This window comes from Sus scrofa, chromosome 13 (genome assembly GCF_000003025.6).
Source record: "Sus scrofa isolate TJ Tabasco breed Duroc chromosome 13, Sscrofa11.1, whole genome shotgun sequence".
In the NCBI taxonomy this organism is placed as follows: Eukaryota; Metazoa; Chordata; class Mammalia; order Artiodactyla; family Suidae; genus Sus; species Sus scrofa.
This window is the reverse complement of record NC_010455.5, coordinates 72,297,997-72,442,175: the sequence shown is the minus strand read 5'-3', so window position 1 is coordinate 72,442,175 and position 144,179 is coordinate 72,297,997. Positions and strand designations below refer to the sequence as shown.

The 144,179-nt window shown below is 42.0% G+C and overlaps 1 protein-coding gene and 1 pseudogene across 5 annotated transcripts; both read left to right on the top strand.

Annotated features, from left to right (window-relative positions):
- Positions 1-48,009, top strand: part of LOC110256333 — a 59,959-nt pseudogene extending 11,950 nt beyond the window's left edge.
- On the top strand, positions 76,601-143,080 carry KBTBD12 (kelch repeat and BTB domain containing 12). Of its 5 annotated transcripts, XM_005669819.3 has the most exons (7): positions 76,601-76,742; positions 88,335-89,516; positions 93,063-93,333; positions 95,996-96,146; positions 119,602-119,799; positions 141,050-141,232; positions 142,187-142,738. In XM_005669819.3, exons 2-6 carry the CDS (start codon positions 88,447-88,449, stop codon positions 141,229-141,231), a joined length of 1,872 nt encoding a protein of 623 aa, XP_005669876.1. In that variant the 5' UTR covers positions 76,601-76,742; positions 88,335-88,446; the 3' UTR covers position 141,232; positions 142,187-142,738. The 5 variants fall into 5 exon arrangements, 3 of the variants coding, with proteins under 3 accessions (XP_005669876.1, XP_013837466.1, XP_020925103.1); XR_002337674.1 differs by lacking the exons at positions 141,050-141,232; positions 142,187-142,738 and adding an exon at positions 115,257-115,323 and having other exon boundaries at positions 119,602-119,734; XR_002337673.1 differs by lacking the exons at positions 141,050-141,232; positions 142,187-142,738 and adding an exon at positions 115,257-115,379 and having other exon boundaries at positions 119,602-119,734.

The following is a 144,179-nucleotide window of genomic DNA, read 5'->3' as shown; positions in this document are numbered from 1 at the left end:
TTATCTTTTCTAAACTGCACTGGCCATTTCTGTATTTCTTTTTTTGTCTTTTGTCTTTTTAGGGCCGCACCCGCAGCATATGGAGCTTCCTAGGCTAGGGGTCTGATCAGAGCTATAGCTGCCAGCCACAGCCACAGCCACAGCCACAGCCACGCCAGATCCAAGCCGCATCTGCGACCTACACCACAGCTCACAGCAATGCCAGGTCTTTAACCCACTGAGCGAGGCCAGGGATCAAACCTGTGTCCTCATGGATACTAGTCAGTTCATTAATCACTGAGCCACAAGGGGAACTCCTGACTTTTTTTTAACAACACAGAAATTTTGAAATGTTTTTAATTTCATCATTGGTTCTACTTATTGTCAAGTTTTTTTGCTTTTTAGTTTTTTTCCAATAAGTCCCAAATGCAGTATTTCTTGGATTCTTTCATGTTTGAGTGTGACTTCCTGCTTCCTTTCTTTGGCTGGTGGTAATTATCTTGGGTCACACGTTCTTACCCCAGAACCTTAGCAATGTTGCTCTACTGCAATGTTCACTGCCATGACTGCTGCTGCCCTCTTCCCTGATAGATGACTTGTTTATCCACCTGGATGCTTAAAGAATTATATCTTCAGTCTTAAATTTCAATACTTCAACAAGGTCTAAGGTATTGACTGTTCTGTATAAATTTCCCCCTAAACATGTCTCTATGAGCAAAAGATTTAATAGTCTCCATCCAGGGTTCTTTTCCTGCATGGAATTTATGAATATTCTCTCTGTTTAATGCTTGGGTTCTATCTTTGAGTTACTCCAAGTACCCTTGTGTTGGTTCATTCCGTCATTCTGTCAAGTCCATCACCTTCTCCCTAATTACGCTAGTCTCTTTGTATTACTTCTCTGAAATTACTATTTATTTCAAACCCTTGTTCTCTATCAGATGGCATTTGATTTCTTGCTCGAAGTTATTTATGAGATCTATAGTAGTGTTGGAGTCTCGTTTTCCCATTTCCTGTTCCTTTTCATCTCTCTGTTAGCTAGGTTTTATTGAGTTCATATTCTTTTCTAGTTCCATATCATGAAACACACACCTGGAAGTTTTCTTCTGTTTATTAGATTATGTTTTCCTCCTAACTGGGTTCTTTCTTACTTCCATGCAGTATTTTATGCATTTTGGCTGTTAAGAACTTGCACAGCTTCATGCTATTTCTTTTCATCTTGCACATTATGACAATAGCCATCTGCTGAGATCTTCTGTTTGCTCTGCTACAATGTGGACAGGTTCTCCTTGATAGTTTTCCCATCTGATCTGACACTCTTTTGTCTTCTCTTACTAGCCACAATCTGTAGCCCAAGAGTTGTTTTGTTTGGCCACTCCCACAACATGCGAAAGTTCCCTAGCCACAGATCGAATCTGTGCCACTGCAGTGACAACGCCAGATCCTTAAATGCTAGGCCACAGGAACTCCCTAAGAGTTGTTCTGTATGACATTCTGTGTGACTTGAGGGCACGTGGTGTGGATGGGGCCACTACTAAGCCAGCTGGCATTGTTAGACACCCTCACTAGGGCACCAGGCACTGGATCTCTCTTCTGAGCAATCACTGGAAGTCTCAGATCTGGGACACCCTCCCTCACTCCTCTGGGCTCTAAGTCACTGCCTCCTCACAGCAAAGAATCTTAGATGGTGGCCCCCTCTGACCTCCTCTGTAACCTGGTGGTGATGTGTAAGATTTCCCATTCCCAAGGTTTTCCTTCTCTCCTCCATGCTCCCTAGCTACCTCTTGATCCACTTTTCTTTCAATTGAAAGATGTTTGTGAAACTTTCCCTATTTTCTTTGAGGGAGTAGGTGAAGGAGAGGATGTTCATTAGTTTAAAATCCCTCAGTACAATGCTTTAGTGGACCATTTAACATGTCAAAAGTTAGACCTCAGAAGTTCCCGTTGTGATAATGAACCCAACTAGTACCCATGAGGATGCAGGTTTGATCCCTGGACCTGCTCCATGGTTAAGGATGTGGAATTGTCATGAGCTATGGTGTAGGTCACAGACACAGCTTGGATCTGGCATGCTATGGCTGTGGCATAGGCCAGCAGCTGGAGCTCTGAGTTGATCCCCAGCCTACGAACTTCCATATGCCTCGAGTGCTGCCCTAAAAAGAAAAAAGATAAAAGAAAAGACCTCAGAGTCTAGTGTAGACTGGTGAGAAGAAAAACTATAAAGAGGAGTTGGGGATTGCAGCAAGCTAAGGAGGAAATGAGAAAATACTAAAAGTGGAAAGAAGAGAGCCTAGCTAGCCTGTCTATCTAGCCAGACACTGGATATGAAATGTAAAAAATGACCAATAAAAGATCCAATGAAGCATATTTATCATTTGCTATGCTGTGTTGTGATACTGACCTACTCCAAGGCTTCAAAATTTCAGTCAAATAGACAACACACAACCTTGAATCCATGGTACTTGAGAGACTGAAAATATTGTTCTGGCTTTATGGATAGTGTCCAAATTTTTTTTTTTCTAAAAAAGCAGTGTGAAAGAAAGGAAGCAAAATCCAGAATACATACTTTAAAAAATCAGTGGAAACAGAGTCTCAAAGGCAGGAGTGACCAAGAGAATTATCTTCTTTCCCCTTATTAAACCCTGAAAATATTAGCTGGGGAAAGGAGGTTTTTAAGTTTTCTTACCAGCCAATGGGAGGATGGGGTGACTTTCAAGATACTGACATACAATTAAAGTATTTAATAATAAAAGTTACATATTTTCCTTGCTACAGTTTTCATCACACACATATTTCCTTAGTTTTGATACATGGAATTGTTATTATTAATGTGTCAAATTATTAATGTGGAATCTACATCAGAAGACTTCTAAAGACCTTTCATATGTAGATATTAGCTAAAACTACTGTTAATTGGAGATTTTTACATCTTTTAATTGAAGTAAAATTTACATACAGTGAAATGCACAGATCTTATTTTGCAATTCATTTCCCATTTTGAAAGTATCTATACACACATAACCAACAATCAAGATATAGAACCTGTCTATAACACCAGAAAACTCCCTTGTTATGCACTTCTAGTCAACCCGCCATCCAAACAACCACTGCTCTGAATTTTGCCATAGATTATTTTGCCTACTCTTTTTTTCTTTTTTTTTTTTCTTTTTTTTTTTGCCATTTCTTGGGCCGTTCCTGTAGCACATGGAGGTTCCCAGGCTAGGGGTCTAATCGGAGCTGTAGCTGCCAGCCTACACCAGAGCCACAGCAACGCGGGATCTGAGCCGTGTCTGCGACCTACACCACAGCTCACGGCAACCGGATCATTAACCCACTGAGCAAGGACAGGGATCGAACCCTCAACCTCATGGTTCCTAGTCGGATTCGTTAACCACTGCGCCACGATGGGAAATCCTATTTTGCCTACTCTTGAACTTCCTATAAAAGGAACCATATGGCGTGGAACCTTCTGTATCTGCCTTCTTTTACTCATCATAATATTTCTGAGATTTTCTTTTCATGCTGTTGCATGCATCAGTAGTTTGTTCCTCTTTATTACTGGTTGGTATTTAATTGTATGAATACTCTGCAAATTGTTTGTTCTCTTACTACTAAGCATTTGTATGGTTTCCAATTTTTAGTTACTTTTTCTGTCTTTTTGTGAGCAAATATTTTTGTATAACTTAGAAGAGGAATTTCTGGGCTGGTGTGTACTAAACTTTATAGAAAAACATCAGTTTTCCAAAGTGGTTGTACCATTTTATATTCCCACAAGTAATATAGGAGAGTTGTACCATTTTATATTCCCACAAGTAATATAGGAGAGTTCTGATTGCTCTTCATCTTTGTCAACACTTGATACTGTCTGCCTTTTTAACATTAGCCATACTGCTGGGTATGTAATGGGCCCTTACTTATGTTTCAAATTGCATTTCTCCAGTGATTAAGGTGAGCATATCTCATGTGTTTGTTGGCTATTTGAACTCTTCCTTTTTCTTTTTCTTTTTTTTTTTTTTTTTTTTTTTTTGGTCTTTTCTAGGATTGCACCCTCAGTATATGAGGTTCCTAAGCTAGGGGTTAAATCGGAGCTATAGCCACCGGCCTACACCACAGCCACAGCAACTCGGGATCCGAGCCACATTTTGCAACTTACACCACAGCTCATGGCAATACCGGATCCTTAACCCACTGAGCAAGGTCAGGGATTAAACCCACAACTTCATGGTTCCTAGTCAGATTCATTAACCACTGAGCCACAACGGGAACTCCTGAACTCTTCCTTTTGAAGTGCCTGCTAAAGTCTTTTGCCTATTTTTAAAAATTGGGTTCCAGCACCATATGCTGAAAAATCAATAGACTATGCTAGTGTCTATTTCCAGACACTCTGTTCTCTTCCAATGATCCATCTGTCCATTCTGACACCAGTACAATGCTGTCTCTTTATTTCTTTAGCTGTGTAGTAAGCCCTGAAATCATATTGTGTAAGTCCTTCCGCTCTACTGAACTTTTTTCAAGATTGTTTTGGCTACTCCACATTATGTGCACTCATTTAAGCTTTAGAATTCACTGACCAATTTTTGCCAAGGGTCTTCTGGCTTTTGATTAGAATTAGATTACATCTATAGATCAACTAGGAGAAATTTTACATATTAGCTAAATCAGGTCTTTCAGTTTATGAGCATGGTTTATTTCTCCATTTATTTAGATGTTTAATTTTTCCTAGTAATGTTGTATATGCCAATATATTTCACATACAAATAAAATGTGAAAGATTTATATGCAAATAGTCTATGAACTATGATTATGTGATTTTGAAAAACATTCTGGAAAATGAATGATCCATTCATGAAACATTCTGAAAACATTCAGTTTTAAATGTACTGATAAAAGACCTATCACAGAGTGGGAAAAGCACACAGTAAACACTGTATGGATAAGGGGCATAGTACTATAAGTAATAACAGTGATTTGATTTTTAAGCACAGTAATAATAACACTTAGTGAAGAAAAATGATACCGGAAACAAGATTTCAGTCTGACTGCCGTCTTGTGTAAAACACCCCATCCAACTTCTCTTCCCATGACTTGTTCCAACCTCATCATCCTCTCCCCTGAGGCCTCTCCAATTGGTCCACCAAGGCTTCCTCTTGCTTCCAACTGACCATCACTTCATGGGGCCAGATGCGCCTCACCTCCTCCCTGGACCATTGAAATAAGGCCCTCACTCGTCTTCCCCCCCCCATTTTTCAGCTGCCAATTCATCCGACATGCTGCATTCCAAAGTTACTTTTTAAACATACACCTGCACACGTAATTAGTATTTTTTATTTCTGTTAAACAAAATGTTTCGGATACATTGTTTTTTTTCTAATATGACATGCCAAATATATTCTCCATATAATCATGGTTATTCTATTAAATTAGAAGTTTTATTTTCCCAGTAAATAAATTAAAAGAGTATGATTTGAATAATTTAAGATACCTGGATTATCACTCATGTATCTTAGTTATAAAATTATTAACCTGAAAATATATGAATTTAAAATACTGCAGTCAGGAGTTCCCATCATGGCTCAGTGGAAATTAATCTGACAAGCATCCATGAGGACGCAGGTTTGATCTCTGGCCTCCCCCAGTGGGTTAAGGATCCAGTGTTGCCATGAGCTGTGGTGTAGGTTGCAGACATAGCTCAGATCTGGCATTCCTGTAGCTGTGGCACAGGCTAGCAGCTACAGCTAGCATGGGAACCTCCATATGCCACAGGTGCACCCCTAAAAAGACAAAAAATAAAATTAAATAAAAACAAAATTAAAATAAAATACTACTATAAAACAAATACATCTCCTACCTCTGTGAACAACATTAACTTTGCACCAAACCAAAACTCTAGCCTGCAGAAGCAAGCAACTAAGTCTCCTTGATTAATGATTTGAGTTTTCCTGACTGTGACATAAATCATGATTTAAAATGTGATTAGCACTGATGTAAATAAAACCCACAGTACTGGAAACCATGTTTTCAAAGACAGATAATTTGTCATCATGTAAATGACCCTAAGAAAAGACTGATATATTTTTCAAAATATAAATAAGCAATAGGAAATTTCTATCCAACAGAATTACAGCTTTGTGCCTCAAAGTGGTAATCCACTTTACTTTCAATCATCCTACAAACCTAACATAATTATGTCAAGAAAAAAAATATGAAATAAAAGACGTGGTGTTGTGCTGCACCCCTGCTTGCCAAATTGGAAGGGAAGAAAGTGAGCCATTGTGTCGCCTTGCTATTCCGCCACATTCTAGCAGTTTTGATGGACAGAACCAGTATCCATCTTGCTTTGTATTAAAATTTTTCTTTGCCACTTTCTCCCAGCTCATCATAACATAGTATGTTCCATTTTTTCTAGCCAGGGGCCTCTATTTTCTCTCATTCAGGAAAACAGTTGCAAACCCAACCTTGTTGCCTCCTCAAAATGGTGAAATGCGTTTGTTTTTTTGTTTCAGTCTTGACAATTCCTATTTTCACACTTCTGCTTGACAAATTTTTTTTGCTGCCAAGAAATGCATTCATCCCTGGAACTTTCATAGGGCTGAGCAAAGGAGCTCCCAGAGTACTTAGTACTTGTCTGTACTGTAATTTATCCCCAAGCCAAGTTGTTCTGGAAATGTGTTGAGAAGACGCACTGTTTTCATTCTTTTTATAGCTTCATAATTGCTAAAGGAGAACTGTCTTTGTGTCAAACCCATCTGAACATTTTTATCCCTCTTTCTATTTATGTCTACTCATATATATGTGCATCAACATCTTCTGAGAGCTGGGGATGTTAGGCCAAATTTTGTCAATAAAAATCCTATGCTTCATGGCAAAAATTCTAAGATCTTATGTGAATGGTAATGACAGCTAACAATTTTTCTTAGCATTACTCTGTGACAGATACCTTTCTATGTGCTTTTGGTGAAGTATCTCATCTACTCTTCACAAAATCACCAGACTGGTGTCACTAGGACCCTCACTGTACAGAAGAGAATAAGGAAGCTGGGAAGGGTCTAAGAAGTTGCCTGAGAGTCCCCAGTAAACATGGTAGAGCTGGAGTCAAATTAACCACCTTTCCCTCCCACCTCCCCCTGAGGTCAACACCAGCTCCTGACACTTAGGAGGCCAAGTGCCTCCTTCCATTCCTGCCAGGGGGAGTCCTGGGCTCCTTGCTTGGAAAGTGTAAAATGGATGTTAGAAATGCAATGGGCACTGAGGACTGGGTACCTCTTACACACTGGGTACCTTGCTGAAATTGTGCCTCCTAATTACATAGATTTTAAATTGCTACGGATCTTGATCACACAATACTTATCTGAGTATTGGAAGTTTTCCTGGAGTTCCCGTTGTGGCACCACGGAAATGAATCCAACTAGTAACCATGAGGTGGTGGGTTCAATCCCTGGCCCTCGCATTGCAGTGAGTTGTGGTATAGGTTGCAGATGCACCTGGATCTGGCGTTGCTGTGGCTCTGGCATAGGACAGCAGCTGTAGCTCCAACTAGACTCCTAGCTGGGGAATCTCCATGTGCCACAACTGTGGCCCTAAAAAGCAAAAAAAAAAAAAAAAAAAAAGAATAATAAGAAGAACTAGTTTTGCTGCCTCCCCAAGGGGTAAAGTTGAACAGGATTCAGTGATTCTCAAGCCACCAGTGGAAAGAGGCTTTGGTGGCCTCTTAAGAAGTCTGGCTACACTGAGGCTGCCACACTGGAGAATCACTTGTGGAAAGATGAGAGACACAAAGAAAGGCTGGGGGAGCCCCGGCTATTCAATCTCCCAGGGGCCAGATATAAGACAAGAGGGGCCTTCCATCATCCAACATGTCACCAACCACCTATAACCTCATGAGAGACCCTGAGAAAGGACTGCCCAGCTGATGAGTCAACCCTCAGACTTATGAGAGAAACAAGTGGTTTCAGATCACTGCTTTTGGGTGGTTGGTCACACAGCCATGGATGACCGAACCATGTGAAACAACACATGGAGAACAACAGGGATAATGACCCAGTGGGCTCACATATTAACCAGGTGTCTGCAGAGGAACCCACCACCGTAGGGTACTTATAGCACCTCAGTGTGGATGCTGCGGTAGCATGTCAGTAGTTAACATTACCTATACGACCTGTAGCCCTTAGACTGGGTTTTACTTGAAGACTGAGTTTTTTCATGGGACACTTACTGACGTTCTATTTGTCGCCTGGCAACTGACAGCAGTCTACCCAAAGCCAAAAACCAAGTGGAAAGGCTGAGAGGCAGATAAAGGGAAATCATTTTCTTGGCCAGGCAACAGACAACACAAGCCTGAGAAGCTGAGTTGTCGGCAAGGGCACTGCATTCCCCAGGGACACAGGCCAGGAGTGGCAAACAAGAACCCAAGGCAAGAGCCTGTCTAGCTAGACCAGCCCCTGGACTCAGGAGGGAAGCAGGGAACAGCACAGGACTGGTGTCCCCCTCAAGATCACCAAACTAAGATCTTTGTGAGCTGAACCCTTTTTATGCTTCTCATGTATTCATTTTTTTCTGTTCTTCTCAATATTTAATAAGGTCTTTTTGAAAACTCCATCTTACTTTTGAATATGCTATAAAAAATTATATATGAGCACAGCTTATAACAGTGTAACAGATCTTGAAGAGAGATGTCTGGACCTGTATTCACTGAAGCTCTATTCACAATGGCCAAAATGTAAAATAACACAGATGTGCATCAGCAGATGATGGATAAACAAAATGTGGTCTGTACACACAATGGACTATGTATCCACGCCAGCCTAGAAATGGAACAAACCCTGATGACATGGATGAACCCTGAAAACACTGCTCAGTGAAATGAGCCAGAAGCAAAAGAACAGATACTGTGTGATACCTCTTGTATGAAATACCCAGAATAGGCAAATTCGCAGACTTAACAGTAGATCAAAGGTTCGAGGGCTGGTGGGGAGGGGTGGGGAGTTAGTTTTAATGGGGAGAGAGTTTCAACTGGAGAAGATAAAAAGTTTCTGGAGGTAATAGGGGTGATGATTGCATAACATTGTTAGCATATTTAATGCCACTGAACCTAGATGTTTAAAAATGGTTAAAAGGGGAGAGGGGTGGGTCAAGATGGTGGATGAGTAAGATGTCATGCTCACCTTCTCCCACAAACATAAACAAAAAACACACCTACATGTAAAAGGACTAGCACAGAACATCTACTGAATGCTGGCAGAAGAACTTAAACCTCCAAAAAGGGCAAGAAACTCCACATAACTGAAGAATGAAAGAAAAAAAGAGAGAGAAAAGGAATCAGGACGGGACTAGCATTCCTGAGAGGGAGCTGTGAAGGAGAAAAGGAACCCATATCCTGGGAAGCCACCTAACTGACGGGGAGATCGGCCAAGATGGAAGGACCTTGAAGTTGCCGAGAAAAGCGCAGCAGCTGGATTGAGGACGGCAAAGTAGAGTGAGAGCTGCACAGATCATCCGCACCACCCAACTGGACACCACAGTCTGAGATGTGTGGGAGCTAGGCGCTGAGACTTAAGACTCGAGAGGTCAGTCCCAGGAAGAAGACTAGGGTTGGCTGTGTGGGGACAGCCTAAGGGGCTAAGGAGCACTGTGCCACGGGCGGGGGAGTGGTGTGCTATGGGCTGGGGAGTGGAACACCATGGCAGAGGGAACCCGGGAAAAGGTCTGGGTCCACAGGAAAGCAAGGCACCATTGTTGGGGAGGGCGAGAGGAGGAGGAGCGGACCACCATAGGAATCTCCCTACGCACCCTTGTGTGGGCTCTCAGAGGGCAGGGTGCCTCAGGCATCACTATGGGTGGTGAGAAGCCACTTGCTCAGACTACGGAAGACTGGGAGCTTCATGAGCAGGCTACGGGTGGCCAGTCACTTCTTGCATGGGATAAGGGCAACAGGGGGCTAAGTGTGACATGGTGCTACTTGAGTGACCTACAGGTGGCAGGGAGAGACCACAGTGGTTGTTTTGGACGCCAGAGAGAGGCATGGCCTGCCACCACTGGGGGCTGATGAGTGGCCTCCACCTGCAGCCCCAGTTACCTCAGGGGTCAGAAAAAAAAAAAAAAAAAAAAAAAAAAAAAAAAAAGCACTGAAACCAAGTACCACACATTATTGCTCTCAACCCCCTGGAATACACCCGCCCTGCAGCTGCCACTGCCAAAGGTTCTGGGCAGCACCCATACTCTTGATCACTGTCCCTTCCCAAGACCCTACAACAAGGAGGAGCTGGTACAGCACCTCCTGCAGGGGCTAAGCAGCACAGGGTTCTTCTTGAGTGGTCTGCAGGTGGCAGGGGCAAACCACCACAGTTATCTCTGACTCCAGAGGTGGGCATGGCCCATCGCCACTGAGGATCCCTGAACAAGAACCACTTGCAGCCCCAACCACCTCAGAGGGAACTGCAGAGGAGATCACTGTGATGGAACACAAACTGTTGTTGTTCTTGCACTCCTGGGAGCACACCTGCCCTGCTGCTGCCACTGCCAAATGCTCTGAGCAGTGCCCAGATGCTTGATCATCGTCCCTTCTCAGGGACCTATAACTAGGAGCAAATGGTGCAGCACCTCCTGTGGGGACTAAGCGGGATGAGGAGCTTCTTGCATGGTCTACAAGTGGCAGGGACAGACGACCTCAGTTATCTCTGACTCCACAGGTGGGCATGGCCCACCACCACTAGGGGCCCATGAACAGGCACCACTTGCAGCCCCAATCACCTCAAGAGCACCATAGAGGAGGGCATTGTGACCAAACACCATCTGTTGTTGCTCTCACACCCGTGGGAGCACACCAGCGCTGCTGCTATCATAGCCAAACTTCTGGGCAGTGCCCACATGCTTGATCTCTGTCACTTCCCAGGATCCTGCAACTAGGAGCAGCCTGTGCAACACCTCCTATGTGGGCTAAGTGAGATGGGGTCCTTCCTGCACGGTCTGCAGGTGGTGAGGGCAAACCACCACAGTTATTACTGACTCCAGAGGTGGGCATGGCCCACTACCATTAGGGATGCCTGAACAGGCACCACTTGCGACTCCAATCACCTCAGATAAGGGCATTGCAATCGAATACTACCTATTGTTGCTCTCACTTCCTTGGGAACTCACACACCCTGCTTTGGCCACTGCCAAATGCTCTGGGCACCTTGTAAATCTGCCTAAGGCTCTTTACCACTTCTCGGGGCCCTTCAACTAGGAGTAGCCTGCACCACCTTCCTGCAGGTTCTTGCTGCTGTTAAGAGCCCAGTAACCAGGCACTGACTACTTGCCCTTCCCACTGCCTCCTTCTCCCTGGAAACACACTCAGCACCCTGAGGATAACAGCCTTCTCACACACAAGAAAGAGACAGTGAATATTCAAATTCCCACACCAAAAACAAATAGTAACCCTCATAAAATACAAAGGGGTGCTCCTGCATAAAAACAGCCCTCCAAGACTATAGTTTGGCTTCTCTAAACTCACAGAAAAAGAAAAACGTAAGCAAGATGAAGCTCAGAAACCATTCCCAGCTAAAGAATTCACATGAAGCAGCAAGCAATGAAACAGACCTCTGCAGTCTGACAGACATTGAGTTCAAAAGGGAGACAGTGAAAATACTGAAGGAATCAAGGGTGAATATCAAGGAATTAAGAGCAGATTATGAAGAGTAATGCAGATTTCTTTAGAAAGGAACTAGAAAATATAAGGAGGAACATAGAAAAATTAGAAAAATTCATTTGCAGTGATACAACCTGAGCTAAAGGCACTAAAGAGCAGACTGAATAATGCAGAGGAACAAACCAGTGACTTGGAAGATAAAATAGTGGAAATCTCCTGATAAGGACAGCAGACAGAAAACCAAATGAAAAAAAACACAAAAGCAATATAAGAGATATATAAAGTGGGCCAATCTACACATAGGAATTTTAGAAGGAGAAGAAAAAGAAAAGGGGATTGAAAGTATATTTGAAGAAATTGGGAGGGGGAGTGAGTGGGGTGGATGGGAAACTTGGGGTTAAGAGATGCAAACTATTGCCTTTGGAATGGATTAGCAATGAGATCCTGCTGTGTAGCACTGGGAACTATTTCTAGTCACTTATGATGGAGCATGATAATGTGAGAAAATAGAATGTGTACATGTATGTGTAACAGGGTCGCCATGCTGTACAGGAGAAAAAAAATTGTATTGGGGAAATAACAATTTAAAAAAATAAAAAATAATAAAAGGTTGAAAGTCAAAAAGAAAGAAAACACATTTGAAGAACTTATGTCTGAAAATGTTCCAAATCTAAAGGAAACTGATATCAAGATACAGGAAGCACAGAGGGCTCCAAACAAGCTGAACCCAAAAAGGACCACACCAAGACATATTATAATAAAAATGGCAAAAGTTAAAGTGAGGATTCTAAAGGCAGCAAGAGAAAAACAAAGTGTTAATTATAAGGGAACCGTCATAAGGCTATCAACTGATTTCTCTACAGAAACACTACAGGCCAAAAGAGTGTGGCAAGATATTTTTAAAGTTCTGAAAGGAAAAAATGTGTAGCCTAAAATACTCTATCCAGCAAAAATATCATTTAAAATAGAAGGGGAAATAAAGAATTTCTCCAACAAACAAAAGCTAACAAGAGTACAGCAATACTAAACCCATTCTAAAAGAAATACTGAAAGGGCTTATCCAAATAAAAAAAAAAAGAAGTAAGAAGAAATAGCATGTAGGAAAACAACTTCAAAGCAATCACTTAAATAAGCCAGCATGCAGATCTAAAAGGGGGGGGGAACTACTGTAAAAGCAATGATAAACACAAGGAAAAGCAAAAGGACAACCATGAAGATGTTAAAAAAAGGACTTCAAAATCATAGAATGTGGGGAAGGAAACTAAGAAAACCTAGATTCTTTTTTTTTAAATAATGTATTTGAGCCTATGTGACTACCAGGCTAAAGCAAGCAGATATAAGAAGGGGTTAACATACTTAAAAAACAGAACCACAAGTCAAAACCAAACATTACATTCGAAAAACTAAAAAGTACTCAAGCATAAAATAAATGGAAAGCATCCAACCAAAAAAAGAAAGGAGAAACACAGGATAAACTGGAAAACAAGGTTTAAAATGGCAATAAATACATATCTATCAATATTTGCCTTAAATGTCAATGCACTGAATGCTCCAATCAAAAGACAAAGAGTAGCAGATTGGATAAAAAAGCAAAAAACTACAATCTTCTATCTAAAAGAGACTCACCTTAGGACAAAGGACTCAGAGATTGAAAGTGAGGGGATGGGAAAAGACATTTCATGCCAATGGACAAGATAGGAAAGCAGGAGTTGCAATACCCATATAGGACAAAACAGACTTTAAAGTGAAGGCCATAAAGAAAGACAAAGAAGGACACTATTTAATGGTAAAAGGATCCATTCAGAAAATCAGTAAGGCAATAGAGATCCTAGATGACACAAGAGAAAAGTTAAACTTAACTGACAAGTTCAGGACATTACATCCGAAAAAAAAAAATCAGAATATATATTCTTTTCAAGTGCACATGGAACATTCTCAAGGATAGATCATACACTGGGGCCCAAAGCTAACCTCAACAAATTTAAAAGGATAGAAATTATTTCAAGTATCTTCTCTGACCACAATGTCATGAAAGTGGAAATCAACCACAGGAAAAGAAATAAGAAAAAACTAACTACATGGAGATGAAACAACATGCTACTAAAAAACCAATGGGTCAGTGAGGAAATCAAGAAGGAAACTAAAAAAATACCTCAAGACAAATGATAATGAAGACACAACCACTTGAAATCTATGAGGATGCTGCAAAAGCAGTGCTCAGAGGGAAATTCATAGCAATACAGGCCTTCCTCAAAAAAAGAAGAAAAATCTCAAATTGACAACTTAACCCACCACCTAAATGAATTAGAAAAAAAAGAAAAAAACAAAACAAAAAAAAAAAACAAAACCTAAAGTCAGCAGAAGGAAGGAAATCATAAAGATCAGAGAGGAAATCAATAAAACAGAGATTCAAAAAACAATAGAAATCAATAAAACCAAGAGCTGGTTCTTTGAAAAGGTAAACAAAATTGACAAACCAAGAAGAGGAGAGAAAAAATCCAAATAAACAAAATAAATGAAAAAGGAGAAATCACAGCAGATACTGCAGCAATACAAAAAAAAAAAAAAGTAAAAGAATACTATGAACAATTGTAGGCCAACAAATTTGACAACCTAGACGAAATGGGCAAGCTTCTAGAGACTTACAGCCTGCCAAAACTGCATCAAGAAGAAACAGATTGGAGTTCCCTTCATGGCTCAGTGGTTAATGAACTCAACTAGGATCCATGAGGATGTGGGTTTGATCCCTGGCCTTACTCAGTGGGTTAAGGATCCAGCACTGTCATGAGCTGTGGTATAGGTCACAGACACAGATCAGATCCTGTGTGGCTGTGGCTGTGGCACAGGCTGGCAGCTGCAGCTCTGATTCGACCCCTACCCTGGGAACTTCCATATGCCTCAGGTACACCCTTAAAAAAACCAACCAAACAAACAAAAAAAGCAAAAAGAAAAAAAAAGAAGAATAAATAGGTCAACTGAACAAACTGATCACTAGAAATGAAATTGAATATGTCATAAAAACACTCCCTACAAATAAAAGTCCAGGACCAGATGGCTTCACAGGCGAATTCTACCAAACAAAGAGCAGCTTATACCCATCCTCCTTAAACTTTTCCAAAAGGCTGAAAAGAAGGAACACTCCCAAAGACATTCTATGATGCCACCATCACCCTAATACCAAAACCAGACAAAGATACTACCAAAAAAGAAAACCACAGGCCAATATCTCTGATGAATACAGACACAAAAATTCTCAACAAAAAATTTAGCCAACTGAATCCAACAACATATAAAAAAGATCATACACCATGACCACGTGGGATACATCCCAGGTTCACAAGGATGCTTCAACATACACAAATAAATCAACATCATACACCACATTAACAAAAGAAAAGTAAAAAACCATGTGATCATCACAATAGATGCAGAAAAAGCATCTGACAAAGTCCAGCATCCATTCATGATAAAAACTCTTACCAAATAATCAAAGCCATTTACCACAAACCCACAGCAAATGTAATACTCAATGGAGAAAAGCCAAAAGCCTTCCCACTAAAATCTGGAACAAGACAAGGATGCCCACTCTCACCACTGTTATTCAACATAGTACTGAAGTCCTAGCCACAGAAATCAGACAAAAGAAATAAAAGGAATCCAAATACGAAGAGAAGAGGTAAAACTGTCAATGTAGGCAGATGACAGGATACTATACATAGAAAACCCTAAGGACTCAACCCAAAAACTACTTGAAATGATCAACAAATTCAGCAAAATAGCAGGATATAAGATTAACATTCAGAAATCAGTCACATTTCTGTATACTAACAATGAAATATTAGAAAAGGAATAAAAAATACAATACCTTTTAAAATTGCACCCCCCAAAAAAAACAGATATCTGGGAATAAACCTGACCAAAGACATGAAAGACTTATATGCTGAGAATTATAAAACATTAATCAGGGAAATTAAAGAGGATGCAAAGAAATGGAAACATATTCCATGCTCCTGGGTTGGAAAAATTAATATTGTAAAAATGAACATACTACCCAAAGCAATCTACAGATTCAATGCAATCCCTACAAATCACCCATGACATTTTTCACAGAACTAGAACAAACAATCCAAAAATTTATATGGAACCACGAAAGATCCAGAATTGCCAAAGCAATCCTGAGGAACAAAACACAAGCAGGAGGCATAACTCTCCCAGACTTCAGGCATTATTACAAAGCCACAGTAAACAAGACAGTGTGGTACTGATACCAAAACAGACATACAGACCAATGGAACAGGATAGAGAACCCAGAAATAAACCCAGACACCTATGGTCAATTAATCTTCAACAAAGGAGGCAAGAATATAAAATGGGAAAAAGACAGTCTTTTCAGTAAGTGGTGCTGGGAAAACTGGACAGCTGCATGTAAGCCAATGAAACTTGAACGCACCATCACACCACTCACAAAAATAAACTCAAAATGGCTTATAGACTTAAACGTAAGACCAGACACCATCAAACTCCTAGAAGAGAACACAGGGAAAACATTCTCTGACACCAACCTTACAAATGTTTTCTCAGGTCAGTCTCCCAAGGCAACAGAAATAAAAACAAAAATAAACCAATGGGACCTAATCAAACTGACAAGCTTTTGCACAGCAAAGGAAACCATAAAAAAGAAGAAAAAAGGACAGCCTACAGAATGGGAGAAAATAGTTTGAAATGATGCAACTAAGAAGGGCTTAATCTCTAAAATATACAAACCATTTATACAACTTAATAGCAAAAAAGTCAAAAACCCAATTGAAAAAAGGGTAAAAGACCTGATTAGAAATTTCTCCAAAGAAGATACACAGATGGCCAACAAGCACATAAAAAAATGTTCAACATTACTCAAATCAAAACTACTATGAGGTACCCGCCTCACACCAGTCAGAATGACCATCATTAAGAAGTCCACAAATAACAAATGCTGGAGATAGAAAGGGTATGGAGAAAAGGAAACCCTCCTGCACTGTTGGTGGGAATGTAAATTGGTACAACCACTATGGAAAACAGTATGGAGGTACCTTAGAAAACTAAATACAGAACTACCATATGACCCAGCAATCCCACTCTTGGGCCTATATCCGGACAAAACTTTCCTTGAAAAAACACATGCACCTACATGTTCATTGCAGCACTATTCACAATAGCCAAGACATGGAAACAACCCAAATGTCCATCAGCGGATGATTGGATTAGGAAGATGTGATATATATATACCCAATGGAATACCACTCAACCATGAAAAAGAATAATGCCATTTGCAGAAACATGGATGGAACTAGAGACTCTCGTACTAAGTGAAATAAGTCAGAAAGGGAAAGACAAATACCATATGATATCATTTATATCTGGAATCTAATATATGGCACAGATGAACCTTTCCATAGAAAAGAAAATCATGGACATGGAAAACAGACTTCTGGTTGCCAAGACGGAGTGGGGTAGATTGGGAGCTTGGGGTTAACAGATGCAAACTATTGCCTTTGGAATGGATAAGCAATGAGATCCTCCTATATAGCACTGGGAACTCTATCTAGTCACTTATGATGGGGCATGATAATGTGAGAAAAAAGAATATATACATGTATGTGTGACTGGGTCACCTTGCTGTACAGTAGAAAACTGACAGAACACTGTAAACCAGCTATAATGGAAAAAATAAAAATCATTATAAAAAGAAAAAAATGGTTAAAAGGGTAAAATTCTAGGAGTTCCCATCGTGTCTCAACAGATAATGAACCCGACCAGCATCCATAAGGACGCAGGTTTGATCCCTGGCCTCACTCAGTGGGTTACAGATTTGGTGTTGCTGTGAGCTGTGGTGTAGGTTTCAGACACAGCTCAGATCTGGCATTGCTGTGGCTGTGGCATAGGCTATCAGCCGTAGCTCCAATTAAACCCCCAGCCTCCTGGAAACCTTCATATGCCGCAGGTGTGGCCCTAAAAAAGCAAAACACAAAACAAAACAAAAAAAAAACACAAAAAACACAAGCAACTGAATGCATGCAGAGTACAAATCCACTCAAACAGTTTGGGACTGCCCCCTGGTCAGCCCAATCTGAGTGATCCAGGGCTTCTGCAAGAAATGTGGGGCAAAAAAGCACTCTCCTTCCTGAATGAATTTCCTGACATGAATAAGGAGTCACAGGGCCTCAGGGGCAGCTCATGAAGATTAGATGAGAACCCCTGGGAAGCAGAGCAGGAGGGAGAGAAAGAAAGGCTTGATCAGAGTCCTGAGCTCCAGGGTCACAGAACAAGCTCCTTGGAGCTGTTCACATACCTGAGCCAACACCCTACCTTTACCATCTGAACCGCCTACAGCAGGGGGAAGTACACAGCTCCCTGCAGGGAGGGGATGGACAGAGGCAAAAGAAACTGTTCCCCTTCTGGTCATGATTGGGGGGGCCTTTGCCGTCTACTTGTCAGCCGTTTGCACAGTTTGAATTTTTATTTCTCTTAAGAAAGAGTAAATAAGTGTTTCTGAATAAGTGGAAACAATGCTTCCAATGAACATTCAAGCCTGAGTGTCAGGTTCCCTATAATTACTATGACAACAGTGAGTGCTGATTACAGTGGAGGATGGGCTCTGTTCTGATAAAGTTAGATCTTTCCGGTCCCCTTTTTTTAATATGTTTAAGATGAGATTATCATAAAGCTTATTTAAGGAAAATATCTCACATTCATAAACCATGAAGTCATTGATTACTCTCATCTGTGGAAAAATTACAGAAATACAGAATGAATGACAATTCTTTGGATGACTTAAAACTGGTTGAATTCAGAAAAAGCCTTTAATAGCTAATTCCAAACCACAAGGAGGTCCTCAGAGCTCTGGACATAACTCTCAGTTATGACACTCAAGAAAATACCTAATTACATTAATGAAACGTGGGTGAGACAATTGACAGCATGATAATCAAATTTCCACATGACAATGAACTATTGAAAACAGCAATTATATTTTACCCAAACACATTCTAAGAAAGACCTTGGTAGTTGGTAGCCTAATCAAATAGAAGACAGAACTCAATTACAATAAAGATAGGGTTCTGAATTTCCATAGTAAGGTGACTGGAAAAAAACCATAGGATTCTGGAGACTTTGCATCACAGCAGCATAAATTCTGACTTTACAGACAAACATGAACCAGTGTAGAACAAAGCTGCACTAAAATTAATATCTATGGAATCTAGGGTCAGGAGCTGGTTTTCCCGTGTGAACCAGAGTTGACTCCCAGGTCTGACTCTGAGATTTTAGCCTAAAACATCCTTTGAAACCTCAGGTATCCTTAGGCACCCCCAATTAGAGAAGAACCAGATGTAAGAGTTCATGAGGGCTATGTCATGGGAGGCAGGACAACCCCTCGAACCCACACACATCCCTGAGCATACAATATCTCCCATAAAGATAACTGGAAAATGTTCAAATTTAATGGTCTTTATGATTTTACTATGTCATATAGGAAACCTACACAGGGTATATAGCATAAGAGGGCATAATAACACTATGAACATCCACGAACCCATCACCTGGCTTCAGAATAAGTGTTTCTAATCCTCTTGGATCTACTGTGCGCTTATTTTCCTTCTTCACTTTTAGAGGCAAAATCTCTGAATTTTGCAGTTATCATTCCCCTTCTTTCTTAAATTTTTGAAATGAGTAGAGATTCACAGAAGTTGCAAATAGAGTACAGGGAGCTCCTACATACCCTTCAAGCATCACCCTCAATGATTACACATCTATACACTACCGTAGTCTCTTTAACTACAGTTCAATAATCAAATCAGAACCCTGATGCTGGCACAAAGGTTTGGGTCTTGTGCTATAGCATGTGTAGATTTGTGTAAAAACAGCTATAATCATGAGTTCCCATGTGGCTCAGTGGTTAACAAATCCGACTAGGAACCATGAGGTTACAGGTTCGATCCCTGGCTTTGCTCAGTGGGTTAAGGATCCGGCGTTGCCATGAGCTGTGGTGTAGGCTGCAGATGCAGCTCAGATCCTGTGTTGCTGTGGCTCTGGTGTAGGCGGGCAGCTATAGCTCTGATTCAACCCCTAGCCTGGGAACCTCCATATGCCGCAGGAGTGGCCCTAGAAAAAGCAAAAAGACCAAAAAATAAATAAATAAATAAAATAAAAATAAAATAAAAAATAAAACAGCTATAATCAAAACACAGAGGGAGTTCCTGTCATGGCGCAGTGGAAACGAATCTGACTAGGAACCATGAGGTTGTGGGTTCGATCCCTGGCCTTGCTCAGTGGGTTCAGGATCCAGCGTTGCCATGAACTGTGGCGTAGGTTGCAGATGCGGCTCGGATCCTGCATTGCTGTGGCTCTGGTGTAGGCCAGCAGCAACAACTCTGATTAGACCCCTGGCCTAGGAACCTCCATATGCTGTGAGTGCAGCCCTAAAAGGACAAAAAACAAAAAAAAAACACAGAACTGTCCCATCACCACAAAGATATTCCTTGTGCTGCCCTCATCCCTCCCACCTTCCTAAACCCTGGCCATCACTGACCTACTCTCCATCTCTATAATTCTGTCATTTTGAGAGTGATAAACACATGAAATCATTCACTTTCTTTCCACTCTGCATAATACCCTTGAGATCCATTTTAAGTTGTTCCATCTATCAATAGATTGTCCGTTTTTACTGCTGGGTAGTATTCTATGATGTACATGTATCACAGTTTACCTAACCAACCAACACTTTGTCTCCATCTCTCTCTGCCTCCCTACTCCAAGCCCTGTATTTTGCTCTTCCAGTTCAGTGAAAAATTCATTTGCCTGTTTTTGTGCAAGAGTGTATTTTTGGTTCTCTATTCAGGAACTGTATTAAACCTGTATATCAGTTTGGGAAGAATTTACATTCAACATACTATGTTAAGTCTTCCAACTCATAAGATGATATATATCTCATTTATTTATTTATTTCTCATTATTTAGAAACCATACCTTTGGTTTCTTTCATCAGTATTTCATAGTTTTTAGCATATAAGTTTAAATGTGCTTTGTTATCTTCATACCTAAAGTATTTAATGTTTTAATGATTATAAATGGTATTGTATTTTAAATTTTGGTTTCCATGTATTCATTACTAGTATAGAAATACAATAGACTTTTCATTTACTGATCTTGAATATTTCAACTTTGCTGTACTCATGTATTAAATCTAAGAGTTTCTTTAGTGTATTTCTTGGAATTTTCTACATGGACCACCATGCCATCTCCAAACAGGGACAGTTTTACTTCTTCCTTTCTGATCTTTTATTTCCTTTTCTTACCTCACTGCACAACTTAGAACGCTAATGCTATGCTGAATAACCATGGTGAGAGTGGACCTCCTTGCCTTGTTCCTAATCTCTGAGAGAAAGTACTCAGTCTTTCATCATTTAAGTGTAAGGTAAGCAACAGAGTATTGTAAATATTCTTAATCAAGGTGAGGAAGTTCTTATTACTATTTTCTGAGAGTTTTTATCATGAGTGGTGAATTCTGTAAAATGCTTTTTCTGCATCAAGTGACTTGATACAGTGATTTTTCCACTGTAGTCTGTTAATAATGGATTACATTGATTGATTTTTGAATACTGAACCAGCCTCACATTCCTAGAATAAACTCTAGTTGGTCATGGAGTTCTTTTTACATGTTGCTGAATTCTATTTGCTAGTTTTTAAAAGGATTTTTGTGATATATTAATAAGTATCTGTAGTTTTCTTTTTCTATTCTTTTTCTGATTTTCATGTATCTGGCTTCAAAATGAAATGGGAAGTATCCCCCTCTATTTCTGGAAGAGACTGTGTAAAATTGGTGTTAATTTTTTATAATTAATTATTTTTGTCTTTTGTCTTTGTAGAGCTGCACCCTCAGCATATGGAGGTTCCCAGGCTAGGTAGGGGTCCAATCAGGTGCCGCCTACACTACAGCCACAGCAACACGGGATCCGAGCCACGTCTGTGACCTATACCTCAGCTCATGGCAATGCTCGATCCTTAACCCACTGAGCAAGGCCAGGATTGAACCCACAACCTCATGGTTACTAGTTGGGTTTGTTAACCGCTGAGCCACAACGGAAACTCCCCAGTGTTAATTTCTTAAACATTTGGTAAAATTCTTCAGTGAAATCATCTGGGACTGAAGTTTTACTTAGGGGGAATTTTTATATTAAACTTCTTTTATAGTTAAAGGACTTTCCAAATTATTCATTTCACATTGAGTGTTTACGCTTTTTGATAAATTGGTCCATTCCATCTAAACTGTACAATTTATGTGTGTGGAATTGTTCAAAGCCTTCTGTTACTGTCCTTCTAATGTCTGCAGGGCCTCTGGTGACATTATTGTTTCATTTCTGATACTGGTAATTTATGTCTTCTCTATTTTTATTCTATTCAATTATTTACCTGTGTCAATCTTGCTAGACTATGTCAACTTTTTGATTTTCTAAGAGCCATCTTTTTGTTTTGCTCCCTTTCTGTGTTATTTTTCTGTTTTCAATTCCAAGGATTATTACTTTCATCTTTATTTCCTTCTTTCTGCTTATTGGGGTTTATTTTGGCTCTTCTGTCTCTAGGTTCCTGATGTGTGAGCTTAAATGATTAATTTGAGACTTTTTCACTTTTCTAATATAAGCATTTCCTCTTTAAATTTCTCTGTTATACTTTACCTATATCTCACAATTTTTGATTTCTTCTATTTTCATTTTCATTAGTTCAATGAATTACTACTTCAACATATGTTTTTATTTCTTCTGAGACTTCATCTTTACCTATGAATTATTTAGAAATACTGTTCAGTTTCCAAGTGTTTGGGATTTTTTTCCTCCTGTTTTCTTTCTGTTATTTGTCTGTAGTTTGATTTCACTGTGGTCAGAGAACATACTCTACACAATATCAATTCTTTTAATTGAGTTTTATTACCCAAGATAGCATCATTTTGTGGGCATTTTGAAAGAATATTACTTCTGCTGCTGGCGGTGGAGTATTGCATAAATGTCAATTAGATCCTGTTGGTTGAAGGTGTTGTTGAGTTCTTCCAGATTCTTGCTAATATTTTCTCTCAACTGCTGAGAAAAAGGGATTGAAATCTCCAACTATAATGGGAATTTTCCTACTTTCAGTTCTATCATTGTATTTGCCTCATGTGATTTGCAGCCCTGCTTTTTTGTGTATACACACTTAGGATTGCTCTTTCTTATTGGTGAATTATGTAATGTCCTTTTCTGTCACTGGTAATTTTTTGCTGTGGTTCTAAAGTCTGCTTCACCTGATATTAGTACGGCCACTTCTGCTTTCTTTGATTAATATTTGCATGGTATGTTTTCCATCCTTTTACTTTTAACTAATCTCTATGTTGGAAGTGAGTTTCTTATAAATATACAGTGGGGTGATTTTTTATCTACTCTGTTAATCTCTGTCTTTTAAATTGTATATTTAGACCATCTTCATTTAGTGTAATTTTGATATGTTACAGATTAAGTCTGAAATTTGGGGAGGGGGCGTCTACTGGTTTTCTCTCTTTTTCATTTCTGTTTTCTTTTTTCCAACTTACTGGTATTTTTCAGAATTCCATTTAAATGTATCTACTTTTTCAAGAGTATCATTTTACATCAATTTTTAGTGGTTGCATTATAGTATACATAAGGTACTGCAGTCTATGGAGCTGACATTTCACTTATTCAAGTAAAATAATGAAACATACCTTATTATATCCCTTAACCCTCCCCTATTTACGACTGTTTTATGTACACTACGTATTTTGAGAATCATATCAAATATCGTTATTCAATCATCAAACTAATTTAGAAAACTAAAGAGAAGGAAAATATACGATATTTGCCCTTATTCTAACACTTCCTTTGTTTTTTCTTCCTGATATTTCCTTCATCATTTCCTTTGTTTCAAGAAGTTTGGAAGGAATTCCTAAGATGGTGGAGTAACAGGACATGAAGCCCATCTACTCCCACAAATACATAAAAAATACTTTTACATATGGAATGATTCATACAGAAAATTTACTGAATACTGGCAAAAGACCTGAGGATACTTTTTTTTTTCATCTTTTTAGGGCTGCCCCACATCATATGGAGTTTCCCAGACTAGGGGTCATATTGGAGCTACAGCCACAGCAATGTCTGATCCGAGCTGTGCCTGCAACCTACACCACAGTTCACAGCAACACTGGATCCTTAACCCACTAAGTGAGGCCAGGGAATGAGCCTACCTCCTCACAGATCCTAGCCATATTAGTTTCCACTGAGCCATGACAGGAACTCCCAAGCATTCTTTTTCTTCCCACATAACCAGGTAAGAAAAAAAAATGAGAAAGCAAGTGGGATGGGACCTGTACCCCAAAGAGGGAGCAAAGAAAAAGGAAAAGTTCCTGCATCCTGGGAAGTCCTCTCACCAGTAGAAAGATCAGCCTGGACAGAGGAGGAACTTCAGAGTCTTCTCAGAGGAGACCACAGCAATTAGTTGACTGCAATTAAAATGGAAACAGTCCTGCACAAAATAGTCAATGCTACTGTCCTGCATTTCCAGCCTGAGATGACCATCTGCCAGTGTGGACAGGGGTTGGGGCCTAAAACGTGGGCTTTGGAGATAAGACTCAGGGAGAGAACTGGGATTGGCTGCATGGGAAAAAAAACTTTGGGATTGAGGGTGATCACATGTGAAGGTGTAAGGTGAGGAAACCAGGACTGGCTTAGAAGCCAGGTGCCATTGCTTGAGGGTGCAGGAGGGAAGGGGCGGGATCCACCTCTATAGATAGCCTTGTTCCCTATATACAATCTCAGACAGCAGGACACACACACTGTCAAGGAGACCATAAACACAGAAAGTTAGACAATATGAGATGATAAAGATCTATGTTGCAGACAAAGGAACAAGATAAAAACATGCAAAAAGAACTGAATGAAGAGGAGATAAGCAACATACCTGAAGAAGAATTCAGAATGATGAGAGCACAGACGACCCAGAGTTTTCACTGTGGTGCAGTGGGTTAAGAATCCAACTACAATGGCTCGAGTTATTGCAGAGGTGCAAGATTGATCCCTGGCATGGTCCAGTGGGCTAAGGATCCACTGTTGCTGCAGCTGCAGCATGGATTTGATCCCTTGCCTGGGAACTTCCATATGCCACGGGGGCAGCCATTAAAAAAAAAAGGAAGATGATCCAAGATCTCAGAGAATGAATGACAAATGGAGGCACAGATCGAAAGTTACAAGAAATGTCTAACAAAGAGAAGTTTAAAGAACAGGAAAACAAATATGAATAACATGATATCTGAAATAAAAAATACACTAGAAGGAATCAACAGCTGGATAACTGAGGCAGAAGAACTATTTGTGGGGTGGAAGAAAGAGTGGTGGAAATCACTGCCACAGAAAAGAATGATGAAAAAAGAATGAAAAGAATTGAGGACAGGATAAGAGACCTCTGAGATAACATTAAATGTACCAACATTTGCATCACAGGCATGCCAGAAGAAAAGAAAGAGCCAGAGAAAATATTTCAAGAGATTTCAGCCAAAAAGTTCCCTAATATGGGAAAGGAAAACACTCACTCAAGTTGAGGAAGCACAGCGAATACCATACAGGAGAAACCCAAGGAGGAACAACAAAACACACACTAATCAAACTGACAAAAAAAAAAGAAAAAATATTAAAAGCCACAAGGGAAAAGCAATAAATAACATAGAAAGGGAACCCCCTAAGGATATCAGCTGATTTCTCGATAGAAACTCTGCAAGCCAGAGAGAGTGACAAGATATACTTAGGGTGATGAAAGGGAAGAACCTACAACCAAGAACACTCTATCCAGCAAGACCCTCATTCATATTTGATGGAGAAATCAAAGTCTTTACAGACAAGCAAAAGCTAAAAAAATTCAGCACCACCAAACCAGCTTTATAACAAATGCTAAAGGAATTTCTCTACGTTGAAAAGAAAAGGCCACAACTAGACTGCAGAAAATTACAAATGGTAAAGATCGCCAGTAAAGGTAAACATACAGTAGAGGAAGGAAATCATCCACACACAAACATGATATCAGAACCATCAATGTAAGAAGAGGAAAGTACAAAGACAGGATATAGAAAATGCATTTGAAATGAAGAGACCAGCAACTTGAAACAATTTTGCATACATACTGAATGCTATCAAAACCTGTGGGTAGAACGGACTGGGAATCTGGGGATAATAGATGCAAACTATTGCCTTTGGAAAGGATAAGCAATGAAATCCTGCTGTATAGCACTGGGAACTATATCTAATCACTTATGATAGAGCATGATGGAGGATAATGTGAGAAAAAGACTGTATATATGCATGTGTGACTGGGTTACTTTGCTATACAGCTGCAAATTGATAGAACACTGTAAACCAACTCTAATGGAAAAAATAAAAATCATTAAAACCACCCCCATGGGAACCACAAACCAAAAAAGTATAACAGACACACACATTTTTAAATAGTAATCCAAATATAACACTAAAGATAGTCATCAAATAACAAGAGAACAAAAAAAAGAAGAAAAAATTCAACAAATTCAAAACAATTAAGAAAACAGCAATAAGAACATACACATCAAAAGTTGCATTAAATGAAAATGGGGAGTTCCTGTGGTGGTGCTGTGGTAATGAACCTAATATCCATGAGGATGCAGGTTAAATCCCTGGCCTTGCTCAGTAGGTTAAGGATCTTGTGTTGCCATGAGCTGTGGTGTAGGTCACAGAAGAGGCTCAGATCCAGCGTTGCTGTGGCTGTGGTGTAGGCCAGCAGCTACAGCTCTGATTTGACACCTAGCCTGGGAACCTCCATATGCCATGGGTGTGACCCTTAAAAAAAAGATAAAAAATGTAAATGGATTAAATACCCCAACCAAAAGACACAGAGTGGCTAAGTGGATAGAAAAACAAGACCTCTATATGTGCTATCTATAAGAGATCTACTTCAGATCTAGGAACACATATGAACTGAAAGTGAGGGAATGGAAAAACTTATTCCAAGCAAATGGAAATCAAAAGAAATCTAGAGTAGTATACTCATATTAGAAAAAACAGGCTAAGAGACAAAGAAAGACAATACCTAATGGTGAAGGGATAAACCCAAAAAAAACATACAGCAATTGTAAATATGTATGCACCCAACATAGGAGCACCACATCATATAAGGCAACTGCTAACAGCCATCAAAGGAGAAATCACAATAACACGGTAACAGTGAGGGACTTTTAACATCCTACTTACATCAGTGGCATCCAAACAGAAAATTAATTATGAAACACAGGTTTTAAATGACACATTAGACCAGAGAGAACTGACAGATATTTAGAGAACATTCCATCCAAAAGGAGCAGAACACACATTCGTCCTAAGTATACATGGAACATTCTTCAGGACAGATCACATCTTGGGCCATAAATCAAGTCTCAGTAAAATTTTAAAAATTGAAATTATGTTTGCATTTTATCTGACCACAATGCTATGAGACTAGAAATCAATGACAAGAAAAAAACTGCAAAATACAAACACGTGGAGGCTAAACAACATGATAGAAAACAACCAATAGATCACTGAAGAATTTGAAGAAGAAATTTTTTAAAATACCTAGAGATAAATGAAAATTAAAACACAACAATCCAAAACCTACAGGATGCAGCAAAAGCAGTTCTAAGAAGGAAGTTTATAGCAAAACAATCTCACATCAGGAAACAAGAGCAATCTCAACCTAACCTTGCACCCAAAACAACTAAAGAAAAAAGAACAAACAAAATGCAAAGTTAGTAGAAGAAATCATCAAGATCAGAGCAGAAATAAATGAGATAAAGATGAAGAAAACAATAGAAAAGATCAATGAAACTAAAAGCTGGTTCTCTGAAAAGATAAACAAAATTGATAAATCCTTAGCCAGACTCATCAAGGAAAAAAAGGAGAGGGCTCAAATCAATAAAATTAGAAATAAAAAAGAAGTTACAACTGACACCACAAAAATATCAAGGATCATAAGAGGCTACCACAAGCAACTATATGCCAATAAAATGGACGACCTAGAAGAAATGGACTAATTTTTAGAAAGGTACAAATTTCTAAGACTGAATCAAGAAGAAATGGAAAATATGAACAAACCAATCACAAGTACTGAAATTGTAACTGTGACTTTAAAACTTCCAAAAAATCAAAAGTCCAAGAACTGACGGCTTCACAGGTGAATTCTATCAAACATTTAGCAAATAGTTAATACCTATACTTCTGAAGCTCTTTCAAAAAACTGCAGAGGAAGGAACACTCCCAAGCTCATTCTATGAGGCCACCATCACCCTGATAACAAAACTGGACAAAGATGCTACAAAAAAGAAAAATGCAGGCCAATACTATTGATGAATATAAATGCAAAAATCCTCAACAAAATATTAGCAAACTGGAGTTCCTGTCGTGGCTCAGTGGCTAATGAATCCGACTAGGAACCATGAGGTTGCAGGTTCGATCCCTGGCCTTGCTCAGTGGGTTAAGGATCTGGCGTTGCTGTGAGCTGTGGTGCAGGTCACAGACGCGCTTGGATCTGGCACTGCTGTGGCTGTGGCGTAGGCCGGCAGCAACAGCTCCAGTTGGACCCCTAGCCTGGGAACGTCCATATGTGCTGAAGGTGTGGCCCTAAAAGGACAAAAGGCCAAAAAAAAAAAAAAATAGCAAACCAAATCCAACAATAAAGGGATCATATACCATGATCAAGTGGGATTTATCCCAGAGATGCAAATATTTTCCAATACATGCAAATGAATCAATGTTATATACCACATCAACAAATTAAAGGATAAAAAAATATGACATCTCAATAGATGCTAAAAAAGCTTTTGACAAAATTCAACAACCATTTATGATAAAAACTCTTCAGAAAGTGAGCATAGAGGGAACCTGCCTCAACATAATATAGGTAATATATGACAAACCCACAGCTAACATCATTCTCAATGGTGAAAATATGAAAACATTTCCACTAAGATTAGGAATAAGACAAAGATTTCCACCCTCAGCACTGTTCTTCAACATAGTTTGCGAAGCTCTAGCCATGGCAGAAAAGAAAAAGAAGAAATAAAAGAAATCCAAATTGGAAAAGAAGTAACCTGTCATTATTCGCAGATGACATGATACCATATGTAGAAAACCCTGAAAACTAATGGAAAACTACTAGAGATCATCAGTAAATTCAGTAAAGTTGCAGGATGAAAAATTAATACATAGAAATCTCTTGCATTCTATACAGTAAAACAAGAGATCAGAAAGAGAAGTTAAGGAAACAATCCTATTTGTCACTGCATAAACAGAATAAAATACCTAGGAATAAACCTATCTAAAGAAGCAAAAGATCTGTCCTCTGAAACTGTATTTCTGTTTCCTTCACAAACAGAAGGAAATACATACTGTGTTACTGGATTGTAAGAATCAATAATGTCAAAATGACTATACTGCCCAAGGTATTTACGGAGTCAGTGCAATCCCGATTAAATTATCAGTGGCATTTTTCACAGAAATAGAACAAAAAAAATTTAATTTATCAGAAAACACAAAAATGTCCCAAATAGCCAAAGCAATCTCAAGAAAGACGAGCTGGAGGAATTAGGCTCCCAGACTTCAGACATTACTACAAAGCTACAGTTATCAAAACAGCATGGTACTGCCACAAAAACAGAAGTACTGATCAGTGGAACAGAACAGAAAGCCCAGAGATAAACCCACACACCTATGGTCAACTAATCTATGACAAAAGAGGCAAGAATATGCAATGGAGAAAAGACAAGCTCTTTACTAAGCAGTGCTGGGAAAACTGGACATTCATATGTAAAACAATAAAATTAGAATACTCTTTAACACCATACAAAAAATAAACTTAAAATAGATTAAAGACCTAAACATGAGTGTGGATCCTATAAAACTCTTAAAGGAAAACAGAAAACTCTTTAACATAAATCTCAGCAATATCTTTTTGAATCCACTTCTTGGAGTAATGAAAATAAAAACAAAACGAACAAGTGAGACCTAATTAAACTTAAAAGTTTTTGCACAGCAAAGAAAACCATAAACAAAACAAAAAGACAACACACAAAATGGGAGAAAATCTTTGCAAATGAAGCGACTGACAAGTGGTTCATCTCCAAAATATACAAACATCTCATACAGTTTTATACCCCCCAAAAAAAAACCCAACCAAAAAAAAATTTTTTTTGAGCTTTTCAGGGCTGCATTCACAGCATATGGAGGTTCCCAGGCTAGGGGTCCAATTGGAGCTACAGCTGCCTGCCTACACCGCAGCCACAACAACATCAGATCTGAGCCGCATCTGTGACCTACACCACAGCTCACAGCAATGCCAGATCCTTGACCCACTGAGTGAGGCCAGGAACCAAACCCCCCACCTCATGGTTCCTAATTGGATTCATTTCCACTGTGCCATGATGGGAACTCCCTAACCAAATTTTTTAAAATGGTCCGAAAATCTAAACAGACATTTCTCCAAAGAATCAGACAGATGGCCAAAAAGCACATGAAAAGATGCTCAATGTCACTAATTATTAGAGAAATGAAAATCAAAACTACAATGAGGAATTCCCATCGTGGCGCAGTGGTAAACGAATCCAACTAGGAACCATGAGGTTGCGGGTTCGGTCCCTGCCCTTGCTCAGTGGGTTAACGATCCGGCGTTGCTGTGAGCTGTGGTGTAGGTTGCAGACGTGGCTCAGATCCCCGCGTCACTATGGCTCTGGCGTAGAGCAGTGGCTACAGCTCTGATTCGACCCCTAGCCTGGGAACCTCCATATGCTGTGGGAGCGGTGCAAAGAAATAGCAAAAAGACAAAAAAAAAAAACAGACAAACAAACAAAAAAAAAACTACACTGAGGTATAACCTCAAACGGGTCAGAATGGCCATCATCAAAAAGTCTATAAAAAATAAATGCTGGAGAACGTGTGGAGTAAAGGGAACCCTCCTATACTGTTGGTGGGAATATAAGCTGGTTCAACCGCTATAGAGAATAGTATGGAGATTCCATAAAAAACTAAATATGGAACTACCATATGATCCAGCAATCCCACTCCTGACCAAATATCCAGAGAAAACCATAATTTGTAAATATTCATGCACCCCAATGTTCACTGCAGCACTATGTACAATAGTCAAGACAAGGAGGCAACCTAAACGTCCATCAGTGAGGCATGGATAAAGAAGTTGTGGTACATATATACAATGGAATATTACTCAGCCATAAAAAAGAATGAAATAATGCCTTTTGCAGGAACTTGGACGGACCTAGAAATTATCATACTAAGAAAGACAAAGGCAAATATCATATGAGATTAATAATATTTAATAAAAACTATACAAAAGAACTTACGAAACATAAACAGACTCAAAGATTTCAAAACCAAACTTGTGGTTACCAAAGGGAAAATGGGATGGGGAAAGATTAAATTACATGGTTAGGATTAATATATACATGCTACAATATATAAAATAGGTAACAAGGGCCTACTGTGTAGCACAGGGAAATCTACTCAATACTGTGTAATAACCTACATGGGAAAATAATCTGAAAAGGAGTGTGTGCGTGTGTGTGTGTGTGTGTATGTGTATATATATATATAACTGATTTACTTTGCTGTACACCTGAAACTAACACAACTTTGTATCAACAATACTCCAATAAAAATTTTGTTTAAAGAAGAGAAATATCCATACTATGGAAAAATATATAAAAGTAAAAAAAAATTTGTCTACTTATTCTTCTAGTTGGCAATATGTTCTCTCAGTTTTCCTTCATCTGAAAATACCTTCATTATTCTGAAAGCTGTTTGCTGGATACAGAATTTAGTATTGATATTTTTTGTTGATCTCCATGGTTTTTGATATGAAATTCACTTCCATTCAAACTGTATTTACTACATATATAAGGTGTCACTTCTCTCTCATCGCTTTCAAGATTTTTAATTTGTCTTCAGTTTTCAGAATTTTATTTCAGACATATATGTCTTGGCATGGATTTCTTTGGGTTTTTCTATTTGGAGTTTCTTCAGCTTCTTGAATCTGTAGGTTTATGTATTTTGCCAAATTTGGACATTTTTGAGCCATTATTCTTCAAGTGCATTTTCAGCCCTATCTTCTTTCTCCTTTCCTTTTGGATCATCAATGACACAACTGTTAGAGCTTTTATGATGTTCCTCCAGGTGTGCCAGAGCTCTCTTCATTTTTTTAGTCTGTTCTTGATTCTTCAGATTGAGTAGTTCCTATAGCTCTATACCAAGTTTACAAAGATACTTTTCTGTCTTCTCCATTCCTATTTAGCCCATCCACCAATTTTTATAACCACTATTTTTTTCAGTTATAAATTTTTCATTTTGTTCTCTATGCCTTCTATTTTCTGAGATTTTCTGTTTTCACTTGTTTCAAGCATGTTCTCAATTGCTTGTTGAAGCATTTTTATAATGGCTAATTTAAATCCATTTCAGATGATTGCAACATTTGTGTTATTTTGGTATTGTTGTCTGTTGATTGTCTTTTCTCATTCAAATTGACATTTTCCTGGTTCATGACAAGATTCATGATGATTTCTTTTTTTGGCTGCACCTGCAGCATAAAAAATTTCCCAGGCCAAGGATCAAGCCCACACCTCAGCAGTGACAACACCAGATCCTTAACCACTAGGCAAGGGAACTCCACATCATTTTTATTGTACACTGGACGCTGTGTGTGCTATGCTATAAGCCTCTGGGTCTTATGTAATGCTTCTGTTTTAGCCTCCTCTGCTGTCAGTGAGGGGAAGCAGGGCGCTGCCCTTTACTGCAAGTTCTCCACCCGGTCTCTATTGACACCTCACTATTGCTGAGCAGGGGTGGGAGTTCAGCCTCCCCACTAGACCTCCATGAATTCCCCCTCACTGGCAGAGGGGGTGCTTATTACTAACTCTCATGTGGCCTTTGTTAATGTTGAAGGAAGAGGGCTTGTTCCCCACTTGGCCTCCTGGGACACTACCCCTATTGGAAAGGGGGTCATCTCCTAAAAGCCGGGTGAGAATGAATGTCTGGACTCCCCAACTAGCCTTTGCTATGGAGAGGAATCTGGGCCACAGTTTTCCCTGGGGCATTTGGCATGGGTAGAGTGGTTATCACCTAAAAGTTTTCTGTCTAGCTAAGCTCTCCTTTTCTTGGTCCTTTGGTTCAAAAAGGGAGGATTTTATTGAGTGTTTGGCATCTGTTCCCATTAGTGTTTCCAGGTTATCATCTCCAGTACCCATTCCAGGATACATGAAACTAAAGGAAAACACAGAAAACTAGTTTCCATGTCATTCCTCAGATCCAAAGGTCCCTGATGGTCTGCCCTCTCCTCCTTTCAGAGTTTTCTCGTCTTTTTTACATATCACACCCAAGGTTGTTAGCTGTACATAGCAGGAGGAAGAGGAAAAAGTTTAACTATTCCGTCTTGTCCAGATCCACTATTCAATTCCTCATTTTTTAAAAAATATCTTATCATTTATGTATACCTCCCTAAACAGTACATCATATAATTTTCCTCTTTATGAAAGTTACCATACTGTGACTTGCCTTTTCAGTTTAATGCTATGATTCTAAGATTCATCCCTATTGTTGCATTTGGAGACAGTCCCCTAATTTCTTTTTTTTTTTTTTCTTTTTGCCTTTTCTAGGGCCGCTCCCATGGCATATGGAGGTTCCCAGGCTAGGAGTCTAATCGGAGCTATGGCCGCCAGCCTACGCCAGAGCCACAGCAATGCCAGATCCGAGCAGCGTCTGAGACCTACACCACAGCTCACAGCAACACCGGGTCCTTAACCCACTGAGCAAGGCCAGGGATCGAACCTGCAACCTCATGGTTCCCAGTCGGATTCGTTAACCACTGCACCACGATGGGAACTCCAGTCCCCTAATTTCTACTGCTGTGTTATACTCCATCATATGACTAGAATTTACTTACACATTTTCCTGTTCACGGACATGGGGTTGCTTCTGTATTTTTTGCTATTGTGAACAAGCCACCATATACTTTTTTATAGAAGCTTTTTGTTGCACAGAGGCAAGAATGTCTCAGGAGTAGAACTGCTATGAGTGATAAAATTTAAAGATTTTTTTTTTCATACTGAAACTAAAATAATCTGTAAACACAAAGTTATCCAGAGCATCCCTCTGGCCATTAAGCATCACTTTCTTGGATTTCTTCATCTCTTTCATCTCTCTGCTCTAGTTTCTGTAGGATTAACTATAACTTAGGCAGACTCCCTCCATGAGCCCAGAGCAACTGTCCAGAGCTCCAGAAAGCTAAATGGCCTTCCTCATTCTGGCCCAGAAGGTAAAGAGAGAAGTTCTGCTTGAACATTCCCAAGAGAACAGTTGACATGACTAACATTCAACCTTAGTAACTCACAACCTTTGATGGATTTGGGACATGGGCCAGGGAGGAACAAAGCTCAACAGAATAAGGGTGTGGACAGTCATCTGGGTCCACTCACCAGTTAGGGGAGTCCCCCTCTGGCAGCATAACCAAAACAATTCAAATCTGCCCTCAGTCAGGATGAAGACAGTGTCACGGACTTCCCATCTATCCCAGCAGCATTGATTGGGCACCTGAGTGCACCAGATGACACCCTCCATGTTGAAAGGTGAACAAGACACATCAAGCCCTTGCCTTTTGCCACAGGCTAAGGAAATAAAGATGAAGACAATTCATTCCTTTGCCTTCAAAGATCTCATAGCCTTTGGAAACAGTCAAACACATGACTATAATACAAAGTGCCTAGGCACTGTGATAGTCCATTTTACAGATGAAAAAAACTAAGGCTCAGAGAAGTTGCATGACTTACCCAAGGTCACACAGCTAGTTATGGAAGAGCTAGGTGGTTTCAAGCTCTAATCTCAGATTCCAAAACTCACACTCCAACTATGCACTGCACTGTTACCACAAACATTAGCTGAAGTAAGTTTTCCCTTACAATTTGAAAATGAAATTTACTGTTTTTGAAGGAAATATTTACAATACTAGATAATACAAGAGGTCAGATGCATGTAGAAGTGCCTCTCTTAAGAAGTGGTCTGCAACGTGGGCAGCGGGGCCAGGGGTGGGGTGGGGAGGTGAGGACCAGGGTGGAGTCACAGCAGGAAATGAAGCACTGGAGAGAACTGAGAGGCTCATAGCCAGCCAGACCTGGTCTCCACCTCAGCTCTGCCACGCTCTGTGAACATCAATGTGTCATTAAATTGCTGTGACACTCACTTTTCTCATTTGGAAAATGACAGTGCTCACATCATGAGGCAGGGATGAGGATTCAACAGGATAACATGCTGATGAGTCAAAAGCATTGGCCCACATTAGACACGCAGGGAGTCCTAGGCTTTAAACATGATGAAATATAGGACAGTGCCATGTAGGGAGTTATAGCACAAGCCAGATGAACAATGGGATCCCCCAGAAATAGAAGGACAAATTTGATGGCCTTGTCACTATGAGAAAGAAACACGGTCACTGGGGAGATGAACTCTGCCCTTTCCCAGGCTCCACCTGAGCTGCACTTGTTGGAACCACCTAGGCTGCTGGTTAAAGATGCAGATACTTGAGTGTGGTGATCATGGGGTTCCTTCATGTGTCTTCTCTTCTTTTCTCACTGCAAATTCCACCTTTCAGCACAAGACATCCCAGGACAGAAAACTTGTTTTCCTATCTTTCAGGCATGAAGTTATGGCTCTGTGACTACATTTTGGCCAACTGGACATAAATGGAGGTGCCATATTATAGCTTCCAGAAAGATTTCTAATATGTGGCTGGTGTTTGCCCTTTGCCTCTTCCCTTCTCCCTTCCTACTGGCTGGAAATAAAACACAATGGCTGGAGCTCCAGCAATCATCTTAGACCATGCTGTGACCTTGAGAATGGAAGCCCATCATGGCAGAATAAGATAAAAGGAAGCTGGGCCCTTGGTGGTGTGGAATATCCTACCAGCTCTACATTGCCCATGTCCAGGGTCCTTATATGAGAGAAATAAATTTCTATCTTATGTAAACCACTGCCACTTCTATTACTTACTACCAAATCTAATCCCAATACAGCAAGTATTTACTGAACTTAAATCTCTTGGTGAAACCCAGGAATTGGCATTTTAAGCAGCATGTTGCTGGCCTAAATCAACCACCATTATTGTTCCTGACCCTCAACTCATTCATTGTTAACAAATACTGGATGAGTGCCTCTTATATGCCAGGAACTGTTCTAGGCTCTGAGGATATATGACTGAACAAAACAGACACAAGCCTCTGCTCTTGTGAAATAATTCACCTCCTGTTATTGACTCTAAGCTTGCCAGATAACTCTGGATCCATAATTCAGTTTCCTTAGGTGTCCTGAGACCAGAGACAGGGTGTCACTGACTAGGAAGATGAGGACCCCATTGGAGATTACTGACTTACCCTTCGGGCTCAGAGGAATTTGATTTATACAGATTGGCTGAGGTAACCGCGAGTGCCTTGATAACAGTGCAATCAGAGAATACTCAGAGATGAAGACCAGCTCTGCTACCTGATGAGGCCAGGACAATGAAACATCCCCATCAGACCATGACCTAGATCCAACTTCAGTGGGCATTATAATGAAAATTCAAACTGCAGGGGAAATTGACCAATACTGGGACCTGGCTTAAAGTGTGTTCGTTGACACTGATGTTAAATTGCTCAAATTAGTACTTTCACTGCCTCAGTTCAGAACTGACTTAGAGATGGACACCATAAGAACAGTGGGACGGAAATGGCCGCAGAGGAGACACTTCTAGCTATGCTTTCTTTGGAACCAAAAGTAATAGGTCTTCTATAGCCCTTTTCAGGCGTCTGGACCTATTCTAAAAGCTTTCAATGCATTTGCCTCCTAACAGCGCTAAGAGATAGGAACTACTGCTGTCTCCATTTTGCCAATGAGGAGATTAAGGATTAAGTGAACTGCTCAAGATATATGGTTTTAGCACCTGGTCTTTTTCTACTTTCTAAAAAAATGGTTTACATCACACTTCAAGAAAAAATACTGTGTTAGCAGATAGGCTTTAATTTCTGGATTCTAAACTATTGCATAGAATGCTTTTGTGAAGAAAGGTCTGTGGGCTGAATCAGTTAGGAATTACACCAGCTATAAGTATAGAGGCCAGGGTGCAGTGGATTGCTGGAGTCAGGGATGCATTTCCTTCCTGTCTGCCAAAGCAGGCCAGCTCCACTAGACCACTAGCTCTCTGTTCAGTCATCTCTTGGGGGTGACTATTCCCATTCTTCAGAATAGTTTCTGGGAGCAGCAGCAAGAAGGAGGAGGAAGAGACCAAGGAAGAACAGTCTGAATGAGTCATTTCACTTTCAAGGAGATTCCCTTACAAGCCTCATTTGACAACTTCCAGATGGAGCCAAATGACCAGATCCTAGACGCATGGACATACTTAATTCCTGCTTCACACTTTAGGAGAGTTTTAACTTACTAATGAATCAACCATTTTATCACCATGTAAAGTACCTCTATATCCTTGGAAATATTAATGTAGCTTTAGTTAATGTGAAATTAACTAAAGAAACCTGAGCTAAAATTGGAGTTGGGGAGTTCCTGCTGTCCTGCAGAGGGTTAATGATCTGGCTTGTCTCTGTGGAGGTGTAAGTTCGATCCCCAGCCTGGCACAGTGGGTTAAGGATCCAGCATTGCTGCAGCTGTGGCCTAGGTCAAAGCTTTTGCTCATATTTGATTCCTTGCCCAGGAACTGCCATACGCCACCTGGGTGTCTGAAAACAAAAAAACAAAAACAAACAAACAAACAAACAAATAAACAGATGGAGTCAGAACAAGCCTGTAGGGGGAGCTCTCACATCGGCCAGGCACCATCAATTACTCCAAGAAGAAAGAGATGTTCACCTCAGGACCATGATCTCCATGAGACAGTGTTGCCTACCTACTCTGCAGTCTGGCAGGAAGAGGAAAACTTTCTCTCTGCCCAATGACAAAGAGGGTTAGGGTTAGGGTTAAGGTTAGGTAATTCAGAAGCTGCAGCAGCCCACCAATGACAAAGCTCCAATTTGGACTCCTCACCCCTCTCAATGCCCCCCATTTTCCGTATAAAAGCAAGCTTCCCTCTCCTGTTCTTGGATTTGCCTGTGGTCTGCCATAATTCACATATCCTCATGTATCCTGAGTTGTAATTCCTCCGGTTAGTCCTGAATAAACTTGCTTTCACTGTTAAAACAACTGGCTATTATATTATTAGAGCAGATAGAGTTGGTGTCAGAAGTGGGATCTGAAGGAAAGAGGTGAATGCTGATACTACAATCCCTGGAATCAAGGGAGGTATCTGCAACAGAGCCCCTTGTGCCCTAAGAGGTGCCTCCTGCTCTCAGAGTGGTGAGTCTCAGATTCTGAGCTCAGCTCTTTTTGTTTTGAGCTATCTAATTTTACTTGTGATCTGGAAGGCTCTATCCTTAAAGGCAAAATGTTTCATCCTTTCCAGTTCAACCCTTCGTTTTTTGAGAGTACTTTGGTTATTTTCCAAACCCACTGTAGTGAGGTTCTCTTTTGGAGACTGAGCCAACTGGGATCCCATAATTTGTCTCGTGTTTTTAGATGCCTTTCAGTATCTGGGCTAGGACTCTAGCAGCTTTCTTGGGTTTCTAGGAGAAGTTAGGAAAATGGGATCCCAATCATCTAAATGCTCTGAGGTCAGCCGTCCTTCAGGGAGCCTGGCTGGTTTTATGTTTAAAAACCATGGAAACACCCCCTATACAAATGAATATTCAGCCATAAAAAGAATGAAATAATGCCAATTGCAGCAAGATGGATGGACCTAAAAATCATCATACTAAGTGAAGTTATAGAAAGTGAAAGATAAACATACAATATCACTTACATGTGGAATATTTTTTAAAGGATACAAATGGGAGTTCCCATTGTGGTGCAGCAGAAATGAATCCAACTGATATCCCTGAGGATGAAAATTTGATCCCTGGCTTTGCTCAGTGGGTTAAGCATCTGGCGTTGCTGTGAGCTGTGGTGTAGGTCACATGTGGTTTGGGTCTAGCACTGCTGTGCCTGTGGCACAGTCCAAAAGCTGCAGCTGCGATTTGACCCCTAGCCTAGGAACTACCATGTGCCATGGGTGTGGCCCTAAAAAAATAAAAATTAAAAAAATAAAAAATTAATTAATTATAAGGATATAAACGAACTTATCTGCAGAACAGAAACAGACTCATAGACTTTGAAAACAAACTTATGGTTACCAAAGAGTAGAAGAGAGGTATGGACTTGGGGGTTGGGATGGTATATGCATACAGAGGTATATGGAATGACTGGCCAATGATGACCTGATGTATAACACAGAGAACTCTATCCAATATTCTGTGACAATCTAGGAGGGAGAAGAATCTGAAAAAGAATGGGTGTGTATACATGTATAACTGAATCACTTTGTTGTACAGCAGAAATTATTATAACCTTGTAAATCAACTATACTTCAATAAAACTTTAAAAAATGAAGAAGAAAAACACGGAACGCTCCCCCCACAAATGCACATTTTAAAGTCCCATTTTTAAGCAGAGGAAACAAACTAAAAGTGATCCAGAATTACAATGGTCAATACAAGGAACTTTCAAATTCCCCAGACTCATTTTTCTAAGATTAAACTGGAGGACCATGGCTCAAAAATTAAACAAAGTGAATGGTATGTTTGTTTTCTGTTTTTTGTTTTTTTGGTTTTTTTTTTTTTTTTTTTCTCTTTTTGCTATTTCTTTGGGCTGCTCCCGCGACATATGGAGATTCCCAGGCTAGGGGTCTAATCGGAGCCCCAGTCACTGGCCTACGCCAGAGCCACAGCAACGCGGAATCCGAGCCGCGTCTGCAACCTACACCACATCTCACGGCAACGCTAGATCCTTAACCCACTGAGCAAGGGCAGGGACCGAACCCGCAACCTCATAGTTCCTAGTCGGATTCGTTAACCACTGCGCCACTATGGGAACTCTTTATGTTTGTTTTTATTGGTATCTGGTAGCTTCCAAATGTGCACAAAACTAAAACTACCTTTTATGCAAGATGCCATTTCGCAGTTTTTTTGTTTGTTTTTGGCTTCGGGGTTTTTGTTTGTTTGTTTCTTTGTTTTGGCTTTTTAGGGCCACACCATGGCATACGGAGGTTCCCAGGCTAGGGGTCTAATTGGAGTTGTAGCTGCTGCTCTGTGCCACAGACACAGCAGCGTGGGATCCAAGCCACATCTTCGACCTACACCACAGCTCAAGGCAACACAGGATCTAACCCACTGAGCAAGGCCAGGGATTGAACCTGGTTACCAGCATCCATTTGTTTCCACTGCACCACAATGGGAATTTTGAGATGTCATTTCTAAAACGGCCAAAAACAACTAAAAAACTAAAAAAGAACAAAATGACTTTCAGAGAGGGGATTAAGATGGCAGAATAGGATTGGAGCTCAACTTCTCTCCCCAAAACAACAAAATTAACAACCAAATGCTGAGAAATCTTCAACCAAATGGACCAGAAATTTTCAAAAAGATATCCTACTCCAGAAGTCAAAGAGGAGGCCACATCAAGAGGCAGGAGGGGCGATTACATGATATAAGCAACCCCATACCTCCTGCGTGGGAAGCCCCACAGACTGGAAAGTAACTGGTTCAAAGACACACACCTACAGGAGTGAGAGTTCTGAGCCCCACATCAAGCTCCCACATGTGGGATCTGGCACTGGGAGAAAGAGCCCCTGGAGCATCTGGCATTGAAGGCCAGTGGGGCTTGTGTGCAGGAGCTCCACAGGGCTGGAGGAAATGGAGACCCCATTCTTAAAAGGCACACGCAGACTTTCACGTGCACCGGCTCCCAGCACAAAGCAAAGTCTCCAGAGGAATCTGGGTCAAACCTGACTACAGTTCTTGGAGGACCTCCTGGGAAAACAGGGGTGAATGTGGCTTGTTGTGGGGGAAGGACATTGGAAGCAAAGCTCTCGGGAATATTCAGCAGCATGCCTTTCTCTGGAGGTGGATATTTTGAGAAAATCTGGCCCCACCCATCAGCAGTGAGAAGCCCCAGGCCAAACAACAATCCAGGTGGGGTCACAGGCCCACCCATCAGCAAACAGGATGCCTAAAGACCCCCCAGGCACACGGCCACCTCCAATCTCACCCAGAGACAAAGCCCCACCCACCAGAGGGATAGGAATCAGCTCCACCTACCAGTGGGCAGGCATCAGTCCCGCCCAGCAGGAAGCCTACAGAAAGCCCCCATACCAACCTCAGCCACAAGGGGGGCAGACCCCAGAGGTAAGCGAGGCTACAACTCTATTATCTGCAAAAGGGTCACCAAGACCTATAATGACGAAAAGACAGAGAACTACAACTCAGATGAGGGAGAAAGGAAAAACCCCAGAAAATCAGCTAAGCGATGAGGAGATTCTCAGCCTCCAGGAAAAAGACTTTAGATTGTTGATGCTGAAGATGATGCAAGACACTGGAAATAAACTGGAGGCAAAGATGGATAGCTGACGGGGAAACACTGAGCAAAGAGATACAAGATATAAAACTCAAACAAGAAGAGATGCAAAATACAATAACTGAGGTAAAAAATTCACTAGGAGCAGCCAACAGCAGAATACGGGAGGCAGAAGAATGAATAAGCGAGGTGGAAGACAGATTAGTGGAAATCACGGATGCAGAACAGAAAAGAGAAAAAAGATTGAAAACAAATGAAGAGAGCCTCAGGGACTCTGGGACGACGTTAAACACACCAACATCCGTCTCATAGGGGTGCCAGAAGGAGAAGAGAGAGAGAAGGGGACAGAAAAAATATTCTAAGAGATAACAGACAAAAACTTCCCTAACATGGGAAAGAACCACTCACTCAAATCCAGGAAGCCCAACAAGTACCATATAAAATGAACCCAAGGAGGAACACCCCGAGACACATATTACTCAAACTGACCTAAACTGAAGACAAAGAGAACATCTTGAAAGCAGCTAGGGAAAAGAAACAAATGACATACAAGGGAACCCCAATAAGGTTATCGCAGATTTTTCAGCAGAAACTCCGCAGGCCAGAAGGGAGTGGCAGGATATACTTGACGTGATGAAAGGAAAAAACCTCCAACCGAGATTACTTTACCCAGCAAGGCTCTCATTCAGATTTGAAGGAGAAATCAAAAGCTTCACAGAGAAGCAAAAGCTAAGAGAATTCAGCAACACTAAACCAGCTTTACAACAAATACTAAAGGAACTTCTCTAGGCAGAGAAGAAAAAGCCGCAATAGGAAACGAAAATACCACAAATGACAAGGCTCAACAGGAAAGGCACATATACAGTAAAGATATGAAATCATCCACGCACCATTATGCCACCAAAATCAGAAATCGTGAGAAGAGGAGGGTACAAATGCAGGACACTGGAGATGCTCTTGCAATCAAGAGACCAACAACTTAAAACAATCTCGTATATCTATAGACTCCTATATCAAAACTCCAGAATAACTGCAAACCAAAAATCTACAATTGATACACAAACAAATATGAAAAATCAACTCAAATACAACACTAAAGATAGTCATCAAACCACAAGAGGAGAGAACAAGAGAAAAAGGGAAGAAAAAAGAGCAACAAAAACAAATCCAAAGCAATTAATAAAATGGCAAAAAGAACATACATATCATAATTACCCTAAGTGTTAATGGACTAATGCCCCAACCAAAAGACACAGACCGGCTGAATGGGTACAAAAACAAGATCTGTGTATATGCTATCTTCAAGAGACCCACTTTACTTCCAGGGACACAAACAAATTGAAAGTGAGAGGATGCAAGAAAATATCTCATGCAAACAGGAATCAAAGAAAGCTGGAGTAGCAATACTCACATCAGACAAAATAGACTTTAAAATGAAGAATATTTTAAGGGACAAGGAAGGTCACTACATAATGATCAAAAGACCAATCCAAGAAGAAGATGATAACCATTTTAAATATCTACACACCCATCATAGGCTCACTACAATATATAAGGCAACTGCTAAACAACCTTAAAAGAACCAATCGACAATAACACAATCATAGTGGGGGACTCTAACACCCCACTTACAGCAATGGACAGAGCATCGAGACAGAAAGTCAATAAGGAAACACAGGCCCTGAATGAAGCATTAGACCAGATGGACTTTTACAGGACATTCCATCCAAAAGCAACAGAATACACATGCTTCTCAAGTGCACATGGAACATTCTCTAAGAGTGATCACATCCTAGGCTACAAATCAGACCTTGGTAACTTTAAGAAAATTGAAATCACATCAAGCATCTTTTCTGACCACAACGCTAGGCCACTGGAAATCAACAACAAGAAAACAACTGCAAAAAACACAAACACGTGGGGACTAAACAACATGCTACTAAACAACCAATGGATCACTGAGGAAATCAAAGAGGAAACTAAAAAGTACCTAGAAGCAAATGACAACAAAGATACAACACTCCAGAACCTATGGGATGCAGCTGGGAGTTCCATCGTGGCTCAGTGGTTAACGAATCCGACTAGGAACCATGAGGTTGTGGGTTCGATCCCTGGCCTCACTCAGTGGGTTAACGATCCGGGTGAGCTGTGATGTAGGTTACAGATGCAGCTCAGATCCCGTGTTGTTGTGGCTCTGGCATAGGCCGGCAGCTACAGCTCTGATTAGACCCCTAGACTGGGAGCCTCCATATGCCATGGGAACAGCCCAAGAAATGGAGAAAAAAAAGAAAAAAAAAGAGAGAGAGAAGCGCTAAAGAGACAAAAGACCTGTACTCTGAAAACTAGAAGACGCTGATGAAAGCAATCAAAGATGACGCAAATACATGGAAAGACATACCACGCTCTAGGATTGGAAGAGTCAATACTATCAAAATGAGTATACTACCAAAGACAATCCACAGACTCAATGCAATCCCTATCAAATTACCAAGGACATTTTTTACAGAACTCAAACAAAAGATTTTCAAGTTTGTTTGGAAGCACAGAAGACCCAGAATAGCCAAAGACCTCCTGAAAAAGAAAAATGGAGCTGGAGGAATCAGGCTCCTGGACTTCAGACTATACTACAAAGCAACAGTCGCCAAAACCATGGGGCACTGGCACAAAGACAGAAATAGAGATCAGTGGAACAGGACAGGAAGCCCAGAACTCAACCCACGCACCTACAGCCAACTCCTCTATGACAAATGAGGCAAGAATAGACAATGAAGAAAGGACAGCTTGTTCCATAAGTGGACAGCCACATGGGAAAGAATGAAACTAGAACACTCCCTAACACCATACACCAAAATAAACTCCAAATGGATTAAAGACCTAGACAGAAGCCCAGACACCATCAAACTCTCAGAGGAAAACATAGGCCAAACACTCTCTGACATAAACCACAGCAACAGCTTCTCAGATCCACCTCTCAGAGTACTGACATAAAAACAAAAATAGACAAATGGGACCTAATCAAACTTAAAAGTTTCTGCATAGCAAAGGAAACCCTAAACCAAACGAAAAGACAACCAACCCACAGAGTGGGAGATCATCTTTGCAAATCAATCAACTGACAAGGGGTTCATCTCCAAGATTTATAAACACCTTCTGCAGCTCCATACCAAAAAAACAAACACCCCATCAAAAAATGGGCAGAAGATCTAAACAGACAGTTCTCCAAAGAAGACATACAGATGGCCAAAAAACACATGACGCATTATTAGAGAAATGCAAATCAAAACCACTATGAGGTACCACCTTACAGCAGCCAGAATGGCCATCATCAAAACGTCAACAAACAGTAAGTGCTGGAGAGGGTGTGGAGAAAAAGGAACCCTATTACACTGTGGGTGGGATTGCAAATTGGTGCAACCACTGTGGAAAGCAGTATGGAGATGCCTCAGAAAACTAAAAATAGAACTACCATTGGATCCAGCAATCCCATTCCCGGGCATCTATCCAGAGAAAACCATGACTCGAAAAGACACATGTCCTCCCATGTTCATTGCAGCACTATTTGCAACAGCCAAGACACGGAGACAACCTAAATGTCCATCGACAGAGGAGTGGATCAAGAAGATGTGGTACATATACACAATGGTATATCAGTCAGCCTTAAAAGGATCAAAATACCAGCATTTTTTGCAACATGGATGGACCTAGAAATTATCATGCTGAGTGAAGTCAGTCAGACAATGAGACACCAACATCAAATGCTTCCACTGACATGTGGAATCTGAAAAAAGGACAGACTGAACTTCTTTGCAGAACAGGTACTGACTCACAGACTTTGAAAAACTTATGGTTTCCAAAGGAGACAGTTTGGCGTGTGGGAGGATGTGCTGGGGTTGTGGGATGGAAATCCTATAAAATTGGATTGTGATGATCATTGTACAACTACAAATGTAATAAATTCATTGAGTAAAAAAAAAAACCAAAAAACAAAAGAAGAAAACCAAAAAAAATTACTTTCAAATCTTCATGCTCCTTGCCTTCCCCTCCCCAACTTCTTTGTCTTTGGCACCCTCTTGTCCTACTGACCCGTTCGTCCTGGACTCCCCTGGGCAGCCATCCTGTGCTCAGACTCCACCCCTGACACAAACTTCCTTTCCCCTCTGCTCTGCCCCATCTCCTATACCCTCCACTCCCAACCCTAACCCACTCATGGAACTACCCTTCTCCTCTGAGCCTCCCCTGCTGTCTTTTCTTCTGAATCTGTAAGAAACTGACATTTTAAGGTTAAACCACCTGACAATCTAAATGAACCTGATTTCTCATGCTTCTTGGACTAAGAGTAAACTGCAAGCCATTACTAAGGATTTTTGGAAAGCAACTGAACACCCCCACTGATTTGCTGATGAACTTAATATGGCATGGGGTTTTCAGATTTCTATCAGTTGATTCATAGGCTTATGAGTAAAAGTCAGGCTCAACACTGGATGGACTTGGCTCAGTGGGAACATCCCTAAGGAACTTAGGAAAACAAACCTCCAACTTTGGGGGAGATGCTGAAACCTTGGCAGAGAGCTCCACCAAAAAATATCCACAACTTTTCCTGTTGACTGGGACAAAATCCAGCAGTGCATGCTGATGAATCACTCCATGGCTATTACAATCAACTTCAAATCTTTAGAGAAAACTCCAGTCCTTCTATGGAGGCTAAATCCACTCAGGTAGCTTTTAATTCTTTTTTTTTTTTCCTTTTTTAAAAAAATTATTTTTGGATGCAGTGTGCAGTGGCTTGATGTGGGATCTCAGTTTCCACATCAGGGATTGAATCGAAGCTGCAGCAATGAAAGCTCTGAGTCCTGACCACTAGATCACCAGGGAACTCCCCAGGTAGCCTTTAATTGTGTAAACGGTATGAACAGGGACCTTTTTCTCTCCTGGTAAAAAAAGACTAGGAATAGGAGTCTATGTCTACCTCAGATTTTTTCAATTTGGCAAATCAGCTCCCTTGCACCTTAGATGATTCAACAACAACAAAAGAATCATAAAAATCCTCAATTTTCAACTATAACAAATGGGCAAACTTCCTGGTCTCTGCCATATTACAAGAGGCCACCGGCAGAAGGGCTGTTACAAGCTTAAGTGCTTCAGGCATGCCCAACCCTCTATCCAATCTAATCTCCAAGGAGCCACAGAGGCTTGTCACAACCCCTCTCCAGATTGGAAGTGGGTCTTCACCTGTCCTATAGACAGTGGTCCTACTCTCTCAGTCCCCATCCGTGCTGACATTAACAGCTCCTACTTCGGGTGCTGGTCAGTTCAGACAGTGGGGTCTCAAACACTCAGCAAGTCCCTGTTTCTACACCTGTCCCTTCTGTTTAGGCCCTTAGAAAGAGACACACCCCTTTCTTCTTAGTTCCTCCCATTCATTTGTTAGGCCAAGATTTCCCGGAAAATATTATGCTGGTATGTCTTTTTCCCAAAGGAGGTAATAATCATTGAGTCTGATGGCAGCAGTGACGGCAACAACCGAAACCAACATCTGGGCAAATGAAGTGACCCGGCTATGTGCATCTGCTGTCTCTGATGATGTCACTACTAACTTGAACGCCAGCCATTCATCTCATTCATTCCAGCATTAGCTGTCGCTGTCCTTGTGGCAAAGTCTGCACCTGATCTCAGCAGGATCTCTGAAAGCCTCTTCCTCAAATTAGTCACATTCAATTATGATTACCCTATAAACAAGCAGCCCTCCAGGGTATTACTCTGATAACAGAGGACTACAAGCCCAAGGCCTGACATGGGTCCCTGTAACATCTCTTACCTATAAAGAAACCCAATGACCAAGAGTGGAGATTTGACCAGGACCTACAAGCAATAAGCAGCATGGTCCTACTGGACACAGGCAGCCAGTTGTTCTTAACCCTCATCCCAGCTAAAAGCAGTCCTTAGGGTCATTCATTTATGTGATGCCTTCTTTCTTGTGCCAGTTGAGGAAGCTGGCCTGTACCCTCTGCTTTCACTCTGGAGGGAAAACAACTCACCTGGACAGTAATGCCTCAGGACTTTGCCCAAAAGTCCCCACTTTTCACAAGTCCTGAAGAGTGATCTGGATGATAAAAAGTCTCCTTGCAATGGCTAAAGGACTGACTTATTTATTGCCTCCCCAGGCCTTCTCACAGGAAGTCAGAGTCCACCTACTAAGACTTTAGCCTTAAAAGGATACAAAGTCATAAGCAGAAACTTCAGTCTGACAAAACCAGCTTCAGGGTTTTACACCCAACCAATACCTGCCATTGAGGTCTCCTCCGGGGAGGCAGCCGCCTGTCAGCATAGCTCAAGCATTTGTGAACAGCAAAATCCAGCCTGGGAAGGTGGTAGTTTTCATCAAGCCCACCTGCCCCTTCTACAGAAAGACCCAGGATCTCCTCAGCCAATTGCCCTTCAAAGAAGGGCTTCTGGAATTTGTCAATATCACAGCCACCAGTTACACCAACGAGATTCAAGATTATCTGCAACTGCTCACGGGAGCCAGAACGGTTCCTCAGGTCTTTATCAGTAAAGAGTGTATAGGTGGATGCACTGATCTAGTAAGTATGCATGAGAGAGGGGAGCTCTTGACCCGTCTGGAGCAAACTGGAGCTCTGAAATAATTACAGAGCAGACCCAAGCTGATAGCTCCCTTGAGAGTTGGATGGCAGTGCAGATAATGACAGCGCTTCCTGGTGGATGGATGCCGGGCTACCTTCACTCAGCTGCAACAACTGTTTGCTTAAAATTCTGAAATGTGTTAACCCAAATAATTGGGGGGAGTGGGTTTTGGGGGGCAAAACCAGATTTTTCTTCTGACTCCATATTAAAAGTGGATCAACTTGCCCCCCCCAAAAAAAAACAGCTTCAGGATTGGGGTCACCTGATCTCAGAAGAAGGGCTATGCCTGGACCCAGCAGCCTTCATGGCATCCTGAGCTTCCAAACCCCAAACTAAATGCCAGGTGCGAAGTTCTGGGCATGTTGGCTGCTGTTGGAATTGGATTCCAAATTTTCTCTTATGGCCAAAATCCTGTATGTTTTACTAAAAAATGACCATCCCAACTTGATTCTATAAGGAGAACAGAAAGACACAGGCTTTAAAACCTTAAAAGAAAGTTTAATGAACTTTTCTGCCCTTGGGCATCCCAACTATCAAGGTCCATTTTTCCTTTTTGTGTACAAGAAAGAAGGGAATGCTCTTGCGATATTCCCTGGAAAGCTGGGTGCCACCATCAGCTAACTGAGTACTCTACTCAACAACCAGACCCTGCAGCACCAGGGTCCCCGCCCTGCCTTAAAACCATCCTGCCACTGACTGCCCTTTTGGTTAAGGCCATGGAGGAAACAGTTGTAGGATCTCCTGTGAACATTTTCATGTCTCATGCAGCCCTTCTAAATTCTCACCACACATCTTTTTGCCAGCCATCTTACCTCCTCCTCTGAGATTCTATTAACCCCCAGCCGTATCACCTCTTCTGAGAGTCTCCTATTAACCTAGCAGCTGTCTCAGCTCCTCTGAGATTCTATTAGTCTCCCAGGCATCTCACCTCTTCTGAGACTGTCTTATTAACCTCTCCTTGTATAACTGTCTCATTTTAACAACCTCAGCCCTGCTACTCTCTCCCTTCTGTTACTGACAGATCACCTCCGGACCTGCCCCACAACCTACAAGAAATCCTTGAGTAATGCTGACATCTCATGGTTTACTGATGGTTCTTAGTTAAAGGGTGACATGGAAAACATTGCACTGGATACTCAGTATTAATGCCTTTTGATATAACTGAAGCAGTGCCCTTGCCTTTGGCAACTCTGGCCCAACAAGCTGAATTATATGCAGTTAAGGAAGCCTATACTCTAGCCAGAAGCAAGACTATGAACATTTACACTGAGGGCAGGTATGTTCAGAGTAGCCCCCTGACTCTGAGACACTACGCAAGTAGCACAGTTCCCTCATTTCAAGCAGAGATAACATTAAGAATGGTCTCTAAGGAGTTCCCATCATGACTCAGCAGAAACATATCTGACTAGTACCCATGAGGATGCAGGTTTGATCCCTGGCCTCCATCAGTGGGTTAAAAATCTGGCATTGCCATGAACTGTGGTGTAGGTTGCAGACGTGGCTTGGATCCTGCATTGCTATGGCTGTGGTGTAGGCTGGCAGCTACAGCTCCAACTGTACCCCTAGCCTGGGAACCTCCATATGCTGCGAGTGTGGCCCTAAAACTCAAAAAAAAAAAGGGAATGCTCTCCATGTTTAGGAATTATGGGACCATGGGTGCCATACTCTTACCTGCTACTCTGGATATTACTAAGATTCCAGGACATCCTTAACTTGACTCCCTGCAGACTAGAGGAAACCACCCTGCTGACAGCTCAGCAAAAGATGCTGCTCTTAAAGGGGAGAAGAGCAGTCAAACCTCTGTTGTGGTTGAAAGTTATGTTTTCCCAAAAGAGAGCTTAGAAAAACTAGAGAAGCCCAATGATTTGCCTCAGAAAAAGAAAAACAGGATTAGAAATTCATCAATTGCTGGTTTCACACACAAACACACACAGAGAGTTAGTTCTGGTTGTAATCAAATAACAGCCCAGTCCTACCAGGGACTTTAAAGTCCCATTATGGGAGTTCCCTTCATGGCTCAGCAGTTAAGGAATTCAACTGGGATCCATGAGGATGAGGGTTCAATTCCTGGCCTCACTCAGTGGGTTAAGAATCTGGCATTGCTGTGAGCTGTGGTGCAGTCGCAGAAGCGGCTTGGATCCCACGTTGCTGTGGCTATGGTGTAGGCCAGGAGCTGTAGCTCCAATTTGACCCCTGGCCCGGGAACATCCATATGCTGTAGGTGCAGCCCTAAAAAAAAAGTCTCATTATGAACCACTGTACATGCCCTGATTCATCAGTCCACCAATAATATGATAAAACTTATGTATCAATACTGGAAGGGAAATATCAACAAAGTTACCTAAAGCACTTATGTTGCTGCCCTATGTGTCCAACATACAATTTGGGGAAACCCATAGTTACTGTTTCCTGGACACCACATTGCCCAATAGACTATCTGAGGTTTGACAGATTTTATCCAGCCCCCCATCTCATGGATATAAATACATCCTGGTCAGAGTGTGTATGTTTCTCAATGGACTGAAGGCTTCCAATGTAGACAAGCTGTAGTCAAGCTACTGCCTCTGCTGTGGCTCAAGTCCCGGTGGAGAAGACCATTCGCACCTAAAGACCCACCCCCCTTCTTGAATTTCACAGCAACCAGGGAACTTACTACTGGCCAAATACTATAGCAGGTCTGCACTGTTTGGCCACTTCTACAACACATTTGCTGTGCTTATCATCCTCAATCCTGTGGGCTGGCCGAAAGCAGTAGCAGCATCACTAGGACTAGATTGGTGAGGTTTGTAGAAACCTTCTTCCAGTACCCTGGCCAAAAGCACTTCTCCTAGTGGTTCTGAATCTTAGGTCTACCCCTGTGGTAATCATAAACTCTCACCCTTTGAGATAATCACAGGAGACCCAATGCATTTGGCTTCCACTTCTTTTCATCCACAACTGATAAATGGAGATATACTTCTGTGTTACAAAGGCCTACTTGCTTCCTCAAAAAATAACCATGCTCTGTGAGAGCATTCTTTCTGCAGTGCACTCCTGGGAGATGGGATTGGATATCACACCCTACAACCTGGAGATGTTGTGTAATAGAAAGGCACCTTCATGAGGAGGACTCTCTCCAGCCTCACCGGAAGGGCCCCATCCAGAGCTTTTGACTAATCCTTGTGCCATCAAACTCCAAGAATTAGACTCTTGTGTCCAGTGTCACACCTAAAGAAGGCACTGAGCCTCAGCTGGACCTGCACAGTATCCAGCAACCTGAAGATAAAGCCCATTAGGCCTGGAGCAGAGGACATTCAAGGCTGGAAGCTTTCCCAAGATGTCTGTGCCAGGCCTGTATACCTTTCTTTCAACATTGCCTCCTTCTCATCCATGAAAGGAAAATGGTCCCATCCCTTGCAAAAGATAGGAATCTCTGTGATTGCCAGATTTTCTGTCAGAAACCTCAGTCCATCCAGGACAGCAATGACCCTTTGGTTCACCCTATAAGTAATTTCACTAGAGTTCCAGACGCTACTGCCTGTCCAAACTGTTCCACAGGCCCATTTCATAGAGTTAGGGAGCTAAGCCCATCTAACCTTATTCTTTGCTTCGATTTGACCTGCCTTGAGATGGGAAAACAAAATTTTGAATATTTGTACACTGTAGGCTGTATGGAGTTGGCAATGCAAATCAGGCCATTTGTACACCTGCTAACATACCTATATGTCCAGGTCCCCTTTCAGTGTGTGACAATCTAATGTCTGGGCCTTGGTTAGGTGATGCTAAGCCTCTGTGCCAGTAAAGGAATCCAGAGACACCATCACTCATGCGAAAGCCTTGTGTATACCCTCTGGTTACACCTTCACATGTGGGAGTTCGGCGGTGCCCTTTATTCTTGAACAACTCACCACCTTAAAGGCTGGAGGGCACAGGACAGTGCGCCCTGATGTATTCACTGTCCTGTTCTCCCTGTATAACCAAACAGAAGCCTCTCATTGGTCCATCATATTAAACCTCCATAACCGCCCTAAGCAAGAACTTCCAGGAGGGAAATGAGATTCTGGTTTTGCTTCCACAGGGAAGCTTTCTTCCCACAGTTGGGAGTGAGCACCAATGAACCAATGAGTAGGAATCACTCCCAACACTAGGAGGGCTAGCCAACTTCCTAGCCAACACAGCTTCAGCTAAGTAGTCACTTAATTCAACTTCCAGGGTGGTTTTACATAACCACATAGCCCTTGATTTCTTATTTGCTGAGTAAGGAGGCATTTTTGCAATAGCTGCACATGGATAAATAAATGCCTTTGGGAAAGCTGAGACTCAATTACCTAAAATTAAGAGCCGCACACTAGTTGCATCAAAGATCACCTGATGACCCACTGCCTTTGGCATTGTTCAGCTACCTTAGGTCTGGGCTCCTGGTTTAGAATCATCTTGAGAACTGGGTGTGTTAGGTTTTTACCCTTATTAACTTCTGAACTTTTGTAAAAATGACACGCCTAGTAAGGTGACGCTAGTTCAGCACTTTGAGATGCTTTCTAGTGCTTACAAACATGACTGAAAAGGGACTTTTAATAGGAAACGCCTGAGAGTTCTCCTTACTACCCTGCCTTGTTAAGAAATGTGGCCTCATGAAGTTTCTGACTTATCTCCTTTCCCTCCATCAAGGGATGTGACAACCAGGGAAGGGCCTTCCTGAGACCAAGAGACAAACTGCTATTGTGTAGCCATCCTGATTCTTTTTTTTTTTTTTTTTTTTTTTTTGCCTTTTCTAGGGCTGCTCCCACAGCATATGGAGGGTCCCAGGCTAGGGGTCTAATCAGAGCTGTAGCTGCTGGCCTACACCATAGCCACAGCAATACAGGATCCAACCTCATGGTTCCTAGTCAGATTCATTAACCACTGAGCCACGACGGTAACTCTGACATGCTGATTCTTGATTACCAATGCTTTAGAGGAAAGACCTTGATCCAAAGGTGGGAAAAAGGAATTAATTACTGAACCTCAGCTAAAGTAGGAGTAGGGACAGGCCTGGAGCCGCCCCCACCATGCACCATCAGTTACCCTAAACAGGAAGAGGCCTCCACCTACATCTTAGGAAGATTCCTCTACCTACTGTCCAGCCAATCAGAAACTTCCGTTTTCCCAACAACAGCCCAGCCAATCAGAAACTTCAGCAGCCAACCAATGGGAAGCCAGCCTCCAGCTCCTGCCAACTACCCCCTCTTCCCTATGAAAGCAAGTTCCCCAGCCTTGTTCCCTGGATTAACCCATGGACCACCCTGGTTCACACATCTTAACTAGCAGTTTGTCTGCTATATCCAAATAAACTTGCTTTTGCTGGTAAATAACTAGCCATTATATTATTAAATGACAAGTCACATATAATACAGCAGTATTAATATAGCAGTATGTTAATATGGCCAAATCAGCTTAAAATTGTACTATTCCTTTTTCCATTCTTTTACATCTAACCTCCCTAATATTTGTATTTATATCCGTGTTTATTTTCAAAGAGTCTTTTGTAAACACAGAGTTGAGTCTTCTTTTTTCTATCAAATCTAACCATCTTTACCTTCTTACTGATGGGTTTATTGCATTTACATTTAAGTTACTCGTATGGTTGAGTTTAAGTCTACCATCTTGCTTTTTTCTGTCTGTCCCTTCGAATCCTTTATTCCTCCTTTCCAGACTTCTGAATTAAGTCTAGCCTTTTTCTCATATTCCTTTTTATCTCCTCTACTGGATTTTAGTTGTAACTCCTCATGTTATATACTTCAGTAGTAGCTCTAGGGATTAAAAATGCCCCTTTAATTTATCATACTCTACCTTGCATATATACAGATAGATAGATATAGATAGATATAGATATAGATATAGTCTTTTTAGGGCTGCACCCACAGCATATGGAAGTTCCCAGACTAGGGGTCAAATCAGAACTCCAGGTACCAGCCCGTGCAAAAGCCACAGCAACACGGGATCCGAGCTGTGTCTTCGACCTACATCACAGCTCACAGCACTGCAAGATCCTTAACCCACTGAGTGAAGCCAGGGATTGAACCAGCATCCTATGGATATTAGTCAGGTTTGTTACCACCAAGCCACGATGGGAACTCCTGATATCATATATTGTACTTCTACATATGATATCAACCCCTCCACATACTATTTTGTTTAGTCAATAATCTCTCAAATGTGTTTTTTAAACTAGTCTTTTATATTTACCTACCCATTTATGTTTCTAGTTGTCTTTACTCCTTCTTGAATATATGGACTTGTAACTGGCATCTTTTCTCTTCATCCTAAAGAACTTCCTTCAGTATTTCTTATAATGCAGATCTTCTAACAAGAATTTTATCTTTTCTTTTTCGAAAATGTCTTTAACCTTCATTTTTGAAAGGAATTCTCCTGGATTTAGAATTCTACACTGACAGTCTTTTTTCCTCTAACATTTTTCAGATGTCACTACCTTGTCCTATGCCCTCCATTATTTCTGATGAAGAGTCATCCTTCTTTTTATTGTTCCTTTATATTAATATCTTTATTATTGTTATCATTAATGCCTTTTATTGCTCTTCTGAATGTAATTTATTTTTTCTGCCTGCTTTCAAGATTTCTCTCTCCATGTTTGGTGTTCATCACTTTGACTGACGTGCTTAGATGTGCCTTGGTGTTTGTGATTCATCTCAGAGTCTGCTGGGCTAAATAATGCCTTTCATCAACTATAGGAAATATTTGGTCACTAGTTCTTCAAATGTTTCTTTTGCTCCATTTTTTCTCTTTTCTCCTTCTGGAATTTCAATTGTACATACGTTAGACAATTTGATATTGTCTTACAGGTCATCAGTCCTCTGTTCTTTTTCTAAATTATTCTTTTTCCTTTCTGTGCTACACTTGGATAATTTTTTTCTTTTCCCTTTTTTTTTTTTTTAATTTTTTTGGCCACACCTGCAGCATGCGGAAGTTCTGGGGCCAGGGATTGAACCTGCACCACAGCAGTGACAACACTGGATCCTTAATCACTGACCCATGAGGGAACTCTGGATGATTTCTATAATCTGTGTTTTATTTACTTCTCCTTTCATCTACTGTGTCAAGTCTGTGGTTAAACACTTCTAATGAGTTCTTCATTTCAGATATTTTTTTCAGTTCTAGAATTTGGTTCTTGTTTAGAGTTTCCATTTCTCTGCTAAAATTTTTCATCTGTTCATCTATCTTGTCAACTTTTGCCAAAAAATTCTTTAGCTTATATGTAAGTCATTGTGATGCTCTTGTCTGCTAATTCCAATATTTGGTTATCTGAGGATCTGCTTCTTTTGACTATTTTTTCTCTTTCTTGGTTATGCATCACATTTGCTTCCTTTTTCACATATATAGGTTTTTTGGGGTTTTTTGTGGTTTTTTTAACTGAATTCTGGGCATTATGTGAATCCTAATAGAAACTGTGGACTTTGTAATATTCCTCTATAGTGTGATGTTTATTCAGTAATACTGATAGATCACCCAATTTTTTTGAGGCTTGGTTTCTAGTCAATTTTCTCTTAGTTATAGGGCAGAAACCTTACTCCTGTGGCATGATTTTTATTCTTTTTTTTCTTTTTCAGTTGCACCCACAGCACATGGAAGTTCCTGGTCCAGGGACTGAATTGTGAGCCACAACTGCAACCTACGCCATAGCTGCAGCAACACCAGATCCTTAACCCACTGCACCAGGCCAGGGATTGAACTCATGGTCAATGCCAGATTCTTAAGCCACTGCACCACAGCAGGAACTTCATGGTTTTTATTCTTTAGGATATTCAGGATATGTGAACTAGGCCTTTCTGGGTTTTAACTGAATGTCTAGGATGTTCACAAGCTCTTGGTTCGCTGGAATTCCTCAACACTGTGTGACCTCTGAGACCTCTGTTCAACTCTGTTCCTTTGGCTGTTCTCTACTAGGCCTCATGGCATCTGGCTCTCATATGCTTGGTTCAGGTTTGGCCAAGCACCTGAAGGGGAATCTTCTACAGCATTAAGAGATTCCTTCTCAGTTACTGTCTCCCAGCAGCTACCAAGATAAAAATTGCAGCTCTCTTAGCCACAATTTCTGCTCTCTGTTTCCTCTGCCCAGGAGACTTATGCTCTTCACTGGACTAAGTTTTCCTGCCCTGTGGTGTGCAAATCACTCCCAAACAAAAAGCCAGGGTAAACGTGCAAGTCACCCTGAATGCTTCCCTTGGCTCGAGGATCATGGCTGAAAACAACTTGCTGCTGGCTTCCCTCTGGGCTGACCCCTCAACACAGGTCCCAGCTTCCTTTTCTCTCTCTCATCAGCCAGTTATGGTCTGTCCCATTCAGGCTGACACCCTCCAGTGCCCCCACTCCTCTCACTCTGAGCTCTTTCTAAGGCACAGGATCACAAATGGCCATTGTTTAAAGGAAACAGACATTCAACAAAAAGGCTCCAAAGGTCTCAAAATACAAAAATTATATAACAACAACAGGACAACGGCTTCTAAACATAGGAATGTATTCTACTGAAAGCCTAAGAGGACATGAGAAATTAGAAACCCCAGAACAGCTGTTGGTTTGTATTGCATTTTAACAAGGCAGAAAATCCTCTAGACAATATGCCCTAATGGAGGAATGGCAATGGCAATTCAAAATTCAAAACAGCTATTCAATTTCTAACAGTAAAATATATGTATTTCAGCTGGAGATTGAGTGTGTGTGTGTGTGTGTGTGTGTGTAAATTTCATATTCCCAATCCCCAGCCGAAGTTAAAAATACAAAGCTATGCTCTGTCCAAAAGGTCCCAGAAAAATTCTGGGCACCTGGTGTACTGACAGCAGATTGGGGTTGAAGGTTTATCACAGAAAGTCTATAAAATGGGAAAAAAATGCAGAGACAATTGACAACATTAACAATCCATTCTATGCAGTACTAGGGCCACTATAGGTGCTTTCAAATATTACTGAATAAATGTGTATAATCCAAACCTTTAAGCACACTGATACAGTAGCTTCCCTTCCAGGACCACACTTAGCTTCTCCCTTGGTTCCCTCTGTTGACCTGAGTTCTTATCCAGCCACTGTGTTTGCTGTTTTTGCAAATTTGTTTAACTAGGAAAACACTGCTGCATCTCTGGAGGCATTTTATCTTCACATCTGGCTTAGGGGACCATCAGCTTACTAAGTCCACTCACGCCTGCCAGTGTTTTCAAAAGCTTTATCTTAGAAATTTGGTTTTGAAACACGTGTACAGAAGATTTTTGACATAAGAAGCACTGCGTGCATTGTTATTTTTAAATAAATGTATCCAACTGTTAAATTTTGCGCTTCTGGAGTTTTGTTTTCCACAGCTGACTGGGCACACTCCTGGTCAGGACATAAGGTCAGCAAAACAGCTGCAATCATGAAAAAGGGACCAACAGCCATGAGAGAGAAGCAATGAAAAAGACTGCTGCTGTATTAATGTGATATAGAAGAAGCAACCAACTTAAAGATATAAAATGCTAAAGTGTGAAATTTCCATACAGTGCTTCTTAAAGGCTCAGAAAATTGTAAATGTGTTGGATATATTTACACACAAAATGGATCATATGAATGTAACGTTTATCCTAAACCATGCTTAGTTCTTAATCTAATAACTACTCCAGTAGTGGAGTGGAAGAAATTTAACATTTGTCTTCCTGGAAAGCAGTAACTTTGTTTGAATCTCAACCCTGCTTCTACTGAGTTGTATGACCATGAGCAAATCATTGAAATACCTGAGTTGTCTCAGTTTCCTTGTTTGAAAAACAATGATTCCTCAAAATTCCATTATTTCATCCATCCTCACTACCAGAAGTCTGTAATTCTCTGGGAACTTGATGTATTTGTTTCAGATAATTATATTCTTTTAACTGAATGCTATGGATTGCAATGAAAGAATGGTTGGTAGGAAATATTTTTCTCAAGTCAAGGTGAATGTTTTTAGAGCACAGAAAATAGGAAGCAAATGTCTGTCTGACTCAGTTACACAGGTTACACTCTCATTGTCAAAACTAACCTTTTAAATTTGATTTAGAGGCAGATGCTCTGAGGTTAGTCATATGATGAATTAATTCATAAATGACTGTATTTCATGATTAGATGTCCCTACACGGACACTCCCTTGGGCAAGTATTGCCATAGCTATTCTCTATAACGAACATACAGATTTATGCTAAATAATTAGCATTTTCCTTAAGATGTTTAAGTCATCAAAACAATGTGCTAACATCTATAGATTCACAATTCTTTTCACTTAAACAACTAATTAAACTAGGGCTCTTCAGATCTTTATTCCCCTCTAAACACCAATTTGAAAGTTAAGAGATAGAGTCACACAAGTATACAGTCTATTTTCTCTCATTCGTTGTACACTTTCCCCTTAGAACTATATAACCTTTATTTTTAAAAATTTTATTGAAGTAGAGTTGATTTACACTGTGTTAATTTCTACTATACAGCAAAGTGACTCGGTTATACATATTCTTTCTCATACTCTTTTCCATTATGTTTTATCACAGGATACTGAATATAGCTCCCTGTGCTGCACAGTAGGACACTGTTATTTATCCGTTCTCTCTATATACTAGTTTGCCTCTGCTAATCCCTAACTCCCAATCCTTCCCTCCCCCACCCTGCCTCCCCCTTGGCAACTACAAATCTGTTCTCTATATTTGTGAGCCTGTTTTTGTTGGTTTGTGTCCTATTTTAGATTCCACATATAGGTGATATCATATGGTATTTGTCCTTCTCTTCCTGATTTACTTCACTTAGTATGACAATCTCTAGATTCATCCATGTTGATGCAAATGGCATTATTTCATTCTGTTTAACGGTTGTGTAATATTCCATTGTATATATGTACTACTACATCCTCTTTATCCATTCCTCTGTCGATGGACACTTAAGTTGTTTCCATGTCTTGGCTATTATAAATAGTGGTGCAATGAACATGGGGTGCATATATCTTTTTGAATTATAGTTTTGTCCAGATATATGCCCAGGAGTGGGATTGCTGGATTATATGGTAGCTCTATTTTTAGGTTTTTGAGGCGTCTCCATGTTCTCTATAGTAGTTGTTCCAGTTTACATTCTCACCAACAGTATAGGAGGGTTCCCTTTTCTTCACGCCCTCTCCAGGATTTGTTATTTGTAGACTTTTTGATGACAGCCATTCCGACCTGTGTGAGGTGGTATTTTATCTCATTGTAGTTTTGATTTGCATTTCTCTAATAATTAGCAATCAATCTTCATTTATAATAGCTAAAAATATTTAATGGAGTTGCTATAACAATTTTTAGTCAACTCTATCTTTAACTAAAATAAGGGACTTAAGGTCTATTATTAGCCTTTTTTGGTCTATTTCTTCTTGTATCGCCTTAATTTGTGCCTAATGAAAGACAGTTTGTCTTTTGTCATTGTTGTTTTTTTGTCTTTCTTTTTAGGGCCACACCTGCAGCATATGGAGGTTCCCAGGCTAGGGGTCTAATCAGAGCTGTAGCCGCCAGCCTACACCAGAGCCACAGCACCAAGGGATCCGAGCCACATCTGCAACCTACACCACAGCTCACAGCAACGCAGGATTCTTAACCCACTGAGTGAGGGATTGAACCCGTGTCCTCATGGATATTAGGTTCATTAACCACTGAGCCACAATGGGAACTCTGAAAGAAGGTATCTGATCCATAGATAATTATCACTGCTTTGTTTTCATGATCCTTTGTATCCATCAGCATTACAAAGTGATTTTGTCTCCTTTAATACTTTTGCCCCAGAATTTACCTTCTTTTATATTAATGTCATGATCTCTGTACGTACACTTTGGGGTTTTTGGGGGGGCTATCTTTGCCCATGCTTTTATTTTTAGTTTTTCTCTTTTGCTTTGTAACTCAATCTGAAAATCTTTTTCTTCTCGTCAGAGAGTTACATTTACATTTATTAGTAGGACATGTTTGGTTTTAGGTTTATCATAATTTATATGATGTCTTTTGAGATACTGCATCATGACAATTCCTAATGCACTTTAAAAATCTTTTCAACATTTTTGAAATTGGGATGTATCTTAAAATTGATGGCAGGTCATGACTTAAGTGGCAACACTGTTTCCTTATATAGTGATGATTAAAATAATGGTGATCCTACAATGATAACCACCTTAAGAGTTAATAAAGTTTGGTATTTACTTTAATATTTGATGTATTTTTTTCTTTTTATTGTTGTTGTTCATCTGTTAAAGAAGATTTGCATTCTAGTTACCTGTGTATTTTTATATAAAACTTTTAACCTCCCCTTTCTTTTGCTAGTATCCACTGGTTCCTGAAAAGGTGAGCAAGACAAGGAGCTTTTGTCTCTTCCTCCCTCACCCATGCCCATCTTCCACAACCCAATGTTAGTTAATGCACTGTTTTCAGTAGTTTATCTTTATATTCTTAAATATTCTTCAATGTATACAACAGTTTGTTGGCATTTAAGACAAGGCAGCCCACAAGCTTGTTCTGTTATACGCTGTCAGGGCATACATTTATATTATGCATCATTTAGTTTTCTGTTTCACAAAGCACCTCATAGCATGCTGGCTTAAAACAACAAACATTTGTTATTTGTCACAGCTGAGCAGCTCCTGGGAGCGAGCTTGGCTACACCATCTAGTTACAGGGTTGGCAAGGGGTTGGTCCTGAGAGGCCTCATTCACAGGTCAACAGCTGGCCTGATATCAGCTGAGGCAGCAACCAGATGCCTCCAATCATCCAGCCAGCCAGCCTGGGCTTGTTCAGATGGAGGCAGGAGGGCTGTCAGCAGCGATAGGGCAAGACCCCTACACAAGGACCTTTCAAGTCTCTGCTTGTGTTACCTCACTATGGTTCCACTGACCAGACAAGTCACATGGCCACACCCAGAGTCAGTGGGGGAGAAGGGCCCACCCCAGGCCCTATTCCTTTAATCTTTTTCCCTTTTTGTTTCTGCCTTACATCTCTGGCCAAACTTACTGAACACTCCATTCTTTTTTTTTTTTGCCATTTCTTGGGTTGCTCCCACGGCATATGGAAGTTCCCAGGCTAGGGGTTGAATCGGAGCTGTAGCTGCCAGCCTACACCAGAGCCACAGCAACGCTGGATCCGAGCCGCGTCTGCAACCTACACCACAGCTCACGGCAACACCAGATCCTTAACCCACTGAGCAAGGCCAGGGATCGAACCCACAACCTCACGGTTCCTAGTCGGATTCATTAACCACTGAGCCATGATGGGAACTCCTCAATTCTTTTCTGAAGCTTCCCTTGTCATCTCTTGGTTGGTTGGAGCTCATCCTCCAGTGTTCCCCTCAAGAGGGACCCGTGATGGCCAGCATGGGGGTGGAGGAGAGGAGCCTTCTAACCTGCACAGAGGCACCATGTACGTTGGCCGTAGCCCTGACCCTCAGCTGTACTGCAGACAGGGCCTGTGTCTGCAGAGGAGGATGTGCCTGGAATATACAGGCTGGGGACCAACCTCCTTGCTTGGCCAAATGTCCATCCCTGGACAGTCCTCAGGTCTCAATGAGTGCAGACAGAACGCTGTCATATCCAGGAGCCAGCCCTGGAGACAGAACGCTGTCACATCCAGGAGCCATCCCTGAAGTCTCCCCTGCACGGAGTGGAATTTACATTCCTAAAGGGGAGCCAGCATCACCTCTGCACAGTTCTGGGGCTAGGGGGCTGGATTATTGTCCCAACTAATCACTTGCTTCCCAGGGATGGCAGCAGATACCCAGGCCCTTTTCTGAGTCATTTCCACCCCTAAGGGCACAGTGTTCCCTACGCTCTGACATGCTGGGGCCAGTGACATGTTATAGCAGAGACCTGAAAGTGCTGTGTGGTTGGACCGCCATCTTCACCTCTGCCATTTCCATGAGAAGAACATTCCTGGCCAGAGCCCTGATCCAAGGAAGATGGGAGGCCTGTGAGAGGAGCTGCCCTCCAGCTGAGCCAACTGGGCCAACAACCCAAGCCAACCTATGATCATGAGTATTGCTTTAAGCAACTGAGTTTTGAGGTGGTTTGTTACACACCAATGTTGTCATCACTGAGAACTGAGTGTCAGTGACCCTGACAAAGCCTCAAGAGCCCCATTGAAAAGACAACCTACTTTCTGGCTTGGATCATGCCCATTTCGGGCTGGGGCTGGAACCTGTCCTGCACAGCTACCCCACAGTGATGTCAGATGGCTCTGGGCTTCTTTTACTCGCCCAAATCTCTCAGTCTTCCCTGCACCACTCTAAAACATGCTCAGCATTTTCACCCTTGGCACAGTGCTAATAAAGACTCAGGGGTCCCTTAACACCTATTGTTAGAAAATATTAACAAGGAATGCATGGCAAGGTCATTTTCTGAAAGTTCCCTGTGAGTTAAAAGGTCCACCATTAATTGCATCTAAGGCACTTAAAGTCATCACTGATATTATGAATAAATAAGCAACATTTTATTTTCAGTGGAATTTGATTTTGATTGCATTTCCTTTAACATGAAGTTCTAGGATTCCAACACTAACCCATGTTGTAATGGATTTCTGGGACTCTCTAACAAAAGAGAAGGTCAAGTTCCATGAAATGTCCCCTAGCCCTTCTGAGGATAGTGTTCAGAGAAAACGGTTTTGCCTAAAAGAAATTTGTCCCTTGCACTAATACACTCACTTAATCACTCAGCTGAATTAAAGCTGGATTCTTTACTGCTGTACTTCTCAGAACTTTTGAAATGCTAATGCACATTGTCAAGCTCTGAGAGGGGGAATTAGTACCAGCATTTCCTAAGCCAACTTGGCCCTGGAACCCTGAGAACTTCTTGTGCTTAGGGCATTGGTATGACTGATACCAGCCCGTGAAGCAACTGCACAATTTCTACTCTTTGCCAGTGACCTACAAAGTAATGAATCATTCTGTCAGTTGCACTGTTACATTGAAATTCCACCTTCCTGGCCCTAAATCTATCACCCCGGTGGTTGGTTTCCCTTTTTTGGCCATAGCACATTTGAAGGGAGTAAAAAGATCCAGGTAGGGGGATGGGAAGGAGGCTCCTAAACAGGTCAGAAGTAATCACAGTGGAAACACTTCCTCAGCTGAGGAAAAGCCTTGCAGGTCCACCAACAGTCCAGAGGCATCCTGAAAGCCACCCTGCAATACTGGGTCTTGGATGACCACATGTGGCTGGAGCTGTACTAATGAGGAAAAGTTTGACACACTAAGGGAATTCGGGGTTGGGCACCAGCTGAGGTTAGGAGACACCTTTTACCTCCTACTGGTAACAAGCTGTATCTCGCATCTCACCACATGATCTTTGCTGAGACTGTGTAGAGACTCGTGCGGAGTAAAACAGATTCACCTGGGTCCAAGGTTTAACAGCACTCCTGTCCCAGGGTCAGCCTTGCAGCAAGCTGCCCACAAACCAGAGGGGAACCATGGGGCCAGTCATGGCAAATTACCCAGCCGCCAAACTACATCAACACCAGCCATTACAGGATAGCTACACGGGTCACTGTTTTTCTCAACTGTACTCGCTTAGAGTTATTTCAAAACATACACACAAATAGAACCAAGAATAAAAAAGGCCTCTAGACCACATGATCCTACAGAGATCACTGGAATAGCATGCATGATCTTGGACTCACCTGGGTTGTGTTCTAAAGTGTGCATAGTATGGAAAATCAGTGATAGCCCAGATTGACCTTAAAAATCTCAAATCTTCTGCAAGGTGCAGGACACATGATTTGTGCCTGCATTACTGCCCCTCAGTGGGAGCTCCCAGGCCAAGAGCTAGAGGCATTCATCATGCAGAGAAAAATAACGTTCCCAGGGGACCTAACAGGTGACTCCAAAAAATGGAAAGGCATGTCTGGATCTTGGACAGAATACGCAATTGTAAAATTACTTCGTTTCCCCAAACTAATGTACTGATTTTTTTTTTTTTTTTGCAATTCTAAATAAAATTCCAAAGCAACTTTTCTTGGAAATTTGATAAAATGACTCTAAAATTGAAGCAGAAAAATAGATACATAAGGGTAGTCTAGAAATACTGATAAAGAGACCCTTATCCTAGTGTGAAACTGAGAGCAGTCATCACTTAAGTCCCCAAACTATCGCTTGCTTAATAAATAACATCTTATGACCGGCTTCATCAACTAATAGCTCTTACAAATTGCATACCCTCCAAGCTTCATGCAGCTTCAACAAAGCATCACAAGATTCCCTGTAGATAACACCTCTGACATATGGGTTGCCATAGTAACAGTTGCTTAAATTGTTTTTCAGATCAGGGAGCTAGTCTTCTCCAGTTCAAACCAGTCAAGACCACAGACCGTTCAACTGGGCAGTGTGAGTGTCTGATGGATGATTTTTGACATCAGAGAGCCAAAAAACCCCCCTCAGGTCATGCTAACACTGTTGATTTTCTGAACTTGCTTCCCATGAAGAAGCTGGTCACTCAGACACACCTGCATGCACACCTTTTCCCTGCTTTGAACAATATCCCAAGACCCTCACCTTCAGGGATGTGGGTTTGAGACATGTTCTCCTGTCTCCTCATTTGGCTGCCTTAGGAATATACTCTTTCTCTGCTATAAACTCTGGTGTCTTGGCTTTGACTTGGGACTAAACTGTCAAATGAACCAGGGTCCATAAACAAACTAGAGAACATTACAAAACTATAGGAATCAAAGTAGACTATTACTGAGACAGGATAAACAGAGTTTGCAGCAGGGAAAAAAAAAAAAAGCATAGAAATGGACAGAAGTAAATAAGGAAATGTGGTCCAGGAGAAAGTTAGAATTTCAAACCACAGTCCAGAGGGAGTGTTCAATTTGAGACGGGGATGACTAGCTCAAAAAACAAAAATAAACCTGCATTCCTACATCACTCTTTACACTAAAACAAATCCCGAGTGGGTTGAAATGTAAAGATTTTAAAATAGACAAAGCCATAAACACACTGGAAGAAAAACAGATGCATTTTAAACTGATCTTGGGATGGGAGAAAACATTTCTAAACATGTTGCAAAACCCAGAAAAGAACAAAAAACCTTTTTAAAATTTCATAAAGTTGAAAGACAACAGGAGTGGGGGAGTGATATTTGTAATGAAATACAGGAAAAAGTTTGTTTAATATCATTTACATCTCAAACCTCAAATAATTCAATAATAAATAAAGCAACCTATAAAAAGAAAATATGCAAAGAAGTTGGACAAGAAAAACAAACGAATACGCATGGACAATAGCCATATGAAAAGATGTCCAACCTTGTTAACAACAGAGACAATAAAAACAAGATAGTATTTCCTGCCTGATGGAACAGCACGGACAAAAAAAAGATAACAAAAGCCAATGCAGCTAAGAATTAGACAGCAGGTACTTACACATTCAGGGGGTGCAGGCCACTGGCAAAACCTCTGAGTGTAAAGTACACAAACCTTTTGCCCAAGGAATCTGGTTTCTAAGAATCAGAGGAAGAAAATCATTAGTTCTCTAATAAGCTTTATGTCCAAGGATATTCATCACAGTATTTATAGTTGATTTAAAAAAAAAAAAAAGTCAGAAAGGACTGAAATGACCATTGGTGAAAAACGGTTAAGTAATTTCTGGTGTAGTCTGTGTACCATATCATGCAGATACCACATGTTATGATCTGTGTTTACTGACATGATAAGCTATCTACAGATTGTCAAAACATCAAACTGAGTCACAGAAGTACGGTGGATTTTTAGGAAATAGTGCATGTGTTTGTCTCGAAGAGCACATGATGCCTTAAAACAAGGATTGTCCAAAGGGTGTTGTGATTGTTACCTTTGTGGTATAATTTGATTTAGTTTACTATGCTCACCTAAAATTTTCCATAAATAATGTTTTCAAAAGAGAAAAAAAGAACAAACACATAAGAAAGGCCAGGCCAATTTGAAATTAAAAGACTGAATACAGAGTCCAGAAAGTGATCCAATTATACGAGGAAGTTTCCTTTGTGATTAGTCAAGAGCATGAGGAAAAGACGATAAATGGTGGTGGGAAAATTTCTGCACCATTTAAGGGAAAAAAGGATCCTCTCCTTTCCTCACAACTGATTCCAGATGGATTAGAATTTAAATTTGAAAAATAAAGACAAAAGAGACAAGAGGCTACAAGGGTGTATTAAACCCAACCTGAGGAAATTATTTCGTAGTAACTGTAAATAAAGTATAACCTTAAAAAGTTGTATAAAAAATTTTTAATGTTAAAAAATACTGGAAAACAGAACTGGAGATTTTTTTTTTTTTTTTTTTTTGGCTGCACCCACAGCACATAGAAGTTCCCAGATCAGGAATTGAACCTGCACTATAGCTGTGGCAACACCAGATCCTTAACCCCCGAGCCATCAGTAAACTTCCAGGACATTTTTATAATCATCAGGTGTGTGTGTTTGGGTCGGTCTTCTAAGTATGTGAATCCCAGTGGCCTTAAAAGATTAATGCATTTGATTCTACAACAAATTTCAAATTCTATATTAAAAAGTGCCATAAATCAAACTAAAATACAAATCCCACACAGGGCAAAATATAGTGTTTATTATCACTTGTAACAGAGTCTTCCTGGGAGAGACAGTCAAAGCCATGGTAATCTCTGGACCATCTTTGCTTTCTCTACGGTCTTTTGCATTTCCTAAATTTTTGCCATTGAATCAAAACTATTATAAGTAAATCAAAACTCTTTTAAAAAATTAAAATCCAAAGCATTTGGGAGGAAAAAAAAATATTCACAGAAATGTCTGTCAAAGGGGACAGGGGGTAGGCCTGTGTAATCTCAGAGGTGAGAGAACGAAAGGAAGCCATTACCTACACGGCCGGCGAACACCCAGCGGCCTCCCCAACCCTCCACCTGGTCCCGCAGGCACGAACCCCAGGGAGATGAGCACAAGGTCTTGGGGAGGGTGTGACATGCAACCACGTACCAAGCACAGAGTCCACAGGGAATTCTAAATATCTGGCTTGGGAAATGACAGGCCATGTGAGTTTCTGCTAAAAACCTGTCAATACTGTCACCATGCCTCCAGCAAAGCCCATTCACAACAAATACAAGCCGGGTAAGAAAGTCTAACCTTTTCTCCCGTGGCGCTTAGTCCAGCTTCACGTGCTCACAGCACACATGCAGGGACCTCACACGCGCACTTCAGACCAGAGTTCCTGGTGTGAGCAGCTGCCCCATCACCTCGGCTCAGCCGTGTTCAGTGACGCAAGAGAAGTAAGTCCCTTCACTTCAAGATGGCAGTGGGCCGTGTGCAGAAGCACCGCCCACAACGCTGAAAGAGGTTGGTGCGCATGCACAGAAACTCTGCGCTTCAGCTTGCGCACAGCTGGGACCAATTCACAAGAACTCTGCCCTCTCCCAAGCCCAGGAAGCCTCCAACAGCCCCGCCCTCGGCAGTGGGACAGCACATGCTCACACCTTTCTGTCTGTGACCAGAGGCTAAAGTTTGCTCTGCTTCTGAACTGAACTCTGTCTCGTTCTACTGGCTCCAACGACTGAGGCAGGATGACCCTTGTTGAGAACCCACTGGAATGGGTCAGTAACAGTGGGAAAGGGGCACGGGCAGATTATGTCCCTTCCACCTCGGGACACCTCCTTGAAGCTTCCCCCCCTCCCCCGCCTCTCAGATGCCCTTGGCCATACCTCCTGCAAGGAAGCGGGGAGATGTCCTCTTTATTCTGGGAAGTCCTGTGCATAGATGATATTCCCGCGGGAACAGGAGAGGGTGTTTACTGAAGACCAGCTTTCTTTGCCACAACTGCAGCCTAGCATGCAGAGCGTAACCCATTTATACAAAATACACCCCAGCACTCACACACGTGCACTTCGATGATGGGAGGAAACTTAAAACACTGGCTGAGTTTTACTTACTACCTACAACTTTCGTAAGGATTGAATTTTTGGAAATGGATGTATTTTTCAGTAGAGCCGCTTTTCCAAAACAAATGACATGAATGAAATCCAAAGTCAGGGACTTCCTAAAGAAAGACATGTGACCACAGGATCTAGGTAAGAGTTGTTCTTCCAAGAAGGGGTAAAAGATTGGGCGAGGCAGCTCCTTGGGGCCCACATCAGTTCCAGGAGGGGCCAAGCTTCCAGAGCTCAACAGAGAACCCTCAGCTGGTGGAAAGCCTTCATGGTGAAGCAGGACCTAGGTGGCGGGCTGCAGCATACAGGACGCCAGGGGCAGACAGAAATTCATGACCTGGAGCCAAGCAGGAGGCAGAGGAAAATCAGAAATGTCATTTTACCCACTCCTGGGCATCTATCCAGAGAAAACCATGACTCGCAAAGACACATGTACTCCAATGTTCACTGCAGCAATATTTGCAATAGCCAAGACATGGAACCAACCTAAATGTCCATCGACAGAGGAGTAGATTAAGATGTGGTACATACACACACAATGGAATATTACTCAGCCATTAAAAGGAACAAAATAACAGCATTTTTAGCAACATGGATGGACTTAGAAATTATGCTAAGTCAGCCATACAATGAGACACCAACATCAAATGCTTTCACTGACATGTGGAATCTGAAAAAAGGACAGACCGAACTTCTTTGTAGAACAGATGCTGACTCACAGACATTGAGAAACTTTTGGTCTCTGGAGGAGATAGTTTGGGGGTGGGGAGATGCACTGGGGTTGTGGGATGGAAATCCTGTGAAACTGGATTGTGATGATCATTATACAACTACAGATGTGATAAATTCATTGAATAAAAAAAGTGTCATTTTACACAGACCAGTGTATAAAACTACTATTTTCTTCAAATCTTCCTCAGGAAAGAGGTCTTAAACTAAATCTGGGAATGGCAAAATATTAACCTGAGTCTAAGAGGGAGAAAACATTAGATCCAGATTGAAAGACTCTACAAACAACTGTCCTGAACTTTTCCAAAATGCCAAGGTCATGAAAGGCAAAGGACACCTAGGAAATATCCACAATCAACAGAGACCAAAGAGACTTAATAAAATACAGTGTGTAATCCTGGACAGGGCATTGTGTGAAGGACAGTGTTAGGTCCTGGGCAAAATTCAAATATACATTGTAGGTATGATAATAGATATGTTATTGATGATAAACTTCCTGACTTTGATAACCACACCATGGGTGTGCCAAATAATACCTTGTCCTTAGGATTACCTAAGTGTTTAGGGGTGAAGGATCATGATATCTGGAATTTACTCTCAAATATTCAGAAAAGAACAAAATTATGTATGAAATTACACATATATATGGCAAAAAGTTAATAATTGGTGAACCTAGGTGAAAGGTAGATAAGTTCATTGTAATATTCTCACAACTATTTTGTATGTTTGAAATTCTTTCAAAGTACAAGCAGAAAAAGAAATATTCCAGGAGTAGGAGAGCCAGTAAAACAAGAGTATCCAGCTACACTGAAGGAACTCAAATCTGATAAGGATCCTGATGGGCAAATGGTGTGATTGTTTTTTTTGGGGGGAGGGGTGCTTTTTTTTAGGGCCACACCAGCAGCATTTGGAAGTTCCCAGGCTAGGTGTCTCATCAGAGCTGCAGCTGCCAGCCTACACCACAGCCACAGCAACACCAGTCCAAGCCACGTCTGCGGCCTACACACAGCTCATGGCAATGCCAGATCCTTAACCCACTGAATGAGACCAGGGATCAAACCCGCATCCTCTTGGGTACTAGTCCATCTCCTTACCTCTGAGGCACAATGGGAACTCCCTGATTTAATTTTTTTTTTCTTTGCTTTGTAGGGCCGAACCCACGCCATATGGGGGTTCCCAGGCTAGGGGTCAAATTGGAGCTACAGCTGCTGGCCTACACCACAGCCACAGCAACTCAGGATCCAAGCCGAGCCTGCAATCTACACCACAGCTCGCAGCAACTCCAGATCCTTAACCCACTGAGTGAGGCCGGGGATCAAACCCGAAACCTCATGGTTCCTAGTCAGATTCATTTCCGCTGCACCATGACAAGAGCTCCTCCCTGACTGATTTAAAATGGATTGTAATCAGAGTTCCCATTGTGGCTCAGTAGGTTAGGGACCCAATGTTGTCTCTGTGAGGATGAGGGTTTGATCTCTGGCCTTGCTTAGTGGGTTAATGATCCAGAGGAGATCACAGATGCAGCTCCGACCCGCTGCGGCTGTAGAGATCAGGTGCAGCTTCAATTCACCCTTAGCCCAGGAACTTCCATATGCCACAGGTGCAGCCCTAAAAAGAAAAGAAGAAATAAAAATTAAACTTAATTTAAAAATTAAATTTAGGAGTTCCTGTCTTGGTGCAACAGAAATGAATCCGCCTAGGAACAATGAGGTTGTGGGTTCGATCCCTGGCCTCACTCAGTGGGTTAAGGATCCAAAGTTGCTGTGAGCTGTAGTGTAGGCCAGCGGCTGTAGCTCTGATTCGACCCCTAGCCTGGGAACCTCCATATGCCACCTATGCGACCCTAAAATACAAAAAGCCAAAAAAAAATGAATTTTAAAAATTAAAATTAAATTTAAAATAAAATTTAAAATCTAAAGGAAAAGAAAAAGTGGATTATGATCATTATAGGTCTAACCTTGAAATTGGTCCTGGGAAAAATTCTGGAAAGTATTTTCAAGTGGATGTATCGTGAGTAATTATCAGTGATGGTAAGGATCTCTAGGGTCAATATGAGCTTCCCCACAAAAATAAATAAATGCAAATTAGGTCAAGCCAAGCTCATTCTCTTTTCTAAAACAAATTAATGACCATCAGCACTGTGTATCTTCATTTTGTCAAAGTTTTGGAGTAAGTTGTGCATATCATCCTCATGGATAAGTGACAACATGGCACTGGCATTTTTACAGCAACCTAAACAGTACCACTCAGAAAACTGACTGAATCTGCTTGGGGTGTGTAAGTGTGTAGTTTCCTAGGGTCGCTGTTAGAAAGCACCACTGACTTCTGGCTTAAACAGCAGAAATTTACCATGTCACAGTCCTGGAGGCAGGACATCAAAATTAAGATGTCAGCAGAGCTGGTTCCTTCTGAGGCCAGGAGGGAATCTGTTCCAGGCCTCTCTCCTTGGGTGAGGGGCTGTTTCCCTGTCCGAGCTCACACTGCTTGCCACACAGGCCAGTAAATCAAGAGACAAGTTGTTGAGACAAAGGATAGTGACTTTATTCGTGAAGCCGACAGACGACTGACGGAGAAAAGAGGCATCTTCCTTGAGCTAGAATTTAGGCTTCTTTTACACTAAAAGGGGAGAGGGCAAAGTCCTGGTTCCCATCGCTGGGGAGGGGATGTTAATTTCTTCCTCCTGCAGCCATTCACCTGTAGGCTTGGTCAGAAGGTTTCCAGTGACCCAAAGTTATTTTAGCTTAATGTTCATTACTTGGGATGCAGGGCTCCCAGAGATGAGCCATTATGTATAATTTAAGCTTATAGGCAACATTGCTTTAGTGATTAACTTGTAGCAAAAACAAGAAAACAGAGTTAAAGTAAAAGAAATAGCTCCAACATGGAGTCAGATTTGTTCTTCCCTGTTACAGTCAGCTGTTTTCATGTTCCCACATCTGTCTCCAAATTCCTCCTTCTTATAAGGACCCCAGTCATACTGGATTAGGTCCCACCCTAATGACCTCATTTTAACTTGATCACCCCTGTACAGACCCCACATCAAATAAGGGCGTGTTGTGAGGTTCTGGGAATTAAACCTCCAATGTGAGATCTGAGGGGGCACAATTCATCCCATGGCAGTGAAAGTGGGGGAAGCTCCAGGAGAGAACCACCAAGCCTTCCTTGAAGTCTGTCAAGAGAAGATCACTTATCACCTTCAGGGACAATCTAAAGAGGCAAAGGACAAGCAGTCAGTAGACGATGAGGCAGCTGGAGTAACAGACAGAATGAGGAGGCTCCAGGGCCAGCTTCCCCACAGGCTCACTGTGCCACCCTGTCTTGCAGCACTGGCCCTCCTGAAACTCAGCATGCTCCTGGGCAGCATGAGGATGAAATGGGAAAACAAGCAAAGGCACTGTGCACGCCGCAAGCCCCCCACTGCCCCCTGAACTCAGTCACCATGTCAAGAGACACTTGGGCCGAGCAGATGTGATAGGGGCACAGTCAGCCCTCAAGTGAGACCAGGTGTCACCTCTTTCTCAGTTGTCTTTATCGTGTTTGGGGGATAGAGGTTCCTCATTTGTGAATCTAACTATGTGCTAATTTGCTAAACATATTTGGGAGATTTCCACCTATTTCCAGCCATTGTCTTTGGAACTGTGGAGACATTCAGTCCTGCAAGAGATTCTCCACCACCTCATTCTAGATCATGCCTTCTCAGACCCCCACCCATTTCATTTCTTTCCATCTCATGCTTCCTTATAGGAAAAGAATAGATTTCTCTGCACCCCGAGAAAAATCACTGGCATTTCTGTCTCTACCTTGTTTTCCGTTCCTTTCTCCTTCTCCACTTGACGCTGCAGTCTTCTCTCCCCTCTAACATTTGGAACTTTCCCCTTTCCACTGGTGTCTTGGTGTTTGCCTTTATACAGACTTCAAACTTCCATCTTACCATACCCTCAATTTTCCCAAAGTTTCCTTCTACCCGAGCAGTGTTTCCCAGGTGTGTCCCATGGGACAAATATTCACATCCTAGACCCAGGAGTCCCAAAGTCAGTAACAGTTGGGAAATGCCTGCCTCTTTACTGCAGCAGTCATCAGAGATTTTATCTTTTTTTTTTTTTTTTTTTTTTTTTTTTTTGTCTTTTGTCTTTTGTTGTTGTTGTTGTTGTTGTTGCTATTTCTTGGGCCGCTCCCTCGGCATATGGAGGTTCCCAGGCTAGGGGTTGAATCGGAGCTGTAGCCACCGGCCTACACCAGAGCCACAGCAACGCAGGATCCGAGCCGCGTCTGCAACCTACACCACAGCTCACGGCAACGCCGGATCGTTAACCCACTGAGCAAGGGCAGGGATCGAACCCGCGACCTCATGGTTCCTAGTCGGATTCGTTAACCACTGCGCCACGACGGGAACTCCATCAGAGATTTTAATACTGCATTCTGGTTCTCCAAAAGCAGGTATGGAATGCAGCATTTCCCACAATGTTCTAATTTAGGTCCAGAATTTCTTCTGAAACATCTCAAGAGACTAATGTCCCTCTTTCACAAGTGCTGGTCTGTCTGTTACAGAGACAGCTGTCTGTCCATTCAATTCTTTTCCCTTTCTTCAGTCACAGAGCTAGACTCTATTTCCCAGTGTCCCATGCAGCAACGTGTAACCGTGTGGCCTCAGTCCTCCCAAAGGGATGTGAGCAGACATGGATTTGCCTCTTCCAGGCCTGACTTAACCAGATATGCTGTGTACTCAGTTCCACACTCTTGCCCCCAGTTGACCATATCAACACCCAAGAGACTTGGCCAGGTTGCCATCAGCCAGGGTATCTGAGCAACTAAATGGATGAAAGCCACCCTGGTGATGCCAACACCTTCCCAGGGCTGCCTTCTCTATATTCTCTAAGCCATGGTGTGCTGTGGAGTGCTCTTATGCAGCCCAACTCTAATACTGGAACCCCAGCCTCTGCTCTCAACTGGTGCTGAGACAGCCTGTGAACATTGCTAGTGACACTTCAGTCTGGTCCTGAGGTCTGGTCTTGCTTCCTAATTCTTCACATAATTCAACTCTATTCCCACCACCTCTCCTTGCTGTGTACCTACAGCCACATTCTGTCTGTTTCTGTTCTATTGCCCTTATCCATGGAACATTCTTTGCTCTCCACTGCCTTCTCTTCCTCTATCCCCATCCTCAGCTTGGGTATGTCCTTGGTCTCCTTACTTCTCTTTCTAACATGGTTTTATCTCTGATCTCATGGCTTCTACCATCTCCTCCAAGCAAAAAGATATGGAGATGGAAGGGATTAGAGATTAACTGTCACCTCACTACAGTATAATCTTCCAGAAACCAAGTCTGTTTTATTCACAGCTGTTCATTAGCATCTAGTTACGCCTGGCACAGAATAGGTGCTCAATAAATATCTGTTAAATGACTAGACAAAATGGACAGATGGAAAGAGAAGCATTACCCTTCCATGGTAATGCCAAGTTACCCATAATGGAAAGGGGAAAATCCAGAATTCAGCTGGGAGTAGAGAGGGAAATCAGGACCACAAAGGTGTCACTAGTGAGTTGTACACCACATGACCTCAACCTTTCCCATGCAATAAGTGGTGAGGTTCTCAGCTGCCACTGAGCATCAGCATGTGTGAGGAAAGGGCTGGGGGTGTCATGAAAGAAAGCTTTGAGAAGTGGTGGGAAAAGCACATAACAGGAAAGCAAAAACATCTGTTCTCTAAAGAAGAGGATTGTTTGTGAGCACACATCCATTCAACATGAGGTTATGGAGGGTCTCGTATATACCAGCCATGAGCTGAGCACTAGGCATGCAGAGATGAGTGTGGCCACTCTGCCTTGAATAGCTGACCATCCTACAGTGTGGAAGACCCTGAACCACGGTAATAAGGCCATGGGCCGGATACTGGCTGCCAACAGGAGAAGGGGGGGGTGCCCTGAGAACACTGACAGTGGCACCAGTCATTCTGCTGGAGTTGTGTTCTGGGAAAGATACACAGAGGAGGTGATGTTTTAGCTGGACTTGGGAGATACTTCCCTAATGATAGTCATTCATTTACTCCACAACTATTTACTGAGCACCAGGTCTGTGACAGGCAGTGTGCCAGGCTCTGGGGACACCATGGTAAGCAGAAATAGATACAGCCCTGTCTTTGATAAATGGGGAGAAGTGTCATTAACTTCACAATTACACCAACATGCAAAGCTGAACCTGAGACCAGGACTAGAAAAGAGAGGTGCAGAGTTCCTATCATGGCTCAGTGGTAACAAACCTGGCTAGTATCTATGAGGATGCAGGTTCAATCCCTGGCCTCACTCAAAGGGTTAAGGATCCAATGTTGCCATGAGCTGTGGTGTAGGTTGAAGAAACGGCTCAGATTCCATTTTGCTATGGCTGTGGTGTAGGCCAGCAGCTGCAGCTCCCATTTGACTCCTAGCCTTGGGACCTCCATATGTTGCAGGCGTGGCCCTAAAAAGCCAAAAAAAAAAAAAAAAAAAAAAAAAAGAAGAAGAAGAAAAGGAAAAGAAAGGAGAAGTGCAAGCCTTCATGAGAGCTGAATCAATGCATCCGTAGAAAATGTGTCTGGCAAAGTCTGCTGGCTCTATAACTATGTAAATAACAGAACTACTGGCCACTCAAGATAGACTAGATTTCCCCGCCCCGCCCCCATGGTCTAGGTGTGACCGTGTGACTACATCACCACCAAGGACATGTGAAGTATGCCTTCTGAGTGTGTCTTCAAAGGGAGGGCTTACGCCTCTCCTGTCCTGGCTGCAGCCTGTGGACCAGGGTGACACTCTGCTGGGGCAGTGACTCTCGAGCTACCTGGAGGCTCAGGATCCTTCTGCCAGGCAGTTGTGTGAAAGAGAAATTAATTTCCTCCCTCTTAGGGGATTATCACTCAAATTCTTTGTTAGAGAGGCTAAACCCATACATCTTAACTTACACAATACATAAGATACTAATCACTGCTTAATAATGCAACAATGTTAATAATGTTCCCTCATAGTGCAGCTGGCTAAGGATCCAGTGCTGTCACTGCAGCAGCTGGAGTCACTGCTGTGGTACAGGTTCTATCCCTGGCCTGGGAACTTCCACATGCCACAGGAGCAGCCAAAAATAATAATAATATAGCAAACGATGAGTCATGCTTGTGTTAAGAAACTACTTGGACGCCACCTCTAACGAGATTTGATTATGCATGTACTCGAGTTTTGAGGATTTCTTTGCTGGGGAAAAGGAAATAATCTTGGGGTGTGGAGAAAAACTTGGCTTCCAGAAGGTTCATGACATTTCAAAAACCCTCAAATCTATACAATTAAGTTTTATGCTGCCTTGACCACCCAAAGGCTGGGCTATCTGAGTGGTTTATCATCACAGGAGTGGAAAGGCACCATTTAGTAGACAGGCAAGTATCTCCCTCCCCCAGGTCTCTCTGTGACAGAGTCTTAAAGCAGAAGAGCCTCCAAAGAAATGTGGTCCCGTCTCTGGCTCAGGACAGGACACAATCAATATTATCAGGAAGAGGAGGCTTCTGACCCACTTTCAAGATCTTTGCATTTGATAACACACACCTCATCAGGGGAAAACACGTGGGTTACTTGATAGTTATCAAAGTACTTTCACGCCCATCAGCTCTATTTCATCCTCCTAATAACCAGGATGTGAGCCAGATGCATTATGCTTTGCTGGCTGTGCTCCACGAATCTGAGTTACTTTGCAAGGTCATGAGGCTGTCAAGAGCTGAGCCGAGCTAGGACACCAGGTAAGGCCCTCCTTCCTGTCACTTACTGGCTTTGCCTCTCCATCACCCAAATCAGTGACCACTCCCTGACCATCTGTTCTCTGGAGGGCCAAAGCCAGTAAGTTAGTGGACAGAGCTCATGGCGTCTGGGAGCTTTCAGGCTGGATGGGGCAATGTGCCAGTTGTGTACACCTGGCTACAATGTGACGCCGTGCTGGGTGCGCACCGTGTGACGGCACAGGCCACAGTGCTGAGCCCTTCAGGATGCAAGAGACAATAAGGACCAAAATATGTAGGTGTGGTAACTGCCAGAACCCCCGCCCTCCCATGCTAACCCTGAGGTACACACATACACGTACACATATGTATGCACACACAGCAGCCTGCGGGCCTGGGCACGAAGTCCTGCCGGCCGGGGCGGGGTGCAGAGAGAGCGCACCTGTCAGGCCGCGGAGCTGCCAGCGCTCCCCCTCCCCCAGCCCCGCAGGCGCCCGCGCCCCCTCCCCGCACATCTATTTATATCGCTCTACCAGCCCGGTCCTTATTGGGCAGCGCCTGCCGTTTCGGTGCCATCGCGGAGGCCCCAGCAGAGGACTGTGTCCGCGCCCGAAGAGCCGGCAGCCTTGTAAGTAAAGGCGACCAGGCGGAGGAGGACCCCTCGTGGCCCGGGCCCCTGCGTCTCTGCTCCCTCAGCTCCTGGCCCTTGGCCGCGAGCGCCTCTGTCTGCAGGTCCCGCGGCCCTCCCGGAGCCCAGGACCGGCCTGCACTGTACCTGCCCCTGCCGTGCAGGCCACGCTCCTAACTGCAGACTAAGGGGTCTAATTGTTCTGCGCGCCCCCATGATTGTTAAAGTTAACTGACAGCTCCTTGAAAACCCAGCCACATTTTTTTCAGGTGGCAGGGGGTGAGAATCTTCCAGACAGAGAACAACATGCGTAGGCATGAGCATTATAGTTGGGAGTGGGTCTGTTACTACTAAGAGATGAAAAATACAAGGAAGGAGCTTTAGGAGACAGGCAGGAGGGGCTGGGAGGTGCTAGACTGTGAGGGGCCCTGTAGCACCTGAATCAGGGAGGGGGGCAGTGCTGGTGAGAGTAGGATCGAGGTAATTTTTTAAATGTGGGGTAATGATTCATACATGATAGTCACCAGCTTACGGAAGGGCCATGTTTTAAGCACTGGAACTGAGACATCATTTTCTGATGTCATGTTGACAGACAGTATTTGGCTTGCCAACCAAAATCCATCGAATGGATTAAGACAGACCTTAAGTATACTATTTCTCAGGTTTTCAATTTTCTAATCGATAAAATTCCAGGCTTGGCTGTTGATCACCTCTGTCATTTCATATTATAATTTACTCACCATACTGAACATTTCTTTGGAAAAGAAATATGGATTAATTTGGGAATCCAGTAACTTCTTTGCCGGCCAAAGCAGGAGTAGGAAGGAATTATTTCTGCCTTTCCTCCAGAGCAGTTCTCATTCAGACTGGATACGCAGGTTGTAAGCTTTTGCATTTTCCAATCACTCATAAGTTGGCCTGCCTAAACTTTGACAGGTTAAAAGGAAAATTCATAATGTATCTATGTGTCCTGTCCCCCCACATACACACACACATGTTTACAATGTGGGTTTCAAAGTTGTAAGGTACGCTACTGTCAATACAATTTTTAATTTTAAACTGAGTTTATGCAATATTTGATATGCAGAAAGGCATAAGGAGTAATAAAATGGGTGTCCAATAACTGACATACAGCTGATGAAGTTAAATACTGATTATGCAGTTGAAACCCTTGTCACCCTTCTCCAGTTGCACCCACTTCCTTCCACACTTCCTGAAGGCAACCACTGTCCTGAACTTGGTGTTTATAATAACCTTTCATTTCTTTATATTCCACCACAGGTGTATGTATCCTCAAAGAATTTATAATTATTTTAACTTTATTTTGATATAATTTCAAACTTACAAGAAAGTTCTAATAATACTACCAAAATCTCCCATATACAGTTAACAGATTCCCTAATTGTTTATATGTACTTTGTCTTAAATATATCATCCACATTTACTCTGTTAGGATGTATAATGTTGTTCTGAGTATTTTAAACAAGCTATCAGTGGCACACAGCCTCTATTCTTCCACAGTTTTTTTTCGCACTTTGTGAAATTTATCCATGCTGATACATGTAGCTCTAGTTCATTCTTTTTTATGCTATACAATATTCTCTTGAGTGAATATCCTACAGTTTCTCCCATTAATGGATATTTAGGTTATTTCCAAATTTTTGCTATTTCAAACAGTACTTCTATGAATTTAAACTAGTCTTACCTTTAGCAAAATGTAGAGGCATGGTCATGTATCAATTGTTATTTAGAAAAAATAGCAATTTTAAAGACAATGTAAAGATTATAAAATTAAACATCATAGAAACAAAGCATTAATATTTTTATGCCACATTAACATTTACGGCAGTTTCTGTCTTAAAACTAAATATACTGGACATGGGTATAACTGCATTTTGGATTTGCAAAATAATTAGGCTTTATTCTTGTGATTTATATTTATCTTTGCTACTCATTTTTTCTCCATTATTATGGGTACTATTAATATGAATGCTCCAATTCAGTCTTCTATAAATTGGAGCAGAGAATAACTTCCCATTGATATCCTTGAGAACATTTATACAATTTTATTTTGCTGATGAAAGGAGAATGCCCTCTGTGCCCTCATGACAAGAGAATGTTGCTGTCAGCATCTTTTATTTGTGAGCTGTGTCTGTACCCACAGGCACTTTGTATATGGACCCAAACATTGTTATTGTTTGAAAATCATGTGTACAGGTATCCCCAGCTTCAGCTTTACCAAGCAAATTTTACCAAGCAAATTACATATTGTACATGTATGACCCTATTTAATTCTCCCAACTATTCTCATATAATTCTCAAAATAATCTCAGGTGAGAAACAGAAAGAGGCTACAAAACTTGCTCGTGTTGTTAAATGGTAGAGCGAGGTCTCAGAGCCCAAGTCACAGTAACCCAAGCCAAGAGCCCATGTTTCTAACCTCTGTGTTACCCTCTGCTACACCACTGTGAGCACTTGGCTACAAAGGACTGACTTAACTACTTTGTTGATATACAGTATGCCCATTTTACAGGTGCAGCAACAAAGATCTAGAAAGGTTACATAATTTAAAGATCTAAACTGAAATTCAGACTCGACTGATTTACTTCAGAGCCCCCATCTGCAGTGCCAAATCTTTCATGTACCTTATGTGTACAAGGAACAATGCTGAGAATGTTTGTCAAATATGGTGGCTAATTTAACTGCCCAAGTATTTTTAAGAATTTCCACCAGAAAATTCATCTGGTCTGTAAATCTATAGCAATTTGAGTGACTTTCAGGGCTTGTATAAAAGGCAATTAGAATGAAGGGCTAGTTAACAAATATATATGCCGCACTAAAAAAATTCTTAAATGTTTCTTCTGAATGTTTGAAACAGTTATTTCTGTTTTAAAAGTATTTGTTGTTGTTGAAGCCAATGTTTGGGATGGAGAAGCTGCATCAAGAAACTGATTGATATTTGGGAACCTTGGGGACAACCAAATAATCTTTTTAAAATAAGAATCTGACTGTTCCCCTTCTCAGAACTCTTCAGCCAGGTTTAAGCAGAGAATTGGAGACTAGGCACCAAACTGGATACTATCCCACTCATATCTATAAAGTGGACTTGTTTGCAATGGTGGGGCCGGAGGTGTTGCCCTGCCCCCAATTTTGTATAGCCCATGAGCTAAGCATAAATTTTATCATTTTAAAATGGCTTTTTAAAATCAAAATATGAATAATATTTCACAACATGAAATATATGTGAAATTCAAGTTTCAGCATCCCTAAAAAATCTTATTGGCACAGAGCCACTGTCATCTGTTTATGTATGGTCTCTGGCTACTTCTGCATTGGAACAGCAGAGCTGAGTTAAGACAGAAACCGTGCAAAGCCTGAGTTATTTCCTCTCTGCCCCCGGTTTGGCACTTTGGAGTCAGGTGGAACTGGGTTCAAGGCTCAGTTCCTGAACCAGTAAAATGCTGTGGCCATTTAAGAAGAGGTAAACTTGGAAGAGTGACTGAGTGATTTTTGCCTTCTGTCAAGGAAAAATGAGAATAAGCAGAAGTTTCTGTGGTTCTCTTAGTTGACAGTGTAATAATAGAAAATGTTAGAATGTTCCAAAAGTGAAATTTTATAAAAGATGTAATTGCAGTTGCCTCAGACAGCCTTTTCCCAATATTCTTGCATATGCCTCCAATACTAGTTAGGACTCCTAAGTGCCAGTAACAGCTTTCCCAATCCTACTAGCTTAAAATATCACAGGGAGTTCCCATCGTGGCGCAGTGGAAATGAATCGGACTAAGTACCATGAGGTTGCAGGTTTGATTCCTGGCCCCGCTCAGTGGGTCAAGGATCCAGCGTTGCCATGAGCTGTGGTGTAGGTCGCAGACACGGCTTGGGTCTGGTGTTGCTATGGCTCTGGCATAGGCCAGCAGCTACAGCTCAGATTAGACCCCTAGTCTGGGAACCTCCACATGCCACGGGTGCAGCCCTTAAAGGACAAAAAAGACAAAAAACCAGGAATGGTTCTCTCTACAGACTTAAAAATACATATATGAGACAAGTTTTGAACTTCCTGCTCTGAAATTTTTACCTTCCTTTCTGTACTGGCTTTGTTCTTGCTGGCTGTGAGGACACAGCTGCAGCAGGTCCAGGCCGCTTCTCTTTGTGACACATGGATGCTCTCAACTGTTAAACCAGAGACCAAGCCAATCAGGCCGATCTCAGGTCTCACACCAGCCCAAGCACCAGTCCCAGTGGTGAGGGTTTGGGAGTCAGTTCCTCCCTCCCCCCAGCTGCACCAGGGAAGGCAGGCTGGATGCTAAGGGAAAGCCAACATTGTCCACTATAGAGTTGTTTATATTACATAAAATGTGTATATAAAGAAAAAATAGTCCATAATGTACTGGTTATTCTATGTTTAACTGCTCCTTGAAACTCATGCCACATATTTTTTTTTTTTATTAAACTAGCCCCTATGCCAAAAAATTCAACAGGGTGGCTTGGTTCTTGCCTGAAAGATATCAAATCCTAGGTTGTGGTCACAACAGTTGGCTCCCCAGCATCTCCTTTCTTCCTAGAACATCAAGATCAACACCTCAGGAACTGATTAGTCTGAACTACCTGCACTGTGTTAGGTCATATGGTCCTCTCTGGAAGATGATCTTGGCCCTCTAGCATTGTAGGTATTGGTACCTTGGGAGGGTTTCTGTGTATCAGTACAAGTGGATAGAAAATCTTAAAATAATTATTTCCTTACAAGAACGATTTATCCTTTTTAGCTTAAAATAACAGCCCCCATCTATAAAGTTGATTAATGTGTTTATGTATAAAGAAGGCTGCATAATATGATTTGGACTAATCATAATGTGTTGTAGAAAAGCTCAGAAATGTAATGATCTTTTAATTACCCATAGCTGGATTCTCAATAAATCTAAACCAAATAAAGCAAAAAAGCAAAAGTTCACTTTTAACCTGCAAGCCTTTGCAAAGAAAATCTTAGGCTTTTATTGAAATAAAACCAAGCCATTAATGCCAGAAAGTCCGGCAAGCAGGGTTTTACTCATATTTCAAGTGTACAGATTCTAAGATCGGCTAGTTTTTATAATTCCACACCCTTCAACACAGTGATTTTTAGATTTTATAGTTGCCATTATGTAATTAAACTTTCCTATCATGCTTAACACCTGTTTCCTGAAATGAACTTTAATTCAAGACTGAAAAAAGTGCCATATCTCCTTGAGACATATGAATTTCTATCCTTTACAGGATTAGAGAAATTTTAAAAACTTATAACATTTATGGCTGACAAATTTTGCTTTCAGTGTTGAAATTACCACCTCCCCTCCTTTCTTAATTCCCAGTGCCATCATTGTGTATTCTTATTCCAAGCAGCTTACAGCCAGGCTATACCTGGAGGGGATGACAGACTTGAGATCCTCCGCTCACATGTCAAGGATGCCACTCTAGGAAGGTCCTGCTTTAAATCAAAACAGCCAAGTAGTGTCCCTGAAACATCCTGCTTCTGTCCCCACCCCCAGGGAAAGGGAAGCTGAGACAGCCAGTTTATAAAGAATTTTAATTAGAAGAGTTTCTTTCAGGCAAGAAGTGACTCTGCCTTTGCCCCTGTGAGGGAGGGGACAGAGAGGAGCTGAACAAGTGAGGGAGGGAAACAGGGTGACTTTTGCTCATTTTCTAAGTTTAGGATGATTTAGCTTCAAGTTTCAAGTATTGCAAATTCTCAGATCAGGAGATACTTGGTTGATTTTCCAAAGCAGTTTTGAATTGTTTGCCCCATACTGAAGTTTGAGCAGGATTTTAGTGGAGTTTTTTCTTTTTTTCCAGCCAGCCTACACACCTCAGTTGTGATTTTGTGGATTGACAGCATTTGAGTGCATTTTGGGGAATGGTGCACATAACTTTTCAGTAAAGTTGAATCTCATCAGAGAGAATATTACCTGATGCCCCCGTATCCTCTGACCGCAACTGGAAGGGGACTTGCAAAAGGTTTTCGCACTCACTTCTCTCATCATTCACCTTGGGAGGGAGGACTTTCCAGCCCTCCTAGAAAAATCTCCACTGCTAATTCAGAAAATATTGTTAGTTGTTAATGATTGACTGCTGCATTCATCGACATTATTTTTAGAGACCAAAGTAGTTGTCTGAAGCTGCTTTATTCTTTTTTATTACTCAATGAACTTATTACATTTGTAGTTGTACAATGATCATCACAATCCAATTTTATAGGATTTCCATCCCACAACCCCAGCACATCCCGTCACCCCCTGAACTGTCTCCTTTGGAAACCATAAGTTTTTCAAAGTCTGTGAGTCAGTACCTGTTCTGCAAAGAAGTTCAGTCTGTCCTTTTTTCAGATTCCACATGTCAGTGGAAGCATTTGATGTTGGTGTCTCATTGTCTGACTGACTTCACTCAGCATGATAATTTCTAGGTCCATCCATGTTGCAAAAAATGCTGGTATTTTATCCTTTTAAGGCTGACTGATATACCATTGTGTATATGTACCACATCTTCTTGATCCACTCCTCTGTCGATGGACATTTAGGTTGTCTCCGTGTCTTGGCTGTTGCAAATAGTGCTGCAATGAACATGGGAGGACATGTGTCTTTTCGAGTCATGGTTTTCTCTGGATAGATGCCCGGGAGTGGGATTGCTGGATCCAATGGTAGTTCTATTTTTAGTTTTCTGAGGCATCTCCATACTGCTTTCCACAGTGGTTGCACCAATTTGCAATCCCACCCACAGTGTAATAGGGTTCCTTTTTCTCCACACCCTCTCCAGCACTTACTGTTTGTTGACGTTTTGATGATGGCCATTCTGGCTGCTGTAAGGTGGTACCTCATAGTGGTTTTGATTTGCATTTCTCTAATAATGCGTCATGTGTTTTTTGGCCATCTGTATGTCTCCTTTGGAGAACTGTCTGTTTAGATCTTCTGCCCATTTTTTGATGGGGTTGTTTGTTTTTTTGGTATGGAGCTGCAGAAGGTGTTTATAAATCTTGGAGATGAACCCCTTGTCAGTTGATTGATTTGCAAAGATGATCTCCCACTCTGTGGGTTGGTTGTCTTTTCGTTTGGTTTAGGGTTTCCTTTGCTATGCAGAAACTTTTAAGTTTGATTAGGTCCCATTTGTCTATTTTTGTTTTTATTGTCAGTACTCTGAGAGGTGGATCTGAGAAGCTGTTGCTGTGGTTTATGTCAGAGAGTGTTTGGCCTATGTTTTCCTCTGAGAGTTTGATGGTGTCTGGGCTTCTGTCTAGGTCTTTAATCCATTTGGAGTTTATTTTGGTGTATGGTGTTAGGGAGTGTTCTAGTTTCATTCTTTCCCATGTGGCTGTCCACTTATGGAACAAGCTGTCCTTTCTTCATTGTCTATTCTTGCCTCCTTTGTCATAGAGGAGTTGGCTGTAGGTGCGTGGGTTGAGTTCTGGGCTTCCTGTCCTGTTCCACTGATCTCTATTTCTGTCTTTGTGCCATTGCCCCATGGTTTTGACGACTGTTGCTTTGTAGTATAGTCTGAAGTCCAGGAGCCTGATTCCTCCAGCTCCATTTTTCTTTTTCAGGAGGTCTTTGGCTATTCTGGGTCTTCTGTGCTTCCAAACAAACTTGAAAATCTTTTGTTTGAGTTCTGTAAAAAATGTCCTTGGTAATTTGATAGGGATTGCATTGAGTCTGTGGATTGTCTTTGGTAGTATACTCATTTTGATAGTATTGACTCTTCCAATCCTAGAGCGTGGTATGTCTTTCCATGTATTTGCGTCATCTTTGATTGCTTTCATCAGCGTCTTCTAGTTTTCAGAGTACAGGTCTTTTGTCTCTTTAGCGCTTCTCTCTCTCTTTTTTTTTCTTTTTTTTTCTCCATTTCTTGGGCTGTTCCCATGGCATATGGAGGCTCCCAGTCTAGGGGTCTAATCAGAGCTGTAGCTGCCGGCCTATGCCAGAGCCACAACAACACGGGATCTGAGCTGCATCTGTAACCTATGTCACAGCTCACAGCTCACCCGGATCGTTAACCCACTGAGTGAGGCCAGGGATCGAACCCACAACCTCATGGTTCCTAGTCGGATTCGTTAACCACTGAGCCACGATGGGAACTCCCAGCTGCATCCCATAGGTTCTGGAGTGTTGTATCTTTGTTGTCATTTGCTTCTAGGTACTTTTTAGTTTCCTCTTTGATTTCCTCAGTGATCCATTGGTTGTTTAGTAGCATGTTGTTTAGTCCCCACGTGTTTGTGTTTTTTGCAGTTGTTTTCTTGTTGTTGATTTCCAGTGGCCTAGCGTTGTGGTCAGAAAAGATGCTTGATGTGATTTCAATTTTCTTAAAGTTACCAAGGTCTGATTTGTAGCCTAGGATGTGATCACTCTTAGAGAATGTTCCATGTGCACTTGAGAAGCATGTGTATTCTGTTGCTTTTGGATGGAATGTCCTGTAAAAGTCCATCTGGTCTAATGCTTCATTCGGGGCCTGTGTTTCCTTATTGATTTTCTGTCTCGATGCTCTGTCCATTGCTGTAAGTGGGGTGTTAGAGTCCCCCACTATGATTGTGTTATTGTCGATTGGTTCTTTTAAGGTTGTTTAGCAGTTGCCTTATATATTGTAGTGAGCCTATGATGGGTGTGTAGATATTTAAAATGGTTATCATCTTCTTCTTGGATTGGTCTTTTGATCATTATGTAGTGACCTTCCTTGTCCCTTAAAATATTCTTCATTTTAAAGTCTATTTTGTCTGATGTGAGTATTGCTACTCCAGCTTTCTTTGATTCCTGTTTGCATGAGATATTTTCTTGCATCCTCTCACTTTCAATTTGTTTGTGTCCCTGGAAGTAAAGTGGGTCTCTTGAAGACAGCATATACACAGATCTTGTTTTTGTACCCATTCAGCCGGTCTGTGTCTTTTGGTTGGGGCATTAGTCCATTAACACTTAGGGTAATTATTGATATGTATGTTCTTTTTGCCATTTTATTAATTGCTTTGGATTTGTTTTTGTTGCTCTTTTTTCTTCCCTTTTTCTCTTGTTCTCTCCTCTTGTGGTTTGATGACTATCATTAGTGTTGTATTTGAGTTGATTTTTCATATTTGTTTGTGTATCAATTGTAGATTTTTGGTTTGCAGTTATTCTGGAGTTTTGATATAGGAGTCTATAGATATACGAGATTGTTTTAAGTTGTTGGTCTCGTGATTGCAAGAGCATCTCCAGTGTCCTGCATTTGTACCCTCCTCTTCTCAGGATTTCTGATTTTGGTGGCATAATGGTGCGTGGATGATTTCATATCTTTACTGTATAGGTGCCTTTCCTGTTGAGCCTTGTCATTTGTGGTATTTTCGTTTCCTATTGCGGCTTTTTCTTCTCTGCCTAGAGAAGTTCCTTTAGTATTTGTTGTAAAGCTGGTTTAGTGTTGCTGAATTCTCTTAGCTTTTGCTTCTCTGTGAAGCTTTTGATTTCTCCTTCAAATCTGAATGAGAGCCTTGCTGGGTAAAGTAATCTCGGTTGGAGGTTTTTTCCTTTCATCACGTCAAGTATATCCTGCCACTCCCTTCTGGCCTGCGGAGTTTCTGCTGAAAAATCTGCTGATAACCTTATTGGGGTTCCCTTGTATGTCATTTGTTTCTTTTCCCTAGCTGCTTTCAAGATGTTCTCTTTGTCTTCAGTTTAGGTCAGTTTGAGTAATATGTGTCTCGGGGTGTTCCTCCTTGGGTTCATTTTATATGGTACTTGTTGGGCTTCCTGGATTTGAGTGAGTGGTTCTTTCCCATGTTAGGGAAGTTTTTGTCTGTTATCTCTTAGAATATTTTTTCTGTCCCCTTCTCTCTCTCTTCTCCTTCTGGCACCCCTATGAGACGGATGTTGGTGTGTTTAACGTCGTCCCAGAGTCCCTTGAGGCTCTCTTCATTTGTTTTCAATCTTTTTTCTCTTTTCTGTTCTGCATCCGTGATTTCCACTAATCTGTCTTCCACCTCGCTTATTCGTTCTTCTGCCTCCCGTATTCTGCTGTTGGCTGCTCCTAGTGAATTTTTTACCTCAGTTATTGTATTTTGCATCTCTTCTTGTTTGAGTTTTATATCTTGTATCTCTTTGCTCAGTGTTTCCCCGTCAGCTATCCATCTTTGCCTCCAGTTTATTTCCAGTGTCTTGCACCATCTTCAGCATCAACAATCTAAAGTCTTTTTCCTGGAGGCTGAGAATCTCCTCATCGCTTAGCTGATTTTCTGGGGTTTTTCCTTTCTCCCTCATCTGAGTTGTAGTTCTCTGTCTTTTCGTCATTATAGGTCTTGGTGACCCTTTTGCAGATAATAGAGTTGTAGCCTCGCTTACCTCTGGGGTCTGCCCCCCTTGTGGCTGAGGTTGGTATGGGGGCTTTCTGTAGGCTTCCTGCTGGGCGGGACTGATGCCTGCCCACTGGTAGGTGGAGCTGATTCCTATCCCTCTGGTGGGTGGGGCTTTGTCTCTGGGTGAGATTGGAGGTGGCCGTGTGCCTGGGGGGTCTTTAGGCATCCTGTTTGCTGATGGGTGGGCCTGTGACCCCACCTGGATTGTTGTTTGGCCTGGGGCTTCTCACTGCTGATGGGTGGGGCCAGATTTTCTCAAAATATCCACCTCCAGAGAAAGGCACGCTGCTGAATATTCCCGAGAGCTTTGCTTCCAATGTCCTTCCCCCACAACAAGCCACATTCACCCCTGTTTTCCCAGGAGGTCCTCCAAGAACTGTAGTCAGGTTTGACCCAGATTCCTCTGGAGACTTTGCTTTGTGCTGGGAGCCGGTGCGCGTGAAAGTCTGCGTGTGCCTTTTAAGAATGGGGTCTCCATTTCCTCCAGCCCTGTGGAGCTCCTGCACACAAGCCCCACTGGCCTTCAATGCCAGATGCTCCAGGGGCTCTTTCTCCCAGTGCCAGATCCCACATGTGGGAGCTTGATGTGGGGCTCAGAACTCTCACTCTTTGAACCAGTTACTTTCCAGTCTGTGGGGCTTCCCACCCAGGAGGTATGGGGTTGCTTATATCATGTAATCGCCCTTCCTGCCTCTTGATGTGGCCTCCTCTTTGACTTCTGGAGTAGGATATCTTTTTGAAAATTTCTGGTCCATTTGGTTGAAGATTTCTCAGCATTTGGTTTTTAATTTTGTTGTCTTGGGGAGAGAAGTTTTGCTCCAATCCTTCTATTCCACCATCTTAATCCCATGTCCCTAAACTGCTTTATTCTGAGTGAATAATATTTACTTATAAATACTTAGCACTAATACTGCATACTTACACTACAGAGAATGTTTTTGTTAGAAGAAAACTGCTTCTGGGAGTTCCCATCGTGGCGCAGTGGGTAACAAATCTGACTAGGAACCGTAAGGTTGCCGGTTCAATCCCTGACCTTGGTCTGTGGGTTAACGATCCGGCGTTGCCGTGAGCTGTGATGTAGGTTGCAGACGCGGCTCATATCCCGCGTTGCTGTGGCTGTGGTGTAGGCCGGCAGCTACAGCTCTGATTAGACCCCTAGCCTGGGAACCTCCATATGCCGTGGGAGCAGCCCAAGAAATGGCAAAAAGACAAAACAAATAAAAATTAAAAAGAAAAAAACCTGCTTCTTTTCTTTCCCTCAGGAATGTTATATGACATCTCTGTTGCTCTGTGAGTGATCAGAAGCACAAACAGGCCCTCCAGGATTGAGCTACATTCAAAGAAAACTTACTCAGAAACACTGGAGAGTGCACCATGGAGTGCAAGAGTGAGGGAAAAGAAAAATTCCAACATGGCTTGTATCTACTAAACAAAATTAAGAACATGAAAGAATTAGCAGAGATGATTGATGTTGTACTCATAGCAGAAGAGGAGAAATTTCCTTGCCACAGGCTGGTCCTGGCTGCATTTAGTCCTTATTTCAAAGCCATGTTTACCTGTGGACTACTTGAGTGTACTCAAAGGGAAGTCATACTTTATGACATCACAGCAGAAAGTGTGTCAGTGATATTAAATTACATGTACAGTGCGGCTTTGGAGATCAGCAATGCCAATGTGCAGACGGTGGCCATGGCTGCCTATTTTATGCAGATGGAAGAAGTCTTTCAGGTGTGTCAGAAGTATATGATGGACCATATGGATGCCTCGAACTGTGTAGGTATCTATTATTTTGCAAAGCAGATTGGAGCTGAAGATTTAGCTGATCAATCGAAGAAATATTTATATCAGCACTTTGCTGAGGTGAGCTTACATGAAGAGATACTAGAAATTGAAGTGCACCAATTTCTGATGCTTATTAAATCAGATGACCTGAACATAACCAGAGAAGAGAGCATTCTGGACCTAGTTCTGAGATGGGTAAATCATAACCGAGCACTGCGCACGGAGCATCTCGTTGAGCTTCTGAAGCAAGTTAGGCTGCAACTGATAAGTCCTTCTTTTCTAAGACAAGCCCTGAGAAGGAACACAATGCTTCTCTGTGATGCAGGTTGCATTGACATCATTCAAAATGCATTCAAAGCCATCAAGACTCCCCAGCCACATGCTCTCAATCTGCGTTACGGCATGGAGACCACCAGTCTTTTGCTTTGCATTGGTAACAATTCTTCAGGAATCAGGTCAAGACACAGGAACTACGGGGATGCCAGTTTTTGCTATGATCCTGCATCACGCAAGACCTATTTCATTTCATCTCCCAAGTATGGGGAGGGTTTAGGCACCGTGTGTACTGGTGTCGTCATGGAAAATAACACTATCATTGTGGCTGGTGAGGCAAGTGCCTCTAGACTCTCCAGACAAAAGAGCAAGAATGTTGAAATCTATAGGTTTGTATCTAGCAGTATGCTTGCTAAGTCTGTTTTCATTGTCTTGCTTTGACATTAGCAGCAGTGGAAGAAAGTCCTGCTGAGTGATAGCATCTTAAATTAATCTGTCATCACATATTTTTACATATAGGTAAAATTAATAATGAAGTCATCCACATTTTCAAATTATTTTTTCTCTCCCTTTAATTGTTAAGAACATATAGTTGAATTTGCGTATGTTAAATGTATGGGTTTTATGATTCCACTGTATATTATCACTCTTAACTTTCATTATTTATTCATATAACTGTTTTGTTTTTGAAGAGTTGGATATAACTTTTAATAAGAAAAAAATTAACACTGACTCCTTTGAACTGACTTTTTTGAGTTCACAATTCAGAGTAATAAGTAATTTTTTTCTTGACCAAAATTACTACTTGCCTGTCAGTTTTCCTTCTGTACCCCTGACTTGTGGGTCTTTCCTGAACCTCCAGTAGTGTAAAATGTGTGCCGGGCATGAATACTTCAGTTCTAGAATCGTAAGAGGAACAGGAGCGTCTGTGAGAAGCAGCCTGTCATTGTGGATCTTGTATGTGAGGATGAAAAGACTTGTTTGTTGCTATTCAGCAAGAATTCGGCTCTTAAATCTAACCAGGGAAATAAAAACTGAGTGCATAGGCTCTCAAGTTCTCCTTATAGACCCCTCCCTGACCCCAGGCCTGTATCAGGGTTTTCTCAGACTTTTCCGTGGCAAGTAACAGTGAAGGGGGGCAGAGGAAAAATGAGAGGTCAGCTGTTTTCCTGTCATCTCCCAGCAATGCTCTGCCTGCGGTGACAGAGTGAGCGGTCACTGAGCAGGGGAATCTGGGCCTCTGACGGGGTGTCCACAGAGGGCCCTCCACACTCTAGGTCAAATGCTCTTCTTTCCACCTCGGGTTCTCTAAGCAGCTCTTTCTTCCCCATAGATGGTCCATAACACTGCCATCAGAGTTAACACTTAAGTGTCCAGCCCAGCCAGGTGTGTGTTTTGATCCTCACACATCTTTCCTCACAACCGATTTGAAAGCCTGCTCCCCTGTCCAGGACACCCCGCATCTTCTTGCTTATCCATCTTGAGCTCACCCAGGTTCCCGTCACCAACAGCTCTTCCACTTTGGTCAGAATTAGGGTAAAGTATCAGTTGCCCTCTTTTCCTCCAACAATGGAATTGTCAGCAAGGCAATAAAGATTACCAGAAGCTCTGCTTGGGGCTTACATAATACGCCCAGCAGACGCCTGCACAGGTCAAGTCCTGTAGTTCTACTGAAGGTCACTGTAAGGCCAGGTTTGCGATGGGGTGAGAAATTCTCATCTTTGGTATTTTCCTACCATTAGCCCTTTTACTTTTGCCAAGAGGCTCTTCAATTGGCCTCTGCTTTAGTTCAGAGATTTCCATGCAGAAGTGTTTCTTTTTGACTCAAAAGAGGAAGAAGACTAGTGCTCTAGTAGGTCATTTCTTTATAAAAAAAAAAATACACCTTTTCATCTCTTTTAACTGTCTCTCATACTTTAGTGGACAGACAGCTGAGGATATGTGTTGTCTTTAAACTGTCAACCTCTGTGAATATTGAATGCTTTTGTCACTATTATTTTCTTTGTTATGCCATATCCAAAATAATAAGTTTTATAGTTTTATCTGGACATCTTCTCTCCACATTTTTAGTTCAAAATGTTAAAACAAAATCAGATAAGCAAGTTGCCCAACAAACATGTACTTCTCAACCTTAAGGAGATATATTTTGTTTTTGGCCTCTTTTCTTAAACCATGTCTCAGAAAACCAAAACCCATTTTTTAGTTCTTTCTTTCTTTCTTTCTTTATTTGTCTTTTGTCTTTTCAGGGCTGCACCTGAAGCATATGGAGGTTCCCAGGCTAGGGGTTGAATTGGAGCTATAGCTGCCAGTCTCTGCCACAGCCACAGCAATGCCATATCCAAGTGTCTGTGACCTACACCACAGCAACTCCAGATCTTAACCCACTGAGCAAGGCCAGGGATCAAACCCGAAACCTCATGGTTACCAGATGGATTCGTTTCCGCTGCGCAATAACAGGAACTCCTTAGTTCTATTTATATATCATTATCTTTGCTTCAGTAGCCCCCATCTCTTTTAAAATCCAGTACAATTAAAAATAGTGGTGGAGGATCCAGCATTGCTGTGAGCTGTGGTGTAGGTTGCAGATGCGGCTCAGATCACACATTGCTGTGGCTGTGGTGTTGTAGGCTGGCAGCTATAGCTCCGATTTGACCCCTAGCCTGGGACCCTTCATATGCCACGGGTGCAGCCCTAAAAAGCAAAAAATATATAAAAATAAAAATAAATGGTGGTAAAAATACTCCCTGTGGTACTTGGGGCTTCGGTTCCCTACCTGGAAGCACACTGCAGGCGGCTGTCATAAGGTTTGATCGATGTCTGCGTCCAGTTTGTGGCAAGCCAGACTAGACATGCTGGCTGGAAGGAAGCCTGAAGTAAAAAGTCATCTCTGGGGAAGAATGTAAGAAAACAGCTGGGGATGGGGAAGGCTCCTGTAATAGGATTAACTGTCAAACATTTGAAGCAAAATAAGTTGCCTATACTTAGAAATTTTACTCTGTGTTGAACATATGTAATTTCTTCATTTGTTTCCCAACAGAACAAATTTTCTTCCTTATTTTCCACATTTTTCTGGGTTTGGTTTATTGTTTTATTTTGTTTTAGTTTTGAATTCCAAGTATACTTTCTGGATTTTCTAGAAATCTAATTTCACATATTTTTTATCCACCTGTCTCCATAAGTACTTTTGTCCTTAGACTCGTGTTCCAATCATAATCAGAGAAAATAGACTTAACATCATCAAGAGGTGAGACAGAGGATGGCCTCAGACTCGTGTACTTAGGGACTATGTAATGCCATATGTGCATGCACACACACACCACACACACACACACACACACACACACACACACACACACGATTACTTAATGTGTTGGAGTCTAGGAGGTGTTGAGAGACCATTTACACTGCTTTTCTCCCAGGACTCTTCTCAGACTGACATACTTATTCAAGGTAGAAAGTACTGAAATTATCATATCTAATGGACAAATTAAAATAGATGCTAAAAGCCCAGCAGACCCCTACAGGCAGGTTTTTATACACTAGAGTGCTCCTGACTCTGTTCTAAGCTGGTTAGAACCACAAGAACAATTCTTAAAGTTCTGTATATCCTACATCACCCCATTAGAAATCTGAATTGAAATATTTCCAGATTCTCTGCTCTAAAACTGATTTTTTTAGTATTAAAGTGAGACTTCTTGTCTACAAAATAGGACATTTAAATTTTTTCTTTATTTTTACTTATTCTCTTTTAGCAAATGATTTTCTTGGCCTCCAAAAGCACAAACATTTACTGCTATTTTATATTGATGCTTTTTTCATCTCCAATTAAAAGAACTAAATCATGTTGTTTTTAATTGAAAAGGAAACAAGTGTGTTTCTTTGGAGAGTTGTTTTTATATTAACTCTAATCCTGGGTTCTCTCTATTAATTTACAGGTATCATGATAGAGGCAACCAGTTTTGGGAAAAGTTATGCACAACTGAATTTCGAGAGCTCTATGCTCTGGGCAGTGTCAATAATGACCTCTATGTCATAGGAGGACAGATGAAAATTAAAAACCAGTATCTTATTACAAACTATGTTGATAAGTACTCTGCAGAACGGGACAGTTGGAAAAGGGTGGCTCCCCTTCCACTACAATTGGCGTGTCATGCTGTAGTAACAGTGAATAATAAACTTTATGTGATTGGAGGCTGGACCCCTCAGGTTAAGAAATTTCCTGGATACTTCATTGGCATGGCTGAGCTGAGTCTGGCTGCTATGTTGAGAAATGTTGCAGTTGTTGCATACTAAAAGAGTGTAACTCACATTTTGGTGAAAGGCTTTTAAATTCTAGAATATTAAACTGAAGATTTTTTTTTTTTAATAATAGTTCTTAAGAGTCAGGTTTTTGTTTGTTTGCTTTGTGTTTGTTTGGTTTTTTTTCTCCTTTTAGGGCCGCACCCGAGGCATGTGGAGGTTCCCAGGCCAGGGTCCAATCAGAGCTACAGCTGCTGGCCTACACCAGAGCCACAGCAACGCAGGATCCGAGTCGCATCTGCAATCTACACCACAGCCCACAGCAACACCAGATCCTCAACCCACGGAGCAAGGCCAGAGATCGAAACCGCAACCTCATGGTTCCTAGTCAGATTTGTTTCTGCTGCGCCATGACAGGAACTCTTAAACTGAAGGTTTGACAATGTCAACACAGCTAAGGAGAGTGAACTTTAAAGTGTGTTATTCATAGATAGGGCTTCATTTGGTATTGGTGCTGTGTTCATCACAACTTTCCCATTCTTGTGATTATGAAAGATTCACTGAGGGTTGTCTGTCAGGAGCATCTTAGGCAGGAGGCAGAGAAGCTGGGTCCCCATCCCAGTTCTGTCTGCTTAAAGCTCTGTGACCAAGCCAGTAACTCTTAGGTCTTTTTCATTTTCAAGTTCTGAATCTAAGTGGGACTTCAGAATGCTTATCCTGTAATGGCACAGCCATTTCCATAAACATACACTGTGGCTTTAAGCACTTCCTGTCTTTGCGTCAGCAGACAGAGAAATGGGAGATTTTTGAGGCCCAGAAGGGGGAGGCAAGGCATGATGGAGAAGCCAGAAAGCTAGGACCACAGTGGCTCTTTCTTTTCTCTTTGGTGCCCCTTCCCGTGCCTTGGGGCTCTCACAGAAGTTTCATTCCAGTCGCCTCCTTCCCTGGCCACCTGATCTTTCTAGTAAAAATTAGTCTTACCGGCTCATTGCTGTCCCCATGACATAAAATAATTTTATTTTTTCCTGTATGATTTCTTGCTTTTCAAGATTTGCTTCATGATAAAACTGAAGCTGTCTGCAATCATTTCATAAGCTTGGCTTTTGCATCTTATGATATAGCATACCTGTTTCAAAAACTTCAACTTCACATTGAATACATCAAAATACATGCTATGATATGTAGGACTGGGTCACTCTGCTGTACTACAAAAATTGGCACAACTTGTAAATCAACTGTAATTTAAAAAAAGAAAAATAAAATTCATGCTCTGTATCAAAAAGTAGCTTAGATTTAATCACAGTCGGTAGCTAAGACCTGACAAATTATTTGTATTAAGCTTTTTCTGAACTATTCACTATATAATTCTTTTGCAATTTATACCAAAGACAACTTAGAAGCTTATTTTGGCTTTTCTTTCACTAAAACAGAGATTAAATACTTAAATTAGAAGGAAAATTAAAATAATAAAGTTAGTATTTCCTAATTTATAATGTCTATGAACACATGACTCTACTACATAATGAGAGCTTTTGCTAATCTGTACCAAATATAGTACATTAGATTGCACGGTAGCTTTTGCTAGTCTGTGCTAAATACAGTACATAAGATTGCACAGTAGCATGGGACTGTGTTTACACTGTGGTGACCACAGCTCTGATATGACATATTTAAAGCAGTTAGCGAAGGTTGACTGCATACAGCTTTCATAAGCATGGAAATTATTTCTGTGTGGAACACCTGCATCAGAATCAAAAAGCAAAAGACACTTAAGCATCTTTAGCTTGAAGTTATATAAATTCCTAACACATTGTAGACAAAAAATATTATTTCATCTGAAATTTAGAAGTAGGGAAAATCACACACATCTATATGTATTCAACTTCTGTCTCTGGTCATTTAAAAAATAGCTAGATAGATAGATAAAAAGAACTGGAGATAATTTGTGTTAATCCATATATCTTGAATATTAAATTCAGACTACTCCATTATAGTATACAAATACTCTCATGGAGTTCCTTGGTGGCGCAGCATGTTAAGGATCTGATGTTGTCACTGCAGCAGCCCAGATCCAATCTCTGGCCAGGGAACTTCCACATGCTGTGGAAGAGACCAAAAAAAATTTTTTAAATACTCTCATTACTAAATCACTAAAACATTTTTGTAATTTTATCCCAGCTGGATTAGAAAAATATAAAAGAAAAATGCATTATAAATTATTAAATTTAGTTTCTCACAAATAGTATTTAAGCCCACCACTATAAAGCTTGGTAAAATAAAATTGCACTTTAAATATGCTCAAAAAAGCTTGGCTTCATTTTTAAGGCTTTGCAGTGCTTCATTAAAAAAAAAAAAAATGCCTAATTGTCTCCCTGCTAAGATCACAGGTTGTTTGCTATAACCCCACACCTCAGCCCTGTGACCACGAATATAAATTCCTCAGATATTGACAGTGTACATATAACCCCACATCGTGGGTGTGTGTGTGTGTGTGTGTGTGTGTGTGTGTGGTCCACTGCAGTTAACCTCTGTTTATCTCCCTGGTTGTCTGCTTTGATTAACGGCACTCCTCTGCTCACCAATGTCTCTAAATGGTGTGTTATTATCTTTGCTGTCATATTTCATACAGATGGATCTTCCTGATGAAGAGCCTGATCGATTAAGCAACAAGCTGCTGAAGTATGACCCCAGCCAAGATCAGTGGACAGAGCGGGCACCCATGCAGTATGCTAAGTACCGATTCAGTACAGCTGTGGTCAACAGTGAGATTTATGTTTTGGGTAAGAGGAAGCTAAAAGAGTATAAGTACTTGTATTTTTCTCAGCAGTTTGCCTCAGTGAAAATGAAATATTTTCTCCTCTTGCATCCCAGTTCAAATATATACATAACTAGCCCCCAATTTACTTTTGTTTCTTATTTTCTAGAGCACAGATAAGATTAAATAAGTGCACTGACTTGTCGAAGCAAAGTTATTTTTACCAAATTTTCACGTTGCTTGGAATGCAAGAATAGTAGTAGTGATACAACCTTATATATCCACTAAGTAAAATATTCTGTAAAGAAGGAGCTCCCAGAGTTCCCGTTGTGGCTCAGTGGTTAGCAAATCCGACTAGGAACCATGAGGTTGTGGGTTCAGTCCCTGGCCTTGCTCAATGGATTATGGATCCAGCGTTGCTGTGAGCTGTGGTGTAGGTCACAGATGCAACTCGGATCCCACATTGCTGTGGCTCTGGCATAGGCCGGCAGCTACCACTCCAATTAGACCCCTAGCCTGGGAACCTCCAAATGCCGAGGGAACAGCCCTAGAAAAGGCAAAAAGACAAAAAGAAAAAAAAAAGAAGGCACTCCCATTGTGGCTCAGCAGTAACGAATCTAACTTGTATCCATGAGGATGCAAGTTTGACCCCTGGCCTTGCTCAGTGGGTTAAGGATCCAAAGTTGCTGGAGCTTTAAGCTGTGGTATAGGTCGTAGATGTAGCTTGGATCCCACATTGCTGTGGCTGTGGTGTGGGCAGGCAGCTGCAGTTCTGATTCGACCCCTAGCCTGGGAACTTACATATGCAGGTGCAGCCCTAAAAAGAAAAAAAAAAAAATTCTGAGTAGGCAATAACAATGCCTATTCAGAACGATGTAGGTAAAACAATGCCACAGGTTTTGCCAATCCTCTTCATCCTGCCTCACCCACCAACTTCCTGCAGGGGTGTCATCAAATAACTTTTTATCTGAATGTATCTTTTTCTTGTCCCTGGAATGAATATGTGTGGTCTTGGACTGGCCAGTAGGGATTGGTGGACTGGTTTCTTCCCACTAAAGTGGGTAAAAGTGACTCCATAACTTCCTCTTTCTCCCCCATCCTTCCCATACCTTGTATTAAGTTCCTGTCTCCCCCTGCCAACCACTTTCCTATGACCATGGGAAGGCTGAGTGGATGGGTAAAATAACTGCCGATTCTTCATTCCATCCTCTCTGCATTCATGGCTAACTGGCAAAAACATGGGGAAGATGATGGGTAATAAAGAAGTTGCCAAAAAAAAAGAAAAGAAAAGAAAAAATGGGCTGAAAGCAAATCAAGCCATTATCTCTTGGCTGCCTGCACAGCATGAAGCAGAATAATTAATGCACTCCAACATTAATAGTTCTATGATTTTAAGAACAAGAATATTATGCAACATAATTTATAATTTATGACTACCTCAGTTATGAGTTTCTCTTGCAATTATTAGTATTATTATTATTATTTTGTCTTTTTAGGGCCACACGTGCAAGCATACAGAAGTTCCCAGTCTAGGGGTCGAATTGGAGCTACAGTTGTTGGCCTATACCATAGCTACAGCAACGACAGAGCCAAGCCAGATCTTTAACCCACTGAACAGGCCAGGGATCGAACCCGCATCCTCATGGGTACTAGTCAAGTTCATTACTGCTGAGCCACAATGGGAACTCCCTCTCTTGCAATTATAATTTTTTTCTCTGGGTATGTATTTGTTACTTTTCTCACAACCGCGTGCAGTGTCACAGGCCGGGGGGCTCGCCTAGGATAGCTGATACTTCAAGGGAGTGAAGGGCTCATCTATTCATTACGTTAAAGTTGGGGGTGGTCAAAAATGGGATAAAAGTGATGTATCAATTGAAGCAAAATGAAATTTTCCTCCAAGGGTGGATCTATAAGCAGGCTAGATGTGGAATAAAGCTGATGGTGTCTTTTTGGTAAATTGTATGAGCAAAGACAGCTTTGGAGCTCACTCTTCATGATGTAAACAAATGTCTGCTGAATGAATGGAAGGAAGTAGATTTTAAAGGTAAGCAGAGTAGAGGAAAGGTTGTGCCCTGACAAAGAGGCAGTAGGACGGGCAGGGAAAGCAAAGGAAAGGCAGAAGCAGAGGTATGGAGGTGAGCACAGAGGTGCCAGGAGTAGAGGAAAAGAGGAGAGCGAGAATGGGCCTTGGAGCAGGGGGCATGAGGCAGAGGTAGGTAGGGGAGTGGAAGCCAGAGTGTACAGGCGGAAGGTGAAGAATTGAGGGGACAAGTGTGAGCAGAGAGACCCTACGCAGAAGCAACATGGTCAGAGAAGGTTGTAGGAAGAGTGTTGAGAACAGATCAAGGGGGAGAAGAAAGTAGAAGTGGGGAGGAAGCCTTTTACAGTAGCACCGAGTTAGTTTCTGGATATTGTGAGGACCAGATTCACAATCATTCTAACAAAATTTACTGTGTCATAACATTCAACCCAAAAGATCAACTTTCCTAACATTGTCTACTTACTTCACAAATATGTGTATAAGCTTTTATTTTTGTCAAGTATTTGTATATTTGTATATGCTTTAAATGGAATGAATTTTGGTTCTTTAGGTATTTTTGTGGTAGACTTCATTCCGGTTTAATTGTTCACTGTGTGTATAACTGGCATGTGGGCAAATATCACTAAGAACCCCAAACTTTCTCAGTTTCAGTGACTCACACAGGTGCCCATAGTCTTGGCGGACACCCTGTCTGTGCTGGGGAATCTGTGTGCCTCGCTGTGATTGGAGCCACTGCCAGTTAGCACAGCAGTAGGCTCTCTCCCTCAGCCCTGTGATGGACTGAATTCCTCACGGTCTCCTGGATGATCTACAGGCTACCCTGAAAGAGCGGCTGCTGGAACCTCCTCCATGATGGAGGAGGTATGGTGGGGTGGGGAAAGCCCCACATCCCCACTCCCTCTTAGTACCTGCATGTCCTTGGTCAGTATCTATTTTTTTGGTTAATATTGAAATTGGATTGCCGACCTTTTATTAGAGATATGACTAAATAAAATAGTGCACGTATAATCCCTACAACGCAAGGGTTCATATAAGTTCATTGAGCCCCTTTATGATACAGACACTTTGCTTAATTCTTTGCATAAAGAATTTCACTTAATGGCCGGAAAATAACTGACAAGTATTAACGCTCTTCTGAAAGACGGACTAGCTATCCAGACTGATCCTCCCACTGAAAAGACCAAAAACTGTAGGGTAAAACATATGATTAAAATTCCCTGAAATCATCTAAGAACCAATATGGCAGCAAATGTTTAGCAGGCCAAAGTCTAAGTGAAAGCATGAGACTTGTAGCTCCAGAGAAGTAAAACATAGACATCCTCTCCCCAAAAAGCAACTATAAAGCCAGACAAATTTGTCAAAAACAACCCATTTCAGATCTCTGGGAAAAAAACAAAGACAAAAAAAAAAAATTGAGAAGAGCTTAACCTCTCAGGACTGCTGAAGTTGAAGTCAGTGTTCAGGCAGCCTGAGATGCTGGCCACACATACCCCACCCAGCCATGCAGCCTGGGGGTCCCGGGGAGAGGGGCTGGCTCTGAAACCTAGCCACTCTGTTTGCCAAGAGGGGCTGACATGTTTGGAAGTGAAGGATGGAAAACCCGGACTCACAGTGGCAACTGGAAAAAGCCTGCAGCTCTCCCAGACTGAGCTTTTCATCCTGGTTGAAGCAGCAGCAGATAGGAAAACCAGCAAGAAATGTAACAGGGATCTTCCAGGGAAATCCTGGAATAGGAACAGATTTGAGAAGTCAGAAGAAAGAATCCGAGAACTTGAAATAGATCAATAGAAACTATACAATCTGAAGAAGAAAGTGAGAAAAATTAAAGAAGAACTAGCAGCACTTCAGAGACAAGGGAAAACATCAAGACTCCCAATATAGGTATGATGGCAGTCCTGACAGGAGCAGAGGGGAAGGGAAAGGGCTGGAAATTTCTTTTCAAATAAATAATGGTCGAAAACTTCTCCAGCTTGAGAGAAACACATTAATCTACAGATCCAAGAAGCTCATCAAACCCCAAGGAAGATGAATTCACAGAGATCCTAATCTAAAGACATCACAGATAAACTATTACAAGACAAAAAATTCTTAAAAGCAGCAAGAAAAAATGACGTCATCTAGAGGGCAACAACAATGTGCTCAACTGGTGACTTCTCAGAAAGAGGGAGGCAGGAATGCAGTGGAATACATGCAAAGTGCTGCAAGAAAAACTCAACTGAGAATTCTGCATTCAGGAGTTCCCCAGTGGCTCAGCAGGTTAAGGATCCAGCGTTATCACTGCTGTGGCAGGGGTTCAATCCGTGCCCTGGCAACTTCCTCATGCTGCAAAAAATAATAATAATAATAATAATAATAATACAAAACAAAAAAAAACCTACCCAATAATTAAAGAATTATGTGTTCAGGAAAACTGTCCTTCAGAAATGAAGGTGAAACAAAGACATTCCCAGATAATAAAGACTAAGACTAAGATAATTCATGGCTAGAAGACTTACAAGAAACACTAAAGTAGTCCTGAAGAAATACAAAAATCCTCCATGTTAGAAGAAACTGATATCAGGTAACTTGAATCTACAGGAAGAAATGGAATGAAGAGTGCTGAAATGGTGAATGTAGGTAAATATAAAAGGCTGTGAAAGTAGGATTTTCTCTTCTCTTAATTTCTTCAGTGATAGTGGAGCATATAAAGCAATAATTGTGGAATTATATTGTTGGGTTTACTACAGATGTAGATATAGTATATATAACAATATCAGAAAGTAGAAGGGGGGAGTTCCCGTCATGGCTCAGCAGAAAAGAATCCAGCTAGCATCCATGAGGATGTGGGTTCCATCCCTGGCCTCGCTCAGTGGGTTTGGGATCCGGCATTGCCGTGAGCTGTGGTGTAGGTCACAGATGCAGCTCAGATCCCACATGGCTGTGGCGTAGGCCAGCAGCTGTAGCTCCCATTCGACCCCTAGTCTGGGAACCTCAGGTGCGGCCCTAAAAAAGCAAAAAAAAAAAAAAAGAAGGAAGGAAGAAGGGGAGGAAATAGAGATATGCTGGAACAAACTTGCCATAAGTTAAAGAAATTCACCAGAATTAACCATAAATAGATTGTGATAAAGTAACATGCATATTAGAATTTTTAGAGCAACTACTAGGAAAAAAATTTAAATAGTTTAAAAATCAGAAGAATTAAAATGGTACACTTAAAAAACATTAAACACAAAAGAATCAACAAAGGGGGAAGAAAGGAACAAGAAGTTAGGAACAGAAAACAAATGGCAAGATGGCAGGTATAAATCCAACCATTTATAAAACCCATATCAAAAATTATATTAAATGGGAACAGATCAAACACTTCCATCAACAGGCTAAGATTCTCAGACTGAATAGGAAAATAGGACCACGTATATGCTGTTTATAACAAAAGCACTTTATAGTCAAGTCCACAGAGAGGTTAAAGGCTTACTGTCATTTTATAGAAAAAGTCATACCATGTAAACAGTGACATTAAGAGAATTGAAGGTGCTATATCATTATCAGACAAAATAGACATTAAGACAAGAACTATTATTACAAAGAGAAATTGCATAATAATAGAATGGTCAAAACAGGAGGAACATATATCATTTAAAAATGTATCATACCCAACAACAGAGCCCTAAATACATGAGGCAAAAACTGAAATGAGAAATAGATGTTCATCATTGGAGATTTCTATCCCATTACCAATAACTGATAAAAATAACCAGACTGAAAATGAGCAGTTACAGAAGTCCTAAATAGGGCTATTAATCAATGTTACCTATCTGACATCTACAGTACAGACATATAAACAATAGCAAAATACACATACATCTCAGGTGCATGTGAAACATTCTCCAGGCTAAACTACATGACAAGCCATGAAACAATCCTCAATAGTTTTTGGTTTTGTTTATTTTTATTTTTTTATTTTTTGCTTTTTAGGGCCACACCTGTGGCATATGGAAGTTCCCAGGCTAGAGGCTGAACTGGAGCTGCAGCTGCCAGACTGCACCACAGCCACAGCACCATGGGATCCAGGCTGCATCTGCAAACTACACCACCACTCACAGCAACATCAGATCCTTAACCCACTGAGCAAGGCCAGGGATCAAACCCATACTGTCATGGATACCAGTCAGGTTTGTGACCTGCTGAGCTACAACAGGAACTCCCAAAATAAGCCTCAATAGATTTTTAAAATAGAAGTTATTCAAAGTATTTTTCACAACAGAATTAAATTATAAATCAATGGCAGGAAAAAGTTTTTAGGCGATCCTCAAATATATGGAAATTAAACACCACTTTCTAAATAACCTTTGGGTCAAAAAAATCACGAACCAAATACAATATTCTGAACTGAATGATTACAGATCACTCATGACCACAGATCAAAGACCCTTAAGAACAATTAGCAAATTGAGCCCATCAACATAAAAAATGACTATATCCCATCAAAAATTCTTAAGAAACAATAAGCAAACTGAGTCTAAGGAGCATAAAATATTATATCCATGATCAAGTGGAATTTATCTCAGGAATACAGGAATGCAAGGTTGATTTAATATCAAAAAATTAATATAATATACCACATTAATTTAAAAAAGTATCACCTCATAGATGCAGAAAAATCATTTGACAAAATCCAACCCCCATTCATGATAAAAAAACATTCTTAACAAATTAGGAATAGCAGGGAACTTCCTCAACTTTTTAAAATATCTGTGGGTGTTCTCACTGTGGCACAGCAGGTTAATGATCCAGCTTGTCTCTGGTGATGCATGTTCACTCCCTAGCCCAGCACAGTGGGTTAAGGACCTGGCATTGCTGTAGCTGCAGCATAGTTTCCACCTGCGACTTGAATTAGTGCCCTGACCTGGGAACTTCCACATGCCATGGGTGCAGCTGAAAAAGAAAAAAGAAAAAAAAAGGGTATCTATGAAAAGCTTACAGCTAACATGATACTTAGTGGTGAAAGCCCAGTCCTATGATGGGAACAATAGCAGATACCTGTTCTTGCTACTCCTATTAACACTGAAACAGAGGTGATAGCCAATGCAATAAGGCAATAAAAAGAAATTAAGTTGTATATGTTGGAAAGGAAGGATTTAACAGTCTTTATTCACAAATCATATAATCCTATGTATAGAAAATCCTAAGGAAGCTGTAGGAAATTGAGGAAAGAAAGAAAGAAAGAAAGAAAGAAAGAAGAAAGAAAGAAAGAAAGAAAGAAAGAAAGGAAAGAAAGAAAGGAAGGAGGGAAGAAAGAGAGACAGAGAGAGGGAGGGAGGGAAGAAAGACAGAGAGAGGGAGGGAGGAAGGAAGAAAGAAAGGAAGAAGGAAGGCAGGAGGGAGGAAGGAGGGAAGGAGGGAAAGAAGGGAGGAAGTAAAGAAGGGAGGGAGGAAGATTACAAACTAATCATTAATTTTAGCCAAAGCCACAGGATAAAAGATAAGTACACAAAAAATAATTGTATTTATACGTGCTAGCAATGAACATTTCAAAAATGAAACCGAGAAACTAATACGTTCCCAATAACAACAAAACAAATAAGATATGTATGAATATATTCAATCTTAAAAGTGTGAGACTCATATGCATAAAAACTATTTTTAAAAAACTCCCAAGAGAGTTAAAGATCTACCTAAGTAGAGTCCTTGTTTGTAGACTCAAAGACTCAATATTGTTAAGACAGCAATATTCTCCAAGTTGATCTATAGATTCAAATAATCCTTATAATATCTCATAATTTTTTTAAGTTGACAAGCTGATCCTAAATGTATAGAACATATAAACACAAAGAATATAGAATAGCCAAAGCAATTTTGAAAAAGAAGAAAGTTTGAAGACTTACTTAACACATTTTTAAAACCTAGAGCTACAGTAATCAAGACACAGTGGTACTGGCCTAAGAATAGGCCTATATATCAGTGGAACATAAAGAAGACTTCAGTAACAAATGTTTACATTTTTTTCTCAGTTGGTCTTGACAAAGCTGTCAAAGCAGTTCAGTAGGGAAGGATGAATTTTTCAACAAATGTGCCAAGACAACTGGATATCTCTATATAAACTAATGAGTTTAGTCCATTACCTCACATCACCCACACACACAAAAAGAACAATACTGTACGGTACACCTAAAATTTTGTTAAGAGGGTAGATCTCGTGTTAAGTTTTTTTTTTTACCATGATAGAATGTTTACAAAAACAACATTACATAGCATGTTTCTTGAGCTAAGAAGGATGTAAAGGAGTGAGGGAAACACACATATAGAGGAGAGAAAATATGTTACAGAAACTCAAAATTATTATATTGGAGGAAGTGTGAAGGAGGCAGCAAGAACCCTGGGCTAATGGCAAGAAGGAACCTCACGAGGCTTATGAATGAAAACAGTTCTTAGGAGCTGAGTGAAAACAAGGACAGTTCTTCTCAGAACTGAAAGGAGAAGTAATTCAGTGGAAAGTAATGAAACGGAGCAGAACCCTGTGGTCCTTCCCACCATGTCCTCCGCCTGCTTTTTGTCTGTGGAAAAACTTCAGCCAACGAATAATTTTAATCAGAGACATGGGAAAATGCAGACGCAAAGGAAAACAGTTAAACAAGACAAAATAATAATCGTTTAGTCATTAAGCAAAGTCAAGGCCCTTTAGCTCCATCTCAAGGGCTGTAGATCGGATTCTGAGCCACATCCTGTGAGCTGTCACATAGATACTGAAACCCCTACCAGGTGGAAGAAGTTAACGACATGATGACCAGACTGTGGCCATGACATCAGCTGCCACAATCCTGAGAACTGGCCTCAGGGAAATGGGAACAAACCTACCCAGAACTGAAGACGAACTGTACTTAAATCAAGGTGACGCTGGTCAGACAGATTTCAAGATAACTGTCCTCACATAGCCCCTCACTGTATACACTCCTGAAACTCCCCTTTAAAAGGTCCTACCCTCTAACGGTCAAGGGGGAGTTGGCCTTTGGACAAGAGTCTGCCCTTCCCCCCCTCAGTTGCTGGCCTCCGACACAAAACAAACTTGAATCCTTTCCACCAATCTTGCCTCTTTATTGGATTTAGAGGGATGCACAGCTGGACCCCACTTTCAATAGCAGTAAGGCCTTTTATTTATTTTTTATTTTATTTTATTTTTTTGCTTTTTAGGGCCCGTGACATATGGAAGTTCCCAGGCTAGAGGTCTAATCAGAGCTACTACAGCTGCTGGCCTACACCACAACAACACCAAATCCGAGCTGAGTCTGTGACCTACACCATAGCTCACAGCAATGCCAGATCCTTAACCCACTAATCGAGGCCAGGGATTGAACCCAAAACCCCATGGTTCCTAGTTGGATTCCTTTCTGATGTGCCACAACAGGAACTCCAACAGAAAGGCCTTTTAAATAACATGTAAAACTCAACTGAGTAACAGTGGTGTCAGCAAACTAATAATTTCCATTGGAGAGAGACTGTATTTTCTTATCACACTGTAATTTGACTCAACAAATACCTCTTGGGGCATATGATGTGTCAGAGACTGGGCTGAGTGCTGATGACTCACAGATGGAGTCACACGCTGTGCCCAGGAGGGGCTCATGGCCTCAGACAAGGTACAGACAGGTACCCGTGTCAGCTGTGGGGACACTGTGGGCCATCAACTAGCTCACTCCACAGGTAGTAACTAGTCAAATGAAGAAGAGGGAGAAACATATGCTTGGCATAAGGAACAATATAAGTCCAAACATGGTAAAGAAAGGTTAGGTCAAATTACTTTAATGCTGTAATACCTCACTTCATCAGTGAATATTCATTTAGTCTGTTTCTCAATTAAATGTCAATTATGGATTCCAATAAAGGATGAGACCACTTTCCTGGGGTATAGACCTTCTGTGTATCCTCATGCTCCTGTGAGGGTCTTCCATCAGCCAGGACAAACGAAGTGACCATCTAAGTTCCCTGGTGGCTCAGCGGGTTAAGGATCCAGCATTGTCACTGCAGCAGCTCAGGTTGCTGCTGTGGTGCAGGTTTGATCTCTGGCTGGAGAACTTCCACATGCCATGAGCATAGCCAAAAAAAAAAAAAAAAAAAAAAGGCCTCCATCAAGGTGGTGCACCATCAACCTCCACTGTGGTTGATTCTCTTTGAAGACAAGATTTCATACGTGGGTCTGATTGTCCATTTGTGTGTTGATCAGGATGAATTAATCCTGTTTTCATCTTTAAATCATGTGTTGGAGCAGTTGTTGGGACAGAGGCTATGTAGACTTAAGACTCCAGATAAACAAATCAAGCTGTGCAATACACAAGTGTAACCAAGTATTACAGGGAGTGGTTGGAGGAAACGCTAAAGGCACCGCATAGATTTTTCCAGGTCTGCCCATGAAAACAAGTCTCAGCAACTCCCAAGTCTTTCTTGATAGTCATTTTGCTTTTTTGTGTAGGTAGAAGTTGTTGAATTTCATCCATGGTGTTAGTCTGGGTACAAAGTCAAGTGTCAGCATTGGCATAACCTCCCCTTGGTTAGCAATGGAAAAGTCCAAGGCTTGGCTAATTTCAATAACTATCTGGGCAAAGGAATTTTAACTGGTTGGTTTACTATTTTCTACATCAACAAAAGTGGGGGACACAGTTGAGTGTCTCTGGAGTTGAACAATACCTATGGATGGACTGTTAGCCTCAGAACCTAACTCACTAGTGTTTCTTTTACCCGTTCAGACTCTGTTGGAAGATGTTACCCCCTGAGTGTACTGGAGAGGCAAACACAGGGGTCTAACAGACTAACAGGACAGTTTTCCTGGACTAGGGCCAAGAGTCTCTCTCCCACATAGGAAAAAAGGGTCTGGGTGCTGCATGAGATACATTAGCAGCTTCACCCTGTCTCGGTGCAAGGACACATTTTCTATTTTTGAATTGTATCATTGTTGGTGTCATTAGTGTAACATGCCCCCATCACACTGCCAGTTAGCTGCACAAGCAATAGTGTAAGAGAGCAAAATAACAGTTACAATGGCCATCATCCCTTAGTAAGCAGGTAGAGAGGAGAATAGAAGGGATAAAGAATAAAAGTACACAGAGGCCCCTTGTGGCACAGAGGGTTAATGATCTGGTGTTGTCACTTCAGGGGCTCAGGTGGCTGCTGTGGCACGAGTTCAGTCCCTGGCCTGAAAACTTTCACATGCTGTGGCAATTAAAAAAAAATGTACACAACAAAGACAGTGGCAGTGGTTTTTTACTAGAATATCCTTCTCTTTGTCTTAGACAGTGTTTGCTTTGGCCAGTGGTCTCCTTAGTTCAGGGATTTTCTGTGGACCAAATGCTTCTAGAGAACCTCCGTTTAAGATCCGTAATGGGTGTGTGTCCAATTCTGCTTACTTCCTAAAACTCTTTGAAAATGTTCATCCCATGTTAGAGCTAAATCAGCAATTCCCATTCCAACTTTTTTTTTCCAGGGCTCCTTTTTCAAGTTTAAGTCCATTTACAAAAAGAGAGGACAAAGTTTACTTTACCTTAGCTATTGGGTACACCCAACAAAACCTGTTGGAAAGTCTCTTAAAGTCTATTTTTTATTTAAAAAAATTTTCATTTAAAAAAATTTTGTCTTTTTTATTGAAGTATAATTGATTTACAGTGTTGTGTTAGTTTCTGAGGTACAGCAAAGTGATTCAGATTCTTTTTCCATATTCTCTTCTATTATAGGTTGTTATAAGATATTGACTACAGTTTCCTGTGCTAGACAGTAGAACCTTGTTGTTTATTTTATATACAGTAGTTTGTATGTGTTAATCCCAAACTCTTAATTTAATCCCCCTACCCCTGCCTTTGTAACCAAAAGTTTGTTTTCAAGATCTGTGAGTCAGTTTCTGTTTTGTAAATACGTTCATTTGTATCATATTTTAGATTCCACCTTAAAGTGATATTATATGATATTTGTATTTTTTGACTTTCTTCACTTAGTATGAGAATCTCTAGGTCCATCCATGTTGCTGCAAATGGCACTGTTTCATTCTTTTTTTATGGCCGAGCAGTATTCCATTGTGTATATGTACCACATCTTCTTTATCTATTCCTCTGTCGATGGAACACTTAGGTGCTTCTGTATCTTGGCTATTGTGAATGGTGCTGCTATGAACATTGATGTGCATGCATCTTTTCCAATTCAAGTTTTCTCCAGACATATGCTGGGATTGCCGGATTGTGTGGCAACTCTATTTTTAGTTCCTAAAATCTATTTTTAAAATATCATATTGATTCACCTTTATTGTGTTTACATTTTGAATCTCTGTGTTACTGTTACTTACCCAGTACTACTTAGATGATTACCTGGACAAGGTCCTGTCTACAAAAAGTTTCAACTTGATTACAGGGTAAAAATACCTTTAAATAGACAATCCACCTAGATAGTTTGAGTTCTGAGACCTGCAGAATCTGGTTTTTGTGGCATTAGAAAATAAGAGATTCTATACAGTACATTTTCCAAATAATTGACGCCAGTACCTTTAAATATCAAAATTTGGGAGTTCCCGTCGTGGCGCAGTGGTTAACGAATCCAACTAGGAACCATGAGGTTGCGGGTTCGGTCCCTGCCCTTGCTCAGTGGGTTAACGATCCGGCGTTGCCGTGAGCTGTGGTGTAGGTTGCAGACACAGTTCGGATCCCGAGTTGCTGTGGCTCTGGTGTAGGCCGGTGGCTACAGCTCCGATTCGACCCCTAGCCTGGGAACCTCCATATGCCGCAGGAGCGCCCAAGAAATAGCAAAAAGACCAAAAAAAAAAAAATCAAAATTTGGTAACATTTTTAATTAGAAAAAATATTTTAAGTAATCACACTCTTCTCTGCCTCTTGAGAAATGTCTTTGAAGGAAAGTAGTAATTGTTGAAGAACTACCAAATGCTAGATGCTGTCCATGTCTCATTTCTCATAGCCTCCAAAGGAAGAACTTTGCTTATTTTTATCACACATGTAGTGTGATTAATTCCAGGACACAAACCCAAATCCGTCCCATTTCTAAATTAAAATAACTTTTAAGAGTAACTCGGCCATTATCAAAAATCATGCTGCTCTGAATGTGAGTGCTGGATGATGGCTGTTGATTATGTCAGGCTGCTTGTCCCCCTGGCATAGGACAACTGCGTTTTGATGGCTCTTCCTCCCCCCTTCCCCCCACTGCTGTCCATGCAAGATTGTGCAAACAATCGAACCTGCAGATATACAGCTTGTATGTACAACTAGACCAGTAGACCATGTATCTCTAACGATGACTCCAGTTTTTGGTGGAATAAAATTCAAGATCTCTGTCATGGTACTGCTCCTGAGTATGTTTTACTTATTCAGGGTTTGCACTGTGTTCTGGGCAGTGCCGTGCAGTCTGGTTTCTGTAAGATGAGGGGTGACTGTAACAGGCAAACTGGAGCCCAGAGAGCTGAAAGCCATCACATCTAATGACCCCGGGGAGAGAAGCAGGCCTTCAGGGTAATCTAGCTCATCTGACTAATGGCCCTGCCTTTGCTCTTTATATTTTTATAAATCTCCTGAGTCAGTCCTATCATACAAAGATTTCCCAGGGGTCTTCTTCACCCGAAATCAAGTAAAGATCCTCCTACAGACAAATCCTGTCCTTGCAATTTATTAATACCATGTGATTTTGAGCAAGTTGGTTCACGTTTCTGAGTTGTTGTTTTTGTTTTTGTTTTTGTTTTTTGCCACACCTGTGCTATGTGGAAGTTCCCAGGCCAGAGATTGAACCCACACTACAGTAGCAACCCAAGCCACTACAGTGACAATGCCAGATCCTTAACTCCCTGCACCACAGTGGGAACTCCTCTGAGTCTGTTTTCTTCAATCATAAAATGAAGATGTGACACTTAAAAGAGAGATGAATGGGAGTTCCCATCATGGCTCAGTGGAAAAGAATCTATCATCCATGAGGATACAGGTTTGATCCCTGGCCTTGTTCAACGGGTTAAGGATCCGGCATTGCCATGAGCTGTGGTGTAGGTCACAGACGTGGCTCAGATATGGTGGTTGCTGTAGCCGGTAGCTACAGCTCCAATTTGACCCCTAGCCTGGGAACCTCCACGTGCCATGGGTGTGGCCCTAAAAAAGCAAAAAAAAAAAAAAAAGAGAGAGAGATAGATACTGTGACAGGCATACAAGTGATCAATAAAAGATAGTTATAGTGGTTGCTGTTACTTGTAATAGGTGGCAGGGGGTCCTGTTATGCTCTAGTGCCCTAATAAACCCTCAGCCCAATTTGCTTATCTTTAGTAGCCTCGGGTATTCCAGCTCCTCCCACAGGTCTGTTCTGGCCACATGGCCTCTAGGGGGCACCCTTGTGCTGGGATCACCTGGTCCTCACCCCTGTGGGGTCTAAGGACCACCTCTTCATACTCTTCTTCTCCCCCTGCACATGCGAACAGGGCCCAGTGCACACTCTGCTTCTGCTTGAAGTGGATTCCCTCCTCTGTGGAGGGGCTCTGAAACTATCAACCAGGATGTAGGAGCAGAAGATGAACACAGCAGCCTGCTGGACCGTCTAGCTAATGCTGACCCTGGTTTGACTTCAGTTATAAAGATTTTACAATGTTGGCCTGAATTAAAATCTGAGCTAAATGTTTATTGTGGAAGTGCTTCATATTGAAAACCATCTCATCACAGGCTCCATGAATAACTTGAGTTTTGATAAAAAGAGCTTCTGGAATTATGGCAGGCAAGGGGTGGTATTAGTCAGCTATTGGATGGGTTTTCCTGGAAATCTATAAATTTCCCTCTTAGCATAAAAATGCAGAAAGAGGTATGCCTGGATTGTTTGCTTAAGCAACTCCTTTGTTCATGCAGTACATGTGCCTTTTATCCCCTTCATCACTGTAATTGTCTCTTCTGGTGGGTAAGTTCCCGGAAAGCTTAAAATAATTTAAATTGTCTCCATGAGGCTTATGAGTAAATGACACCCTTATTTAAAAGGTATTTAAAACAGACCGATTTCCATTTTCACTTTTTTCTGAGGGCTTTGTCAGGAAGAGCAAGAAAGAGTGGGGCTGCGGTCTTATCACGAACCCTTTGAAATCCTGTAGGAGAAAGCCAACGGGAAAGGTGCTGCTGAAGGCCATGCATTTTAACATGCTTTATTAATTTATTTAGTCTTTTTAGAGCTACACCTGAGGCATATGGAGTTTCCCAGGCTAGGGATTGAACCAGAGCTACTACATCTGCCAGCCTACATCACAGCCACAGCAACACCGAATCTGAGTGGCATCTGCAACCTACACCCCAGCTAACGGCATCTTGGGATCCTTAACCCACTGAGTGAGGCCAGGGATTGAACCTGCGTCCTCATGGATTAGTCAGATTCATTTCCTCTGAGCCAGGAGGGGTACTCCATCAAGCTTTATTTTTAGGAAAAATCTTTTGTCATCTGTACTGTGAGAGCCATTTGTAAGAGGTAGTTACACTACTACAATACTTTAATCCAAAATACATCCTTATCTTCTAAAAAGAAAAGTTCTTTAAAAAGGTAGTCCAAAAATTTAGGTTACTATGTATCCTATTGCTATGAGAAAATGTCCTTGTTTGCAAAGCTTTCAATCCTACTTTTATGAAGATTAGAGAAGGAAATAAATTCAGACTCTTACTAGTAAAGTTTTGAGAAAGAATCTAATGAGTGTTAGCTGGTAACTGTAGGAAATGAAACACAAAGCTGGAAGACAAGAAGAGCTGGAGAAACTGTTAAATTGTAACAACATAACTTGTTTGTTTGTTTGTTTTGTCTTTTCTGGTGCCGCTCCCTGGGCACATGGAGGTTCCCAGGCTAGGGGTCTAATTGGAGCTGTAGCTGCCCGCCTATGCCAGAGCCACAGCAACGCAGGATCCGAGCTGTGTCTTCAACCTACACCACAGCTCACAGCAACGCCAGATCCTTAACCCACCAAGCAAGGGCAGGGATTGAACCCAAAACCTCTTGGTTCCTAGTTGGATTCATTAACCACTGAGCCATGAGGGGAACTCCTGTAACAACATAACTTGTATCTTCAGTTTCTTTCTCCATGTGGGAGAAACCTGTGCTAAAAATAGAAACTACCCCTTTCCATAAGCTGCAGGGAGCCTGAGTTCTCTCAGTTCAGTGCTCACTGGCCACTCCGTCCTGGATAAACCTGCTTGAAATCTCATTGCTCCTGTCTGCCTCCTTCTTCCCTCAGTGGGCTCCACCTCATTAAAACCCAGTTTGAGCCCTTATTGATGCTCTGTTACAAAATACTGATTTGAATCTGGGACCAGGGGCTTTCTCTTTGAAAGAAGCTTTTGTGAGATAAACTAACAAACGTTTTAGATCTCATAGTATGTTACGATTTTGAGTATGTTATGCTTGCTTCTTAAATGACAAGGTACATTCATACTTCAGCTTTCCAACAAGCATTTTTAAAAGTCAGATTGTGTTCAGAAGTTGCTTTAGCCTCATGGGTCAGACAAAGTCAAATATAGAAAGTGAGCAGCAGAGTCTATTTGTGGAAACCTGTAGACCTTCTGCAGACTGGCCCCAGCTGGCCTCAGCATCTGACCCTCTAGCCTCGAGGTCCCACCCCAGCCTTGGCACTGGGTCATTCCTGAATTGCCTCCATCCTGCGCCTGTGTTACTCTGTTCCCTCAGCTCTTAACCCTCCGCTCTGTTTGGCGAACCCCAGAGCATCTTCCACATCTCCCCAAGTGACTTGTGTGACTCAGTTGTGCTGCCCCAACCCTGCCCATTGCTGTGGCCTCAATCGTGCCCATGTCCTTTCTCAAAGTCAGCCCGGGCTTCGTCGTTTTACTGAATTGACCTTCCTATCTTGCTCCCCATCAGGGCAAAAGCTTCACAAATCATCAGCGTGGCTGGTATTGTGGCAACTTTTTTAAAGAAGGGATTTTCACTTCCCTGTCTGAGGAGCCAGCTAAGAATCAGTCTCCCAGCACGGCTACGAGTTTTATCCAGCAGACCAGCTGTGCCCTGCTCATTGCAACTGTCCCAGGGTGGTGAGGGGAGGGTTGCACAGAAGGTTCCAGCAATTGCCCAAAATGCATTTCAGAGATCACTTTAGAGGTGAATCACTTTCTAAGGTAAGAGGAACCAAGTTTCATTGTGGTTAAGATTTTGCCTTTTTCTTTCTTTTAATAAAATTCTAAACGGTATTTTAAAAAAACACTGGTGTTTCTTAGATTACCCAGGTTGTTTATTAAAAGAGCAGATTCTAGGCCAGGAGGTCTGCAGTGGGACCTAGGAACCTGAACTGTGGGAAGCGTCGGGCAGTTCTGGTGTGAGTCTCACAGGACAGCACTTGGAGAAATACAGCAGCCGTGAGGATAGCGTGGCAGTAACATCAAGTTAGTGGAGGTTCAAATGCTCAAAATGTTGACTAGGTATATGGCACAGAAGATGGGTCCTGGGCTAGCTTTTAGGAGAGATGCAGAGGAGGATGAGGTCTTGGACAGCATGTTTTTTGGGGGTGGATCACTGGTCAGAGGGCCCGAGTTCACAGGTTCCCACAGCAGGTTGTTGGATGTGTTCTGATCTATCCCGTGTCTTCGCTCTGAGGCACCCTTCCTAAGCTCCGGCACGACAAAGAAGGCAATGTGGGTTTTCAATAGCCGGAGAAGTCAGATGGGGTCTCCTGAGCCTTCTTTATCCCGAGAAGACGTGGCGCTAGAGAAACAACAGCCGATGTGGCTCTGAGCCAGAGTGAATGGCTCACTGGGTTTCTGCTGTCAGTGTCCATGAAATGTTTTTCCAGTTAATCATATGAAGGGTGTTCACTTTGGTTATCTGGCACCCTTGATGGGGAGCCCAAAAATAACTACTGTAAGAGGCCAGAGTTTACTTATGGCTCCAGAATTACACATGGCTTCAATAATGTTTTGTTTGTTGTTTTGTTTTGCTTTTTAGGGCTGCACCTGCAGCTTATGGAAGTTCCCAGGCTAGGGGCCAACTCCACAGCCACAGCAACATAGGATCTGAGTATTGTCTGTGGCCTACACCACAGCTCATGGCAACGCTGGATCTTAACCCCCTGAGTGAGGCCAGGGATTCAACCCATATCTTCGTGAATACTAGTCGGTTCATAACCCACTGAGCCACAGCAGGAACTCCCTTGGCTTCAGTAATTTTTATCATTGACATCCTGCCAATTCTCTGAATTGGCCATTCCACATGTAATTGTGACAACTAGTAAGAAATTGCACTTTATTTGATCAATATACAATTATAATGCTTTTATTTTTGCCTTTCATTTCCCAGTAGACTGTGTCTCAGGGACCAAAAACCCCTCAGACTTTTTTGTTTTTGTTTTTTTGTTTTTGTTTTTGTTTTTGTTTTTGTTTTTGTTTTTTTGGTCTTTTTGCTTTTCTAGGGCTGCTCCTGTGGCATACGGAGGTTCCCAGGCTAGGGGTCTAATCGGAGCTATAACTGCCGGCCTACACCATAGCCACAGCAATGCGGGATTCGAGCCGTGTCTGCGACCTACACCACAGCTCACGGCAATGCCGGATCCTTAACCCACTGAGCAAGGCCAGAGATCGAACCCGCAACCTCTTGGTTCCTAGTTGGATTCGTTAACCACTGAGCCACAATGGGAACTCCAGACTTTTTATTCTCTAACACCTATATTTATGAATATACAGACATAAAGGTGATATTCAAATAATAATTATAGATTGCTTAAATTAACTAGATATTTAAAGTATTTTTGATGCTGAATCAGAGCATGTTCAGAAGCTCCTACAATGTGAAAGCCCCTGGTGGATGAGATGGTGATGTCATCCAGAGCAGGTGAGAAATGTCTTAGGAGGATGTCATCTGGGTCTCTGACTCATTGTTTATGTTTTCAGGAAAGCATAAGTTTACATAGCCAAAGTATTGTGCAACTACACATTCTGTGTCTAAAGACACCACTTTTTTGAAAAGAGGTAAATTGCTAAACCCACACCAGTAACAAGAATGTGTTTAACAAAGCAAATTTAGGTACATCTTCATGTACCTAGTATATAGGACCAGCTATGTCGGTAGCATATGGAGAAAACAGATCAAGAAGACTGTGAAGTGACAAGAAGCTTGGTTCATGTCTTCTAGGCTTTTAGGCTCTAACCCTGGAACTCTGCAGAAAGTGCAGAAGAAAACCAGAGAACAGACAGCCTGGGTGAGAATGAAACTGTCACAAGCCCTACATTAGCGTGGGAAGACGGTATTTAACATGTGAGTCAGAGGGTGGACTGTCCACCCAGATACCTGGGCAGCTTTTCTCCTAGACACCTTTGGACTGCAAAATCCCCATCTATCTCTCATGCTGCCACCTGCCACTCCTACCCCTCCCAGAGGTTTGTGACCCAATGCCTTATTCTGCTCTGCCATGTTGGGGAGTCTTTCATTCATTTGAAAGCTGGAAGGAAGGCTCAGCTTAACTTCTCAGCCCTCTGGCCTCTGATGTTCTCTATCCAGCCTCAGAGGAAACACTCAAGAGATGTGACCCTTAGCCAGCAAGCCATCAATCAGACTTAGCAAATAATTGAGAGTAAGCAAGCCTAAGATTTCAGCAGTTTTAGAGACGTTGGTTTACTTATACAATGTCCTGGAACAGGGAGGAAGAAGAATGAAGATCACCCAGGACCTGCTGCATGCTAGCTACTCATTTACACAGTGCGTGTGGGAGGAAATAAATGGAAATTCCCATCATTGTGCTTGGGAATAGGTTACAAGGAATGTCTGCTCCTCCTTACCCTTCTCTTCCTTTACACAGTTACCTAACAAGTTAGTTGATCTTTGCAACAATTTATGAAATTGGGAATTTTTTTCTTTTTTTCTTTCATGGCCACACCTGCGGCATATGGAAGTTCCCAGGCCAGGGGTCAAATTGGAGCTGCTGCCGGCCTATGCCACAGCCACAGCAATGCCAGATTTGAACTGCGTCTGCAACCTATACCGCAGCTCACAGCAACGCTGGATCCTTAACTCACTGAGTGAGACCAGGGATCTAACCTGCATCCTCATTGATACTAATTGTGTCTGTAACCCACTGAGCCACAACAGGAACTCCTGAAATTGAAATTATTATCCAAAACTTACTGGTGAAAAAATTGAGACTTAGAGACATTATATTGACAAAGTTGTCTAGCTAATAAGCTTGCACACAGGCATGTGAACCAAAAGCCCACCTGCTTTTTCCATGGCCCATGGGAGTCAGCAACAGTGAATATATTTACTAAGGCTTGTTGAGCAATGCAGGCAACTTTGGGAGCTTGTCACAGTTGCCCAGAATGGCCTTCCTCCTGTGGGTCCAGGCCAGAAGGAACAGAAAAGGCTGCCACCTAGAGGCAGCCTGCAGGCAGAAGGACATCAGAAGCCAGCCCCACTGCATTTAAGGTCCTATGGATAGCAAGTCGTCAGAGGGTGTCAGAGAAGGACCACACCCCCCTCAGCTACACCCCTACCAGGCTTCCCATGGGGAGATGCTGCCACCGACACCCCGAAGAAATGAAGGACTGTGACCACCAAGACAAGAGAATGGGCCTTCATCTGGGTGGAAATAAAGGAGGCAAGAGGGGCGTCCTCTCCTATAATTGCCCCCAACCCCCACCAAAAACCCAAGGTCTCTGTTTTCACTGATGTCCATCAAGGTATGACCTAAAAAGATACTTTCTATTCGCCTGTTTTTAAATAAAGTCAGGCTCAGAGGTTCTGATAGCACATAAATTAAAGATATGAAGTATCGCATTGAAATTCTAAAGAAGTGCTGATCCAGCCCCAGGATTTCTCTCATCAAAAGAGTTCTCTTGTCGTGCTGGTGCTGACTTATTAATAAAGATCGTGCTTTTATTTGATTATTTATCTAATCAACATTCACCTCCAGTGTAAGCTCATTAAGTCACTGGGGCTGAGAGTGTATTTGATGGTGGAATTACATCCAAGAGAGATGGAGAACGTGTTCAGGCCTTTGTGGTCAGAAACAAGGCAGAGCCCACAAGCCATGTCTCCTTCTAGTGGAGTGTGTGAACTACCTGCCAACCAAACAGGAAGGGCATGTTCTTCAAAGGTTAGTTCTAGGAGTTCCGTTGTGGCTCAGCAGTAATGACCCTGACTGGTATCCTTGGCACAGGTTTAACCCCTGGCCCTGCCCAGTGGGTTGGGGATCCAGCGTTGAGCTGTGGTGTAGGTCACAGACACGGCTAAGATCTGGTGTTGCTGTGGGTGTGGTGTAGGCCAGCAGCAGCAGCAGCTCCGATTAGATCCCTAGCCTGGGAACTTCCAAATGTTGTAGGTTCGGCCCTAAAAAGCCAAAAAAAAAAAAAAAAAAAAAAAAAAAAAAAAAAAAGTGAGTTTTGTAGCATAAGGACTGAACACTATAATTAAATATACTTAGTAATGAGGAAACAAAAATGACAAGCAGCCCAGTTATTCCAAAAACCAAGAGAATAATATCCAAAAACCAAATAATAATGTTCTTTATCTGCACTGTGCTGGGGAGGCTTCTCTAATGGGCTTTCCTGTGAGCTTTGGAGTTATAGTCAGGATGTTGGCTGCTCCGTTGACTCCCAGTGACTTGCTTTTCATCCGTGTGCCTCCAGTGACTGGCCCCCTAAAGTGGGTGTATATAAACCATCCTAATAATTTCTCTCCCGGGGCCAGCAGAGCAGGTAACTAAAATCATCTTGTTCTTAACTGATGGGTGGTTGCCAGGCTAAACTGCTATGGATTAACCCTCTTCTTTAAGGCCATCCTGCCCCACAAATAGGAAATGCCACCTTTTGTTGGACCCCAGTGCCGTGTTGGAAGAGGGCCCACGGCCAGCAGAGTGTGCATTTAACTGAGGCCAGCATGTCCTCCTCAGAAATGCAGCGGCTCAGAGTTGGCGCAGTAATGGGCTAAATAATTTATCCAGTCAGATAAGAGAGAAAGCAGCTAAGAGCTTCCTGAGTTTATAGCCTCAGTCCCTGGATTCATACTGACATAAGAAGCAGGCCAGACTCCACCAACAAAGAGAAAAAAGTCTTCCTCCAAAGTTGCCTTCCATCACCTCTTCCATCTGGAGTGAGTCCCAGCTGCGGTGAGGATGAGCTGTGCCAGGCCCTGGGATACAGCTCTGGAGGAAGACTGAATGCCATGTGATGGGGGAAATACCATCCAATAATGCAAAAATGGGAAAGAAGAAATGCCATCAGGCCTGTATGGTTAAACACTCGGTGACGCATTGGGTCAAGGCCAAGGGAACAGGGTAGTCTCAGTTCTGGTTTCGATATTGCTGTAAACAGTTGTGCCCAGCCTCCATCCCGCCCCAGTGCAGTGACTCCCCAGGACCCTCCACAGGCAACCTGAGGCCAGCTCTCTCCCATCTCTGATGGATTGTGCAGACCAGGTTACCAGACTGGGTCTGTATGGAGTGACACCACTGATGGAAGGGCTGTCTCTCCTCCAGGGAAGTCATCTCTGTACCAGGAAATATAGTCCTGATATTTAAGACCTTTCATTGTGGACCAGAAAGGTCGTCTACAAATTTGAGTTTCTTATTACAGTGGATTAGAAATTCTTAGGCAATTACTTTCCCCATGGAGGGTTTATTTAAGTTATAATTATGTAAATGGTATTTCTGTTACTTGTTTCAGTTGCTGGACTTCTGAGTGTGACTTCCCTGTCCTCTAGCTGTTTATTTGCATACATGGCCCTTTCCACCCCAATGATTTCTTTTCTTTTCTTTTTTTTCTTTTTAGGGCCACACCTGTGGCATATGGAAGTTCCCAGGCTAGGGGTCGAATCGAAGCTGCAGCTGCCGGCCTGTACTACAGCCACAGTGACATGGGATCTGAGCTGTGTCTGTGACCTACACCATAGCTCAAGCAACGCCAGATCCTTGACCCACTGAGCGAAGCCAGGGATCGAACCCGAGTCATGAATGTGGGTGTTGGGCCCCTCCCTTTGACCCCTGAACTTGAAATTTACCAAAGAATTGACCTTCCCTAACAGGAAAAAAATCCTGCAACTTATGTAAAGGGGAGAGACAGGCTTGCAATGATGGGGAATGGAAAGGACGTTTGCCCAGTTAGCCAGGTCAGTGGAATCATAACAGCCAACAGGAAGGCAGATGTTAAAACCGAGTCACCCTCACATTCAATCCGGAAATTCCTCCTCTAAAAGGAGGGTCATCGTGTGAACCAGTGTCGCATGTTGGGGATTATAAAGCTTGCGGTGGAATCAGCCTCATGTGTGAGTGTAAATGGGTAGAACACTCTGAATGAAAATGAGATGAGACTTGGTTGTGGAGTCCGCAGTCAACACCACCCCTGCTTAGAAATTATCTCAGAGGAAGCACCAGGCAAGAAGAGAATGAGGCCCAGGCCCACGAGCCTGAGATGAGACACAGCAGGAACGGGCTCCACCCACAATGACGCTTCCGTTCTGCTCACCTCCTTTCTGTCATTCTCTGCAGGTGGAATTGGCTGTATAGGACGGGACAAGGGCCAGGTCCGGAAATGCCTAGACGTGGTGGAGATCTACAATCCGGATGGGGACTTCTGGAGAGAGGGCCCCCCCATGCCAAGTCCCCTGCTGTCACTTCGCACCAACTCCACCAGCGCAGGAGCCGTGGACGGGAAACTGTATGTCTGCGGGGGATTCCATGGAGCAGGTACTGGTTGAGTTGTGCATGTTTGGTAACTTCCTTTGGTGCTCATTTTGACCTCCCTTAATTTACCCACCACCAACCAATAATCCTGAGAACAGGGCGAGCATCAGCAGAGGCAGGGCTTTCAGAGGCCAGGGACCTTGAGCAACTGCCCAAGCTCTGAACTTGGGTTTGACATCACAAAGTGGAGCTGCTGTCTCCACAGTCAGTTGTAAGAATCCAGTGAGATCTGACCTATAATGTGTCTGGCATATAGCAGACACTTATTAAATATTAGTTGAACATGACAAGAGGAGAAATGGGGAAAGGAAGGGCAATGCCAGGTAGGACTAAAGGAGAGATTTAAAACATGAAGGGCATGTGCAAAGAGAGGAATGGCCAGAAGTGCTGGGTATTGTCTCTGCCATTATTGATCTTTCTTGAAATCCTAGCCTTGGAGTTCTCATCATGGCGCAGCAGAAATGAATCCGACTAGGAACCATGAGGTTGCAGGTTCAATCCCTGGCCTTGCTCAGTCAGTTAAGGATCTGGCGTTGCTGTGGTGTAGGTCACAGATGCTGCTTGGATCCCACGATGCTGCGGCTGTGGTGTAGGCCAGCAGCTGTAGCTCCGATTTGACCCCTAGCCTGGGAACCTCCATATGCCGCAGGTGCGGCCCTACCCTCAGAAAACTCTCTTACTCCTCCACAGCTGCCACCTGAAATAAACTGCTTGAAAGCATTAAAATTACACCTAATCCAAATATTTATTACCAAACTACTTAGTTTCCATGTATCTATTTGTTACCATCATGGCGTTCTATAGTATAGATTTATCACTTTTTTGTGTGTGTGACTTTTCTAGGGCTGCACCCATGACATATGGAGGTTCCCAGGCTATGGGTCTAATTGGAGCAACAGCTGCCAGCCTACACCACAGCCACAGCACCAAGAGATCCGAGCCGCATCTGTGACCTACACCACAGCTCATGGCAACACCGGATCTTTAACCCACTGAGTGAGGCCAGGGATGGAACCCGCAACCTCATGGTTCCTAATCGGATTCGTTAACCACTGAGCCATGACGGGAACTCCTATCACTTTTTTTAATGTAACAGGGAGACTTTAAAATATGGAAAAATCTCGAAGTTCCCATTGTAGTTCGGCGGGTTAAGAACCCAACTAGTATTCATGCGGATGCTGGTTTTATCCCTGGCCTCACTCAGTGGGTTAAAGATCCAGCGTTGCTGTGAGCTCTGGTGTAGGTTGCAGACATGGCTCAGAGCCCACATTGCTGTGTCTGTGGCATAGGCTGGCAGCTGCAGTTCCAATTTGACCCCTAGCCTGGGAACTTCTGTATGCCACAGGTGTGGCTGTAAAAAGAAAAAAAAAATCATGAATAAATCTAACAAGCAATGGTCTCCAAAGTTTGATTATTTGCAACAGTAAATAAGACAGAATGCAGTTGAAGAGACTAAATGTTTAATTCTAACCTCACCTATAGAAGCACTAGGGAAAATAAGGGGGGGGAGTTCCTTCATGGTTCAGCAGAAACAAATCTGACTAGCATCCATGAGGACGCAGGTTCGATTCCTGTCCTCGCTCAGTGGGTTAAGGATCCATTGTGGCTGTGAGCTGTGGTGTAGGCCAGCAGCTGCAGCCGAGCCAAGCCTGCTATAAGTCTGCCTTCATTTTTCTTTTTTTTTTTTCTTTTTCTTTTATTTTCTGCCTTCATTTTTAAAGCACATAATTATATGTAAATTAAAGAATATAGATGCAAACTATTGCCTTTGGAATGGATAAGCAATGAGATCCTGCTGTACAGCACTGGGAACTATATCTAGTTACTTATGATGGAGCATGATAATGTGAAAAAAAGAATGTATATGTATGTGTGACTGGGTCACCCTGCCGTACAATAGAAAATTGAGAGAACACTGTAAGCCAGCTATAATGGAAAAAAATAAAAATCTTTTAAAATAAAAAAGAATAAAGTTTTCATTATGAATTAAAATGGACTGAGGAGATAGATGAACCAGATGCAATGAGTAGGCCTAATTTATCTCGATTCAAACAAATCCTCTATAGAAAAATATTTTTCAGATAATGTAGGAAATTTGAAGTAAACTGGGGTATTAGATGATGTTAAGGAACCGTTAACTTTTTAGGTCATAATAATAATGGCATTGTAATTTATATAAAAGAGAAAGAAAAACATATTAACAATTAGAGATTGTGCAGAAGCTTTTTTAATAATTGATTTTAATTTCTTCCATTGGAGTTGGTTTACAGTGTTCTGTCAATTTTCTACTGTACACCCAAATGACCCAGTCACACATACATATATACATTCTTTTTCTCATATTGTCCTCCATCATGCTCCATCACAAGTGACTAGATATAGTTCCCTGTGCTATACAGCAGGATCTCATTGCTTATCCATTCCAAAGGCAAGAGTTTGCATCTATAACCCCAGATTCCTAGTCCATCCTACTCTTCCCCCTTGGCAATCACAAGTCTGTTCTCCAAGTCCATACATTTCTTTTCTGTAGAAAGGTTTATTTGTGTCATATATTAGATTCCAGATATAAGTGATATCATATTGTATTTGTCTTTCTCTTTCTGACTTCAGTTAGTATGAGGGTCTCTAGTTCCATCCATGTTGCTGCAAATGGCATTATTTTGTTCTTTTTTATAGCTGAGTAATATTCCGTTGTGTATATGTACCACATCTTCTGAATCCATTTATCTGTCAATGGACATTTAGGTTGTTTCCATGTCTTGGCTATTGTGAATAGTGCTGCAATGAACATGTAGGTGCATGTGTTTTTTCAAGGAAAGTTTTGTCCGGATATAGGCCCAAGAGTGGGATTGCTGGGTCATATGGTAGTTCTGTATTTAGTTTTCTAAGGTACCTCCATACTGTTTTCCATAGTGGTTGTACCAATTTACATTCCCACCAACAGTGCAGGAGGGTTCCCTTTTCTCCACACCCCCTCTAGCATTTGTTATTTGTGGACTTATTAATGATGGCCATTCTGACTGGTGTGAGGCGGGTACCTCATAGTAGTTTTGATTGGCATTTCTCTAATAATTAGTGATGTTGAGCATTTTTGCATGTGCTTGTTGGCCATCTGTATATCTTCTTTGGAGAAATGTCTATTTAGGTCTTTTGACCATTTTTCAATTGGGTCATTGGCTTTTTGTTATTGAGTTGTATAAGTTGTTTGTATATTTTAGAGATTAAGCCCTTCTTAGTTGCATCATTTGAAACTATTTTCTCCCATTCTGTAGGTTGTCCTTTTTTTTTTTTTTCTTTTTTATGGTTTCCTTTGCTGTGCAAAACCTTGTCAGTTTGGTTAGGTCCCATTGGTTTATTTTTGCTTTTATTTCTGTTGCCTTGGGAGACTGGCCTGAGAAAACATTTGTAAGGTTGGTGTCAGAGAATGTTTTGCTTATGTTCTCTTCTAGGAGTTTAATGGTGTCTTGTCTTAACATTTAAGTCTATAAGCCATTTTGAGTTTATTTTTGTGCATGGTGTGAGAGTGTGTTCCAGTTTCATTAATTTACATGCAGCTGTCCAGTGTTCCCAGCACCACTTACTGAAAAGACTGTCTTTTTCCCATTTTATATGCTTGCCTCCTTTGTTGAAGATTAACTGAACATAGGTGTCTGGGCTTATTTCTGGGTTCTCTATCCTGTTCCATTGGTCTGTGTGTCTGTTTTGGTACCAGTACCACACTGTCTTGTTTACTGTGGCTTTGTAATAATGCCTGAAGTCTGAGAGAGTTATGCCTCCTTCTTGGTTTTTGTTCCTCAGGATTACTTTAGCAATTCTGGGTCTTTTATGATTCCATTGTGTAGAAGTTTTTATGGATGAAAATGATATGCTGTCTGAAATTTGCTTTCATCTACTCTAGCAATTTTTTTAAAGAAGTGAATAGGGATGGGGGTAACAATAGATTTTACAACACTGGTAAAATGTTGATCATTGTTAAAGCTGCATAATGGGTATGTGAGTCTTTATTTTACTCGTTTTTGTATGAAAGTCCCCATTATAAAAACCTTTAATTTTTCTTTCTCTATTTGTTCCTCAGAGAACTTTCCAAGATGGTTTTTTAAATGGTTTAATATCTTTTTTTTAATGACTGCACCCACAGCATATGGAAGTTTCCAGGCCAGGGATTGAATCTGAGCCACAGCTGTGACCTAAGCCAGGCTGGGGATTGAACCTGCATCTTAGCAGTGACCTGAGCCACTGCAGTCAGACTCTTAACCCATGGCTTTAGTATCTTTTATATTAGACGTCACATGCTGTGCACAGGTATCTTGCTACCTATCACAGCAGCAAGAAACCTGGCAGGGCAGAGACCTTGTAAGGATGCTTGCTCGAGCTCTGTGTTGGAGGAAGACCAGGAGGAGAGAAGAGCCCAGGTGTTGGACCCATTTACTCCCAGGGCTTCTCCAGCTGCAGTCATGTGCCCTCCTTTCCCTCTTCTGGCTGTGGGCTTTCTCTTGACCAGAAGAGAGGACAGAGAATGCAAAGGTGGCCTGAGCACCGCCAGAGCAGTGGGTGATAATCAGTGTTTGAGGATCTCTTGTGGTTTTCTCACCTTGTCTTCCTGTGTTTAACTCTGAGCTAGAGAAGGGATAGCCTCTCTGAACTCCCACCTGAGCGAACCTCTTTTCTTGGTACTTAATGGACAGTAATGTTTCCAGCTGGAGGGAATGGGATTTACTCAGCAAACTCTCAAAGACCCTTTTAATTATTTGGTTCTGTTGGAGACACGGCTCGGATCATCAGTGTCGAAAAATGAGACACATGAACACGGGGAGATCTCGACAAGGCTCTTTACTTCTGCAGAAGGGCGCGGGTACTCCAAAAAGCGTATGCACCCAACAAAGGACCCTCCCCTATTTATCCCTAATTCAGGTGATGTCCCTGTCCCCTTCCCATTGGTCAGGTCAGGGCACACATTCTTCCCGGTTGGCTAATTTGAAACTAATTGTTACTGGGAGAAGAGGGAAAGAGGAGGGGGAATCGCAAGAAGGCATTTCAGCAAAATGGAGTAACCAAGATTTCCTTTAAAAGAAAAGACATTATGTTACTTTCCACAGTTCTGAGATGGTAGATCTCCAGGATTAGCTGAATGAGATGTAACTGGGGTTTTAGGAAAAACAGAGCAATTGTATATGGGCATGCCCATCAGGAACAAGAAATCTCAATGTCAGACCTAAAAGCAGGCGCTGGATTTTCTCCCTTCGTGTGAAGTAAACCTACTTGTCGCATTTATTTACTCAGAAAACCAGTCAAGAAATTCATCTCTAAATCCATTATAATAAAAAAATTGGAGGGGAGTTCCCATCGTGGCACAGCGGAAAGGAATCTGACTAGGAAACTTGAGGTTGTGGGTTCCATCCCAGGCCTCGCTTAGTGGGTTAAGGATCCGGTGTTGCTGTGAGCTGTGGTGCAGGTTGAAGATGTGGCTTGGATCCTGAATTACTGTGGCTGTGGTGTGGACCAGCAGCTGTAGCTCCGATTTGACCTGGGAGCTAGCCTGGGAACCTCCATATGCCATGGGTGCGGCCCTAAAAAGCCAAAAAAAAAAAAATTAAAGAAATTCATCTCTATTTAGTTAATTCAATAAAAGTGTACTAAAGTGTACAGTTTACAGGCACTTGGGATAGACGCCAGAGATGCTTAATACATGATGGGATGGGAAGATGTATACAAAAACATGTAATAAATATAGTAATTGAATTTGGGTTAACATAGTAGGTTGAACACCTCTGTTTTCTCCTACACCCCACTAAAATGATGGTATATGGAACAAACACAAGTAAAGAGAAGAAGAGAGAGAACAACAGCAATGAGATCCTGGAAGCAGGAAAACAGATTGATGGGTAACTGCCCAGACCTGAGACAGATGAACCCTAACCTGGCAACAGGAAGAGGAAACACACAGGAGTTCCTGTTGTGGCTCAGCAGAAACAAATCCAACTAGTCATCCATGAGGATTTGGGTTCGATCCCTGGCCTTGTTCAGTGGGTTGGGGATCCAGCGTTGCTATGAGCTGTGGCGTAGATCACAGAGGCAGCTTGGATCTGACATTGCTGTGGCTGTGGTGCAGGCTGGCAGCTGTAGCTCCAATTCGACCCCTAACCTGGGAGCTTCCATATGCCTCTGGTTCAGCCCTAAAAAGAAAAAAGAAAAAGAAAAACACATAATCACAGAACCACAGGGTGTCTTGGGGGTAGGCAAGTGGCCCTGGAAGAGGGAAGGAAGGTGGTGCTGAAAGGTGGGAGGACCCCGGTTCTGCACCCACAGTGAGATAAAGTCCCCTGTTCCCCAACACAGACAGAAGCCAAGGCCAGGGGAGGTGAGACGTCCAGCACTAAAAGCAGGGAGCTCAAGAGCACAGCTGCACGCTGACATTGAGATCAAGGTCTTCCTTTCCTGGCTCCCAGATGTGAGCTGCCATACCCTCCAGGGGAGAGCCTGGAAGATTCCTCCTTGGGGATCTGACCAGCCCCTAAATAAGGCAAAGCCACATCACCCCAAAGAGAACCTCCATGGTGTCCCTCTCTTAAGACACCCAAGCAGCTGGGGATTATCAGGCCTCTGAGGAAAGTGTATACATAAAAGACAGGTCAAAACACATAAACAAAGAAAAGCACCTGGAGGAAACAGACTGTGCCAGGAGGAGGAGACAGATGAGAGAAAATGTGTGTCCACGCAACAGGAAAAGGGTATTTAGAGAGTTCTTGGAAATTAAAACTATGATAGCAGAAATGAAATTTACAATAGAGAACTTGGAATGTAGAGTGGAAGAAAATTCTCAGAAAATAGAGCAAAAAGCAATTACATAGAAAATGAGAGAAATTAAGTCCAGGAGGTCCAATGATTGAATGATAGGAGTTCCAGTTAAAACAACAACAACAACAACAACAAAAAAAAAAAAAAAAAAAAAAAACAGAGAAAGTGGAGGGAATAGAGACAAAGCATCCATGAAGTAAATTAGGACACTTTCCCAGAACTGAAGCCACCAGTTGAAAGGATATACCATATGCCCAGCACGGCAAAAGAAAATAAACATGAACTAAAGCACAGACTGTGGAGGACACCTGAGAGATGGAGAAAGCTTCCAGGGAGAAAGGACTTGTTCCATGGAAAGTATCAGAAGTCAGAATGGTGTCACACTCCAAATATAATGTTGGAAAGTAGAAGAAAATTAAGCTAATGCCTCCAAAAATTCCAAGGGAGTTATTCCTACCTACACTTCTATACCAGCTGAATTTCTAACCAAGTATGAGGGCACAATCTCAGACATGCAGTGTCTTGCAAAATTTTCCTCCTGTTTTCCATTTTACTAGGGTATGCTTCACCAAAAACGAACATCTACACCAAGTAGAGTAGACCTGGGACCCAGGAAACAGAATTAAACACGGAAGAGAGAAAAGGAAATCCCCAGAAGGATGTTGGGGATATCCCAGGATGACAGCTTTATACAGAGCCTGAAAAGCCAGCACAGTATGGAGCACATCCAGAAGAGAAAAACTAACAAAAATAAAACAGCTGGAGAGGAAACAAGAAGTTGTGCAAGAAAGGAAAGTCTGCACCTAACCATCTGTGAACAGCATTCCTAACAATCATGTCTGATAACGTCGTGTTAAACATGGAGCCACCAAAAGTGTGCCTCAGTCATGCCAGGAGGTGGAAAAACAGAAAAGAGGCAGACATGGTGGGAGAGTGGAAGGAGCTAAAACCACATTTCCACGGGGGAGGTTGAGAGTTTATGCCTTCATCTGAGAAATCGAGAAGTGGCAGGAGTACAAAACATGTAATCTATAGATAACAGTGCTCAGTGCCAGAAGAATCAGCCAGAGTTGACAGGTACCAGGAAATGGGAAGTCATGTAGGAGATAACTGTTTCTAAGGAATAAGCTTTGCAAGGCTGTTTGACTCTTTAAATCGTGTGCACATGCAACTGATAAAACAAAAACAATTTTAAAATGTGTAAATATAGTACCTATAAGGGAGGAACGACAGGGGGTTATTAAGGAAAATATTAGCAGGTGAGCCTGCTGAGGGGACTTTGTGTGGGTCTCATGCATTTCTGCATGTCTCGTGAGCCTAGACACTGAATTTGTTCTGGGCTCTCTTTTCGAGCATGTTTGCAGAGCAGACTGCCTTAGAGGATAAAGCTAGCATGTCCCTCCATAGCTTGGGCAACCATGCTTACTGACCATCATAAAAGCTTCCGGTTCCCTGAGCTTAGGATTCCTCCCCTACGGTGCAGCCCACTGGTTGCACAGGGCCACCTGACACTCTCCCTGTTGCCCTGTGGGATTTGCCGCTCAAAGGTTACATCTTTAAAATGCTGGTGCTAGAGTTCCCATAGTGGCTCAGAGGTTAAGGAACCTGACTAGTATCCATGAGGATGCGGGTTCGATCCTTGGCCTCTCTCAGTGGATTAAAGATCCAGTATTACTGTGAGCTGTGGTGTAGGTCACATATGTAGCTTGAATCCCGTGTTGCTATGACTGTGGTATAGGCCAGCAGCTACAGTTCCAATTCTACCCCTAGCCTGGGAACCTCCATATGCCATGGTGCAGCCCTTAAAAAAAAAAAAAAAAATGCTGGTACCCTGGCTGTTACTGTTGCTGTGGGAGACACTGTACTTCATCTGTGACCCGGGAGTTTTGTGTCATCTCAGTGTCCATGAAGCTGCAGGGAGCTTACATGTAAAGTCTCAGACTCTCCACAGTTCTTAACAGAGCCCTGAGACTCACCAGGGAAAACAAAATCAAAACCTCTGTTGCCCACCTCCAACACAGAGTGCGGAAGCCAACAGTACATTTCAGAAAGATCAGAATTAGAGCTCTTGTGGTGGTTCAGTGTGTCAAGAACCCAACATGGTGTCCATGAGGATGTAGATTCAATCCCTGGCCTTCCTTAGTGGGTTTAGGATCTGGCATTGCTGCAAGCTTCAGTGTAGGTCACAGATGCAGCTTGGATCTGGCATCGCTGTGGCCGTGGTGTGGGCTGGCAGCTGCAGCTCTGATTCTACCTCTAGCCAGGGAACTTCCATATGCCGCATATACAGCCATAAAAAGAAAAAACAAAACAGAAGGATCAGAGTTCATAACACCAGGCCTTTATAAGCTTACAAACTATAGAAGAGGAGGAAGCATTTCCCAACTCATTCTATGAGGCCAATATTTCCCAGATATCCAAACTGACATTGCAAAAAGCATTGCAAGAAAACTTTGGGCCAATATCCATTATGAATATGGGTGTGATAATTTTCAATAAAAGACTAACAAACTGACTAGCAACATACAAAAAGAATTATACACTACGACCAAGCAGAATTTATCCCAAAAATGAAAAGTTGATTCACCCTACAAAAATTAATCAGTATAATACACCATATTTGTAGAATAAAGGATAAAAACAGGTTGGTTCATTGCAATAGACATAGAAAAGGAATTTGACAAAATCTAACACCCTTCCATGATGTAAATACCCATAACACTAGGAATAGGAGGGAAGTTATACAACCTGATAAAGGGCATCTATGAAAACCCACAGCTAACATCACACTTAGTGGGAAGACTGAAGTTTTTCCCCAAGATCAGGAACAAGACAAGGATGTCCACTCTCGCCACTTCTAGTCAACACTGTACTGGAGGGTCTAATCACAGCAGTTAGGAAAAAATAAAAAATAAAAGGTGTCCAGATTGGAAAGGAGAAAGAAATTGCCTATGACATGATATTTTATTTAGAAAATCCTGAGAAACCCACCAAAAAATCTATTAGTACTAATAAATTAGCACTAATAAATGAGTTCAACAAGGTTATGGGAATGCAAAAATTCAATTCACAATGGACAATCTGAAAATAATGTTAAGAAAACAATTCCATTTATAGCAGTATCAAAAATAATAAAATACTTGAGTTCTCTTGTGGCACAATGAGTTAAAGATCCTGTGTTGTCATGGCAGCAGCTTGGGTCACTGCTGTGGCACAGGTTCAGTACCCGACCCAGGAACTTCCACATGCCGAGGGCAAATAATAATAATAAAGTCTTAGGAATAAATTAAATGCAGGACTTGTACAATGAAAATTGCACATCATTAAAGAAACTGAAAACCTAAATTAATGGAAACATTGAACACAAAAACTGACAAGCTGATCCTAACATTTATATGGAAGTGCAAGAAACCCTGAATATCCAAAACAATCTTGTAAAAGAAGAAGTTAGAAGACTCATAATTTAAAAACTTACTTCATAGCTATAGTAACCAAGGCTGTGTCGGGGGACACAGTAACAGACACACAGAGCAATGGAACATACATAAGAGTTCAGAAATAATTCCTTAGAGTTATAGTTAATTGCCTTTCAATATGACTGCCAAGACAATTCAGTGGGGGAAAGAATCCCTTTTTCAACAAATGGTGCAGGAACAGTTGGATATCCACATGCAAATGAATGACTTTTGGACCTCATACATTTATAAAAATGAACTCAAAAACCTAAACACAAGAGCTAAGACTGTAAAACTCTTAGAAGAAAACATAAGCATAAATCTTTGTGATTCTGAATTAGGCAATGACTTCTTAGATAAACCTAAAGCACAAATAAGAAAAAAAATAGATAAACTATATATCAAATTTTATAGCATTTATGCTTCAAAGGGCACCATCAAGAAAATGAAAATACAGGGGTTCCCACTGTGGCACAAGAGGATCAGCAGCATCTCTGGGGTGCTGGGACACAGGTTAGATACCTGGACCAGCACAGTGGGTTAAGGATCTGGTGTTGCTACAGCTGTGTTGAAGGCTGCAATTGAAGCTCAGGATCTGATCCCTAGCCTGGGAACTCCATATGCCACTGGGCAACCAAAAAAGAAAAAAAAAGAAAATGAAAATACAGCTCACAGGATGGGGGAAAATATTTTCAAATCATATATCTAATAGGAAACTTGGAAGTTTCTGCTGTGGCACAGTGGGTTAGGAATCTGATTGTTGTGGCTCGGGTCGCTGTAGAGATTCGGGTTCGATCCCTGGCCCCAAGAAGTAGGTTAAAGGATCTGGCATTGCCGTAGCCATGGTGTTGGTCACAGATGCGGCTCGGATTCAATCCCTGGCCTGAGAACTTCCATATGCCACGGTGTTGCCAAGAAAGAAAATGAAAAAGAAAAAGAAACTAGTACCTAGAATATATTAGGAACTCTTACAATTCAATAATAAAAAGAAAAATAACCCATTTTAAAAAATTGACAAAGAACTGAATAGATATTTGTCCAGTGAATTTAAACAAATGGCCAAGTGCCCACATCATCAACTATCAGCAAAATGGAGATCAAAATCATAATGAGATAACACTTTAAACCCACTAGGATGACTATAATTTAAAAAATACATGACAAATGTTGATAAGGACTGGAGAAATTAGAACCTCATATGGTGTGGCTGCTATGGAAAACAGTCTGGCGGTTCCTCAGAAGGTTAAACATAGAGTCATGATTGGCCACAGCATATAACCAAGAGAACTGAAAATATGTGTCCACACAAAAACTTGTAGATGAGTGTTCAGAGCAGCAGTATTTGTAATAGCCAAAGTGTAGAAACAACCTAAGTGTCTATCAGCTAATGAATGGGTAAATACAAAGTGGTCCACCCATGCAGTGGAATATTTCTTGGCAATAAAAAGGAAAGAAGTGTCGACATAGGCTGCAGCATAAACAAACCTTGAAAATGTTATGGTCAGTAAAAGATGGCAGTCACAGAAGACTCCATATGATGCCATTTATATGAAATGTCCAGAAAAGGCAAATGCGTAGAGATAGTGGTTGTCAGGGTCTGGGGGAAGTGTGAATGGATGTGACAGTTCTTTGGGGGATGACAAAAAAGTTCTAAAATTAGATGGTAGTGGAGTTCCCGTCGTGGCTCAGCAGAAATGAATCTGACTAGGAACCATGAAGGGTTGTGGGTTCAATCTCTGGCCTCCCTCAGTGGGTTAAGGATCCAGCATTGCCATGAACCGTGACATAGCTCACAGAGGCGGCTCGGATGTGGTGTTGCTGTGGCTGTGGCATAGGCCAGCGGCTACAGCTCTGATTCAACCCCTAGCCTGGGAACCTCCAAATGCTACAGGTGCAGCCGTAAAAATACATACATACATACATAAAATTAGATGATGGTAGTGGTTGCACAATCCTGTGAATACACTAAAAACCACTTAATTATTCACTTTTAAATATTCACTTTTTAAAGGATGAATTTTATGGCATATGGCTTACATATCAATAACGTTGTTATTAAAGAAAAAGGAGCTCTTCCCTTCTCGCCCCCTGAGTACTCAGCTTTTGTGTTTGGACACTAATGAGGGGAAGTCAGCCACACTGCCCACAAGGAGAGAGAGTGGGGGCTGCTCCTTTGAGGGAAAGTGGGTGAAACGGCTCATTCCAGGGACAGAGAGAGAAGACATCTAGTGTCAGGAACCTATTCCAACTCATGAAAGCCTCCACGAGAGCCTTAGGGACTCCAAGAAGGTTCTGCGCCCATGCTTGGCACACAGAAATCCTGCCTTTCCACGACCACGTGGGTCTCGACAGCTGCCTCCTGGTGAAAACTGTGATGAACCCAATGCCAAAGACCCCTCTCCAGTGCCCTACCCCCACCCCACTGTGTCCTCTCGCTCAGGTGTGCCCCCAATCCTTGTAGGTCCACCAGGAGGGGTTGCTTCCAGAGGGCTCAGCAAATGGAAAATGGAATGAACCTGAAAAACCCACACTCAGACACATCATAATCAAACTTTTAAAACTAAAAATAGGAGTTCCCACCGTGTCCCAATGGAGTTGGCAGCATCTCAGGAGCAGTGGATTGTAGGTTCAATTCCCAGCCAGCACAGTGGGTTAACAATCCAGTGTTGCTGCAGCTGTGACTTAAGTCACTACTGCAGCTCAGATCTGATCCCTGGCCCAGGAGCTCCATATCCCATAAGGCAGCCAAAAATGAAAAATAAAAATAAAAAAGAAAATCTTTCACAGCCAGAGAAAAAACAGAGATAACATAGGAGAAAAAGTTATATTAGAATGACTGTGGGTTTCTCAAATCAAAGAGACCAGCAGACAATGGAACAAAATCTAAGTCCTGAAAAAACCAGCTCTCAGGAATAACACATCCAGCAAAAATATCCTTCCAAAGTGAAGGCAAAATTAAGATCAGACAATCTCAGAAAAGTTAAGAAAATGTACTGCCTGCAGACCTGCTCTAAAAAAAGAAAGTTACAGAAAATTCTTCAACTGGAAGGCAAGTGGTATCACAGAGAAACTTGGAACCTCAGGAATCCAGGAAGAGAAAGGGAAATGGTGTCTTACCTGGATAAATACAGTGAACATTTTTTTTTTCTCCTCAGTTCTTTAGCGTATGAATGGCAGTTGACAGACAAAAAATTTAACGTTGTCTAATAGGTGTTATTGTTACACAGAGAGGGCCATCTTCTCTTGTGATGACAATTAAACATAAAGGGGGTAGGCAAGCTGAGAGACCAGATTTTGGGGGGATGGGTGTTCTTGCACCCAACTGAGGTGAAGTATAAATGCAAATAGTCTGTTTAAAGTTACTGTAATCCTAATCCTATAAAATTGGATTATGATAATCATTGTACAACTATAAATGTAATAAATTCATTGAGTAATAAAAAATTAAAATTTAAATAAATAAATGCCAAAAAGTTACTGTAATCCTAAGAACAACTGCCAAAAATAACTACACAAAGAAATATAGTTAAAAACTCCTATAAGTTTAAATGGAATATTTGAAATATTTGAATAATCCAAAAAGGAAAGGAGAAACAGAGGAGCAAAAATCAAAGAAATAAAATAGTAGCACTAAATGCTATCATATTGATATTTACATGAAATACTGTGGTCTTTATCAGATCATTTCATCACATAGACCTTCCACTTGTACTTAGAGAAAGCTTAACCTTAAAAAAAAAAAAGTTTTCTCTTAAGGAAAAGAAAATAAACTAGTTTTCTTGAAAGAACCATTTCCTATTTTAACTCCTAGATAACTTTAAGAATAAAACACATTCTGCATTTCTTATAAATAAGCCCAGAATACTCATTAGAAGTTTGTTTACAGTCAAGGGATGCAATTTCTCCTTGATCAAAAGTTGGTTTCAGGAGTTCCCGTCATGGCGCAGTGGTTAACGAATCCGACTGGGAACCATGAGGTTGCGGGTTCGGTCCCTGCCCTTGCTCAGTGGGTTAACGATCCGGCGTTGCCGTGAGCTGTGGTGTAGGTTGCAGACGCGGCTCGGATCCCGCGTTGCTGTGGCTCTGGTGTAGGCCGGTGGCTACAGCTCCGATTTGACCCCTAGCCTGGGAACCTCCATATGCCGCAGGAGCGGCCCAAAGAAATAGCAAAAAGATAAAAAAAAAAAAAAAAAAAAAGTGGGTTTCAGAATTCCCGTCATGGCACAAAAGAAACGAATCTAACTAGGAACCATGAGGTTGAGGGTACGATCCCTGGCCTCTGCCAGTGGGTTAAGGATCCAGCATTGCCGTGAGCTGTGGTGTAGGTTGCAGTTGCAGAAGCGGCTTGATCCCCCGTTGCTGTGGCTGTGGCTGTGGCTGTGGCTGGCAGCTATAGCTCTGGTTGGACCCCTGGCCTGGGAACCTCCATATGCCGGTGCAGCCCTAAAAAGCAAAAAAAAGGGGGGGGTTATACACCTATTCCTTCAACTTGGAGGAAATATAAAATCTCTGATTAACTAATTGCATTTCTGGACAGTGAAAGACTGCTACTGTGCCATGCTGTTTTATAATATGCTGATGTCCTACAGGGGGCTGTAAAGGAACCCCCACCTCCAGCCCCCACCTGTTTCTGGTACTCAGACATTCGTCTGGTTTCGATTTTGGTTTGGGCCCCTTCTTGGCTTCCTCCACCAGCAGAGGTCATGCCTCTTTGTGACACTCAGGTTGAGTGTCAGGGGGTAGTTAAATTACCCCTTTTCTGACTGGTGGCTCCTTCTCCACTAGAGGGGATAGGTGACACCCCCACCTGAGGGCAAAGCCAACCAGCTGAACCAGCCAAGTCAGCCTGCCAGTCAGTGATTTACTCCCATGTCATTCAAAGTGAAGTGGAACTTGAGATGGTTTACAGAGATGCAGACAACACAACAAGAAATTAAGGTAAATGAGAAAACGGGATAAAGGAGAAGTAAAATCAAGCAAGACATTGTGGGGGAGGTAAAGCCGCCCAATGCTCTGATGTACTGGTTGTATGTGGCCCACCAGTTCATCTCTGGTCCCACTGGAGGCCAGAGCAGAAAGGGCTCCTGTCCCACTACAGATCTGCAGTGTCCTCAGAGGGGGCAAACCACTGCTAGAGGGGCACATCTCTTTTTTTTTTTAATGTTTTTAAAATTAAAAGTATAGTTGACTTACAGTGTTGTGCCAATTTCTGCTGTACAGCAAAGTTGTCCAGTCATACATATATATTTTTACTTTCTTATATTATCGTCCATCATGGTCTATCCCAGGAGATTGGATATAGTTCCCTGTGCTGTACAGTAGGACCTCATTGCTAATACATTCTAAATGTAATAGTTTGCATCAACAAAGCCTAAACTCTGTCTATCCCACTCCCTTCCCACTCCTCCTCAGCAACCACAAGTCCGTTCTCTATATCTGTGAGTCAGTTTCTGTTCCGTAGATAGGTTCATTTGTGCCATATTTTAGATTCCACGTGTAAATGATATGATATGGTATTTGTCTTTCTCTTTCTGACTTACTTCACCTAGTATGACCATCTCTGGTTGCATCAGTGTTGCTGCAAATGGCATTATTTTGTTCTTTTTTATGGTTGAGTGGTATTCCATTGTACATATGTACCATATCTTCTTAATCCATTCACCTTTTTTTTTTTAATTGAGAGCATGCTCTATAATGTAAGTATCCCTTGCTCCTACGCAGGCATAGCCCCCTTCATTGTCAACATTGCCACCAGAGTGGTACATTTGTTACAGTTGATGAACCATTCACCTTTTGATAGACATTTAGGTTGTTTTCATGTCGTGACTATTGTAAATAGTGCTTCAATGAACACAGGTATGTGGATCTTTTTGAGTTATAGTTTTGTCCGAATATATGTCCAGGAGCAGGATTGTTGGATCATATGGTAGTCCTATACTTAGTTTTCTGAGGAACCTCCATCCTGTTTTCCATGTGATTGTACCATTTTACATTTTAGAGGGGCATATTTTTAAATGTGGAAAAACCTCTCCCTGTAGCCTTGTATGGGACAGTGGCAAATGCCTTCAGTAATATTTCTATAATCAATAACGTGCAAGTCAGCATTTCACCAAAGAGCAAGTCAGAAAAAAACAGTTCTATAAGGGACTAAAAAACATCCTAAGTTTTCAGTTCTCTGATAGTATCATTGAATTGAAGAATGAAATTTAGACTAAAGTGGTGCTTTTCAAATTTTTCCACTGAAGGACCTCCAACAAAAAGCACCCCTAAAGCAGGCAGGGTACCACAGAGGCAGTCTGCCACATTCATGGAATGCCTTTAATGATATCATTTACCTCAAATAATCATTCAGATTCTTAATTTACTCCATATAAAATAATGTTTTCAGATGCTGACTACTGGAGGTAGCAGGCTGGGGCAGGGAGTGTCCTGACTCCTTTAATGAGTAAGATGCTCTTGTGTTAAGTGTGTCTATTTTTGGATAATTAACCAAATTGAAATGAGCTGACACTGAATTCAGCCTCCAGTTTCTCTTCCGAGTTAGTATGATAACATTTCAGGAATCCAAGCTCACACAGAGAGATAGATATACGGGCTAACTGTTGTTTCTTGATCTTTGAGCTCTGTTAGGGTGGAAATGGGAGAGCAGCAGAAGGGCCTACAGCAATGGCAAGCTTGTGCTCCTGGGCAAGAGCCCTGACTGGGGTGCATCCTTCCTGAGGCTCAGGCCTCCAGCCACACAAGAAGCTGTGACCCAGTGCCTGCTGCCTTTCACAGTCAAGAAAGCTCACTCATTACCTTCTCTACTTCTTTGCCACTAATGCGGTAATTTTCATTCCATGTAAATTAGAGATTTCAAGGACAGATGGTAATGTGCATACACATAGTTTAAAAATATGTCTCCCTAATAAACACTGAAATGAAGAAAAGTAAACAAAATTAATAAAGAAAATTCTGTCTATTCTGAAGTTTTACAAGGCTCCAGCCTGCTTTAATTTGAGTAAGGACACTTCATTCAGCTAAGACGAAACGTAACAAAACACAAGTGTGGCAGTGGTAAAAGACATTCCAACACAACAACAGAAAAAGAACTAGAGAAGCTACTTCACCTGGTTAGGAGGACAGGCACAAAGAAGAATGGCCACACTGGACATCTCTCCTTTGACGGACGGCCCAGGGTCAGACCCCTCCACCCCTCATAGCCAGGACACTGGTGGGAATGGCAATTCCCTGCACTAGCACCTGCCAGTTGGCCACAGTGTGAAAATGCAGTGATAGCACCTGGCCTGCCTGGGCCACCCCACCCCTTCCAGCTTCTCCCAAGCTGGTGGGCCAGCTTCCTTCCGGTAAATCCCCACTGTGCGAAACCCAGCCAAGTGAGTGTCTACCAGTGCTACCAGGAACTCTGATTCAACAGGCATGATCCCTCAGCACAACTTTGAGATATATAAAACAGAAACTATACAGATCACAAGACGATACAACCACAAGAACTGCATGAACTTTCTCAGAAAGTGATAGGTGGAAAAGATTTTTTTACAAAACTACAGGAAAAAAAGATTTTGAGTTTTGTGTCTATAAAAGTTAAGCTAATTACAATTAAATAAAAGTTAAAAATGAGTTCCTCAGTCTCACTAGCTATATTACTCAATACTACATGTGTCTAGTGGTTACTGTATTGGACACTGTGGATTACAAATATTTCCTTCTTCACAGAAAGTTGCTAAGTGTTCTTACCACTCATCCACCACCCACCCCCACCCCACACAATATGTGAGGTGATGGATTGTGAATTAGCTTGGTTGTGATGATCATTTCACAGTGTGTGCACATATCAATGATCACATTGTATATCTTACATAGATACAATATTTTTAAAATTTTATGGCCACACCCATAGCATATGGAAGTACCCTAGCCAGAGACTAAGCTATCTAAGCCATAGCTGTGACTTATACCACAGCTGCAGCAACACCAGATCTTTAACCCACTGCATCAGCCCAGGGATTGAACCTATGCTCCACTGCTACCTGAGCTGCTGCACTTGGATTCTTAACCAACTGGACTGTGGCAAGAACTCCTCATAGATACAGTGTTTATCTATCCTTTATGACTCAGTAGAGATGGAAAAAGTAAATATTCACATCCATACCTAATTTTGTGACATTTTCCTTAAAGAGGGCCTCCCAAATCATATAAGCTTTAGGTCCTGCAGAGGCTCCTGGCTTCCTCAGCAAGCTGCGGAAAACACAGCCACATCATGTCCTACATTCCGTGGAGCTCAGTGGTCTCAGAAACAGGTGTTGAGGATGACAGATGTGGCTGGGAACTCCAGGCTGCCAGTTCTTACCGTGTGCCTCTAGGCAGGTCACATAATCCCTCTAGGTCTTAACCCTAGTGTGAAAACAGGGAGAATACCAGTGCCTGACCCACAGATGGTACAACATAGCATCTCAAAGTGGCCAGGACAGGGAGAACACAGTATCAGCAGTGACAGATTTTTGGAAATAGTCTTTCAGGAAATTCAGGGTTTTTTTAAAAAAAAGCATTTTCAGGCAAACAAAAGCTGAAAGAGTTCGCCATAAGAAGACCTTCTCTAAAGTATGTACTTCAGGCATAAGAAAAATTATCCCAGATGAAAAAAAAAGTCTAAGATGCAAGAAAGAATGAAGAGTAATGCAAGTGTAAGTATGTGGTAATTCTATGAACAGTTATCTTACAAGTCATCATACAACAATAATAATGTCTTTTCTTTTTTTTTTGCTTTTATAGGGCCACATCTGCGGCATACCGAGGTTCCAAGGCTAGGGGTCTAATTGGAGCTGTAGCTGCCTGCCTACACCACAGCCACAGCCACAGCAGAACCAAGCCGAGTATGCAACATACTCCACACCTCATGGCAACACTGGATCCTTAACCCACTGAGTGAGGCCAGGGATCAAACTCGTATCCTCATGGATACTATTCAGATTCGTTACCAATGAGCCATGATGGGAACTCCAATTATAATGTCTTTTGGAGTTAACAGAATGAACATGCATGTCAACAATAGCTAATAAATTGGAGAGAAGGAAATATAATTAAATTATCTAAGGCCATCCAAGAGGAGCATCAAGGTATTGGTTAATCAAATCTTGATAACTTGAGTGTACAAGTTTTAATCTAGGATAACCCCCTACCAAAAAAAAAAAATAGAAGTAGGGTTTATAACTTCTGAATCACTGGAGGTAAAGAAATGGAATGATTAAAAAAAAAACACTCAGTCCAAAAGACAGCATTAAAGGAGAAAAGAAAGTACAAGTGAGACAAGAACAGTCTACAAATGGGATGTTAGATTTAAACTAAATATATCAGTTATTGCATTAGGTGTAAATGGACTAAATGCTCCAGTTAAAAGACAAAAGATTATCAGAATCATCTTTAAAAGTGTATTTTTTACTAGTTATTAGTAAAATAATACTAATTTTGATACTACTCAAAAGAATTCTAATAGAACTTATTCCAGAGTAAGAGGGTCACTTAAATGATCAATTTATAAATGATAAAGTTTATATTTACTTAGTAACAGACTCGAAATGTGTATGGTAAAAAACGACAGAACTAAAAGGAAAAATGGACAAACCCCTAATCTTAGTGGGATATCTTAACATAACTGAGTAACTGACAGCTAAATATAAGAGTTCTTGTCTTGGCACAATGGAAACGAATCTGACTAGGAACGATGAGGTTGTGGGTTCGATCCCTGGCCAAGCTCAGTAGGTTAAGGAACCAGCGTTGCCATGAGCTGTGCTGTAGGCCCCAGAAGTGGCTTGGATATGGTATTGCTGTGGCTGTGGCTGTGGCCGGAAGCTGTAGCTCTGATTTGACCCCTAGCCTGGGAACCTCCATATGCTGCAGTGCGGCCCTAAAAAGAAAAAGAATAAAAAAATCAGTAAATATATAGAAGATCTAAATAACACAACCTAATGAACATATATGAACAACTCAAAACCCAGTTCTTTTCAAAAAGCACACATAGACTGTTTTCAAGTATTGACTTTTATATGCCAGCACTGGGCATTTTTACATACATTATCTCCTCTAATCTTCATAAAGTCATGATGGATGTCTGGGTTGGAAATGTCCCATATGCCCTCCCACCCCATCCATCCCTTCTCTTCCTCACTCTGTGTCCTGCAAAGCCAGCCTGTGTGAGCTGCATCCACAGGTTCCTTTCCCCTCTGGCTTCTGGGTGGGTTTAGCCAGTGGAGGCAAAAGCAGAAGTTGTTGGGTGAAAAAAGGGTAGAGTAAGGGTATTTATTCTCCCCTCACCCTTGTGGGGTTGCCAGGAGGGTCCCTTAGGACAGCTACATCTGCCTGCCCCTATCTACCTTGCCAAGAAGCACTCTTCATGCTGCTGCCGTTCCCACGTTCCAGTTCCCAACCCTTCCCCAGTGCCTTCCTGGTGGCAGTGGTCCTGGCCATTCTTAGTCCTGGGGGATTTGTGAGTATTCCTACACCCTGCCCATACCTTTCCATGTCCCTTTTGCAGACTCTTTAATTGCCCAGTTAGAGGGAGCCATCTGTTTCCTCCAAGGACCCTGGCTGTGTGTCAGCATCCAGTCTCCATTTAAGGCAACAAAGGTCAGGGAGGTCAGCGACTCACACAAGGTCATATAACCTCCTCTCACAAGTGTAGGAATAAGGACAGTTTCCTTCCCTGCTGGCATCTTTAATAAATTGTTGGCATGACCCTGGAACATCCCTCCAACTTTAGATCACAGTATGCCCTGTCAGTATGTCTGAATAACTCCTGAACACACATTGTAATATGGCCTTAGTTTTTTTAAATGTTGCAAACACTGTATCTTCCATGTAAAGTAGCTTTCTTTCTGTGCTTGCTTGTTCATTAATTTTTGGTGCATAATACCCTTTAGAGGAAGTTGCTTAATGGTGATGATAACCTCCGAATTTAATACCACTGTGATATGTGATATTTTGTCTCCTGACCTGGCTGTTTTCAGATCGCCATGAGGTTATCTCCAAAGAGATCCTGGAGTTGGACCCCTGGGAGAACCAGTGGAACGTTGTAGCCATTGACGTCCTCATGCACGACAGCTATGATGTCTGCCTGGTGGCCAGAATGAATCCTCGAGACCTCATCCCCCCACCTTCAGATTTGGTAGAAGAAGGTGGGGGGCACTGAGGTCAGTGTCACTGTGGGACCTCCTGTGGTGTCTGCAAAGGAGGCACCAGGCATGGAGAGCCTACGACATCCACCTGTCCCTGGGGACATGTGGGTTGCATGCATAATGCCCCTGTGCAGAGCAGCGTGTGCTGGGCACTGCGAGGCGGGGATGTGCAGAATCCATCCTCAGGGACCCAGCCTTTGGAACATCTTCCCCCAAGTTGGAAGGTGAGGACGGAGCCATCTGCTTCAGTCCAGTTGAGCATAACCAGAAAATAGCCACTCCCAAAGTATAATTTAGGGTTGACATTTCAATAACTCATGGGACATCCATCTATTTTACTTACTGTCTATGCTTCTGGTAGTACAGTGGATCCAAATAATTCATTTTGGTAACTGTTCTTCACCAACTTCCCAAGAGTTTCACAGGCACTAAGTTCTTTTTTAAGCAGGAATGGTCAGTAAATTCCCTAGGACTTTCCCAAGGGGAGACCATCCTAGACCGAGACAGCTCTTCTTCAGTGCAGAGCCATGTGACTGTGATGGCCACTCCCTGTGTCCCCAGGTACCAGCTTTTTTTTTTTTTTTTTTTACGGCCGGTCATGGGAGTTCCCAGGCTAGGTGTTCTACCTGAGCTGTAGCCACCGGCCTACACCAGAGCCACAGCAATGTGGGATCCAAGCCACATCTGCGACCTCCACCACAGCTCACGGCCACGTTGGATCCTTAACCCACTGAGCAAGGCCAGAGATTGAACCTGCATCCTCATGGATGCCAGTTGGATTCATTAAGCACTGAGCCACGACGGGAACTCCACCAAGTGCCAGCTCTTAACCCAGGCAGGGGAGGCGGGTCCACAGAAACTGGAGCCAGGTGGAAACCTGCTTCTGCCAACATGAAGGGGGACCAGTCAGACCCAGGGTGGGTTGTCCCAAATGGGCTAGACTCAGAGGACTCCCTTCTCTCTTTGCAGGTTTGCACCAAGTGCCCTTGGCAGTGCCTGGCATGTGTGTTGGCCTTTGGGTGGCCAGCATGGGGGTGCACCTGCTCCACCCACATGAATGTGTGGATGCTGCCAGGTTCCCTTAGGTCAGCAAGGCCTTGTTGGCAGCCGTGAACTTTTCTTGATGCACTGGGCTCAGGATTGAGGCTCTCATCCCAGCTCTGCTGCTTACTGCATGTGTGACCCTGGGCAAGATAAACTTTTAAAACCATGTTCCCCTCCTGTGCAGAATAGGAAGGAAAAGTCTTCTGTAGGGTTGATGTGAGGACTGAGTGATAAAACATTGAGCATGGTGCCTGTGAGACGCTAAAACAGCAAATGTTCTTTAGCTGCCATGACTTTCATTATTCTTATCTTCATAATCAGCATTTTCCGAAGCCTAGTGTCCAGAACACCCGTTGTTGGAGTTGGGTGTTGGGATTTCAGGGAGAAATGTGCACAGAGTTTGAGATAGGTCTTAAGCCACAGCCACAGCCCCTCAGCTTCTCCAGGCCCAAGTGAATAAATCAATGTTTCTTTTGAGCCCTGGATGCTGCTCCTCTGACCCACGTTTGTGGTTCTGCCCTCCTGTTGTTGGACAGCATTAGAGATTCAGCCTTAAACGTTTCCCCATCCCCCTTCTCACCTTAATTGAGGCTGTCCTGACATGCCATGAAGAACTCATAAAACTAGTGAGATAGGAGGGCTTGGCCCTGAGCCGGGACATGAGAATGGCCTGGACACTGAGACTGGGAGAAGCTGCAGCTGCCAGCCACACCTGTTCAATTCCTGCTCATCAGGGAGGCGTCATCGTTCTCACCGATTGACTTTATAACAAGCAAATGCTTTACAAATGAATCACAAAATAAAATTTCACTAGTAATAGATTGCTTTCATTTCATTTCTTGTACTGTGATGCAATGTAACCTTCTTCTGAGGAGGGGGAGAGTTAGTACTTCCTGGGCAGGAACCAGAGTTGAGGATGGCCATCTACAAGGTCATCAGGAGCAAGGCCCAGCGGCCAGGACACATGAGGTGGGCAATGGGCGGGAGGTGGTCCTGTTTCCAGGGTGGCTGAAGTACTAGAAGAGCCAAGAAAAGGAGATGGGGCCAATCACAAAAGCCCTCAAAGGGCACCCTAAGAAGTCCAGCCTTTATGCCTCAGCCACATGCTTTCAGGCAAGGAAGTCCTTTAAGAACGTGCTCCCCAGCCCAGTGTAGGTGAGTGGGGGTGGAGAGCAGATGGAGAGGGGGCCTCGAGGGAGCTCCCTGGTACCCTTTAAGTCCAGTGCAGCCAGAACAGAGGACATCCTTAGTCAGAGAAGGAGATGCCAGGCATTTGACCAAAAGAGCACATGGGTCAGCCAAAACCAAAGTCCATCAGGGTCCCATGGAGAGCCACCACTGATGGCCACTGCTGTCCACCTGGGCCTGGCTGGCGCACCAAGAGAGATGAAGTATGGGAGTGTACAGTCAAGGCACCCACTGTTTGCCAACCCTCACAACCAGCTCCGTTGTGCCCCATGCTTCCTGTTCCCGGCTTGCTGATAAACCCTGCAGCAGCAATCCTACTCCACCAGTGGTCAGCCAGACACAATATGTGACCATTCAGGGTAACGGGACAGAAAGACAGCCCTCTGGAGGGGCTTGCTCCTTGTGAGCTGAGTAGGGGAAGAGACAGGCTCTCCTGCTGAGTCTTTTCAAGTCTTCAAGCCCTGGGAGCTGCAGCACTGTGCTGCCATGAGGAGGCGCAGGTCGTGTGCAGAGCCAGGTGGGATGGGGATGTACCTAATTCACTCAGTGACCCAACCACAGGACTCCTTGCTGGATGCTAATTGTTACCATCTGCCCTCATGCTGCCCACCACACCCTTCCCCATGGACACAGCACACGCTGTTCCTGTATCTGGAACGTCCCCTAAGCTCACAGGTCACCTGCCCTATGGATGGAGCCCCCCAGGTCTCCTGGGCTCCCCTAGCAGTTA

Bases quoted from the DNA above. Each gene is read 5' to 3' on its own strand.
- KBTBD12 (XM_013982012.2), top strand. From the start codon at position 88,447: ATGGAGTGCAAGAGTGAGGGAAAAGAAAAATTCCAACATGGCTTGTAT. The intron at 93,334-95,995 runs GTTAAGAAATTT...TATTTCATACAG, and splicing joins TTGGAGGCTGGACCCCTCAG to ATGGATCTTCCTGATGAAGA. The intron at 119,800-141,049 runs GTACTGGTTGAG...GGCTGTTTTCAG, and splicing joins CGGGGGATTCCATGGAGCAG to ATCGCCATGAGGTTATCTCC.